Raw genomic sequence first — 144,179 nt, forward strand, 5'->3', positions numbered from 1 at the left:
CCCCAGGTCAACTTAATTTCAATGAAGATGGTTAGCTGGGTTGCACTGCCTCACTTTTACAAAACAGTAAAATCATTTTTAAATGATCATATGTGGTCTGTTATTGCGGAAGTGAAGCATCTCTGTTTTTTTAGTGATATACATTTTGGTGAATCATTCCGTTCAACATACAATTATTTTGTTGCATTTGGCTATATAGAATGAGTGCGTTAATAATTAAGTAGCAAAAATTCTCTGCTCAGCGGGATAGTGTTTCATCACCAGCACTGTTCTTTCATAACACACACATATAAGTGGAGAAAAAAACTGGTGTTTCCATTAAACGCTTAAACTGTGTATATAAATTCTTAAAACTTGAGCAATTATTTAGTTACAATTTTTTAAAACTTTCAGAAACCGCCAGACGTAATCGCCAAATTAAGTGAGAGCAGCTGACTCTTTGGAATTGTTTCCCTCAACCCATGAACAATTTTTTGCTTCAATATGCGTTGATGAATAAATTAATACATGTTAACTGTGTTGATATTTTTTGCATAGCTCAATAAGAAGTGCAACTAACCCTCACAACTAAATGTACCAATTATTAGCATGCAAAATTATGAGCATTAGATTACCCTATGCAACACTATTGAACCCGGAAAACAGTTCCAAGTTTCTAAGAATAAATAGCCAGTGCTACTCTGAAAGTCCATCATCATTATATAGTTCGAAATGGTGAGAAGACGTGTAAAATCCAGCGACCCCTCGTCTGCTGCACCTGAAAATGTTAAAGCTTCAGGGAGCAACGGAAAAAACGGCAGTAATTATTCGAAACTGGATAAGCCAGATGGGACAACTGAAAAAATATGGATTGCCTATATGAGTTCGCTGGTCAATCGTAAGTTATTTTTCTGAACTTATTGAGCGAAGAAAAGAACCTAAAACCTTTACACAATTCATGAAAAATGATAAAATCGCGGAAAATCAAATATAACCATTTACAGCGCAATTCAAAAATTAGCTAAGTGTAGCTTGGTTATTTTTACCGGCCTTCTTACGATCGTTCACGAGATCTGTATAATGCTTAATTACCTCATAGTGGCTTTTGAAACGGGTGAAGGCAAGTGAGCCGAAGTAAAAGTAAGCCGACATAAAAACAAGCCGAAACTTATGTAATAGTTATGTATTCTATCAAAAATAAAATAATGCTAACCGTTACAATCAACTCATAGTATTTTAAAGCGCATGGGATTTTAGCGTATAGTATTTTAAAGCATAATATATTCCAATGCACCAAAGAAGCAAAAATACGTAATTTTTAGACATCTAGTTTGTACGAGCCTCAGCGGACCGCTGTCCATGGCCAAACCTCTCATGCGCTGAGGGATGTAATCCGGAAACCACCGGCTGGTCATCGCGGCCCTCGCGGGGTAACTTAAATTACGGGTATCCCAAAATTTTTCGCCTTACTTGACCTCAGTTTCAAAATTCGGCATGGCTGACTATCGGTTTGCTTGACCGCCACGTTTGAAACGATTAACTTTGCATTTTAACTAACTTTGTTAAATCCAGTGATAAATAATTGACAGGCATAGCCGGCAGATTGCTAGAAAAAAGCCACAATAGACGCTTGTGGCCTCCCACGGAATTGAAAAAGTAAAGAAATAAGATAGATAGATTAACCACCAGTCTTTTAATAGACCACTAGACTTTTCGGATTAAATCCGGCCTGTCATTTTTATAAGGCACACACGCGCTATTAATTAAAAACCCTAATAGAGCTTGATCAAAATTATTATTCGAAATAGAAAACTGAAGAATCTAGAACACAAGAAGTAGGGCATATACGTTGGGCACTACTTAGATACACACTATTGATCTTTTACCAGTAAAAATTCATTAACATTAAAGTTCTTTAAGTGAGTTCAGAAGTAATTTTTAAGTCGGATAAGTCACGCAATTGACCAAAAAGCAGAAGAAAAAACGTTGAGCACTCAAATGTTAACGGCAAAGCAGTAGAAGTCACTGAAATTTAAAAAGTCAACGGTCGCAAGAATCATCGGTGGATACAACAAATTTAAGAAAGCATAGCGGTAGAAGTCTTTAAATACAATTCAATGAAATGAACAGACAAAAATTGACAATATACCTGACGAGCAGATCGATAGAACAATCCAAGCCATCTCAAAAGTTGAGAAACTGAAAAAATCAAACACACTTAATTTAAAAAATCATTTCTTAAACTGTCGAAAATTTAGTCTGAAGGCCCGACATGATACAACTCGAAATACTCATTAACTCACGCACAAGCCTCAAAAGAGATTTATTTGCCACCAAATGAAGGTAAACTCGAGAAATGTGACAATTGCTTCAAAAAATAAGGGACCAATGCTTCGAAAAACGCAAAAATTAAAAAAGGGTCTAAAACTCGCAAAAAAGGTTTAAAACCATTTTGTGTCTCTAGATTTTTGTCATGTAACCCATTTGCGAGACTTAAAAACTTTATGGGTCAGTAAAGATTGCTAAATTCAGAAAATGACAAAAAAATTTAAAAATTGAAAACAATTGCATACTTTAACAAATTGTTGCCAAGTATCGTGATAAAAAATTTTCAGAAACGTTTCACTGTCTCCCGAAACTATCTATTATCCCTCATTCAAGCTTCAAATGTTTTCACTGGCTCATAAACCTCGATAAAATTGGAACATGATCATGTTCAGTTTGAAAATATTCATCAAAAAACCCATAAAACTTGTTTTATTAAAATTCTGACCGATTTATTGCCTCTATCAACTACGAATTAGTTTTTTTTAATAAACCTTAGAGGAAGTTTTTGGGCCCATAGTGCCTGTAAAACTAAAAAAATTGGAAAACTTTAAAAAGAATTACTTGAAATATGCAAGTTTAAAAAAACTGCTAAAAGTCGCAATATTGAATAATTGAAATCTATTTCATTGCCACCAGAAACTATGCAGTAACCTACCTCAAGCCCTAAAAGAGATTATTTGGCCTTCACTCTGGAGAAACCTGAAATATTGACAAAGTTTTCAAAAAAAACTTGACTAAAACGGCAAGCTTTTTTTAAAAAAAAAATTGCAAAAAGTTGTGATATTGAAATGCTGAAAACCATTCCATAGCCACTAGGAAATTTTCAGTAATCTATTATCAAACCCTAGAAAAAAGTTTGCGGAAACCGGAGGCTGGAAAAAGTTAAATGATGACAATGAGTATTAAAAAATTTGAAAAAGAAAAATTTGCAAGTTTTATCAAGAAATTGCTAAAAATTGTGGTGTTAAAATATTGAAAAGCGTTCCAATATCAATATGAACTATACAGTAACCTATTATCAAACCCTAGAGGAGGTTTCGTGATACTTAGGCTGTGAAAACCCAAGAAAAGACACAATATTTAAAAAAAAATTGGAAAAATTTTAAAAACCTTTTGGGCTCGAAAACTCCTAACAATGACCTATTAACCTTAATTTACGGCCTTACCAGTAGCTTCGACAATCTCAGAACTTGAAAGACTACTGAACGCAGCTAAGGGCCGCTCATGAAACGTAATTGCCGCTGAGCTTTACCTGTTTATACCGTTTTGAAAGCTAAAAGTCATGAAAAAAGATGTGAAAACATCTTACAAAAAAAGACAGATCACCAATACAATCCAATTCTTGGGTTTTAAAAACAACCACGATGTCCCCAATAATAGCCGCTATCGCTTCACAGCTATTAAAAACAATTTAGGATGTAATTTATGTTCTGTACGTTTTGAGAATGCACCACTGGCCTTCCGAACCAAATTGACCTCTTTGCAACGATCAGTTTTGCTAGCATAATTGACAGGAATCACTGACACTGACAATTTTAAATAAAACTGTATTGATCTTTTTTGAATTTTGAATATGGACGAGTATGGACGACTAAAATCTCAGTCGTAATTTTGCAAGTAGTTTTGGTGAAGTTTGGCCTTTTCATGACACTTTATGTTGGAGTACAGTCTTTTCATAAGTCGAGTTCTAAACCTGAGAATAAGCATGAAATAAGTCGTGCTGGAGTCAAATGTCGTTCTATAGGTGTGCGAACTGTGTGTGCATTGGTGTTGGGCGCGGCATCGTCGTGTGTGTTCGGGTGGGTGCTGTACTCTGTGCACGAGAACCAGCTCTGGTTTTCCCACATCTCCCAAGTGGAGAAGGAGATCTCCTTCAGGACTGAAAGTGGCCTCTACTACTCCTACATGAAAGACATCATCACTGCTGCAGTTAGTTGATTGACCCTGCAGAAAAAAACATTGTATAAAACAAATTTTGGATCCATTCTGTTCACCCATTATCGTTCATGAATCCAGATGGTGCTATGTACATTACTAATTAATCACGCAGCATGTGATCATTACTGTTTTTCCGATTCAACCTTGATCGAGCGCATGCCAGCGCATCATGCATTCGAATTTCATAATCTGGAAAAACTTCAAAAATCTGGACAATGGTCTGGACATGGTCTGATCAGAGGTCACTTCGGCCTGGGACGGTCAAAATTAGAGATCAACGTACAATAGTCTAATCAGACGCAAAATTTGATCTCAAAAAATTCTGATCAGTGGTGTTTTCAACAGCAAGAACGTCTGATCACAAGTGGTTTGTTGAAGTGCACGAAGTTAGAATCAAAGTCAACACCCTGATTATGGAACGTATTTCTGTTTTTATTTTTAGACTTAAAATTGCCTACTAAACAACTTTCTCAGTTTCACTATTTTTCTTGCACTGTTTTCTCCAATAAATTTTTAAAATCATTTTAATTAGGCGGAAGTGAAAGAAACTCTAATCCGTAAATAATTGCATAATAGTCCATCAAAATAATAATAATAAAAAATATTTGGCATCTCAAAAATACCTCATGTATTTATTAACGTCTAGCAAAAGCAGTGACAAAATATTTTTTGCTAATCTTAAACGAAGGGCTATTCATTAAGAAAGTAAGCTGTTAAAATCAGACCGCTACAGTTGCTGAAAAGAATCTTAAAATGCGTAGAAATACATTGTAATAAATATTACAAAATTGAATTTGTAAAATCAGTTCAATTTGCAAATTTAATTGTGTAAAATAAAAATTACAAAATTAAATTTGTAAATCAGTTCATATTCTGAACTCTTGTTATAATATGAAAAACATAGCAGGGCAAATCCCGACACAATTCAGAGAATTTCTATCGACTAAACAAAAATTCTAGACCTGGAATGGACTATGTATGGATTGGGAAAACTATTTTTAAAAAATCATATCAAACTAACAGTAAAAATCAATGTCAAAAATCTGCATGTGAACCAATAGCGAGAAAGCAATTCCTTCAAACAGTTTTCCCCACTGTACTTTAAACATTTCACGGGGCAAAACTGCTTGCTTTTTCGCTTTAGTTGCTGTTTATAATTTCAGCACTCCAATCTGACATCAAAGATCATGAAAATGTGCAAGCAGATCTTAAGAAAAAAACATGACCGCAGGACTCCGGAATTGATTCGAAGTAAAACATAACATACACCCAAGCCAATCAGAAACTAGTAAAAACATTAGCTTCATTATACCATTCGGTTTGAAACACCAAACTGAGGAAACGAATTTTCAGGGGAAATGAAAAAAATGAAGAACTTTTATTATAAACTTTTCATTTTTGTGTTTCTCTGAAAACTTTGTTTATATTATATTGTCTGCTATGATTTAAGTGTGTTCAACAAAAAATTCAAGCGACGCAAACAGATAACCAAAGATACATATCGAAAATGAGAAAAAAAACGAGAAAACAGAAAGGAATTAAATTTAAAAAACCTGATGTTTTGAAATAATGTTCTCTAAAAACTGAGAAAGAAATCTTGATAGCTGTTCTCAACAAGCCTTAAAAAACTCCCTGCTAATTCATTTAGCTCACAAATGTCACCCAAACTCACTGTAAAAGACTTAACAAGATCAAGAAGTAAAAACTACATATATTACAGAAATGATAAACTTATTTTATGAAATATGTGCTATGAATCCTTTAAATGTTTTCACTTTGTAAAAATAGCACTGAAAAAATATATCACCATAATTCAGCCTCGAGTCGTAGAAAAAGACAGCGCTCTGATCCAAGTCAAATTTTATAAATTGTAAATAATTTTGAAGTGTAAAAAAACTTTTATTGAGCTCTGTCACCGCTTATATGTAACCGAAATTGACGTTATGCAGAAAAATTGCGCTCTGTCAATGTTGTTTTTACTTTATTTTTGCCTCAATAGAGAGAATTTTAATTGTGTAGTGTTCTAGAAGGGGTCGGTTCTGCGGTCAGAGGAAAATATAGACATGATCTGATTGGAGAATGGTTTGGCATTATGACGCTCCAATCAGATATGGCAGTGAATAGAGTTTTAATGTAAAAACCATTGCTAGCAGATCAAAGTATGATCAGATGTCGTTTCAGTATCATTAGATGCCTTTTGGGCTGAGCCACAATCTAAGAACTAAAGAGAATGTGTTATAACAATTGATTCAATGATGCAACAATGATTCAACAGTGATTAATTCCAGCTATAGGATTTCTTGAATTCCGCCTATTGAAAGGAGGAACACTGAACAGATATACTGTACTATTAGACTGTATGTGCTGTTGACAAATTTTATCATAAGAGCCTCCAAAAAAGCTCACCGTGTTAGATCCCAATAGAACTAAGATCGCAATTCAGTGACCATTACATCTTTAGATTAAAAACAGCGGATCTCTTCTAATTTGGCCCCCAATACGTTATTCACCCCCAGTTACTGAGCACGTGTCATTAGACAGTAAATAGTTATGTAAAAATATGGCACGTGTGTCTGGGGCTTGCAAATAATATGCACACACTATGCCGGGGTGAGCACAAACGGAAAAGGTCTAAAATTGCAAACAAGAATTGAATTAAAAAATTGATTATCTTGTTTTGTGTAATCATTGTAAAGCATTCTTGCTGCAGTCCAAATTGGTTCACAATTTTATGCAATATTTTGACTTGGATGTATCAATTAGAAGCTCGAACTCCCTTCGCTATCCACATTACCAATTGTTTTTTCTGAGTCAATTGTAGTTTCCAGCTATAGTTTTTTTTGTTAAGTTAATCAAAACTATTGAATTGTAGCTAAAAATTGGCACTGCTAAATTTCTTAATACATTTTTTGTTTTAGTTTGATTTAATTCACAATTTTCACGTTTGACTTCTGTATTGCATATTTCATTGCTGCAAATGATTGGAATTTGGAATTTTTCCAGCGAATTTGCCGAAATACGCCAAGGTCAAAAAGCGAAATCAAAAGAAATTGCCAAAAAAGATTTGCCAAAAAAGCTCAGGCAAAAAGATTTATTTTTTGAAGTTTAGTGCATTAAATTATCAATATTTTTTTGAGTATACTGCTTAACCGTATTAGTATTAAATTGATTGTCCTCTAATTGAGAATGGCGTGATAGCCGAGAATTAAGGTGTATGGTTCACACGCCAATGATTGAGAGTTCAAACCCCAGCATCCGTGAAGCTGTCTGTGTGAGGATGAGCTCTTACTTAACCATAGCTTAAGGTTCACCATAGCTTGACCAGTGTTGGGAGCAATAATGGTACAACGTGAAAGTTTCAGACGCAAAAAGTGGCTATAGTCGCCAAAAAGAGCAATGCTGCTCATAAAAATCTCAATCTGAAATGTGGGGAATAATAAGAAAAAAGGACAGCTGAGAACAGGCTACTGTAGGCCTAATGCACTTCCGCACTCAGGAACCACAATTATTTTTTTTTATTGTTGACCATATTGAATCATAAAAACTGAACCAATTTAGAAAATTTTTGAACACTTTGAGGCTGTCGGTCGCCAATGTTCAGTTTTATTTTCTCCTACTATTTTGTTCCTATCTTAAGTCAATGGAGGCAATCAGCGGCTATTTTCCTTAATATACCGGCTATATTGTTATTGATCGTATTCTTGTTATTTCAAATTGATGAAACTGAGTTAATTTGAGATAAAGTTTTGTTCAGCTTAAAAAAATGAAAAAAACTTCTATTTTGAATCTGTTATTATTCATTTACAGGTTTTTGCGTTTAAGTGGTCACTATTTTTGGATAAGGGGACTAAATTATAATTCATCCTGAAGTCAGCTAAACTAGTTACAAAGAATTTATGCTCTTGCAATGAGAGTATAGTAATATACACGATTTAAAGCAAGTATCGCATAAGGGCCATGTAAGGTGGACAAATTGAGTTCTATCTGATGTTTTTTTATTAACGCTCAAAAAATTGAGCTCATTTTTTTCTATTTTGCAATGTTTTTTTACGGTTCGCGTGCTCAGAGAGGATGAGGAAGTCTTCAAATCTTTGTTTAACTCTTTACGCAATTTTTCAAGCATTTTTCTCACACAGTTATTCATGTTTATGATTTGGATTAAAAACAGTTCATTTATAATTTTTGCGGTGAAGAGTGTCCAGTTCCAAACTTCTTTCTTTTACAAGAGATCAAAAATTATCATAAAAGAATTGAAAAATTGTGAAACGTCGCTGCTTTTCCTAAAAATATCGGTGTCACAATCATTCAATTCTAATGTTTTTGGGCAATTAATAACCAGTAGAGTGGAGCACGGTAAGGAGTTATAGAAAGCAAAAATTTTGAAGAGGTAGAAAGTTTCAAAAGAGAATGCACTTCCATTTCTCCTTTTTTAGGGCTTTGACCGTGGTTTGGAGGCAATTCAAACAGACAACCGAACTGAATTTGGGCGTACAATTAACATAATAGAGAGATTCAATATATTTCAAGAGATTGCAGTGGCTAGAGCCTACCTGACATTTGTGGGACACTCTGGTCTCAAGTCACTCCATCCAATGATGTTTTACGTCAGAGTTCTGTTCACAATCCAGTCCCTACTCTCTTTCAGTCTGATCAGTTCAGCTTATGTTGTCTCTCAGTCATTTATTGGTGAGTGAGAAATTGAGTTATTGCATTTTACTAGTTCAAATTTGGTTGATAAATCTGAGCTGGCCTCTAGCTCATACCGGCTGGCTACTTTGTTTGATCTTGCCAGATTAAGGGTAATCTTATAAAAATGCGAAAAATACAAGATGCATCTGTTGTCACGCATTGTCTGATGGTGTTATCTTGAACGATTTTTCAAGAGGCCTAGTCAAAAAGGTGGCCTAGAGGCCTAGACGAAATATTTTTTACAATACGATTAAGCTTTGGTCAGAAAAATTTCAGAAAACATTAGGTCTGACGCCCTTAAAAAAACATATTATTGAAAACAAAGGAGCAGCCGTGTTAATTTTAAACAGCTCTAAGTCGTTTCAACAAAATGAATTTGTTTTTCTTCAAACTATTACCAGTAAGGGATAAAATTGGGACACCGAAATAATTTTAGCACCTAAAAAGCTTTCCTTCGGGTCTTGCTTGCATCAGTTTTCTATATTCCAAGAAATATTGTTAAGTGATGAGCCATATTTCTTCTTTTATCTTTTAGCAGAAATGAATTGTAAATATTTCGCTTCAGGCTCACTAATCTGCGCGTCATTGGTCATAATCAACATCTCTGACGTCACTAGAGCTGACCAATCACCCGCATTGCGTGAAAACTGGGCAACCCCTTTTTATTTCCTTTTTATACTATGTTGCGTCGCAATTTACAAACCAGGAACATCCAAGCTGAAGAAACTCCTTTTGGTTTTATGTGCGTATACGGCCTGTTCTCTGTTTTGTCTTTTTGGCAGTTCAACCAATTCGTTTTGATGCTTACGTCACTGGCACTTTTCGGCGCAGCTCTTGTTGATATACTTCCAAAACGTGAAACAATTCTGCTGTTGTGGATAGAGTGGGTTTCGCTTATGACCTGTTCAATGGCACAGTTTGGAAATAAATTTATATGGGTCTCGATTCCAATTAGTTTCATTCCGATTGCAACGTTTGTATTGATCACGTTTGGCGATATGGCCCCGAGAATTCGTTACTTTTCTCTGAAGTGCATACTGGCTGTGTTTGCTATTGCTGTTACAATTTCATCAACACTGTTTTCCAGGTAAACTCCTATATATAATTGTTTTTGAACACACTCTATAACTTTGTTGTCCCTAACTTCAACAATATCAAATATTTTGTTAACAAAAGTTGTCATGATTTACCACAAATCGGCACAAAAAAGTAATCAATTGTCAACGATCTCAACAATCATAGAAAAAGTATTTCACAGATTATGAAACGGACTGATATAACGAAAAAAATAACTCATGCAAGGGTCTCTTTTTTATTTAGCTTACAATTGAAGATGTACCTGAATGTCGAGGAAGGCAACCACATTGTTAAATTCCTCTACTACAAATTGTTCACGTGGGACCCAAACGTCCTCAGAACTGACTTCGACTCAAACCTCTATCTATGTGAGCGCATCTTCACTCTGTTGCCAATTGAGATCATCCAACACCTGGTCACTACTGGACTTTTGGCTCCTTATGCCGCAGGATCACTTGTTATGATAGGTCTTCTTATCATATCTTTGAAAAGGCAAGTAATGTCTGCTTCTCCTGCCAAATTTGGAATCATTTTTTTCCACTGTAAAACGTTAACAGAACTAGTGCGACGGCGATCAAGAACCAATTTTGAAGAAGTAAAATGAACTGTTGATTTCATAGTCACACTGGGGCAGTTATCTGTAAATACTCTTATCTGCAAGACTGCAGTATGATTATGCATCATTTTGCAAGAGTTTTGTAAGATTTTTAGCATCTGACCACTCTGCAACAAAATTTGCAAATAAGGTGATAAATTTTTGGATTAATTTATGTGACTCCAATTAAACTATTTTTTTTTTGATGTTATAATCTACTGTAATTGGACAACGAGCTCTTTATGAGCCGAACACCTTTAGTTGGGGGGACTACATGCTCAACTGCTTTTTTTCAGTCAAATTTTGCCGATCGATGTATTTGACGTTTAAAGAAACGAGCAATATCATTTTAAAGAGCGTTTAAAAATTAGATTTGAAGATTTAAAAAAATTGTCTTTTCTGAGGAGTTATCGAGGTTTAAATTTTGTGTAAATTGAAAAGTGAAAACAAAAGTGAAAACAAAAAAGAGGACAAAAAATGGCTATCACAAGAGCTGCTCAGTCTCATTAATGACAAGCATCGTGTGTTCAATGAATGGATAAAAGATCCTAACCAAGAGCTCTTTAACAGCTACAAAGTACTGAGAAACAATGTTAGTAAAAAATTACGTCAAGCATCTGACGATTATACGAAACAATTTTTCGAGAATCACCCAAGTTCAGAAGAACAATGAAAAATTATTAAAAATAAATTTAACTCAAACAAACAGACAGAAGAAAACTGCACAGCTGAAAGAGGGCAATAACGTAATATCAGATAAAAAAGCATTGCTAACTGTTTGAATAATTGTTTTGCCCGTCTTGGACTTTACAAGGGCGAAGTAGTTGCTCCTAAGTTGCCTTCTTTTAATTTTAAAGGAAATGAATTCAGTTTCAGGCAGGTAAAAAGAAGAGAAATATACATAGTTTTTGACAAACTACCAACCCAAAAATCAGCAGTACCAAAAATTATATACCATCCTGGGCACTAAAAGATTGTAAGTTGTCCATTGGAACCCATTTACAGTTTGCTATTAACGAGTGTATAAACGCAAACACATTCCGTGATATTTTAAAAGAAGCCTATGTCACTCCCATCTATAAGAAAGGCGACAGGCATAACCCTGAAAATTATCGATCAATTTCGGTCCTTACCACATCAGCAAAATTTTTTGGAAAATTTCTCTTGGAGCAAACTTTGGGACATTTAGATATGAATAAAACAATTAACAAAAACCAATTTGCTTTCCAAAAACAAAAGTTGTGTCTTCATACAATAATTGCCCTGACAGAGAAAATAAATCAATACGTTGAAGACAAATATATAGTCTTAACAATCTGTTTGGATTTGGCAGAAGCTTTTAATTTAATTTACTTTGCAGTTTTCATAAAAAAATTGAAAAATATGGTTTTGGAGATAACGCAATAATCATATTGAATTCGTCTCTAATTAGCAGGAAACATTGTGTTAAAAAAGGAATAGTTGAATCCGACTGGACAATTATAAATTACGGTGTTCCCAAAAGGAATGTATTAGGACCACTAAAATTCATGCTTTATGTAAATGACTTCGGTGAGGAAATAGGGAAAAGTTCGAATGTTTTACAATTTGCAGATGACACAGCAATTTTATGTCAAGAAAAAATGAACAATTTTCAGAAGCAAAGGTTAAAAAAATATTGATGGAAACTGAACAATAAATGAAACAAAAACAAGTTAACTCTAAATGACGGGAAAACAGAAATAATGGTTTTCGAAAATGAAAAATTACCAATTGTCCGTTGCGTTGAATTTAAAAGTCATTCATTGAAATCAACAGATGAATGCAGATACTTAGTTGTTATTCTTGACAAAAAGTTGACATACCAAAAACAAACTAATAATGTGATCAGCAAAATGGCTTTAGCTATCAGATCAATTTATTTGGTACGCAATTAAATACCTTTATGGGCTCGAAAAAATCTCTTTATATCGCTTGTTTTATCTAGCATTTAGAATTTAGTGCGATCTTTTTTTTAAAGTTTGCCATCCTGCTCAATTGACAGAATAAACAAACAAATTTGATGGAGCATAAAAGTTTGCTTTTTACGAACAAAATATGACAGTGCTCAAAAATTTCTTCTTGAAAATAAAAAAAACTTCCCGCAGAATTTTAAATAGCCAAAACTTCAATAATTAGTCTTTTTGATATTGTCCAACAAGCCATTGTCAAACATACAAGACCAAAAGAAATTCAGATTAATCGGAGACATTGCAAATAACTTAAAACATCGTACACATGATTTTTCGCTCACAACAAAATGTAATGTAAATCAAAATGGACTCCAAATTCAATTATAAGAAACTTCGTTTGGAAATGGAATAAACTTCCAAGAGCTCTGAGAAATAAAGTCAGAGAAAAAATGTTAGGAAGACTTAAAGGAAGAGATGCAAAAAAGACACGAACGAGTTCCAATGGACGAAAAATTGAAGGCTTTAAAGTTTATTTTTATAAATTAATTCACGAAAACTAGACACTGAACCTTAGTTTTTTTAATGGTAATTCAAGAGAAAGATGTAGTATGTTTGATTTATAATGTTACAACATGTAACTTTAACCGTGGGTTTATTCCAATTTCGGCTCGTTTTCGTGTTTTAGATCTCTTTCATTAATTTTTGCCCAAATTCGGATGAAAACTGCTAAAATTAGTTATAATTGTTATCGATTGTGTATGATTAAGGTCAATTTTACTTCCAATTTTTGAGAGAAGGTTCTAGAAGTGAAATTTTGTCGGCATGTTGATTAAAAGAATGGTTGTTTTACCAAAAAGTGAAATTCTGTAAAAATAATTTTGGACGACAAAATATACAAAGTTAGAATTGCCGCAAATCATTACTTTTGGTATACTTTTGTGAATTTGGGCTGCTGGTCAGGCCAGAATTTTTCAGGTTTTAGTGTTGATTGAGTTTCAGGACTTGTTCTGCAATCTCTTTCCTAAGACCTCTAACACCTTTTCGAATTTTTGATGTCATTGAGAAATGAAACTGCAGTAGAGATTAGTGTTAGGCCGAAGTATTAATGAAAAAAAATGAAATAGTTAAAACTATTGACACTGCTTTTAAGTAAAACAAAAAAAATAGTGTTCGAGCAAATAATAAATTGGTATTAAGGGAGAATTTTGTTTTACGTTTGGCATGTTGGCTTCCAATTCCGCTTTTGCTTCTCTCCGGATTGGCAAGTGCTTGTGAGGTTCTAAGAGTTGATAGTTGCTATTGTTTGAATAAATTAATAGCTTACTAACAGACTTTCTTTTAAATCCTTTGTTTTTCATTCAACGTGAATTAGTGAATTTTGTGGTTTTGAGGGCATTTGCTTTATTTTGTTGTCTTGATACCAAGTTCACTATTGACAAGTTTTAATTTTAGTCTCCCATTGACGTTCTTTATAGAAACATTTCTAACTGATCTATGCAAGTTTTCAAAAACTATCTTAAGGTTTTTATCTTTTTTAACTTTACTGTTGCGCATTTTCAGCGATTCTTCAATTTGTCTATAAGTTTTCAAGTTTTTAACATTTCTGTTTCAAGAGGTTTTTGAGCTTTTACTATTTTGTTGTCCTTTGGCTTTTCTGTTTTTTGATTTGATTAACTTCTATTTTTGACCCTTAATATACTTTTAAGGAAAATGATGAAAAATTTACACATACTGAAGAACAATGTAAAAATTTTCATCCTCTTCAGGCACGAATCTCATGGAGCTCCTAAAGAGTTCAGAATTCTATTGTGATTTGTTGTAAGATATCAGCGAAAGTTAATGACAGAGACCAATTTTTTTTTAAACCCTTTCATTGATCTTCCTTTTTAATTTACTGTTTTTCAATTAGCGCAACATCGTTTCTGTTGCTTAGTGGAATCAGTAAACAAAATTTTGGAGCCCCTAACGAAACAAACTAATAAGTTAGGAAAAACGGGTTCATCTGCTGACTTGTTTTAAAAATTTTGTTGCCTCAACTATCACAAGATTTGATATTTGCATCATTCTGTCTGATTGGATGAGAGGAAAGATGTTGTTGAACGTTTGAAGACCTTTAGCATACATTCAGTCTACACGGTGTTAGCTGTGACAAGGTTATATGCAGATTTTAACGTCACCGATTATTCATTATCCTGTCTAATTCTTTTTGCTAACTGTCATGATAAAGTAAACGTGAATTTTTAGTATTAGTATTAATATTAAATTGATTGTCCTCTAATTGAGAATGGCGTGTTAGCCGAGAATTAAGGTGTATGGTTCACACGCCAATGATTGAGATTTCAAACCCCAGCATCCGTGAAGCTGTCTGTGTGAGGATGAGCTCTTACTTAACCATAGCTTAAGGTTCACCATAGCTTGACCAGTGTTGGGAGCAATAATGGTACCACGTGAAAGTTTCAGACGCAAAAAGTGGCTAGAGTCGCCAAAAAGAGCAATGCTGCTCATAAAAATCTCAATCTGAAATGTGGGGAATAATAAGAAAAAAGGACAGCTGAGAACAGGCCACTGTAGGCCTAATGCACTTCCGCACTCAGGAACCACAATTATTTTTTTTTATTGTTGACCATATTGAATCATAAAAAACTGAACCAATTTGGAAAATTTTTGAACACTTTGAGGCTGTCGGTTGCCAATGTTCAGTTTTATTTTCTCCTACTATTTTGTTCCTATCTTAGGTCAATGGAGGCCATCAGCGGCTATTTTCCTTAATATACCGGCTATATTGTGATTGATCGTTTTCTTGTTATTTAAAATTGATGAAACAGAGTTAAATTGAGATAAAGTTTGGTTCAGCCTAAAAAAATGAAAAAAAACTTCTATTTTGAATCTGTTATTATTCATTTACAGATTTTGCGGTTAAGTGGTCACTATTTTTTGATAAGGGGACTAAAGTATAATTCATCCGCAAGTCAACTAAACTGGTTACAAAGAATTTATGTTCTTACAATCAAAGTACACTAATATACATGATTTGAAGCTTGTATCGTATAAGGGTCATTTAAGGTGTACAAATAGAGTTCTATCTGATGTTTTTTATTAACGCTCAAAAAAATGAGCTTATTTTTCTTTCTACTTTTCAATGTTTTATACGGTTCGTGTGTTTAAGTATTGACTGATGAGTAGTATTTTCTGCTCAGAGAGGATGAGGAAGTCTTCAGATCTTTACTTAAATTTTTACGCGATTTTTCAAGCGTTTTTCTCACACTGTTATTCATTTTATGGTTTGGATTGAAAACATTTCATTTACAATTTTTGCGGTCAAGAGTGTTCAGTTCCAATCTTCTCCTTTCTTTTACAAGAGATCAAAAATTATCATAAAAGAATTGAAAAATTGTGAAACGTCGCTGCTTTTCCTAAAAATATCGGTGTCACAATTATTCAATTCTAATTTTTTTTGGGCAATTAATAACCAATAGAGTGGAGCACGGTAAGGAGTTATAGAAAGCAAAAATTTTGAAGAGGTAGAAAGTTTCAAAAGAGAATGCACTTCCATTTCTCATTTTTTTAGGACTTTGACCGTGGTTTGGAGGCAATTCAAACAGACAACCGAACTGAGTTTGGGCGTACAATTAACATAATAGAGAGATTCAACGTATTTCAAGAGATTGCAGTGGCTAGAGCCTACCTGACATTTGTGGGACACTCTGCTCTCAAGTCACTCCATCCAATCATGTTTTACGTCAGAGTTCTGTTCACAATACAGTCCCTACTCTCTCTTAGTTTGATCAGTTCAGCTTATGTTGTCTCTCAGTCATTTATTGGTGAGTTTGAAATTGAGTAATTGCATTTTTACTAGTTCAAATCTGGTTGATAAATCTGAGCTGGCCTCTAGCTCATACCGACTGGCTACTTTGTTCGATCTTGCCAGATTAAGGGTAATCTTATAAAAATGCCAAAAATACAAGATGCATCTGTTGTCCCGCATTGTCTGATGGTGTTATCTTGAACGATTTTTCAAGAGGCCTAGTCAAAAAGACTTAATCTGGCAAAAAGTTAATCAAATCTAATATTTTTTACAATACGATTAAGCTTTGGTCAGAAAAACTTCAGAAAGCATTAGGTCTGACGCCCTTAAAAAAACATATTGTTGAAAACAAAGGAGCAGCCGTGCCAATTTTAAACAGCTCTAAGTCGTTTCAACAAAATGAATTTGTTTTTCTTCAAACTATTACCAGTACGGGGATAAAATTGAGAAACCAAAATAATTTTAGCACCTAAAAAGCTTTCCTTCGGGTCTTGCTTGCATCAATTTTCTATATTCCAAGAAATATTGTTAAGTGATGATATTTCTTCTGTTTATCTTTTGCAGAAATCAATTGTAAATATTTCATTTCAGGCTCACTAATCTGCGCGTCATTGGTCATAATCAACATCTCTGACGTCACTAGAGCTGACCAATCACCCGCATTGCGTGAAAACTGGGCAACACCTTTTTATTTCCTTTTTATACTATGTTGCATCGCGATTTACAATCCAAGAAAATCAAAGATGAAAAAAGTTATTTTGTTATATGTTCCTATATTGCCTGTTCCCTGTTTTGTCTATTTTGGCAGTTCAACCAATTCGTTTTGATGCTTACGTCACTGGCACTTTTCGGCGCAGCTCTTATTGATATACTTCCAAAACGTGAAACAGTTCTGCTGTTATGGATAGAGTGGGTTTCGCTTATGACCTGTTCAATGGCACAGTTTGGAAATAAATTTATATGGGTCTCGATTCCAATTAGTTTCATTCCGATTGCAACGTTTGTATTGATCACGTTTGGCGATATGGCCCCGAGAATTCGTTACTTTTCTCTGAAGTGCATACTGGCTGTGTTCGCTATTGCTGTCACAATTTCATCAACAGTGTTTTCCAGGTAATTTTCTATATATAATTGTTTTTGAACACACTCTATAACTTTGTTGTCTCTAACTTCAACAATATCAAATATTTTGTTAACAGAAGTTTTCATCATTAACCACAACTCGGCACAAAAAATTAATCAATTGTCAACGATCTCAACAATCATAGAAAAAGTATTTCAAAGATTAAGTTTGTTTTTTTTGTGCTTTACAAAATTTATGATCTCAAGGAAACGGACTGATATAACGAAAAAAACTCATGCAATGGTCTCTTTTTTATTTAGCTTACAATTGAAGATGTACCTGAATGTCGAGGAAGGCAACCACATTGTTAAATTCCTCTACTACAAATTGTTCACGTGGGACCCAAACGTCCTCAGAACTGACTTCGACTCAAACCTCTATCTATGTGAGCGCATCTTCACTCTGTTGCCAATTGAGATCATCCAACACCTGGTCACTACTGGACTTTTGGCTCCTTATGCCGCAGGATCACTTGTTATGATAGGTCTTCTTATCATATCTTTGAAAAGGCAAGTAATGTCTGCTTCTCCTGCCAAATTTGGAATCATTTTTTTCCACTGTAAAACGTTAACAGAACTAGTGCGACGGCGATCAAGAACCAATTTTGAAGAAGTAAAATGAACTGTTGATTTCATAGTCACACTGGGGCAGTTATCTGTAAATACTCTTATCTGCAAGACTGCAGTATGATTATGCATCATTTTGCAAGAGTTTTGTAAGATTTTTAGCATCTGACCACTCTGCAACAAAATTTGCAAATAAGGTGATAAATTTTTGGATTAATTTATGTGACTCCAATTAAACTATTTTTTTTTTGATGTTATAATCTACTGTAATTGGACAACGAGCTCTTTATGAGCCGAACACCTTTAGTTGGGGGGACTACATGCTCAACTGCTTTTTTTCAGTCAAATTTTGCCGATCGATGTATTTGACGTTTAAAGAAACGAGCAATATCATTTTAAAGAGCGTTTAAAAATTAGATTTGAAGATTTAAAAAAATTGTCTTTTCTGAGGAGTTATCGAGGTTTAAATTTTGTGTAAATTGAAAAGTGAAAACAAAAGTGAAAACAAAAAAGAGGACAAAAAATGGCTATCACAAGAGCTGCTCAGTCTCATTAATGACAAGCATCGTGTGTTCAATGAATGGATAAAAGATCCTAACCAAGAGCTCTTTAACAGCTACAAAGTACTGAGAAACAATGTTAGTAAAAAATTACGTCAAGCATCTGACGATTATACGAAACAATTTTTCGAGAATCACCCAACTTCAGAAGAACAATGAAAAATTATTAAAAATAAATTTAACTCAAACAAACAGACAGAAGAAAACTGCACAGCTGAAAGAGGGCAATAACGTAATATCAGATAAAAAAGCATTGCTAACTGTTTGAATAATTGTTTTGCCCGTCTTGGACTTTACAAGGGTGAAGTAGTTGCTCCTAAGTTGCCTTCTTTTAATTTTAAAGGAAATGAATTCAGTTTCAGGCAGGTAAAAAGAAGAGAAATATACATAGTTTTTGACAAACTACCAACCCAAAAATCAGCAGTACCAAAAATTATATACCATCCTGGGCACTAAAAGATTGTAAGTTGTCCATTGGAACCCATTTACAGTTTGCTATTAACGAGTGTATAAACGCAAACACATTCCGTGATATTTTAAAAGAAGCCTATGTCACTCCCATCTATAAGAAAGGCGACAGGCATAACCCTGAAAATTATCGATCAATTTCGGTCCTTACCACATCAGCAAAATTTTTTGGAAAATTTCTCTTGGAGCAAACTTTGGGACATTTAGATATGAATAAAACAATTAACAAAAACCAATTTGCTTTCCAAAAACAAAAGTTGTGTCTTCATACAATAATTGCCCTGACAGAGAAAATAAATCAATACGTTGAAGACAAATATATAGTCTTAACAATCTGTTTGGATTTGGCAGAAGCTTTTAATTTAATTTACTTTGCAGTTTTCATAAAAAAATTGAAAAATATGGTTTTGGAGATAACGCAATAATCATATTGAATTCGTCTCTAATTAGCAGGAAACATTGTGTTAAAAAAGGAATAGTTGAATCCGACTGGACAATTATAAATCACGGTGTTCCCAAAAGGAATGTATTAGGACCACTAAAATTCATGCTTTATGTAAATGACTTCGGTGAGGAAATAGGGAAAAGTTCGAATGTTTTACAATTTGCAGATGACACAGCAATTTTATGTCAAGAAAAAATGAACAATTTTCAGAAGCAAAGGTTAAAAAAATATTGATGGAAACTGAACAATAAATGAAACAAAAACAAGTTAACTCTAAATGACGGGAAAACAGAAATAATGGTTTTCGAAAATGAAAAATTACCAATTGTCCGTTGCGTTGAATTTAAAAGTCATTCATTGAAATCAACAGATGAATGCAGATACTTAGTTGTTATTCTTGACAAAAAGTTGACATACCAAAAACAAACTAATAATGTGATCAGCAAAATGGCTTTAGCTATCAGATCAATTTATTTGGTACGCAATTAAATACCTTTAAGGGCTCGAAAAAATCTCTTTATATCGCTTGTTTTATCTAGCATTTAGAATTTAGTGCGATCTTTTTTTTAAAGTTTGCCATCCTGCTCAATTGACAGAATAAACAAACAAATTTGATGGAGCATAAAAGTTTGCTTTTTACGAACAAAATATGACAGTGCTCAAAAGTTTCTTCTTGAAAATAAAAAAAACTTCCCGCAGAATTTTAAATAGCCAAAACTTCAATAATTAGTCTTTTTGATATTGTCCAACAAGCCATTGTCAAACATACAAGACCAAAAGAAATTCAGATTAATCGGAGACATTGCAAATAACTTAAAACATCGTACACATGATTTTTCGCTCACAACAAAATGTAATGTAAATCAAAATGGACTCCAAATTCAATTATAAGAAACTTCGTTTGGAAATGGAATAAACTTCCAAGAGCTCTGAGAAATAAAGTCAGAGAAAAAATGTTAGGAAGACTTAAAGGAAGAGATGCATAAAAGACACGAACGAGTTCCAATGGACGAAAAATTGAAGGCTTTAAAGTTTATTTTTATAAATTAATTCACGAAAACTAGACACTGAACCTTAGTTTTTTTAATGGTAATTCAAGAGAAAGATGTAGTATGTTTGATTTATAATGTTACAACATGTAACTTTAACCGTGGGTTTATTCCAATTTCGGCTCGTTTTTGTGTTTTAGATCTCTCATTAATTTTTGCTCAAATTCGGATGAAAACTGCTAAAATTAGTTATAATTGTTATCGATTGTGTATGATTAAGGTCAATTTTACTTCCAATTTTTGAGAGAAGGTTCTAGAAGTGAAATTTTGTCGGCATGTTGATTAAAAGAATGGTTGTTTTACCAAAAAGTGAAATTCTGTAAAAATAATTTTGGACGACAAAATATACAAAGTTAGAATTGCCGCAAATCATTACTTTTGGTATACTTTTGTGAATTTGGGCTGCTGGTCAGGCCAGAATTTTTCAGGTTTTAGTGTTGATTGAGTTTCAGGACTTGTTCTGCAATCTCTTTCCTAAGACCTCTAACACCTTTTCGAATTTTTGATGTCATTGAGAAATGAAACTGCAGTAGAGATTAGTGTTAGGCCGAAGTATTAATGAAAAAAAATGAAATAGTTAAAACTATTGACACTGCTTTTAAGTAAAACAAAAAAAATAGTGTTCGAGCAAATAATAAATTGGTATTAAGGGAGAATTTTGTTTTACGTTTGGCATGTTGGCTTCCAATTCCGCTTTTGCTTCTCTCCGGATTGGCAAGTGCTTGTGAGGTTCTAAGAGTTGATAGTTGCTATTGTTTGAATAAATTAATAGCTTACTAACAGATTTTCTTTTAAATCCTTTGTTTTTCATTCAACGTGAATTAGTGAATTTTGTGGTTTTGAGGGCATTTGCTTTATTTTGTTGTCTTGATACCAAGTTCACTATTGACAAGTTTTAATTTTAGTCTCCCATTGACGTTCTTTATAGAAACATTTCTAACTGATCTATGCAAGTTTTCAAAAACTATCTTAAGGTTTTTATCTTTTTTAACTTTACTGTTGCGCATTTTCAGCGATTCTTCAATTTGTCTATAAGTTTTCAAGTTTTTAACATTTCTGTTTCAAGAGGTTTTTGAGCTTTTACTATTTTGTTGTCCTTTGGCTTTTCTGTTTTTTGATTTGATTAACTTCTATTTTTGACCCTTAATATACTTTTAAGGAAAATGATGAAAAATTTACACATACTGAAGAAAAATGTAAAAATTTTCATCCTCTTCAGGCACGAATCTCATGGAGCTCCTAAAGAGTTCAGAATTCTATTGTGATTTGGTGTAAGATATCAGCGAAAGTTAATGACAGAGACCAATTTTTTTTTAAACCCTTTCATTGATCTTCCTTTTTAATTTACTGTTTTTCAATTAGCGCAACATCGTTTCTGTTGCTTAGTGGAATCAGTAAACAAAATTTTGGAGCCCCTAACGAAAAAAACTAATAAGTTAGGAAAAACGGGTTCATCTGCTGACTTGTTTTAAAAATTTTGTTGCCTCAACTATCACAAGATTTGATATTTGCATCATTCTGTCTGATTGGATGAGAGCAAAGATGTTGTTGAACGTTTGAAGACCTTTAGCATACATTCAGTCTACACGGTGTTAGCTGTGACAAGGTTATATGCAGATTTTAACGTCACCGATTATTCATTATCCTGTCTAATTCTTTTTGCTAACTGTCATGATAAAGTAAACGTGAATTTTTAGTTTTGCACCTACTTGCTTTTTTGTTGAATTCAAACTCAATCTCATTTTTGACAGATCCCATTGGCCCTTTGAAAAACAAACAAAATTATCTAGGATTTCCTGCTGTGATTTTCAGTTTTACGTTTTTGTCATTACGTAATCTTATTATAAATATTAGTGAAAAAAGTGTCTAGTAAAATTTTTTGTCTTTTTGTTTTTTATGGCTTAGTTTGAATAATGAAAAGTTCAACAAGTTTTCTTTTAGCGGAAACTTAGAAAACTTTTTGTTGTCTACAGTTGATTAATTTACGATTTTATGACAATATCGATATGCAGTCTTATAAAATTTTAATGATTTGCATGAGGCTGTAGTTCTTTATGTTGTCCTGTCAAATAGTTTTAATCGAAAAAAGTGTAATTAGCTCTGTTGCGAAATTAACTTGATTGTATTTATTGAGAATCGATTGGTTTTTACAGCATTGGTCTTATTTGTTTACATTGAAAATTAGTGACTGTTTGAGTTTCACCAGTTTTTGAATTTTCTTTAATGTCATGTGTTACAGTCTCGTTAATGACATATCAACTAAGCCTTCTAATGAGGCTTTAAAGATGAGTTTTTTTTGTTTTATGCCATATTGAACAACTTTGAGGATGTTCTTTTGTCTCAAAAAAAGACATTTGTCTTTGACATTCCTCTATGTCCAGTGTTCCTGGTGTTTTCATGTTAGTCTCTGTAATGACAAGTCTCCCTGACTTTTAAAATCAATTTGTCTACAAAAGAATATATGAAAACCTGTAAAACTTTTATAGACGGAGTCATCACTGATTCTCTCAAATATGGGGATAATTTTGTTTGAATTTTTTTAAATGTTCAACTTTGCCTGTTTTGGTATACGTTTTTTTTAACCACAGAAAATTATTCTACTAAACATGATAGTGAGTCGTTTTGTTTATTTGATTCAATTTCAGGACCTGCCTTGTTGTGTTTTTGAATGTTCATTTTCTGCAATTACTGTTGCCAACATCTGATTTTGCGCCAACAAGTCAAAGAGTGACTTTTTGGTGACATATATCTGTTAAAAGCTGAAATTTTGCGCCGACAAAGTCAGACATTAGCTCGAATAAAATGTTTTTTAAATTAGAACATAAACCCTTGGTCTAATCGTAGAGTATGCATATGCTTTACCAATATCTCCTTAGTCCTGACGACTTTTTGACTCAAATGAAAAGATCATAAAATAGTTTTGAAAAGTTTTCTTGCAAAATTGAGAACAACAATTAACAAAAATTATTTTCAATCAAAGAAAAGTTATCTGGCGTTTCATGCTTGACTGTGATCATCTATGATCAGAAATTGCTTTGCTTTCAGTGATTCCTTGTACTCCTGTCAATAGGAAGAATTTTTTAAAAATGTACTTCTTCAACTAAGTTTTTGGAAAAAACGAAAATACTTGAAATGAAAAACTTCAAGATTTTTTGTTCAAAATCCATTTGACGATAAAAAAAATTAAGGATCACAGCTAAAGATAACTGTTTATTCTTTTGACAAAATAAAAATTTTAATTGGAACATGACCTTAGGAACAATGAAGACCGTAAAGACGACAAAAACAAAAAGAGATCAGGCCACTTAACTGTTTGCTTCATTTGTATAATTCACAGAGAAAGGCCAACATCTTTCAAGGTTGGTAAACACTGATTCTTGCTTGCGCCTTATCTCTAAACACTGCACGGGATCACATTCGAGGATTTTTATTGGTATCTAAAAAAATGTGTCAGGCATTTTTTTTATTTTTGAAAATAACTCATAAATCAATCATTTAATTTATTAAATTTATTATTGAAATCTATTTTGGCGTCACTCTAAATTCATAATTTGGCGTGACTCTAAATTCTTCTAATTCTCCTAAATTCTCTAAATTCTCCTAATTTCTCCTCGGAAAGCTAGTTTTCAACATTGTTTTTTATATAAATAGTTTGGTTGTCAGAAATAAATTTGACGATTTATAGTATGAGGGCCATAGTGCGACTCAAACCAAAAGGTCTACAAAATGATCTGTTCACCCCTAGGCCTGATCAGACGCCATTTCGGTCTGGTTTGGCCTGAACAGAGGCCAAAGTCTAGATATTGATCACAAGTAGCACGAAAGTCCGGAAAAGAGTCGAACAAAAGTCTGGACCATTAGCACAAATTTAAATTTTGGTACGAGATTGCGCTTTAAAATAGTTTCATGATCGGTTTGGTTCGGTGTTTCCGTTTTTAGCGGATTTCAGCTTGGTGTTAAATTTTGTAATGTATTTAGGAACTGGCGTGACCGTGAGCCGGACGAATGGCAGAGTTTCAATTTGAAGAACAGGCCCGAGCTGGTATGTCTCTTCTCAGTGAGTTGTGTGTTGGGAGTGCTGGCTCTGTCAGCTGCCAGATTCAAGTTCCTCTGGGTTGCTTCAATGTGTCCACTCGCTTCTGTTTACTTAACAGACAAACGACTGTTTGCATTCATCCATTCCAAAACAGGTATTGTCTTTTGTTTATAATATAGTCAAAGTTATAATACCGCTTTCTTCGCAGGGTTTTCTCCTCATTTTTCATAAGAAATTGTGCAAATTTTCCTGAAATTCATAAGCTTGATAACAAAACTGGTAGAACAGGATGTATTATACTTGCTTCAGTAATGCAATTCGATGTCTTCGCTGCTCGCAAGATCATAGTGTTAAAGAATGCACTGTTGCCAAAGAAAATGCCAAATGCTCAAACTGTGGCGGTACTCAGGCGACTGTTTATCGAGGCTGTCCAGCATATCAGCATAAGTTAGCAGAGGCCTCAAATAAGATAAATGAGGATAAATTCTCAGCCGTAGCTAATAAACTGCATTCTCAAGCAAAGACTGATCTAACTCCATCACCTGAAAAAATTGCTGTTCTAGTAGCTGAAGTTTTGAGTAAAAAACGAACAGTTCTTAACACTATGTCCTACAGTGACATAATAAATATTGTTTCTAACAGCGCCTCACGTATCTTCAATGAAAAAATTGACGGCCAAAGAATACATGACAGCGTAAAAAGCACAAATACAGCTACTGTTATTTCAATTCAAACAAACAATTTGCCAAACAGCCAAAACTTTTTGCAAAATGGATCAGCTCAAGGTTTTGCAATGGAACTGTCGCCGACTAAACAAAAAAAATAAATGATTTTGTTTTCAACAGAAGACTAAATAGATGTAATTTGTTTGAATGAAGTTATGATCTGGAAAAAAAAACAACCCCCCCCCCCTCAACAACTACATCGTTGCAACGGAAACTTGCATTAACGGTCATCATGGCTCTGCTATCTTAGTGAAGAACAGCACTGCTATCAAGCTAATAGAACCAGTAGAAAAAGAAACTGATAGCAATGGAAGAACACTATAAACACTTAAAATTTGCCATAAGTTGCCCTCTTTCAATGATTTTTGGATAATAACTGCTTACAATTCCCCTTGAAAGCCGCTGTTGACAGATAAAATATTTTCAGGAAAGTTAAAAAATGTGTGGCGACTTCAATGCTCCCCACCATGAACTAAACTGCTCATTTGATTCTGAAAATGGAGAAAATCTCCTAATTATTTATGACAAGGGCACTTTTAAACTGCGAAACAACGGTTATCAGACCTATTAGTCGCTTGACGGAAAACGTAAAAATATGTTAAAACTGCACTTTTGCGATAATTCAATTTTTGCGCATTTTAACGATTTTCAAGTATCAGAAGAATTAGCCAGCGATCACAAGTTTACAATTACGACAATGAACCTAAGAAAAGGTGAAATTTTTCAACTGAAATCAAAAATCAACAACAAACAGTTTAGAGAACATGCAAAAAAATTACACAGATCATCAAATATATGGCTAGTGAAGTATCCAGAAAAGAAGTATCCAGAATTAAGTCAGTTTAGCACCAGTTTAATTGATTTAATAAGCAAATCTTTGGAAGACTCCTGCATTAACAAAAAAGAGTTCCCCTACAGTGTTGAGACGCAAAAACGCAAAATCTGATAAAACTGAAGAGAAAAATGCAAAGAGAGCTCAAAATAGCAGTTGGCGATCACTATACCTCTTTAAGAACGGAGATAAATTATCTACAGAAAAAAATTAAACGATCAATGATGCGATCAGAAGAAACAAAAAGGGGCAAAGGTCTTCGAAAAAGCATGTGATAAGGGTAGAAAAGGCTTCTGGAAAGCAATAAAAAATAACTAATAAAAACGAGCCCAAATAAAAATCTGCAGAAAAGCCAAAACTATTCAACAAAGATTGCGTGGCGGTCAACGACAAAAAGAAAAGTGAAATGTACAAATAGCTGCTAAAGAACACAATGAAAAATCACCAAACGGAATCATCAATAATTTCTAAACTCTGTGACAATACTGAAAATGAAACAGAAGCAAGAATAATTACAAATGAACATACTGAACAACTTGGCATTGTAGTTAAAACGACAAAATTTGATGAAATCCTGAAAGAGACGAGAAAAACATGCCCTGGGTGGACAAAATTTACTACAAAATCCTTGAAGAATTACCTAAAAATGTTAAAGTCCTTGCCTGTCTTCTCATATCTAGCTCCATAACCAACTCGTATGTTCCAGTTAACTGGAAAGAATCCCAGATAATAATGATACCAAAACAATACAAAGACCGATCGAATGCTGAAATCTACCGACCAATTAGTCTTACAAATTGTATAGGCAAAATATGTGAAACTGTTGTGAAAAATATCGTTATGGAATATTGTTAAAGCCAAAATATATTCGGCGAGACTCAGAGTGCTTACAGGAAACAGCGCTGCACCACTGACATCCTCATTAAACTCACTCAGCACGTCAGTGAAGCCTTTCAGTGGTCCCAAATGGTTGGTTTCATATGCTTGGATGTCGAAAAAGCGTTCGATGCTGTATGGCGCCTAGGAATGGTGCACAAATTAAACTCGATAGGGCTAAAGAATTCAGTCATAAGATAGATAAATTCATTCTTATCGCAAAGCAACGTGTTCGTGAAGATAAACTCAACTGTCAGTGACAGTTTCAGACCGACAGCTGGATTACCTCAGGGGAGCGTAATTGCTTCCATTCTCTTCCTCATTAACTTCAGTGGTTTGCCGGAAGTAAAAGCCCAGGTCTCACAGTTCGCTGACGACTTTGCTCTCTAATATAGGTCAACATCCCCCAAATTAATCCAAAAACATCTCCAATTATTTCTCAATAGTCTAATTATTGGTGCGACTCATTGAAAAATTAAAATTAACCCAAATAAAACTCATTACCTGATCTTTAAAAACACCTCCAGGAAAGATTATTCTCTAGAGCTGAACATAAAAGAAGACAAGTTCGATACAATTCTTGGGTTTCATTCTTACTCCACACCTTAAGTGGAATGAACATTGCAAAGGTTTAATACGAAGAGCGAACAGCAAGCTATTTCAACTCTGGAAGCTTAGTAACCTAAACGTTAACGAAGAAAGCCTAATTTTGGTTTACAATTCTTGGACCAGACCACTAATTCTGTACTCAAATGCTTGCTGACTGGATCAATCGCATGCCTCTATAAATAAAATACAAAACGTTCAAAACTGAGCTCTACGATTTTGCCCTCGAAAACCAAGATGGTAACAGTCTAAGAACTCCACGAAGAGGCAAACATGAAGTCAGTCAGAGAAATTCAGATTAAACTGGCCAACGGTTATATTGAACGGGCAATCAAACACACCATACTGTCTGACCGTCTGTATCAGAGCTTATATATAAGAAACGACAGTGCCCGCTCATCTCTTGCAAAAACACTCTTGATCAACTAATTACTAAATCTTATAGCCGCATACAAAATAGACTAGTAGCTAGGATGACTGCTCGGAATAGTGATCAACCAAACAAAACGATAATCAATCCCAGTTTAATCCCGGAAACTCAATACCAAGGATCATCGTCTCTCAAACAACAGAAATGGTCGCAATGACAGAATAAAAAAGCAAAAACTGAGAGCGCAAAAAGGAAAACTCAGGAAACAGGAAAAAAAGTACAACAACAAACAGGAAAACAGAGTGACAGATAGTGCAAATGAAAAACTTGCAGTCGGAAAACCAAAAGTAGCTGTCAAATGACACAGTTGCAAAGAGCACAAAGATAGCTTAATAAAGTAAACACAACAACGGTTCGAGTCCAACTCCAGAAATTTTATATTTTTTTTTCTTGAGGCGTTTCCTCCATCCAATAAACTGCATCAAATTTCTAACGTTTTGAAGCAGAGGAAAGTGGCGCAGTTGTCATCAAAGCGTGAATTAATAACGAAAGAACGAACGTTTGTTTTCTCCGACCGGTGTTCGAGTCCAGCTGAGTTGTCTCCAACTTTCCTTATTATAAATACTTTTCTCCCGCTATAGTAACAAAATGAAGAACAACAGAAAAATCAGACGTGTTAAGAGTATTCCGCCAACCGCTCGCCTAGTCAATTCAGGGCCAAATACAACTCAGTCTTTGTCATTCTGTGTCCATCTTATTCAATTGTCTTCATCTGTTAGGCCAGCCGCTCGCCTAGTCATTTCGGGGCAGAACAGACCACAGCTGTCATCAATATCTCTATGCGTAGTTTTTGACCAACATTTATGCCTTCTTTTGATGCCTCTAATTTCTAAATTATTGATGACTATTTTAATATTTTTTTATATTCCTTAACACTCCACTGATTTAAAAAACAAACGTCTGTGAGATTAAACAAAAATATTCACTCTTGTGCTGCGCGTGGTTTGGTTTCAGCGTTTTTATGGTTTAGGTTAGCGTAGCACTTTTTTTAATCAATTTTTTAATTCTGTCACTTTTATATTAATACATTTTCAAGTCAGAAACAACGCTTAATTTAACACCGCTTTTAACAACGATTAATTTAACACCGCATATTTACAAACCATGTGATTTCGCCGCTTTTATCATTTCAGCCCCTAAGAAAGCAGACGGCATTATAAGCTAATTGATGGTTCTATTTGAAGTCCCACTGGCCGAGAGGCACCTGTTGATTGTACCACGCCATATATGTGCTTAATCCGAAATATATTCTCAGGTATACCTTGAACGTCTGAATGAATATTTAGGTGTCAATTGGAACCCTGTCAGAATCCTAACTGGTGCTCTGTTTTGCGGCTATGTGATAGGCTACAATTATCAGCCAATCGTATCGCGCGTGAATACGTTCACAGAATTTTATGACCCCGACACTGTTGAAATGATCAACTTCCTGAATAAAGAAACACCGAAAACTTCTGTTTTCACAGCTACAATGCAAGTTTGTGCCATGATCAAACTCGGAACCGGTCGAGCAATCACAAACCATCCTCATTACGAAAACGAATGGCTCCGAAAACGAACCAGAAACGCGTATCAGATCTACTCAAAGCTTCCAGCCAATCAGATTCATTCAATTCTGAAAAGCATGGGCACAACACATATCGTGCTAGAAAGCAGTGTTTGCTTCCAAAGAGGAAAAGATTCACAATGCAAGACAAAAGGGGTGATAGATTTGCATAACGGGCACATGCCAGACAATCTGCCCAAAGAAATAGAAGCAAGCAACCCAGGTCTAATCAAGATGAGAACAAAGAGAATGTGCGAAGAGCTCATTGGAGGCCCAAATACATATCACAAGAAACTATTTAGACTCGTGTTCCAAAACAAAACATTTTCCATTTTTCGTCTGTTGTAAACAATACTCAACTGGGAGAAATTAGTTCAGTCACAGCAAACGAGTACATTGATAATTGCTTTCCACTTGAAATAAACAAAATGTCTTTAAAAATCATAACCGTTGTTACTAAAAAATTCGCATACATGCAGTTCTGACTGAAGTTGCTCCTTTTATTAAGAAGATTTGATGGCCACTGAGCGAAGCGTTTCCTGCCCAGCTGAAAATATTGTTTTTTGAAGTGTTTTTAGATTTTGTCAACTTAATTGGACATCAGAATTTCTAATCTTGGTAATGTAGTTTGCTCTCCGATTCTTTTCCTTGATTTCTCGGATAAAAAGTGAAGCTCGAAATCTTTAAAGTTTTCTTTTTTTCCGCATTTGCACACTCAGGTTTCTATTTTGCTCAAATTTATTGACAGAGCGTTCATCATTTTTCAAATTTTCCCATTAGTTATATTGAGAATTTCAGTTGGCTTAGATGAACGCAAAAACAAAAAAAAAACGGAAAACATCAGAATCTAGACTTTTAATCATAATGAGAAATCATAAAAAAAAATTTACCTTATGTCAAAAAGGAATCTTTATGAAAAATATCCTTTCTATGCTTATGCTTAATTATGTTTTATTAGAACCAGATTTTAAAAAGAACACCATTCTCAGTCCTTTTTTGAAATTAAAAAAAAATAAGACGTTCATTATTTTCAACAAACTTGCAATATTGGAACATAACTTTTCCTTCTAACGTTGGTTTTGTTTCTCTTAGAAAAGATGTCACAAAAAACTGACGAGGTAATTATTTGACACACAGCCAACAAAAAAATGGTGGGCAAAACTATGCACATTTTACGAGAAAAATAAGTTAATATCCGTTACAGTAATCTAAACTCCCCGAATCGCCAGTATTATAAAGCAAAACCACATTGAAATGAAAAAATAGGTTACCAAATAGATCAATTAAATGTTTAGGATGCATACAAAATATTGTTAACAGGACCATACCTTCTACGTATTAGATTCACTATCGCTAGAGTTCGTCATTTTCTTCTCGACGCAATTATGATGTGTAATTTTTTTCTTATTTCTGAGCATATCACGTTTTATGTACACTAGCTCTTGAAATGCACATATGAAATAATTGGTCAACAAATCAAACAAGATATAAAAATTTTTATTGAAGGCAACTTAAAAACAACACAGAGTAGGAGTAAGACCAAAATTTTAATTGTTAAAAACAGAAATTTTTCAGTTTTTGGTTTGACCGTCTTCATTAAAAAAGTTAAAAAAAATTTTTACCAGGTAATCTAAGGCGGACATTAAACGTATTGATTTAATTGTCTACCAAATGAGGAAATTATAGAAAAAATTTCAAAAATTCACAAATCGTTCAACAAACAAAAAAGTGAAAAAAAAGCAGGATTAAATGAGACTACTGGATATGACAAAAATACTGGATTTAAAAAATATTGGATTTAATGAGACTACTGGATATGACAAATATATAAATCAAATAATAGCAAACATTAATTACACGGCCACAACTCGATGTTCTTAATTAAAAAACACATAATAACAAAATAAAAAAGGAATAAAAAACCAGAAAGAAAAAAAATTAGGCTGCACATCAATAGATCTTCATTCGATAAGATATTAGACCTGTAAAAAAGAGACTTGCTAACAGTCCGACAAAGAAGAAAAAGAAGGCACAGTTCAAAAATATTTTTTCATTTTTGAAACCAAGAACGAATTTCAAGTTGATTCAAATCAATACCTGTCAGCTCTACTCAATAAAAAGGCTAATTTATAGCTCAAAGGAAGCAGTTGGGACGTGTCATTATCAATGATATGACAGAAGACTAAAAAATGAAAGACCAAAACAATAAAAAAAACAATTTAAAAAGAAAGCGTTGCTAATCATGAGGCTATTCATAAAGAATATTAAATCAAAGACTATTCAAGACGAAATAAAATATTCCCAGATTTGCATTTTTTTCAAATCCAAATGGACCACCCTATTAATGTCACAATGCAGCACGGAATCAAAAAAACTGAAAAATAGTCAAGTATACAAAGTTCACAATTTTCTTAATGAAATGCGTGGTACCAAAACAAGGAAACCATTAGTTTGAAATAAAATAAAACAGTTATTAAGATTGGATCTTGATTTACTAGTTGGATCGTGCGACCTTATGTTACATAGACTACATAGACCAAGCTACAAAATTGTACAAAAATAAGATAAAAGTGACAAAGCTCGAATTAAGATAACCAGCAAAAGCATCAATTGGAGCAACGGAAGGTTGGTAAGCGCTGTCAATAATGTTGACGACAAAGAACAAAATTTGGGAAAAACAAAAAAAATTTTTAAAAATTCTAAAAATCAGTAAAACCGTTCGCTATCAACTGAACAAAATCAGTCGTTTTGAAGATCCAAAGGAACATTAGAGGCCTTTAATTCTCAAAAATATGCCGTACGACAACAAAAAGAAAGACAACAAAAATAAGATAAAAAATATAAAACTTCAAAACTTCATTGTTATTCCCTTAAAATAAATATATTCAAAGTCATTCACAGGCATTATATAGCAACCGAAAGCAATGGATAAGTTCATTAACACCTGTTATAAAACCGATTTGGACTTTTAGTTAAAAAAAGTTATGAGGCTGCAAAAAGATTGAAAAATGAATGCAAAACAAAAGAAAATTTTTTAAGGTTTACAAAAACTCATTGTCAAAGCCATAAAATCTATGATTTCTCTGAAAGCATAATATATCTTCATTTTGCGTCGTTTTGTTGGAAACAGGGTCTGTCATTAATTGGGGTTTCATTTCTAATTATTCTTGTTAGTATTCAACATAGACAGAACAAAAAGAGAAATTATATGGAAAAGAGAGCGCCCCAATACAACCCGAACACTTTTTGATCGTAAGAATCCAAACTGAGTCCAAACCTAGTCCTGTCGTGTTTATGCGTCCAGCAAAAACAATAATTAATTCATATATTTACAAAATAGATCAATAGCAAGGAAAATTTTTCAATAAACCAAAAATAAAGGATGTATTTTGTATAATTATTGAGTTAATTTCTCAAAACACAAAAATTTAATTCCAGAAAGCTCCTATAGCAGGCGAAAGTACAACAAGCCCCTTTTGAAGTTTTGAAAGATTGGTACAGCAGATTTTAGGTCTCTACTTCCGGCATGCTGAAATAACGATACAAAAGCGTATTCGGAGCCTTTTTCTTTTAAAAACTCTGAAACTCAAAAACATTTGCAAAAATTTTGACAAAAGAACTCCAATCAGCAAGCCTGTTCTGTAAAATTCGTTTAAGCCTTCTCTCCTTCACACAACTTTTTCTCCCCACATTCATTTCCGTCCTCCCAAAACCTTTCATTTCCTGATTTTGATTCCCTCAACCTATTTCGATTGATGCACCTTATATATGTTGATTTTTTTGAAGATGTCAGAAATGGCTGACATTCATCTCCAATATTATTTAGAGTATGGGATGTCCCGTTTTTGACCATACCTTGTGTGGCCATGGCGTGAATCGTAATGTATATGTAGATCTTGATTTGCTATCTTTAGTTCTCGACTCTCAGCAATACAAATATTATTGAAAAGTTTTCTTGGTATGCGAGACTAAGGCCGAAGAGCATAAAAATTTAGTGAGCCTATTTAAAACAAAATCTATAGCACTGTTGTTACAAAAACTAACGTTTTTTTAGCAATTTTAACAAAAATTTGGTTAAAAATACGGAAAATTGGAACAGAAAACAACGGAATTCCATGTAAAATTCACAAAACTTTAAACCTAATTAAATCCCTGTAAAATCCGAAAATCCAAAACAAATATTTTTATTCTCATTCTTTGCCGTTCGGGCTTTCTAATGATGCCAGTCTCAAACTCTCTGCGATATATTGATCGGCCAAAACTGACTGAACAAAAAACATTTGAATATATATTTCCTCACCCCACAAGTGGGCGGAACAAATATGATGAATTAACAGCATTTTTTAAATCAAATATCGTAGTGTTTAAAAATGGAGAACACTTTTAGGAAGATTTTTCTATCAAGTTGTATTGAGCTTCCAAGTACCGTATCAATCTCACTTATCATAACAATTAGCACCCGCCCTGTTGAAAATTGATAACGTTATGGACAATGACCTCTAGACAGCATTTCGTTAGTGAATTCTGTTATTAGGACTTTGATCTTTTGGCTCTGTCCATAATCCTTCTAATTGCTGAAATTTGTTTGCTCAACATCTCAGGTTTAGGTCCAGACCCAAATTGAGCTATGATCAGACTATCCAGACTTAAATGACCTCTGATCAGACTTTCCAGACCGAAGTTACCTCTGATCAGACCTTCCAGACCAAAATGATCTCTGATCAGACGTTCCAGACCAAAACGTCCTCTGATCAGACCGAACCTAGACCTTTGTCCAGACTATAGTGCGCTTATGATCAGACCCAAATTCAGACCATTGTCCAGACTATAAACAGACTATGATCAGACTTTCCAGACCAAAGTGACTGCGTTTCAGACCGAACCCAGAACTTTGTCCAGACTATACTGCGCTTATGGTTAGACACAAACTCAGACCATTGTCCAGACTATAAAAAGACTATGATCAGACCTTCCGGATAAAATTGACCGCTTAACAGACTCAATCTAGACCAAATCTGGAAAAATGCACATTTTCTCTGTTTCAAATTTAAAAGTAAGCTAAGTAACCATAATCGGAAATTTTTGTTTGTTGAATGAATATTTAGAGATTTTTTTATACCTCTCTCTAATTGCAATTATTTAAGTAACTACAATACAAATTATTTTATCTGACTTAATATAGAGGGCTAAAAAATCAGAAAGTAGATATTGTACTTTTCATGATTTTTTTTGTTTTTCCAATACTCTCTTGAAAATTTTAAGCGAAGTTTCTTGTGGTAATTGAACCATTTTTATAATTCAATGCAACAGAAAATTTATTTAAAAATTCTTGCAAAAGTCTTCTTTTTTCTAGGTGTAGTAGATGTGCGATACTTTCGTTTTTTGAGTAATTTTTATACTTGCCTGGAAAGTACCAACTGTACCATTAACAATTTATGTAAAAATTTTGTCAGAATGTGGAAATTGCAAAAAAGTTGTCTTTTTTGGAGAACTTCGTTATATGCGAAATTTCATTGGACGCAGACCATGGTCCAGACTATAAAGACTATGATCAGACCTTCCAGACCGAATTGACCTCTGATCAGACCGAACCCAGACCTTGGTCCAGACTATACGAACTATGATCAGACCGTCCAGACCGAACTGACTTCGGATCAGACCGAAATCAGACCATGGTTCAGACTATTGTGCGCTCGAACCGCTTTCCAGACCCTGTAATTTCGGTCTGCGAACACACGGGTGTGCGCTCGACTGGGTCTGATCATAGCTCAATTTGGGTCTGGACCTAAACTTGGGATTTTATCAACTGCAAGCGTTTCAAATAGGGGATAAAATCAGTCAGAAGTCAATCATGACATGTGTAAATCAACCAATATGAATGAAGGGCGAAGCAAACTATTAACAAATTGGTGAAAGACAACGTGATCGATGAAAATGTGAGAAAAACATTATCCTCGCCTTCTGATTGCTTTTTTCTTTTCTTTTCTTTTCTTTTCTTTTCTTTTGGACTTTTGTTGAGCCGAGTGACCTAAACACTAACAAGGCGGCTCGTTAATGTGCGTTCGCACATGATGTTCCGACCCGAGCTCATTTACATTTTTGACTTAATTGTCAACCAAATGAAGAAATAACAAAAATAGATGTTTGAGTTTAAAACAAAGGTTACACAACCTATCTACTAATTGAGTAAGATAATGCCATGCCTTATTACAGAGCCAATGAGATCTGAACTTAGAAAGACTACGAGACAAAAAAAAACTACCAAAAAATTAGCGAAAACTAAATTTTCACGGTAAAAACTGAATACCTAAATTTGAAAGCACATAGTAACAACGTCAAAATGCAGTCAGATAAATCCTTAACTACTCAAATTTACTTTCTTTTAACTATACAGTGGACGGAAAGTTTTCTTATGGAGACTATGTTAAAAGTCAACAAAGAGAACGATCAATGAGGCGAAATTCAAAAATTAATAAACATTTTTTAAAACAAGAAATTTCAAAAGTCCTAAAAATCATTAGCTTTTAAATGAATGACCCTTGATAAATTACTAAAAATTTATTACAAAACCAAAACGACTTGTCTTTGATTAGACTAAGCCATAGAAACGAAGTAAAAAAAAACTCAAAAATTTACAAATGATTTGCGAAAAAACAAACTTTTGCTACCATTAAAACCATTAGCTAATATCTGAATATTATGTATTTTTAATCCAATCGTTATTTCTACTTATTCATTTGAAGGATTAATACTGAGATATTAAATAAGTTTACCTGGGCCACATTTGAAAACCATTGGCACCTGTTATTACGCGATTGTTCTGAAGAGAAAAAGAAATACAAAAAATTGACCACTCAAAAAACGTTCAAAACACGAATATTGTCCAATAAACAAAGCATCGGCGACAAATATTATCAGTAGAAATGTTTTTTTTTGAATTACAATAAATTGGATGTGACCTCTCATTGACGAAATGAAGTTACAATTTGACGAAAAGAACAACAAAAACAGAAAAGTTTGAAAAATATTTGAAAATTTATATCATAAACCTTAGGACTAAAGGCTATAAACTGACTTACCGATTTCGGGGCAACACTATTAATTCAATGCTCAACGAAAAGCTTAAGAGACTTGTCAGCATTTTACGGCTACCGAAACAACAAAAACAGGCAAAAATAGCAATTTCAAGAAAATTGAGCGAGAAAAGTGTCGAAGGCATTAAAAATGAACTTTTCACAAAAAACTTTTCTATGCTCAATTAATTTTTTAACATCAATGGGATTTCTCTTTTTTATCAATTTAATTTCAGAAAAAATTAAATATGAAAAAATACATTAGAACCACGAAATTTTTGAGAAAACTCGTAGTATCAACGCCATTCATTTTATTAGCTTTCAACGGAATCCACTAAATACGCTAAAATATGCCTCCATGAAACAATAATTTTGTATTCCATTGATATTTTTTCAATAAGACCATACAACAGGTTATTGACGGTGATAACAACAACAAAGACAGGCAACAAACAAAAATTGAGTAAAAAAGCACCATCAGAAAAGGTCGAAGCAATTTAAATCATATGTCTTCTCTGAAAACTTTATATATGATCCATTGAACGTCTTACCTAAACCATTTCGAACTATCAGTATAAGGATAATATGATAAGATTTCAAAAGGATCCAAAAATGAGAAAAAATACCCGAAAATTTGAAAAAAAAATTGAAAACTAGTGGCATTGAAGTTTTAAAACTAATAAGTAGAATATAAAACCACTAATCAGATTTTTAATGGCTGCATTAGAAAAAAAATGATCCTGAATGTACTAAGACCGACTGACAGTTCACGAGAAAAAGTTTAGGATTGGTTAATATTCCAAAAAAATTTCAAAAAACTATTTTTAAAATCTTAACAGCCATTAATCTCAAAATCTTTTAACGGAGGTCAATAACCACTCTCAAAAATAACACGATGGCAGGGAAAATATGTTTGTCATACATAGACAATCAATAAGAGAAAAAAGACAAAAAACAGGCAAAAAACAAAAATTCAGTAAAAGACCGCCAGAGGAAAGTGTCGAAGCCATTTAAATCAAAATCTGTTCTCTGAAAACTTTATTTATGATCCGTTGAACGTTTTCCTTAAACCATTGGGAACTATCAGTAATAGGATAATGTGATAAGATTTTAAAAGGATCCAAAAAAAGGAAAAAGTACCCGAAAATTTCTTTAAAATGTATGAAAACTCGTGGCATTGAAGTTTTAAAACTATTAGATAAAAGATGAAAACGCCAACCAGGTTAAGTTTGGCTGCACATGAATTAAAAAAGTATCCTGTAAGTAGTAAAACTGACTAACAGTCCTTAAAAAGTTAAGGATCGGTTAATGTTCAAAAAAAAACTTTCGAAAAACTTTTTTTAAAGTCTTAACAGCCATTAAACTTAGAAGCTTTTAACGGAGGTCAATAACTACGCTCAGAAATAACACGAGGGCAGAAAAAATATGTTTGCCATGCATAGATAATCAATAAGTCTTAAGACTATAAAAACAACAAGAAAAACAGGCGAAAATCAAAATTCAGTAGAAAAGTGGGAGAAGAAAATTTGGAAGCCATTTAAACCACCAGTTTTTCTCTGAAAACTTTATCAGTGATCCACTGAATGTCTTATTCAAACCAATGGGATTAGAATAATATTTAGTTAGTGTGTATAATATTTGGATAGTGTGATAAGAGTTCAAAAGTAGCCAAAAATACGAAAATATCCAAAATTTTGAGTTCTTGTGTCATTGAAGTCATATAGTCAATAGTTACAAGATAAAACCACTAAATAGATTTATTTTAGTAGCACTAGAAAGCAACTGGGTTCAGTCAGTACTGAGACTGAATAACAGTTCACAAAAACTTTAAGATTGGTCAATGTTAAAAAAAAATTTGAAAAATTAATTTTAATTTCTTAACAGCCATTAATTTCAATAATTTTATCCGGCAGTCAATAAAAACGCTCAAATATGCTTCAATAGGAGTTGGGGACGTTTGTCATGCACAGTTGATCAATAAGACATCACAACAGGTCTTATGACTATGAAAACAATAAAATCAGGCAAAAACCAAAAATTCACTAGAGAAGTGCGAAAATAAATGGTCGAAGACATTTGAAACCATAAGCTTTTCTCAGAAAACTTTATCTGTGATCCACTGAAGGTCTTCTTTAAGCCAGTAGGAGCTGTCAATTTTAGGATAATGTATAAAAGATTTCAAAAGTAACCAACAATACGGAAATATCCAAAAAAAATTTCTTTGAAATCTTGTGTATTTAAGTCATATTACAAAAAGTTAGAAGATAAAAACGCCCGCTAGATCAAATTTGGTTACAGTAGGACGGAAGAGGGTGCTGTCATCACAGAGATTGACTTACAGTTCACGATAATAAGTTAATGATTGATTAATAATCGAAAAAATTTTCAAAAAATTATTTTTAAAGGCTTAACAGCCATTAGCTGTCCAATTAAAGCACCAGATATGTTCATTTAAATCTCATTATGGAACATATTGCACTGTTAGTTAATGAGTCCATGCCATAGAACTCCAAAAATTTAGTAAAACTCGAAAAGAAATTCGATATTTTATTTAAAATTACGAAAACTCAGAGTCGAATTAAAAGAAAAACATGAGGAGTTCCTTGAAAACGATTTTTGTTCATTGGGCTTCATTTGACTGGAAAGGAATTTTGTCATTAATCGAGCCTCGATATGAAAAGTGACTTGTCTCTAGGAGACTAAAGAAGCAAAAAAAGTAGAAAAGTTTTATAAAAAAAGAGCTCACAAATAGATTTCGATTTTTTTTATGATATTGAAGCTTCCTATGAGACCAGAACTAGTCTTTTTTATTGCCTTTAGTCCTTTAGGAACACAAAATTGGCTCATTTTTGTCAAAAAATTTAAGTTTCAAATACTATTTTTATAGAAAATATCTTAATTTGAAGAAAAATCACTCTAAAAGTGAACAAATATCCCGTGTTCACACAAAACTTCAATCCTCGATAACTCCTCGAAAAACAAGAAAATCAAAAAAATTTTTTAATTTTGAATTCTACGCTGGGCCAGCTTTTTAATGATACCACTCACATTTCTCTGCGATGAATATATCGATCGGCCAAAATTGACTGAACAAAAAAAACCCATTTGAGTATATAGTTCCTCCCCCCCCGCCCCCCCCTACAAGTGGGGTCGGAACAAAAACATTGGAGTCGTAGAAAGTGGAGCGCCTACATACTAGTCATTTGAGTAGCGGATTACGATTATGAAAGAGTTATTTGGTAGGTTGGAAATTACAGCCGATGCCGATACCTCTTGATACTATGTCAAAATACATCGGTCCTAGTTCTCGGTCATAGCCTTTCCTCAAAGACAAATATTTCAACTACAGCATATTAAACAGTTTCGATATCAGTGGTGTTCAAAAATCTCGCTAATCCACGCTTCAGAGCCACACGATAGACCGTTAGGAGTGAGGAGGCGAAGTTTTGCGTATACAGCACCTTTGATGAACCATACACTCAAAGGCTCGTTAAGCTCTTAAAGCAGGCTCTGAAGGCCGGTTAAGCTGGTTAAGGCAGACAATTAACGTCCGCGAGGTTCAACAGTTTATCCGCTCTGTAAGGGTGTGAAAATGAGCTTAAACTGCTCTAGCGAGAACAAAACTTTCTAGAAGAAACAGTCAAAACCATGAAGCGAAGTTCTAACACAAAACACATACGACAACAATAATTGCTTCCAACTTCATTTGGAAGCAATTGTTAATTTTTCGAAACTGCTGACAAAACGGCATTACTGTTGAATTCGCGACATCAACAACTAAAATGAAGGTTTGCTCCGAAGAATAATACACAATAAACAATTTCAACGGTCAGAAGTATAACCAACAGGAATACAATGTTACAATCGTTTAATGTCCATAAAGTAGATACAAGACGGCAAGACTGCTCTCAGATTGAAAAAATATTGATGGCTGAACTCGAGTAACAAAAACCCAGAGATCTCCAATGAAGCAATCAAAAATTGAATAAATCAATGAATGATAATGCAAAGAGCTCTTGAACCACTTGAGTAAAAATTCCTTATCAATGTCTTGACTAGACAAAATAAAAGCGTCCCAGTTAATTATCTCTGTTTAATAAGATTACCATTTTTTCCTAGTCAATCTTATTGAGCAACAATGTCTGCCGCGCAAGAAACTGAACTACACTGAAGCCATCAAAAACGAACAAAAACCATTTTTTGGCTGCTCAATGATTATTGAGCCAAGTTTCTCAATCACGTGAAAGGGTTTACATAAGATTGCCAAAACTCCACTCGGGTCCAAATCGAAAGCAAATAATAAAACGTGGAAACAAATCGTGGAAATACCACGCCAAATGCTGTTCAACACTGCTTTTTATTACATCAACTGTCCATTGTTCTATTACTGAGCTATTTTTTTGTTGGGCCGCTTTTTAAGATATCATCGAGTGTCAGCTTTGGTTGCAACAACCTAGGTTATTGTAACCAAAGCCTCTATCATAAATATATGCATGTTTCGCTTGTTCCAAAATGGCTTTGAAAAGGAATTTGGTTTGGTTCTTACAATAATAGTTTCTCCCAAAATCTGGTTTTTCCAATTGTACATTAAATTATGACTCATTCGAAAACGAAATTAGTCTGTCAGTAATCATATTACTCGAGTAGATAACAAACATAACCGACTAATGTCGGGCCAATCGCTCTCAAACCATTGACAAGCGGCTGACTTCGTCAGTAGCTAGCTGTGGCTTAGGGAGGGGATGCTAATTAGGATTGATTGAAAGGGAAAGTATGGATGGTTCGAGTAACGAGCGGGACTGGAGAGAGCGTGTGGCGTTACGGGTGAAATGAGGAGGACGCCGTAATGGGAGGGGGTGAGGGAGGAGTGGGGATGGGAATTAAAGGAGGATAAATGTGATGAGTTTCCACTCTAAGAATCACCCTTCACACCATGAGTTCATGCCTCTCACAGTTTTGGTGGATCGCATACTTTGAAATTAGTCACCCTTAAGTCTCTAAGATATCTGCTCAGCGACTTGAGGCGATCCATGTTTTAACAATTTATCGCATTTTAGAGGACTGAAAGTCAAATGGTGAGATGAAAATAACGATCAGACGAAAAGTAAGAAGCACTAAAATCTCCGCTTTTCGAGAGCAATAAAGAGAGCAAAGCGAATAAAACGGACAAAAACACTAATGGTTGTAAGAATGGACCAATAAAAAAGATTAAATTATGCCACTTTAGAGAATTCAGGAGAACAGTTATCGACTAGACTAATTGCCATGACTGGCAAAACATAAAAACGGGCAAAACTCGAAATATCAACATTTTTTAAGACAACAAAGCGTCAAAAAGTTTGCAGCAACATGAGGGGTCAACTGCAATTGTTCAATAGAACAGAACACGGAGAAATGAACTCTTAGTCAGACACCCAAATCTACAAATGATTGTTGAAAAACTGAAAATTTGTTAAGGCTTCTCATTTGACTTCAAAAGATGATGTATGTAGGGGGCAACGGTGGGAGATAATCTTTGTCTACACGGGGCCCTTATGGCCTGAACGATGTGTAGGGGTGGGAATTGGGGGTGAGGGAGCTGATGTGTTCCGAGGGGGGTGTTGTGCGTGTGTGTGTATGTGTGTGTGTGTGTGTGTGTGTGGGGGGGGGGTCAATTTGTAAGAGCAGACCTTTACACCATAAGTCTCCAAAACAGTTTCTGTGAATCTTATACTTGGAGTGTAGTCAGCTGAAAAGCGCTAAGAGAACCTAATGCCCGCTGGGCGCTACCTCTTTATCCCATTTGTGAGGACGAAACGTCAAATGGGTCAGACAAAAAATCAGACAAGCAAAAAATTGCATAAAACACTAATATAATTGCCACAAACTTCTTTTGAGAGCAACTGATTTTAATAAATAACTAGTTGTTATATCACCAGCTATCCTAACCACTAGCAAATATATTTTAAATATTGTATAACCGGTGAATACTATAAATATACCTAAACAAGATTTTTTTGTATGGCATTTTCAAATTCATTTTTAAGAATTGTATAACGATGCTACTATCCGTTTTTATGAGTATTCATTTGATTACTAAGAGCACTTAATTCCCCCTGGGCGCTACTTGTTTATCACGTTTTTGAGGACGAAAAGTCAAAATGGTCCAGACGAAAAATCGGTCAAGCGAGAAAGCGCCATGTTTCGTTTTTTGACAAACGCTGAGTTTTCACGATTTTTTTTTCGTTGCAAATACGTTTCAAAGAAAATTGGCCAAAAAGACAATCACGGAGTCGAAAAAGATCTTTTGCTTAATAGAGTTAAGAGCAATTAAAAGGTGTGTAAATTTGAGTGCCGAAAACCCGTCATAAGCAAAACGGCGACTGATTAGGGGCCGTTAACGGTATTGAAGTTTAAAAGATATTCATGCGTAAGAGTCAATTGTTTGATTAATGCAAATAGTAGTAGTCGTCACAAGTCAATAAATTTATATCATACTAATAATTCATATAATCGTCCCCGTAAGATTACGGTATTAATTTCAGTCATTTAAAAACGACAGTTGTTACATATTTACTACATTAAGTATCGTAAGTCAAGTTCAGTCTGTACAAAAAGTCAGTCTAGTTGCATCTCCGGAATCAACTTGAATTGCGATGTCAGTGAAACCAAAACCAACAGGGTAATTAAGTTTTCCATAAGTTTTCACTCGTCATTTGAGCGGAAATACCGTTCGAATATATAATAGTTCCAGTCATCAACAGTAACTTGGTTAAATAACAGTTTAATTAAATCAGCCTAACTGTTCTTTCTTTAATAGTTGAGCATATTGTCATTCGAGATGAATTGCTGTACAAATTTTATTTTGTTGGAGTAATTGTTCGGTTTCGCTGTACTCGGTTGAATCCGTTGTTGCGCTCTCTTCATCTATTTCTGGAAGAGACGGTTGCAGAACTCGACATAGTCGTAAGTACCAGGCATCTCGATGTTGTTCATGTCCACGTACGGTTTCATATTGGCCAGACAGAAGTCAGACGTTTCCTTGTCCAGGCTCTGCGTGATTTCTTGGTGCGTGATGTAGGGGTTACCATCAGGGGAGAGGGTACGGAACGCTTCCTCTATATCACCCTTGGACTGCACATTCTCAGTCTCCCGGCTGATCATGAACTGCATGTACTCTTGCAGAGTCACAAAACCATCCCTATAAATTAACCCAAAATCATAATCCCGAAATAATTCAAAACATTGCTGGCAGATTGCGAGAAAATAGCCGCAATAGATTCGTAGATCGGCCGTCTAAAAAACAGTAAAAAAGACAGAACAAAAAATTCTGTCTTTTCATTGAAGGCTGATCTGTTATATTTTGATTAAAAATCTGTATACGTTATTGCTGCCTCTATTAGCTGATCTCAAATAACCTTCATTTAGAGTGACACACACACACATTTGACCTTATCTCTTTGAATTAAAGTTCATAAAAGTCAATTTCAAAGTGAGGAAGTCATTTTTGAGAGTGAGGTAAGTCAAGTGTGACCAAAAATTTAATCACGCGCATGAACAAAAATCTCGCTCCACTAAGAGCGAAAAATGACGTCACACATGCAATTTAGTTGAAATTGCATGAACGAATGAACAAAAAATGGCCGTGACGTCATGTGGTCGTAACAAAAATCATGACGACGAAATAAAAAAACATAGCCGGAAGAATTCCGGAAGCGACTCGAGGCATGAAAACTTCACTAACAAAACCGTAATTGCAGCCGAAGCCACTACTTTTTGTATTAAACCATTAACTCACTACCTCTCCAGGTCTGCTCTAAAAATTGGTAAAACTTAAACCACTCGCCAAGAGAAAAAAATGCAGCAAAATTTTATATCACTGAAAACATTTGGTAACGTTAAAAAACCGAAATAATTAAAGTGGTCAAAAAAGTGATAGACTAAAAAAGCTGACAAGGTTATCAATTGCCCTCAAATAATTCATGATTTTAATCTGAAAAAGATCGCGAAATCAAACGGCAGATAATAATCTTAAAGTTAAATCTTTTCAAAACAGAAAGCTCAAATTTAAGAATCAGAAAACACCTAAAATTACACTTCTAATTACTGCAATTAGGACAAAAGACAACACACTTGTTCCTTGTTGTACATATGCTAGACAACATGATTTCATACTAATTCAAAAATTAATTTGATCATAGAAAAGACATAAGCAGCAGAATATTCAAAGGCAAAAGATCGTTTACATTAATACCAAGGCCGGAAGAAAGTTGCAGTAAATAGTCTTAAGTGGAAATTGCGGAAAAGGCCGGCTATCAAACTCTCAGTACTGCCTTATGTTGAATGAAATTAAATGCAAACCAAAGAAATGACGAAAACCTAAGAAAGAGCTGAAATCATTCCTTTTTAACAACTGAAAAAATCAATATACCGAGAGAAATGCAGGTGCCAGGACAAAGAAAGATACTAACTAGAATGTGAAGAATATGGGCACAATGTAAGGAACACAGTAACAAAAATACATTCTTGATTTTTTAAAGTAAAAATTCAATAAAAAATTCAAGAAAAACGAATACATTTCATTGTTCAGCTTTCAAGACATATAAAAGATAACTAATCATCCGATACAATGATCTATTCTCCTGATGAGAACAAAATATAGGAAAGCAGAATTCATAAATACGAAAAAGTGAAGCATTTTGCAAAAAAATGGTCAAAAAACTTTTTTAAGACAGCATTTATGAAAAAGTTTTAACTGTTTTTCAAAAACCTAACGCCAAAAAAGGTTCACGTTATTGAAACGAAATTAAAGTCCCTCGTGTTGCACAAAAAGACTATTTCTAGCAATTACAACCAAAACACACAAAACAACTGACGAAAATCGGAAAAAAGCTACCAAAATCGGATTAGCATATGTAAATTTTATAAAACAAAATTACATCGAGGTAGAAAGAGGCGTTGAGTATATGAATTATCAAAGAGAAGTTGCCATATTAACTAATTTTTGACAAAAAGACGGTTTAAAGATCCAAAAATGAAGAAATTAATATAAAAGTAGCCAAGAATTAATTAAGAAATCAAAAAATATGCGCCACTTTTCAAATTGAAACGCATTTTCAGGCTCTGAAAAACACTGTGTAATCAATTTCCGAGGTTGACATTTCAATATAGTATCGAATAAACTTTATTTCTATAAGAAACCAAACTAAAAGCAAAAAAATGGGCCATTTAGTCCAAAAAACGGCTATCTATATGCGCCATTCAGTCAAAAACTACTTTTCAAAGTTAAAAAGTCATTCACTAAACGAAGCGCAAGATCAAAAAACGTCTCTCGCTTAGCGAAAATCTGTTCACCGAGACAGCTTTTCTCCTTTTTTATTGCTTTTAGGTCAAAATGCCGCGTGAACAAATCTACTTCCTGTAAAAAAAGACCGAGAGAAAACCAATACTCCTCTTCGAGTCGTAAAAACCAAGAGAAGGCCAATAATAGCCCCAGCTATCGCTGTGCGGCTATTAAACATCACTCAGGGCAGATCAGTGAGCAAGTTAGGTTTCTTTTTTACGCATTGAACTCACAAGAACGAATCTCAGTTCGTGGAACGGTATAACATAACTGACTAACGTCGGGCGAATTGCTCTCAAACGACCGGCGAGCGGTTGCCTTCGTCAGTAGCTAGGCACGGTTTAGTGAGGCTAGCTTTAGCTTAATTGAAGGTGCGTAAGTAAGAGCAGCGGGGGGGGGGGTGCACCGGGGGCCGATGGGGTGGCAACAGTGGGAGGGGGGGGGGGGGTCAATCTCTAAGCACCGCCCTTCGCATCATAAGTATAAGTCTCCAAAACAGTTTCTGTGAATCGCATACTTGAAGACTAAAGAGCTGAAAGGCTCTAAGAGCACTTAATGCCCGCTGGGCGCTACCTGTTTATCCCGTTTTTGAGGACGAAAAGTCAAATGCGAAAAGTCAGACGAAACATTGGTCAAGCAAAAAATCGCATTAAAAAAAGACCGACCGGACTAATATAGTTGCTACAAACTTTGTTCGCGAGCAATTAAACATGACCATCTACGTTGTATTTTCACGCCCTCCGAATAGAAGTATACATTAATCTTAGTTTAGAGTTCTACCTCTTATCAGGCTATGGAAACCATTATACGTGCAACAGCACTCATGGGTTCTTACACACAAGTTAATAGCAACAAAAAATGTCCACCGCCCATTGTTGAAATATTAAACAATACCAACAATGGCCACTCCCTCCACCGTACCTATTTCTATCCACAATGTCGAGGATCGCCTCAAACTCATTGTCGATCTGTCCCTCCTCGAACATTGGCAGATCGTAGCCAAGCGACCTGAGACACTTTTTGAAGTCGGCGTGATTGAGTCGACCAGTTCTCTCTTTGTCGTGGTGTCTAAACATGAGTGAGAAGTCCCTCAACTGTGTCTCAGATACTCCCGAAGTCTCCTTCGCCTGGATCTGCTGCTCCAGATTCTGCTGCATACGCTGGCACAGCTGTTCCAGCTGATCCCACTGCTGGTGCAAACCGACCGTGCTGTGTTCCGTGTACCGGTTGTCAAGGATTATGTGCATGCCCATCTCATTGCCTATTGTCTCGATGGACTTGAGTTTGTTCCTCCAGCTCTTCACTTCTAAGGTGATCTTTTTCAGGGATTCCAGCTGCTGTTCCAGACTTCCAGTCTCCTCCATGACCTTCACTCGAGTGTCCGTCAGCCAATCATGGAACGCATTCGCCTCACGTGCAAACTTCTGCCTCAGCTCATCATTTTGCACCTATAAAAAATGCAGACAAAATTCAAATTTAAGCTACCCTATTAATGCAGCAATATCTGATTTTCAGTCTTCCCAAATGTTCAAAGAGAGCATCAATCGCTGCCTCCTAGGAAGAAAAAAGATGACCTGCCATAACGCTCAAAAAATTAAAAAGTAGCGAACTTGTGGTATTAAACTTTTTAAATAACATCAATTGTTTTCAATTCGAAAATTAATTGTTTTTTATCAATATTATCATCGTGGTTGGCATCTTGCATTAAAAAATCTCCCTGAATTCAGAAAGAAACCCATAACAAACCTGTTTGCGGTGTTCTTCTTTGAGCTCCAGCTCTCTCTTAGTCACAATCTTTTTGAGATTATCCCAAGTCTCGTCCAGGGCTTGCATGGTGAACCAGGTGTAAGGGTTGACAGTAGCCCCACCCTCTTTGATCTCAGCGTCCAATACGCGCAGCGACTCCAGGTCCTCCTCAGCTTGCTTCAGAGAGTCCACAAACACATTGTGTGCATGCTCCAATGCCTGAAAATATTTAGTATTTAGGCCACATATAACCACGGAACTGCTTATTGTATGAAACTCGTCTTAAACCCACCCGCGCAATTGAACTGCCCTTTTATAATTACTTTTTTCCACACTTGTTACGGCATATAATAGTTTTTATGCACCTCAATATCATATACCAATCACAATCATTCAGAAATACATAGATAGTATCTTGACTTTAACCGGAAGAGGCTCAAGTGTTGTAAATATTTAGAAGCTTCAAAACCACAGGCAGCAGCAAAACGGTTTGAAAGGTGATTACCTTAATTTCGTCGATGGAGTTGCACTTGACAGGGTCCGAGAGATCCTCCTCGGCATTCTCGAACCAGGAGTTGAAGGATGATGCCTTCTTGGCAAAGAGGAGGAATTTGTCCTCCACTCCCTGGAAGTGCTTCAGTTTCTTGTCCAGCTGTTCTCGCCTCTCCTCTGACTTCTTTTGCAACTCCTCCCACCTGCAAATGACGTACTTTCAGATTCGACACACTTTCAGACATTTATACATGAGTTCAATATCTCCATCTTAAAAGCAAGACTTCAACAAAACCGATTTTCATCTACCGTGAAAAGGGTCTGCTCCAACTAAACTTGTGCTTCTGCTATCCCTCTTACATTACAAACATAAGATAATCTCCATAAACCGATTTTCACCCAGATATTTGCAGGTTACTACATGCTAGCATGTTTCGGAATCTAGGGTATAAATTAGTGGTGTGTATAAAAAACAATGAAGATTTGATGAAACGAGGTGAAAAATTTATTCAATGAAATCTTTTATTAGGAAATTACCTATCGAGTAGCGACTTGTATCTCTGATCGATTTCGTTCTTAGACACATGGCCAGCGTTGACAAGGGTGTCTCGCAGTTTGCCAATGGGAACGATTCCCTCCGCCTGGAAAGCGGTTAGGCCTGCCTCGAATGTTTCTTGTCGGTGCAACATGTCTTGCACGGCTGACAAGTCTTTGGCCTCCTCCACGTCGCCTCCTGCAACAACCGTTTGTCAAAGAGCTCTCTAGTCATGATTGATTATTATAAAATCAATAGGAAATGCAATAGGTCTATTGACTGCAACAGCTATTTTTCTCTCTAATCAATTTTTTCTATGCCTTTGCCAAGTCAAAATACACCTAAGTCTGTTTCCACAAGCTAGCTTAAACCAGCTTAAGAAAACAAACACAATCGAGAAAAAATGATGACCGCGCGACGTCAGAAGAATTGTCTGGCTCTTAAAAATCTCGATAACAGCTTAGAGAGCAAAAATCGAGAAATGAAGTGTGAAAAGTAACTCAGAAGTAATATCAAAATAACCGCTGAATTGTTCGAGAGCAATTAAAGATCTTAAGTCTTGTGATGTGTTCTTGCTATTTAAAATTGTCCAATGCCATTTAAGTCTCTTGGCAAACCATCAACAAGAAATTTATCGGAAACGACAAAAAAACATTAGCTGAGGTCTTGATTGTATTACCAGCATTAGACTGCACAAGAGACTGTTTCTCGTTGACCCAAGACTCGACCACGTCAGCCTTCCAAGTGAACTGCAACAGGGCGGAGTTCTCCTTGAGGTTCTCCCTTCGGATACCAGCCAATCTCCTCAACTCTTCCAGCATGTCCTTCAGATGCTGCAGCTTCTCAGCTACCTAAACCGCATACAACCCTATTTCAAACATTTAACGGTGATCATTCTACCAGATTATCAATTCACAGAAAGACACATTTAGCTCAAACGCTCTGATCGAATTATATAGACAACTATTTACAAAACTATAATTGTATACACTCGTGCTCTTAATAGTACCATTTCTACAAGCTTGACCAAGAAATCGTTCCAATACGGTTTCAGCCTGCTTGACTATTAGTCGAGTATTCATTGACATAATTACCTTATCAGCCTGCAAATTCTCATCCTCAATCAACTGGTTGCCCCTGACCTCGAGCAGATTCGCCTTCTCAGTGTGAGAGACCACATCCTGGTCAAATGCTGTGTGTTTCTTGATGAGACCCTGGACAGATGCCAGAGTGTCTCCGAAGTCATTGCTGCTCATGAGCGACTGTTTCTCAGAGATCCAAGACTGCTCTTCCTCAACGTCTCTGATGAACTCGTAGAAGCGCTGCGACTCGTTCAACATCGACACTCTGAAACGACAAAATTGCAAGGTCAAAGGAGGATCAAAGATGACAATTCTGCTGATATCAAAGTCACTAGCATAACAGTAGGCTCGGCTAATAAACACAAGCAGCTAAGTTGATATCTGCTGGTTTTAAACCAGTTTTGCTACATTTGGGGATTTTACGCCTCCTTAGAACCCCTAACAATGTGAAACATACAATATACAGTTACCAAGCAATTGCCTAATTCCATGAATAGGCAGGTGTAGATCTAAGGTTTTCACCGACGTAGTTGCCCGAGTATCGAAAGCTGATTTCTTGATATTAAGGGTTCTGTGCTTTAAATGTGAGCGCAAGAAGTAATTCAGAACATTTAACCTTTTCAGCTTTGCTGTGTTAACAATTGTAAAACGAAAAAAGGAGCGTCAGACGACGAATGTAAAACGGAAAAGAGCATCAGAGGACGAAACAACAAACATAGCAGTACAATTTCTGAATTACAATCCGAAGGATCGAATTAACTAATGAACCGAAAATCGGCATTTTTCCAGAAACATCAAATTCGACAGTCAAAGCATCCAAACCTTAACACGCAAATACAAAAAAATCTAAAGAATTTTAGAAAATCATTTTCTTCCCAAAACTAGTGTTGTCAGAATAAAAAGAAACATCGCGAATTTAGAAAACTTTTATTACGTCTGCTTAGAATGCACCAAAACGAAAAACCAATGCAAACCAATGAAAAACCAAGTGACAAAAATGGCAAAAGGAAAAATTTTTCCAATATCAAACTCATCTGAAAAATAGGTGGATCACAGTAAGAAAACCGCATATAAGAATATACTGAAATCATTAGAGCACTTTATCCAAATTTAGAAAACATACCCGGCAGATTGCCGGAAAATAGCCGCCATTGATTCCAATAAGCATGACTGGGATTGAAATAACAGATATTGAAAAAAAAAGATTTTCGTACAAAAACATTTTTTTAAGTCCGATTTATTTTGATGGCATTTCGTAGTTGAACATACTTCTGTTTCTTAGAGAGAGGCTACAGGGGCTACTATCAATAACAATAAGCATTAGAGAGAGGTAACTAATACTTATAGGACCGACGTTCAAATAGCGGGCATCTAAAATTGGGCTTTATGGGTTTATCCCGTTTCTATTTCTGACTTCAATTTTTTATACTGACTGTTCATTTTGAATTGCTTTGCTGAGCAACTGATGTTCAAAATCACTTTTAGCAGAATGAGAGAAGAGAGAAACTAGCCTAGAGAAGTCAAAAAGATTTCACGCAAAATGTTGAAAAGGCGGCAAAATGAGGTAAAGCGAAACATTTTTTTATTCGACGAAGTAAAAAAAAAAATAGGAGCGCTATAATAGCCAGCTGAGAAGATGAGGGCGGCTATTAATCATATTACATGTTCCATTGATTCTATTAGGTAAAAAATGGACAATAACAAGTAAAAGTAAAATGAAAAACTTTAAAAGCTTGAAAAAGCTTTTAATTCAAACAAAAACATTACCTAAAAGAGAAAATTCCAGTAAATTGTGCCACAATAGACAGCCAATGAGACCTTTCATTGTGACCAAGCGACACGAACACAAAAAACCATAACGAGTAAATGTCATAAACAATTAACTATCAACTGGAAACATTATTTCGATTCCATTATTATGCCTCATTAGCAAACATTACAGATGTCATTAAAAAGAATAGGTGACAAGACAACAAAAACAAGCCCACTCAAGAACAAAATATTTTCAAGAAATTAAATAGAGTCAAAGTCGTAAAAAGCAATGGCTGCAAACTCAAAACATTAATTGGATTTATTTAAACTTCAATAGCAATCGACGAGAACTGTCATTGAAGACACTAAAAGTGAAAAAGCAACAAAAAATCTAAAATTATGTAAAATTTTATCAATGAAAGCTCAAAAAATCTTTCATATTCACATATGGAATCAAAGACACGAAAACCAGCAGCTATCAGTTCGAGACAATAAGTTTCGTGCTTATTTTATGATAATGTGCAAAGAGCTTATTTTATAAATATTAATGTAAGATAAATCACGTAGAGTCTCACAAACATTAGCTCTAAAGGTAACCTAACAAGTAAATACAAGAATACCTCGAAACAACCATGCGGAACGCCCCAATCAATTGACTGCGTTGATAAATAGTACCATCAATTAAAATTGATCTACTGCTGAGGTAGCTCCTTAGAAAGTTGAGAACATGCAGCTCAAATCCTAGACTAGTTTTAAGAATAATCAGAAGTATGTAATAGTCAACTGTATTAAATTAAACCGAGGCAAATTTTAAAAAAAGCTTTTTCAAATTCCAAGTTTAGTACAATATCATTGATTGCTTTCAGGAGTGCTGTGTCAGTTGAAAAGAACTTTCTCTATTCACTTTGGAATTTACGTATAATATCGCTATTTTATAGATAAGCTCTCAATTGGTTTAACACTTGCATAAAATTGAGATAAAGCTGAGATTCGATGTAGGACAAAAATTGACAATCTTGGCAACCGAAATTAAATGTTTTGATGCACGGTTTCACAACTGTTGCTTTTAAAGCCGGTGGAAAAACTCAATCCTCTAAAAGAAAAACTTAAAAACTTCAAGAACACGGAGGGGTAAGAATCATGAAATAATCCTACGGAAGACGTCGGGATTGTGTCAAGCTGACACGAACTAGAAGATTCTGAAATTAATTTCCGGGTCATTCACAATTAATTGACCAAAACACGCATCACGCTTCTTTCCTAAGCATTGGTTTGAGGCTCCAGGACCATGATGCTAAGCAAAATCTTATCAGAGCACCGTGGGGTAGCAAAAGTGAGGCCTTATGCTCATAGAAATCAGTTGATCAACAACTATTTTAAACGTAGCCGGCAAATTTCCGGAAAATAGCCGCTTGAAGAACATTGGAATTGTAAAGAACGTGACAATTTTTTCCTAAGTTTCGAAAAAGGCTCACACTTGGTGTGCATTTTCAGACAGATTCTAAAACTATATTTAATTCAGCTTCTAAACTGAAAGGTATTAAGCTTAAAACTAATGTCAGCTAGCAATCGCTCTAATGAACTCTGATAACCTAATTCACTATTACTTCAAGTTTATCCTATTTCATTTGATTTCGATATATTGACTTTGACTCTATTCACTCCATTGCGTGAAAGAATTAAAAATCCATTGAGTTGGAACAATGAGTGAGGTAAGTCTGAAGCTAAGCGTAATCATCGTGACTTATGCTAAACAAAAAGTGAAAAAAACATAGCAGGACACGTCCTGACCTACAATTCAAAAATTTTATTGACTAAACGAAACACTAGACCTAGAATGACAATGAATGGATTGGGAAAGCAACCTTGAAAAATGCAATGAAAAAAAGTAAAATTATCACATGTGAACAAAATCACAAAGCGGAACGCGAATTTTTGTTCTAACACCGCTTTCTCACTCTGCTTTAAAATTCGAGTGAAAAAATTTACGTCGCAAAATCAATCGCATTTTCGCGCCATTTCCTCTTTCGGCGTGACCAAAATCACCACTCCAATTTGACATCGAAAATCATGAAAATCTGAGCAGATCTTGAAAAACATAGCCGGACGAAATCCGGAAAGATGTCTTCGCCAAAAAGCAGCCTGTCGAATACATAATTTCTAACGTCAATGAATATCTCATTGTGGATGAAACAGTAGGTAAAAAGAAAAAACTATCTTAATTAAAATTAAAAACTAATTACGATTTCAAATTGTAACGGTACAAATACAAAAGTTGACGTAATTAAGGCAGCTTAATTACTCACCCAAGTTCGGACCAGCCAAAATAAGCACAAAAACATCTCTAATTTTGAAATAACGCAAGAAGTAAAAAAAACTAATAACAAAAGTAAGAAACTAATAACAATTTTAAAATTTTTGCCGTTTTTTCCAAATTAAAAAAAAAATGCTTGGTACCAAAGAACTTGTATTTAATTGGTAAGAGAAACTCCCCACGATCATCAACCTTTAATAGATTTACAAGTAAAATCAATTAACTACACAAATGGACCAAAAATCGCTTAAATAGGCTTGAAACCAGAGAATCAGTTGAAGAACCTTCAAATTAACGTAAAACACCCATAAGTTACTAGGATCCTTTGAAATTCTATCAAAACAAAATTCAAATCATAACATTATTTCAAAAAATCTTCATATTTTAAAAAACAAAACAGCTTGAAAAAGCCGGACGTGAACAAAAATACACGCATAGCGAAAAATAATTTTATATCTACATCTCGCTGTGTTTGAAAGGAAGGCATGAGCAAAAGCACCACTCTTTCGCTTCTGCGCTCTTCAATGAAACAACTTTTTCAATCTTTGATCACTCGGGTGTTCTTGCTCGCTCACTTATCAAAAACATAGCCGGAAGAATTCCGGATAAGACTCGAAAAGTTTCTCGCCAAAAAACAGCCTGTCGAATAACAAACTTCTGATTGCAGTGAGCTCCAAAGAAGAGAAATGACTATCTTAATTGGAATAACAGAAACTTTAGCTAAAAAGTAATTAAATTAAAATTCGAAATTTCAATTGCGTTTTCAATTTGTACCAGTACAAATACAAAGAGAAAACAATATTTCAAGCCATCGAGACAAACGCCTGGCTCAAACAAATTTGGACAAGCCAAAATGATATACAAAACATATGAGTTTGAATAAAAGCGAAAAACTGTAAGAAAATAAGAAAATTTGAACAATTCTTTGAAAAATCAACGATCAAAATTGCGTGGTACCAAAAAAACCTGTATTTAATTTGTAATGGAAACTGCCCACGAGCATAAAGCTTAACTTCAGTAACAGTTAAAAGCAATAAAACAAAATGGTCCAAAAATTGCTAAAATATTCTTAAAACCAGAGAATTTGTCAAAACCCTCTAAATTAGTGTAAAAACTCTTTAGTTACCATAAACCTTTGAAACGCTATCAAAACAACCTGAAAATTACAACTTTAGTCAAAAATAAACTTTTCGACCAATAAAACAAAATGGTCCAAAAACCGCTAAAATATTCAACCAGAGAATTTGTGAAAAACTTTTATATTAGTGTGACATAGCCGGCAGATTGCCGGAATAGCTGCGGAAGAATAGACCTGCGTGTCATATAATAGAAATAGAAACAGATACAGATCTAATTTGAAAAAAAATCGCCGCTCAAAACCTAGGCAAAAAACATTCAGCGATAAAATAAAGCTTGTTAAAATTCATTCCGCAGAAGCCTCTTTTAGGGACCTTTACTGCACATATGAGTTTCTTTGACTTAATACAAATTCAAATTAAACTTAAGTTTTAAAGAGCAAAAGTCATTTTATTGAGTGAGGTAAGTCACGTATGATCAATATCTAATCACGCAAATAACCTTAAAACTTTTGCTAAAGCGAGTGAGAAATGACGTCACGCGCGCAAATGCCGTTAGTGAGAGGAAGAAACCATTCAGAAAATTTGACCTTTTCAGCTTTGCTGGGTGAACAAATGTAAAACGAAAAAAGAGCGTCAGACGACGAAACAAAAAACATAGCAGGACAAGTCCTGACGTACAATTGAAAGAATTTTCATTGACTAAACAGAAAAACTAGACTTAGAATGGACTATGAGTGAATTGAGAAAACCATTTTAAAAAAGTCAGATAAACAAATAAGAAAATAAACAGAATATCAATGTCAAAATTCCAAATGTGAACAAAAAAACCACTAGCGAGAAATTAAAAATTAATTCAAACAAAAAATTTAGGCCTAGAATGAGCTGTGAATGGATTGGGAAAACCATTTAGAAAAAAGCCGATCCAAAAAATCGAAACATACCCGGCAGATTGCCGGAAAATAGCCGCCGTTGATTCCAATAAGCATGATTGGGATTGCAATAACAGAAGATATTGAAAAAAAAAGATTTTTGTACAAAAATATTTTTAAGTCCGATTTATTTTGATGGCATTTCGTAGTTGATTATACTTCTGTTTATTAGAGAGAGGCTACAGGGGCTACTATCAATAACAATAAGCAATAGAGAGAGGTAACTAATACTTATAGGAACGACGTTCAAATAGCGGGCATCTAAAATTGGGCTTTATGGGTTTATCCCGTTTCTATTTCTGACTTCATTTTTCTATTCTGACTCTGTTCATTTTGAATTGCTTTGCTGAGCAACTGATGTTCAAATTCACTTTTAGCAGAATGAGAGAAGAGAGAAACTAGCCTAGAGAAGTCAAAAAGATTTCACGCAAAATGTTGAAAAGGCGGCAAAATGAGGTGAAGCGAAACATTTTTTTATTCGACGAAGTAAAAAAACATAGCAGGACAAGTCCTGACGTACAATTCAAAGAATTTTCATTGACTAAACAGAAAAACCAGACCTAGAATGGACTAAGAGTGAATTGAGAAAACCATTTTTAAAAAATTCTGATAAAAAAATAAGAAAAAAAAACAGAAAATCAATGTGAAAATGCCGCATGTGAACAAAAAAACCACTAACGAGAAATGAAAATCTAATTCACACAAAAAACTAGGCCTAGAATGAGCTTTGAATGGATTGGGAAAACCATTTAGGAAAAAATCCGATCCAAAAAATCGAAAAAACAGAAAAAATCAGAGTGAAATTGCCGCATGTGAACAAAAAACCACTACCGAGAAACCGAATTTTTGTTCAAACACCATTTTCTCACTCTACTTTAAAATTAGAGCGAAAAAAATTCACGCCGCAAAACCACTCGCTTTTTCGCTCCATTTCCTGTTTCGGCGTGACCAAAATCACTACTCCAATTTGACTTCAAAAATCATGAAAATGTGTGAACAGATCTTAAAAAAAAAAACAGCGCCCCAATACAATTCAAATTCTTTGAATTGTAAAAAATAGGAGCGCTATAATAGCCGGCTGAAAAGATGAGGGCGGCTATTAAAAAACAGTTAAAATCAGAGTGAAATTGCCGCATGTGAACAAAAAACCACTACCGAGAAACCGAATTTTTGTTCAAACACCGTTTTCTCACTCTACTTTAAAATTAGAGCAAAAAAAATTCACGCCGCAAAACCACTCGCTTTTTGCGCTCCACTTCCTGTTTCGGGGTGACCAAAATCACTACTCCAATTTGACTTCAAAGATCATGAAAATGTGTGAAGATCTTAAAAAGAAAAAAAAAGACAGCGCCCCAATACAATTCAAATTCTTTGCATTGTAAAAAACCAAGAGCACCGCAATATAGCTGCGCTCAGCTTACAGCTTCGCAGCTATAAAAAACTCTTTTTAATTACCATAAACCTTTGAAACGCTATCAAAACAACCTGAAAATCACAACTTTAGTCTAAAATAAACTTTTCGACTACACAGAAATTTTAAATATCAGTAGAAAACAGTTTGAAAAAACAAAATTTTTTCACGCCTACATTTCTCGCTCTGTTTCAAAAGAAGGCATGAACCAAGAACAAAAGAACCACTCGCTCATTTCACCGCTCTTCGAATTTGTTCACTGAAACAACTTTTTCAAAATTTATTCACGCCCTGATCTTCCTCTTTTCTTGCTCGAGACTTCAAAAACAGGAAACCATAAAACTTCTTCGAGTATTAAAAAGACAGCTCCCCAAATATGCGCATTGTGGGTTATAAGCATTAAAAACTGTTTACATGATCTAGGTGAACGGGGTACAATTAAGCGAAAATTATTGGAAAATTTTTCAAGTTACCTTTGCTTGGAGCACTCAAGCAATTCATTCCATGCCTGGTCAAGTTGTTCAATTCTGTCTGGCACCGTTTCCCATCCTTTAGTCTGCTCCTTTACAATCTCCTCGGCAATTGGCTTCACTGCTTCGATCCGTTTCTCGTGGCTCTGAATCTCATTCTCAATTCTTCTGTGCTTCTTCATAAGGTTGTGAACACCAGTAAGATCACGACCGTAGTCCTAATAGTTAACAAAAATTCATTCAAATTGAAATTGACGTTTCAAGGTAATGATTGATACTTAGATGAATATAAAAGCAAGCATTTATACATTCGTTGAAACGCGAAAGATCATTATATAATTATAGACTCCATAGTCACTTTCCATCGCCTTCGGTATAACATGATCCTAATAAATTAACATAGCTCTTTCTAATCGCGTTTAAAATCGTTTATAGTAATTGTCAGCTGTCTTTTGATAGCATTAGCAATTTCGTGGCAAAATAACTGCTAGATTGTGTCACATTTTTTAATTTTAAAATTGACTGGTTTATGAATAGCAGTTTGTCAAGCAGGGCGACAGATTCGTTATTCGTCTACAAACTCACTAGTCAAAACCTTGAATAGCTCAATGTACAATTCCTTCTTTCTTTGTGTCGACTTGTAAAGCGTGCACGCGTCAGAGATGAATAAAAAGAGACGCACCTGTGATTGGACGAGGACCTTCTTTTCTCGGATCCAAGTCTCTTCCTCTGAGATGTCTCTGAGCAGCTGGTGATACTTGTAGGCATCGTCCAGTTGTTTCCTTCTCTCTTTTGTCAAGTCAGACACCACTTGGAACCGATCGTTGATGTTAGATCTCTTTTGCTCAATCTAAATTATATTTATTTACCAAATTCGCAAAACTAGCTTTAAGCCAAACTGAGCTTGCTTAATGTCACCTATATTAGCAATTACAATGACAACTTTGTTCCTGTGAAGAATTCAAAACATAAGCGACTAACGCCGAGCAAACTGCTCTCAAACGACTGGCGAGCGGTCGGCTTTATCAGTAGCTTGGGGGGGGGTGAAGTCGAGGGTGGGGGTCGAACTCTTAAGAACCGCCCTTCACACTACGAATTTATGCCTCCAAAACCGTTTCGGCAAATTGCATATTTACAACCTTGTGTATAATATTTTATCAGGTATGATTTTATTGTGATCAACAAATGATGTGAAAACATATCCAACGATACAACTGGAAAAAAGTGAAAAACCGAGACAAAAGAAGAATTAAATGACAAAATCTTCAAAACAAAACCTGTTAAATTTTCTGATATTCTCCAAAAATTGCAAAGTCTCCATAACAGATCTCCTCACACCTTAAAAAAACAGTTACCGAATTCACTGGAAAACACTGAAAACATGAGCAAGAAGCTAAAATAGCCAGCAAATTGCCGGAAAATAGCCACCGTTGACGCTTATCGTGATTGAAACAGGAGAAATAGGAATTGAATGATTTTCTTTCAGAATGCAAAAAAGTGTTCTAATTTGGCTGGCCATTTCTGTTAGAATCTAAAACTATACTTGATTAAGCCTCTATACTGAGAGCTATTAGGCTAAATACCAATGTCAGCTATCAATCACTGTAATGAATTTTGATAACCTAATGCACTATGACTTAATGACCGGGCTTTATCGGTTTATCCCTTTCCTTTGATTTTGCTTTTTTGACAATCAGTCTCGTATTCACTACATTGCGTATTTCAATGAGCAAAAGAATTTAAAATATAATCAATTGAAACAGTAATTTAAGTCAAACGTGAACACGAGACTTATGCAAAACATAACCGACAAACGTCTGGCGAATTGCTCTCAAACAACCGGTTGGCTTTGTCAATAGCTAGCGACGAGGGGGGGGGGGGGTTCACCGGTGGGCTGATGGGTGGGGGGCAACAGTGAGTGGGACAGCGGAGGAGGGGTGTATGTAAAACAGTGTGGAGGGGTTCTTCAACCTCTAAGAACCGCCCTTCACATCATAAGTACATGTCTCCAGAACAGTTTGAGCTGAAAGGCTCTAGGAGCACTTAATGCCCGCTGAGCGCTACCTTTTCATCCCGTTTTTGAGGACGAAAAGTCAAAAGCGTCAGACGAAAAATCGGTCAAGCGAAAAAGAGCATTAAAGACCGACAGGACTAATATAATTGCTCCAAATTTTGTTTGAGAGTAATTAAACCTGCTCAAAATGTAAAGCGAATTAAAAAAGGAAGAGCGCCTAAACAAAACGCGTTGAGAGGCTGACGGCGGCTCTTAAAAACTACAACAAAACTGCAGATCTGATTAGATCATTTTTATGAAATTCGCACAATCAAAACTGCAATTTCCACTTAGTAACAACAACCTCACAAAAAGCCCAGATTACAAGATCAACATTTATTCAAATTATTGAAAGGCAGAAAAAAATGCGCAAACACACAAAAAAACAAAGTAAATATTCTTTAAATTAAGCCGATATTCTATAGCTAGAGCAATTTGTAGTCGATAAAAACGAAATGAAAAAGAAACAAAAACCAATAACCAATCTCAACGAAAAATACCCCAGACACTAAAAACATAACATAGATCTTCACGCCATAAAAGTCTCCAAAACATTCTGAGGAGAAAGAGCTGAAAAGCTCAAAGAGCACTTAAAACCCGCTGGGCGCAAAGTCAAATGGGTCAGACGCAAAATCGGTCAAGCAAAAAATTGCATAAAAAAGACCGACAGGCCTAAAATAATTGCTACAAACTTCGATGAGGAGCAATTGAACGTTCTCAAAAATTCAAGCGAATTAAAAAAGGAGAGCGCCTAAACAATAGCCGTTGAGAGGCTGACGGCGGCTCATAAAAACTACAACAAAACTGCAGAGCTGATTAGTTCAATTTATTGAACTTTGAAATCAATTTATTGAAAATAGCCTCAATAGCTTCCTAGATCTGCAGTCTCAAATAAAAACATTTCAAAAAGACAGACCAAAAATTTAGTCTTTTCACTGAAGGCTGAGATATTATATTTTGATCAAAATCTGTATAAGATATTGCTGCCTTTAATAGTTGCTCCCAAATAACCTTCATTTAGAGTGACACACATTTACTTGACCTTATCTTTCAATTAGAGTAAATTAAAGTCAATTTCAAAGTGAGGAAAACACATTTCACTCTCTCTTTCACTCTCTTCTTTCTGCTCTTCAATTCGTTCAGCCGTTTGACATAAACACTTACTTTTCACGCGTAGCATTGAATTTTACATCCTGTTGTAAGTACACTTCGAAAAAAATCTCGCTCAAAAAAGGCTCCAACAATACACGTCTTCGAGTCGTATAAAAGACCACATCACTAAATTGTTTGCTACGAACTTCTTCTGCGAGTAATTACAAATCTATTCAAGATTTGACGTAGCCGGCAGATGGCCGGAAAATAACAGCCGTTGACGCGCTAGACGCACATAGGGATTGAAACAGAAAAAAATGAAATTGACATTTCAATAAAAATTTTCAAGAACAAGTTTCAAAAATTGTTCTAATTCATCGTGCAGTTTCAGTTAGACTCTAAACTTATACTTACTTTAGATTCTAAACTGACGGGTATTAAGCTTAATACTAATACCAGCTAGCTATCGCTCTAATGAACTTTGATAACCTAATGCACAATGACTTAATTACAGGGCTTTATCCGTTAATATTTTTCTTTTTGATTTTGCTCTTTTGACGTTTACCGCATACACTACATTGCGTAGTTCAATGCGTGGAAGAATTTAGAATCCACTCAGTTGAAAAAGTGACTGTGGTAACTCGGAAGTCAAACGTGAAAATCGTGACTTATGTTAAACGAAAAACGTGATCAAAAGGTAAAGCGAATTTTAAAAAAACATAACAAGACGAGTCCGAAATACAATTCAAAGCATTGTATTAATTTACGACCTGAAAAATGTTAAGTTCGCTTTAAAAGGCAAATGACAGCTGTTAGTAATGAGAAAAAGCAATAAAACAACACCAGAAAAACAAAAACAAGCAAGACTAAAAATTCAAATTTCATTTTTTGAAAAAACAGGATTAGCATCAAAAATCAACTGCTATGAACTAAAACTGTCAACTATATACCTCTTTGTTAGCAACCTGTTATTAAATGTCTATGAGTCTTCTCACTAATAATATTAAATAATACAAAAATGAACAAAAATCGCAATAAAACTCGCTGAAACTTTTTGAAAACACTTTGTAGAAGTCACAGAATGCAACAGCTACTGACGGATACAATTACACCAATGATTTGCGTCCTCAATGACCACCATTGAGACCTGTCATCAATGAGATTAAGTGATAAGACAGCAATAAGTACAACAAACATTAGCAAAGCTAAAAAATCAAAGATTTTAAAAAAACGAAGCGAATGAGTCAAAAAGCAATAGATATGAACTGAAATGACTTGTTTTAATTGATGCCTTTTTAGCAGCCAATGAGACCTGTCGATAACGAGACTGAGTTAAGACGACGAAGTTAAAAAGAAAAACTCGCACTCAAAAAAATTCGATAATTATTATTGAAAACAATTAGTGTCAGTCATAGAAAGCACTACTTTTGAACAAAAACGATTAAATCGATAAACTTAACCCCTATTAGCATTATCAGAGACCAATTTTTGAGCAAAGGTAGTGTCAAAGTAATGAAAACCATTAGCTAATAACTCGAGCTAATAATAAGGTCAGACCTGTTATTGGATCAGACCTGTTATTGCTGAAATAGCGGAAAACAACGTGAACAGATCTTCAAAAAACATAGCCGGCAGATTGCCGGAATAGCTGCAAAGGAATAGACCTGCGTGCCATATAAAAGAGATAGAAACATATACAGATTTAAATTGAAATCGACGCCGCTCAAAAAACTAGGCCAAAAAAACATTCAGCGACAAATTAATGAAGCTTGTTAAAATTCATTCCACAGAAGCCTCTTATTAGGTACCTTTACTGCACATATGAGTTCCTTTGAGCTCAAACAAATTCAAATTAAACGTAAGTTTTAAAGTGCAAAAGTCATTTTATTGAGTGAGGTAAGTCACGTATGATCAAAATCTAATCACGCAAATAACCTAAAAACTTTTGCTAAAGCCAGTGAGAAATGACGTCACGCGCGCAAATGCCGTTAGTGAGAGGAAGAAGTCATTCAGAAAATTTGACTTTTTCAGCTTTGCTGTGTGAACAAATGTAAAACGAAAAAAGAGCGTCAGACGACGAAACAAAAAAACATAGCAGGACAAGTCCTGAAATACAATTCAAAGAATTGAATGAAAAACTTAAAAGTACTCTACCTAACCAGCAGGTCAATTGAACATCGCCAGCCAAAACACAAAGAAAATCATCAAAAAATTGATAAACAAACAATCAAACAAAAAGATCATTGCTAAAACTCTGAAGCTTTTAACCTTAAGGCAAAATTTGATACCTTCAAAGATACCTATTTCAAAAATATGTTCAAAACCAAATTTTGTTTCTAAAACTGCTGCATTATTTTATCTGCATGGCCTGAAAAAATTTATTGACCCTTGAAGATCGGTTAACTCGAAAAAGACCAAGTTTTTTTTTAAAAAATGAAATCAATTGCAAATTTTAATGAAATGATGTTGAAAACCGTGATATTAATATCTTTTCCAAGCCTTAAAAAATTCATTGGTTCAAAGGTCGATAGGCAATAATTTTTATAAAAAATTACAAAAAAAAGAAATTCGTTCTATTAAAATGTTGAAAACCATTCAATTGCCTCCTAGCAACTATTTAATAACATACTGTCAAACTTTGTATGAGGTTATCTGGTTACTTAGGCAAGAAAAACCGAATAAAAGACAAATGTTTCGAAAATTAAAAAAAATTGCTAACTTTATCGGAAAATTTTTGAAATTTGAAAGGTTAAATTGTTGAAAACAAATCCGTTGAAACTAACAAGCATGCAGTAACTTTTTTCAGAACGTGAAATAGTTTTGCTGACACTTGAGAGTGGACAAATCAAAAATTGACAAAAACTTGAGGAAACCTTGAAAAAAACTGCAGATTTCATTAAAAAATGCTAAAACTCGAGACAATAAAATGTTGAAAAGCAATCCACTGTTATAAGAAACCATACAGTGCCCTATTATCAAACCATAAAGGAGATTCCCTGGCCTCTGCAGCTTGAAAAACTCAAAAAATGACAAAAACTTTCAAAAAACTTGAAAAAAATTGCAAAAACTGGTTTCATTTTGTGTGTTTGTGTTTGTAGTACCAAAACATATAGCTCATAAAATGGTCATAACAAGTATTTTTGTCTCGCAAAAGGCCTTTATCAGCTTTTATAAATTTCAACCTAAGACTAATCAAGCAAAAAACTTAAAAATCACAAAAAACATGAAAAATTGCACCATTTTGAGCCCAAAAGTCCTAAAAATGACCTTTTAACCATGAATTGAGGCCATCCCAGCAGTTGCAACACTCTAAGCACTTGAAGGACTGCTAGCTTCGACTTTGGGCCTCTAATGAAACTTGAATCCCGCTGGTCTTTACCTGTTCATCCCGTTTTGAAAGATCAAAGTCATTGAAAAATGTGTAAACACATCTTAAAAAAAAAACACAGCTCCCCAATACAATTCAAATTCTTTGAATTGTAAAAAAAAACAAAGAGCACCGCAATATAGCTACGCTCAGCTTACAGCTTCGCAGCTATAAAAACACAGCGCCCCAATACAATTCAAATTCTTTGAATTGTAAAAAAAAAACAAAGAGCACCGCAATATAGCTACGCTCAGCTTACAGCTTCGCAGCTATAAAAAGACAGCGCACCAATACGATTCAAATTCTTTGAATTGTAAAAAGGAGAGCGCCTAAATGTTAGCCTTTTGAGAGGCTGACGGCGGCTACTAAACACTAATAAAATTCATGAGATGAAAATGCATTAGAACAAATCGCCTGAGATGAAATAGTAATGCACCAGACAATGCATAAGAGAAAAAACGCAAATTCCGCACCTCAACTGGGTCAAATTGTGGCGAGGCCATGCACTCCTCTCCCAGTTCGTTCAGTTGGACAAGTCTGTCTGCGTGGGCAGCCACGTCATCCTCTAGCAGCTGGTGCTTCTTCCTCTGGTTCTGCACCGTGCTCAGGTCATTGCTCTTCTCTTCTATCTTAAGCTGGCTCTCCACCTACAAATTGAGACGGAAAATTCAATATACTTCACTTGCTTATCAAATGCTCCCAAACTTTGTTTTTCTTAATGCAGCCTGCATTGCAATTTCACAGTTCATTTTGGAGATGGTAGAGTCAAGGCAGTTGAGCGTTATCTTTTTAGACAACAAATATATTGAAACTAAAAATCTATGTAAACATAGCTGGCAGATTGCCAGAAAATAGCCGCAATAGAATCGTAGATCGGCAGTCTAAAAACAGTAAAAAAGACAGACCAAAAAAAATTCGTCTTTTCATTGAAGGCTGATCTGTTATATTTTGATTAAAAGTCTGTATAAGTTATTGCTGCCTCTATTAGCTGATCTCAAATAACCTTCATTTAGAGTGACACACTCCCATTTGACCTTATCTCTTTGAATTAAAGTAAATAAAAGTCAATTTCAAAGTGAGGAAGTCATTTTTGTGAGTGAGGTAAGTCAAGTGTGACCAAAAATTTAATCACGCGCATGAACAAAAAAACTCGCTCCACTAAGAGCGAAAAATGACGTCACACATGCAATTCAGTTTAAATTGCATGAACGAATGAACAAAAAGTGGCTGTGACGTCATATGGTCGTAACAAAAATCATGACGACGAAATAAAAAAAAAAACCAAGAGAAGGCCAATAATAGCCCCAGCTATCGCTGTGCGGCTATTAATAACAAAACTTATCAGAAAGCGGATAATTGCGCAACTACAATACTGTGCTAGGAACCTTGTTATTCTGGAGGTCTTGACAAGTCATTTTTCCAAATTTATTACTCGGACGAAAGCTAAAAAACACTTAAAGACAAATATCTGCGAAATTTGAAACAATTTTAGGACAAAAACCGTAGATTTGTTGGCATTTTCTCAAGAATATCTCTACGAACTTAAAACTTTTGTTCTAGTGGTGGTGGGGTTTTGTTTGAAAATGTGGGTTAACATTCCAAAACTTAAATCTGTACCATAAAAAGTTTCTGCTTTTTTAAAAGTTTAATTGAGCATAACATACAGCTGTTGCCAGTGCAGAGAAACAAAAAACCTGTCTCCTGTTTCTTGAGTACCTGGAACTTAACTTGAACTTTTTCAGCACAACTACAAAATAGTTTTTCGTATCCCAATATTGGTGGCTTACGCACATTGGGGTGAACCTAGTGTAGGCTTGTAGGCCTCGTCTTTCGCTCTCTCCAGGTGTAGTATACAACACAACTTTTTTAAAACTTTTTTTGTATTTAATGACATAAATAGTTTAATGACATAGAAATTATTTTTTTCTTTCTTTCTACCCAGAGCGGCTTTTGATGGAGACTCTGATAAAATCCCGAGGCGTGATTATCTCCCTTTGATGCGCCCACTAATTATCTCATTTTGATTTGTTACGACAATCGAATAATATATGTTGGCTTCTTTTACAACTTTTCGCGGTGTTTCAGCAAGAAAAAATATTTGCTCTTCTGAAGTCACTAGCTCTTTTCAGAATAAACCAGACATAAAACAAAGTTTTAGCGGTTCAATTTGTAAAACTTTTTCCATATTTTCAAATTTGCGTCCCACATGTGGTCTCTAACTGTTGCCAATATTATTCCCATCTTGATAACAACCCGTGCTTCTTAGATAAAGGTTATAAACACAGAAAATTCAGAGTTTGCCGCGTTAAAATAAACATCTTTTTGACGGCAAGTAACAAAAACAGAAGCAAAAATTCTCAAATACCTGGATCATCAATTATGTGTGCCAGAGTCTCAACTTAAAAAAAAACTTCTAAGAAAGTTCCGTACGCGAACAAAAGTTTCCCTTGCTGTAAACTTTTCAACTTATGGACTCATGGACAAAATTTATTGATAAATTTATGGACAAAATTGTTCATTGAAGCAGTTTTTCACTTTTCCCTCCCTGAAATTCCAGTTTGAATGTTTGCGCCAAATGGTTAACAAGCACGCAAGCATAACTCGTCCAGTCACAAAAACAAGTAGATCTCAGCTTCGTATCCTTAAGGCCGAGACTACCAAAAAATATCTACCATGAGCTTACAGCTTCTCATCTATAATACACAAAACCGAACTACAATCTATAATATTCAAACTACAGAAAATGTCTTTCACACTGAATTTAGGTCATCTCAGCAGCTTCCGTTACTAAGACTCGTAAAGCTCTAGAAGAGCTGCTAAGTTATCACATTTTTGAGCACAAAAAGTCAGAAATGGTATTATAAAACAGCATTAAAAAGGTTGACATGACCCAAATAATTGCGACTAACTTTCTTTTGAGAGCATTAAACGAAATTCGATTAGAAGGCAGACTGAAAAACCGCAACCTCTGAGGCAAGTGAGGCTCGATAAAACCCAATTCAATTTCCTGCTAAGAAATATATGTTTGCTCGAAATCTTCGTTGCAGCTCTGCGTTCAAACCAGTTTTACCTTTCTACTTTTGATGTTTGATAATAAAATTAGTGGGTTGTTCCTACCTCATTGAGCCAGAAGTCGAAGTCCTTGTAGGCTGTGTAGTAGAGTCGCTGTCTGTTGGCCTCTTTCAGTCTGGCTGTCTTCTCAGTCGTCTTCTGAACCAGGAACTCGTACTGCTCCGTGATCTTGGCCAGTTTCGCTGCAATCGCATCTTCCTCGTCTCCCTGCACCTTCTTCGAGTCCAGAAGGGCTATAAACCGTAGCTGTTTAGTGGCCGAGAAACACTCGAAAACGTTATTATTAACTGCTTGTTTTGCGCTACTGATATCATGATCCAGAACTGGAATACCCGCATATCTGTGAGCCTATGCATGCTAACCATCAACTGCTCTTAGACTATTGGATTTGGCTTTACCTTTTATTAACCATTCTCGCCTTTCTTTCCTCGTGGTTTTTTCCTTAGCATTAAGTTATGAAGCTCCTAAAGTTGAACTGAACAAATCGAGCTATTGATTACAATACTAAGCATAATTCGACAATTTACTCATACGTGCACGCAATTTTCTACGATTATCGCAAATGAAAGACCAACCAACTATCAACACAATTCGTCAAAAACTAGTTTGGATGAAGATATTCAGGCATACCTTTTCCTACAGCCAATGTCGCTTGAATTCTGTCAGCGTTAGCAGCCAATTCAGCTTCGAAGGCCAATTGTTTCTGATGCTTGCTTGGAATATTTCGTCCATCATTTGAGTCATCCTGAGTAGCCACAACGAGTTTCTCTTGGATGTAGGAGTCAATGTCATCAGCGTCTCTAACCAGCTCTTGAATGGTCTGCGATTCTCCAAGTTGAGACCGTTTCTGGACCAGAGCTTCTTTAAGGTGCTCCCATCGTTTAATCATCTGCTCTCTCTTTGCTTCTATATCAGGCGCAGCATAATGATCTGGACCAAGCTCGTCAGCAAATTTGGTCAAAAGCGCAATCTTCTCCTCCTGGTTGTTGATCAATTTATCGAAGTCTTCGTGCTTCTTCATCACTGAATCGACATCGTCATCATCTTGCTCCAGTGTCTTTTCTCGGTTGTCCATCCAAGCTGAGTTCTGGTTGAAGTCACGCAGGAACTGCTGGTGTTGTCGGTTCGCCTCCAGTTTGTTCTGACGATCTTCGTACACCTCCTCTAAATCAGCCAGGGCTTGTTTAACTTCATCTTTCATCTTTGTGATCTCCTCCGATTCCGGATGAGTGCCTTCAACAAGATCATCAGCTTGGTTGTAGAAGGCGTCAAACTGAGGAACCTTAGCTTCCAACTCATTCTTGAGATCATCGTGTCGTTCAATAAGAGCTTCACAGCTGTTGACATCTTTTCCCAATTCGTCTGAGCCAGCCAGCTGTTTCATGCCATTTATCCATGCCATTGTGTCTCTGTACTGAGCCAAGTACTTCTGGTATTCGTAAGCTTCAAGCAGTCCAGCAGCATGAGCATCGCTCTTGTTCTTCAAATTGTTCCAGGCCTCGTTCACTTCCTTTTGTTTGTCCTATAACTCAGCTTGTTATACACTTTTAAGCAGCCAGACGGCCGGAAAAACTTTTAAAGATTTTTCAAGTTTTGCCGATATTCTATCCCATTTGGGGTATTTTTTTCAAATCTTTGTGATAGATTGTGTTTGTTCAGACCAAAATTTTGACAGATTCAGCCTGTTGGAGATTGTGGCTTCTCCATCAAAAGCTGGAACCTTGATAGAGATGAAATTGGAAACATTTTGGTAGAGTAAGGATTTCTGCGCGCAAACATGTTTATGGTTCAAATACTTTTGCAACATTGTTTAAGATGGACAGTTTTCCTTACTGATCAGACTGAGCTAAAACTTTTTATTTCTACCAAGTTACGTTTTAGGAAAAACTGCTTTCTTCGCGTGTTTAGCTGCCATCAGATCATTTTTCGAAAAAAAAACACTTCAATAGAAAATTTGGACAGATTTAAGATTGGTCAGAAAATTAAGTTAATTCTGCCATTACAAAAGACAAACTATAGTTGGTTACAGATTTAGAGAACAGTTCCCCCTTATGACTAACAAAATTTCGTTTTCATGCTTTTACAGCTGTAAAAGCACATCATATCGCCTTCTCTGCCATGAACAGACTCAATCGATCCTAGCTGTTCCTTAGTACCTCATCGCGGAATCCTAATGCTACGAGTGTATAGTATGTTTTTGACGACCAACCTGTACTTCCTCAACTTGATCGGGATGAGTCTCAATGAGTTTGTTGTGCCTGTCGTCCAGGTTGTTCACAGACTCCTCAATTGGAACTAAGTCTTTCTGGAACGCTTCGTGCTTCCTGCTTAGAGCCTGGACAGATGGTAAGTCATTACCATAGTAGCCTTCTTTGATCGACTTGTCTTTCTCTCCAATTCTCTCCAGCAACAGATCGCACTCTCTAAAATTATAGCACATTTTTCTTTGAGCATCGATTGCTTTTACTTGACCTTCGTTAACCAAATTTCAGTCATTAGCATCGAAGCTATTCAATAACGGAATAGCTAAATTGTTCTTTCCTTAATTTTTTTAACAATGGTAACTTGAGTAACTAGCCAAAATGTTTTTAGAAGAACCGCAATATTGCTACGGTCAGCAATAAACATATCTATTATTTAAGATTTTATAGCAATGGGGGAAGGAAACTGATGTGAGATCGGATATGACAGAAAAAGAGATATGAAACCTGAGATAGTTTTTGACTTCGTGGGCAGATCCGAGCTGGCTTGACTTGTCGAACATCTTGTTCTGAAGGTAGGAAACAGCCTCAACTGCATTTTCGATATCCTCTGTCAGAAGATCCTCTGGGATTTCCTCATCCTCGTCCAGCTGCGCCTTCAACTCTTCGTACTGCTTCTTGTTATCATCCAACTTCTTCTTGCTATTCTCTACATCGTTCTGCAGGTTGTTGAACTTGGATGAGAGCTCGTCAATCTTCTCAAGATCTTCTTCCGCTTCTGCGCTCAAGGCAGTATCCTAAAAATCATCATAGTTGTATCAATTTAAAACTTCCATCTAACTATAAGCATAAAGTGCAATGTATTCAGCAACAATGCATTACTTTTTCATTACACACCCTACATCAAAATTTTGCTTTTCCATTACACACCCTATTTAGAGCCTCGAGACAAACAATTATCTTAAATATATCATATTGCGGGGTTCAGTATCTATGGGGGGGGGGGGGCTCAATAAGGTTTAAGGTTCGAATCGCTTGCGTCTGAACATACCACTTGATCGAGGAGCTTGTCATGATGCTTCTTGGTAGTCCATGCCAACAGAGTTTTGGATTCTCCTTGAGTTTTGTACAGCTCAACTCGGAGGTTGAGGCCTTTCTCCTTTTTAACAGCAGCGTCTTTCAGCTCATGGTACTGCTTCTCAATCTGCTTCTGTCTGTCAGATACTGTTCTCGCCTCCTCGGCCAGACGCTCTTGACTGCTCTTTACAACCGGATCGGCTCGTTTCAAATGGTTGGCAGGTACGAATCCCTGCTTGCCCTCCTGATTCTCCACTTTGTACCAATCCTTAATGAAAAGAATTGATGAAAAACCACATTCATACAAATCTTCAAGTAAAGCATTTATACTAGCACCTCTGTAATAATAGATACGTTATCTTTTATTATCTTTAGTAATAAGAATTACTCCTACAAACAAAAAATATAGCCATAAGATTGTCGGACAACAGCCGCAAAATAGGCTGCCGAGGCCTACTAGTTAAAAAATTATCAAGACAAAACTGCTATTCAGAATAGGAGATTCTTATTTCAAACTACCCTTACTTTCAATTCAAACAATGATGTCTTTCAACCAATATGGCGCTAGTTCAAAATCATTTAGAATTAACTTTCTCAATTTATACATTAAAAGTGCCGAAAAGATTTCATTGAGTAAGGTAAGTCATGTATGCTCAAAAAGCTTATCACACTATTGGCCTTAAAATCTACACAGAATGCAGAAAGTAAGATGTCACTCTCAACTCGCACAAATTCAGCTGCAGAGTGGTAGAATATACAGGAAGAAAGTCAAACTTTTACTTCTTGGAGCGTGATGGAATGGTCGTAACAAAAAAGGGAAGACGACGAAAACATAACCGACTTACGTCGGGCGAATTGTCCTCAAACGACCGGCGAGCGGTTGGCTTCGTTAGTAGCTAGCTACGGTCGGTTAAGTGAGGCCAACTTTGGCTTAATTGAAGGGGTGTGAGGTGAGTGCGTGCAGCGGGAGGGGGGGGGGTGCACTGTGGGGGGGGGGGGGGTGCACCGTGAGGAGTGGAGTGGGGGGTTGTGGGGGTCAACGTCTAAGAACCACCCTTCACACGATAAGTATAAGTCTCCAAAATAGTTTCAGTGAATCTTATACTTGGAGTTAAGTGAGCTGAAAGGCTCTAAGAGAACCTATTGTCCGCTGGTTGCTACATGTTTATCCCGTTTTTGAGGAAGTCAAATGGGTCAGACAAAAAATCAGTCAACGGAAAAATTGCATAAAAAAGACCACACGACTAATAAAAAACTAGCAGGCCCACAAAACCATAACAAGAAAATAGTTTACAAGAATAGAAGGTTTAAAAGAAGTAAAGGTTTATGTTTCGCACCAACTCGGGCTCGAACCGACGCCCCTCGTTAACAACCATAGGTCTCACCAATTAAGCTATCCATGAGTATTGCACTTTTCTTTTGCTCCTTCTACAGCAGATTTCTGGACAACGGCGTTTGCGTTGCTTGCTATTGCTATACAGCATGCTTAATAAGCGCAAAACGAATGTACATATTAGGAGCCTAAAATGATGGTAAATCGCGTCTCAAAACGCATCTATTACGCTAGGTTGCATGATTAAGGACCCCTAAAACAAGTTACGATAGGAGCGCTGTTGACCACTGTGCTCAATTCCGACTGATATTTAATATAAAAGAGGAAGATTAAACAATACGAATAAAACTGCTCAAAACTTAGCAATTTATGGATAATGTTAATAGAAAAATACTTCAAACTTCAGATTAGAATTCCTCCATTTTACGAAATGCGGTATTACCAGCACAAACCACCGTTTCTCACAATTCTTATCAAAGAACATATTTCAGATTGAGAGCATTTGAGACCACGCAATAATCAAAAAGTAAAACGTAAAAAACTTAGTTGAAAGCTGAGAGTGTTCTAGAATTGCGCAGAATATGTACAGCAAAAACTTTGCAGAAATTTTGCGGTAAGAACTTAAAACTCAGTTTGAGCGCAATTAAAAACACGTAGTACCGAGGTCAGTAATTCATTCCTCTGGGCGAGCGTACTTTCAAGCCCTCAGCCTCGTGGTAACCGCAACTGACTAACAATCCATTGTCTCAGGTTTCGTTCTCAACAATCTACTTCGAGTCTTTTAGGTCACTGACCTCTCTCGATATGCTTGCGTAACTATGCTGCTCAATGCGGCTCTTAAACATGCGCTTCAAGATGCTCCTTAAACATGCAAAAACTTTGTCCAATTTTAGAGCCCACGCGATTAATATATAGGATTACCATTTTTCATCACCCAAACACACACAGGAACATATACCGAATCGCGTCGCAAGAATTGCTCTCGATCAACAGACAGCATGTTGTTCATTACAAATTTTCATGGCTACATAAAAGAAGACATCCGCGACCCTCCGAATAGCAGTGTCCATCTTACCAACTGCGCTATAACCATCAAATACAACTGTTTCTCACAATCGCTTTTAGCGTATCAATAAACAATAACTCAGATCGAGAGCATTTGAGATCACGCAAAAATCGAAAAGTAAAGCGTGAAAAACTTAGAAGAAAACAAAGAGTGTTCTAGATTAGCGCAGAATCTCTACAGCTAAAACTTTACAGAAAAACTCCTTTACTATAAGAACCTCAAACTTAGTTCGGAAGCAATTAAAAAACACGTAACACCCAGGACAGTCAATCTTCCCTCTGGGCGAGCATACTTTCAAGCCCTCTCAATCTCGTGGTACCTGCACCTGACTAACAGTCTTTTGTCTCAGGTTCGGTTCTCACCCATCTACTTTGCACCTTTTATGTCATTAACCTCTCTCGATATGTTCACTTAATAATGCTGCTCCTCAACATGCGCTTCGAGAGGCCCCTCAAACATGCAATTATTTTGTCCCATTGCAGAGCTCACGTTTTTAATATATAGGATGCTGCAAACTTCGCTTAGGAGCAATTAAAAACATAGTAGAACAAGTCCTGCAATCCTACAATTCAAAAAATATATATTACCCTGACTATCTGACAGAACTTTTCTGAACAGTACATCATGATTTTAAACAGAGGATATGGCACCACAAATACACAATAGGCCAGGCAATTAAGTTCAGTAGAGGGTGAAACCTAGATAACTTTAGGGGTGCGAAAAACAAACAGCGGAGGGGCTCGATCTCGTGATCTCCCAGATAGTCTGCCACCGTCACCACTCAGCTATACCATCATTGTTACCACAAAAATAGTCACCTTTATATTAGCAAATGATTTAATTTCCGAATTTCAGAGCACTTCAGATCAGGAATGAAATCAAGAAGTCAAGCGTAAAATATATTAGAGAGCGAAATAGTCTTCAACAACGTAAGCGCAAAACCGGTCGAGCAAACATTTTGCATTAAAAAGGACACACACTTACAATAATTGCTTCAAACTTCGTTCGAGAGCAAGGAAATACAACTACCGGCAAAACACATTTGATCAATGTTTTTCGAAAACAAAGAACTCCTAAGTTCAATAAACATTAACCGCATATTGAGGGATTCAAAAAGTGCAACTAAGAACCATTAGGATACTTTTGTCAAATTTAATAGCAATTAATAAACATAGCTGGCATATTGCCAGAAAATAGCCGCAATAGATTCGTAGATCGGCAGTCTAAAAAAACAGTAAAAAAGACAGACAAAAAAATTCGTCTTTGCATTGAAGGCTGATATGTTATATTTTGATTAAAAATCTGTATTAAGTTATTGCTGCCTCCATTAGCTGATCTCAAATAACCTTAATTTAGAGTGACACACACCCATTTGACCTTATCTCTTTGAATTAAAGTAAATAAAAGTCAATTTCAAAGTGAGGAAGTCATTTTTGAGAGTGAGGTAAGTCAAGTGTGACCAAAAATTTAATCACACGCCTGAAAAAAACTCGCTCCACTAAGAGCGAAAAATGACGTCACACATGCAATTCAGTTAAAATTGCATGAACGAATGAACAAAAAGTGGCTGTGACGTCATATGGTCGTAACAAAAATCATGACGAAATAAAAAAAACCAAGAGAAGGCCAATAATAGCCCCAGCTATTGCTGTGCGGCTATTAAACAGAAAAACAAACCGACTAGCGTCGGACAAATTGTTCTCGAAAAACAAGCTGGGCAGTTGGGATTCGACCCTGCGACCCCCAGAGCACTTGGCAGAAGCATTCACCCATTGTCTATCAGGCCCCTGTGCTTTCCTACGCTACAATCGCTTTTACTTTAGTAACAAACTTTACTTCAGAGTGAGAGCAATTGATATCACTCAAAAATGAAGGAGCACAATGAAAAAGTCACTTGTGAAGACCGGCACGTTTACAATATTTGCTTGAAACTCCGTTAAAAAGCAATTATCAGTGAAAACAAGTCAAATTACCGCATGTAAAAACTCTTGCTCAAAAACTTAAAATTTGTGCCAGCCCCAATTTCGCACTACTTTAGAAGCCGATTAAAAAATTCGGGCTCTAAAACTGCTCTCTTTCGTTCGCTTTATTACTGCAGCGTGACTAAAATCTCAACTCAAACTTTGATGAAAAAGTGCAGAAAATTAAATAAGCAGATCTTTATGTTTGGTATATTTTGATTAAAAATCTGTATAAGTTATTGCTGCCTCTATTAGCAGATCTCAAATAACCATCATTTAAAATGACACACACCCATTTGACCTTATCTCTTTGAATTAAAGTAAATAAAAGTCAATTTCAAAGTGAGGAAGTCATTTTTGAGAGTGAGGTAAGTCAAGTGTGACTAAAAATTTAATCGCGCGCATAAACAAAAAAACTTGCTCCACTAAGGGCGAAAAATGATGTCACAAATGCAATTCAGTTGAAATTGCATGAACGAATGAACAAAAAGTGGCCGTGACGTCATATGTTCGTAACAAAAATCATGACGACGAAATAAAAAACATAGCAGGAAAAATCCTGAAATACAATCCAAAGAATTGAAGGAAAAACAGACCTAATGAACCTTACCAGCAGATCAATTGAACAATCCCAACCAAGAAGACAAAAAGTTGAGAACCCAAAAGAATCAAACAAACTAAACAAAAAAAATCATTGCTAAAACCCTTGGAGCTTTTAACCTGAAGGCCATAGATGACACAATTCAAAATTATCTTTAGTCACGCACAAGCTTTGCAAGTGATTATTTTTCGACTAATGGTAGATAAACTCGAGAGAGATGACAAATGCTTCAAAAAAACTGAGAAAAGCAAAATTTAAGGAAAGTTTATAAATATCGCTGGAGAAAAAAGTTAAAAACCAATTATTTTTATCTCTGCAATTCTGTCAGGTAACACATCTGCAAGACTTAGAAAAGATTCGTGGGACAGTAAAGGTCGTTAAACTCAGAAAATGACAAAGAATTCTAAACATTTAAAATGAAATTTTAACAAAATCTTGCTAAAAACGTGATATTATAATCTTCAGAACTCTTTCATTGTCTCAGGAAATTATCCATTATCCCTATTGCAAGCGTTGAATAGCTTCACTGGCTCAAAAAGGTCCACAAAATTGTAGCATGATAATAATTTTCAGCAAATTTAAAAAAAAAATTGTAATTTTATCAAGATATTGCTGATATTCGTGTTATTAATCTGTTGATAACCATTCCATTACCTAAATCAACTATGCAGTAACTTATTATCAAACTCTGGAGGAGGTTCCTGGGCCGTGGTGCAGGAAAAAATCCAAAATTTTCAATACATTTAAAAAAAAACTTGAAAAATTGCAAGTTTTTTTTAATACCCTGCTAAAATTTGTGATATTAAAAAATTGACAACCATTTTATTGTCACTAGAAACTATGCAGCAACATACTTGCAAACCTCATAGAAGGTTCCCTGGCCAGTGAGAAAAAATACTAAATTTAAAGAAATTTAAAAAAAATGCAATTTTTCTTTTAAAAATCGTTAAATTCGAAATACTAAAATCTTGAAACAAATTCCCCATTACAAATAAAACTAGGCAGTAAAACCACTATGCAATAAAACGACTCCACTACCACTAGAAATTATGCAATAACCTATTATTAAAACCAAGAGGAGGCTTCTTGAAACCATGGGCTGAAAATCCCCCCAAAAATGGGGGAAGGGAACTGATGTGAGATCGGATATGACAGAACATAGCTGGCAGATTGCCAGAAAATAGCCGCAATAGATTCGTAGATCAGCTGTCTATAAGAAACGGTAAAAAAGACAGACCAAAAATTCGTCTTTTCATTGAAGTCTGATCTGTTATATTTTGATTAAAAATCTGTATAAGTTACTGCTGCCTGTATTAGCTAATCTCAAAAAACCTTCAATTAGAGTGACACACCCATTTGACCTTATCTCTATGAATTAAAGTAAATAAAAGTCAATTTCAAATCGAAGAAGTCATTTTTGAGAGTGAGGTAATTCAGGTGTGACCAAAAATTTAATCACGCGCATGAACAAAAAAACTCGCTCCACTAAGAGCGAAAAATGACGTCACACATGCAATTCAGTTGAAATTGCATGAACGAATGAACAAAAAGTGGCTGTGACGTCATATGTTCGTAACAAAAATCATGACGACGAAATAAAAAAAACATAGCAGGACAAGTCCTGAATTACAATCCAAAGAATTGAAGGAAAAACAGACCTAATGAACCTTATCAGCAGATCAATTGAACAATCCCAACCAAGAAGACAAAAGTTGAGAACCCAAAAGAATCAAACAAACTAAACATAAAAAAAATCATTGCTAAAACTCTTGGAGCTTTTAACCTGAAGGCCATAGATGACACAATTCAAAATTATCATTAGTTCACGCACAAGCTTTGCAAGAGATTATTTTTCGACTAATGTTAGATGAGAGATGACAAATGCTTCAAAAAAACTGAGAAAAGCAAAATTTAAGGAAAGTTTCTAAATATCACTGGAAAAAAAGTTAAGAACCAATTATTTTTATCTCTGGAAATCTGTCAGGTAACACATCTGCAAGACTTAGAAAAGCTTCGTGGGACAGTAAAGGTCGTTAAACTCAGAAAATGACAAAGAATTCTGAACATTTAAAAAAAATGAGATTTTAACAAACTCTTGCTAAAAACGTGATATTATAATCTTCAGAACTCTTTCATTGTCTCAGAAAACTATCCATTATCCCTATTGCAAGCGTTGAATAGCTTCACTGGCTCAAAAAGGTCCCCAAAATTGTAACATGATAATAATTTTCAGAAAATTAAAAAAAAATTATAATTTTATCAAGATATTGCTTAAATTCGTGTTATTAATCTATTGATAACCATTCCATTACCTATATCAACTATGCAGTAACTTATTATCAAACTCTGGAGGAGGTTCCTGGGCCGTGGTGCAGGAAAAACTCCAAAATTTTCAATACATTTAAAAAAAACTTGAAAAATTGCAAGTTTTTTTAAAACCCTGCTGAAATTTGTGATATTAAAAAATTGACAACCATTTTATTGTCACTAGAAACTATGCAGCAACATACTTGCAAAACTTATAGAAGGTTCCCTGGCCAGTGAGAAAAAATACTAAATTTACAGAAATTTAAAAAAAATGCAATTTTTCTTTTAAAAATCGTTAAATTCGAAATACTAAAATCTTGAAACAAATTCCCCATTACAAATAAAACTATGCAGTAAAACCACTCCACTACCACTAGAAATTATGCAATAACCTATTATTAAAACCAAGAGGAGGCTTCTTGAAACCATGGGCTGAAAATCCCCCAAAAAATGGGGGAAGGGAACTGATGTGAGATCGGATATGACAGAACATAGCTGGCAGATTGCCAGAAAATAGCCGCAATAGATTCGTAGATCAGCTGTCTATAAGAAACGGTAAAAAAGACAGACCAAAAATTCGTCTTTTCATTGAAGGCTGATCTGTTATATTTTGATTAAAAATCTGTATAAGTTACTGCTGCCTCTATTAGCTGATCTCAAAAAACCTTCATTTAGGGTGACACACATCCATTTGACCTTATCTCTTTGAATTAAAGTAAATAAAACTCAATTTTAAATCGAAGAAGTCATTTTTGAGAGTGAGGTAAGTCAAGTGTGACCAAAAATTTAATCACGCGCATGAACAAAAAAAACTCGCTCCACTAAGAGCAAAAAATGACGTCACACATGCAATTCATTTGAAATTGCATGAACGAATGAACAAAAAGTGGCTGTGACGTCATATGGTCATTACAAAAATCATGACGACGAAATAAAAAAACCAAGAGAAGGCCAATAATAGGCCCAGCTATCACTGTGCGGCTATTAAAAAAGACCGACAGGACTAATATAATTGCTATAAGAGCAATTAATAAAGCTTTCCAAATTCATTTCGCAGAAGTCTTTTAACTTGGGACCTTCATAACACAAATGAGTTACTTTGACCTTAAACTAATTCAAAATAAACTAAAGTTTTAAAGTTCAAAAGTCATTATATTGAGTGAGGTAAGTCACTTATGATCAAAATTTAATCACGCAAAAAATTTTTTGCTAGAGAGAGAGAGAGAGAGAGAGAGAGAGAGAGAGAGTGAGTGAGAAAAGACGGCGCGCGCATAAAAGCCGTCAGTGAGAGGAAGAAGTCATTCAGAAAGTATGACTCTCAGCTTTGCTGTGTGAACAAATGTAAAACGAAAAAGAGCGTGAGAGGATGGAACAAAAATAAACCAAGAGCACCCCAATATAGCTCCGCTCAGCTTACAACTTCGCAGCTATAAAAAACGAACATTAGACCAATAATAACCTTGAGCCTCGCTATCGCTTTGCGGCTATTGAAAAAATGTTTGATCTTGTCAGAAAGAACTTGTACAAACAGCTATTTCTTTGACATAATCTTACAAGGTGCACCCACTTCTCAAATTAAATTCCTCATCGCAATTGGACTGAAAAGCTTTTTAGCTGAAAAAAGCATTTACAAATTCGGCACCTGATCTACCCACTAATACATAAAACAGAAATTGGAGCTTATTGCAGATAATCGCTCACAATTTTTATTTCTTGAAAATTGTTTAAAAGTTGGTTATGCAACACATTAACCGCGCTCATTTTCTTAAATCTTTTGCTATATTGTTTTAAGCCCCACACTTAATACGAACATTTTGAATTTACAATTTTAGAAGGAAACTAACCCTGGTGGGAGTGGACAGGATGGTAACAGTCTCTCCCTTCTTCACCGAGAGCTCACGTGGGTTCTTCTCAAGGTAGTCATACACAACAGTGGCACACTCCAAGTCTACAACATCTGTGACCTCCTTGTCAGGTGCTTTACATTCCTGTGCCTTCTGGGCCAGTCCGTCTATCACCTTCTGGTACGTGTCAATGTCTTTCATCAGGTTCTGGTGCTTCTTCACTGCCGACTAAACATTGTATCTAGGTTCAAGTCTTAATCCACTTTCTCCTAAATTTTATGTACAGGACAAGTCTTAGCTTTACTTCAAAAAATAATTAGCTTTCTAAATTTGTCCACTACTGTTGCTAAGTGGCTATTTTAAGCTACTGTTCTGTTCGTAAAACAATTGTTTGATCTTTTCCGTTTGTGCACCCCAGTACGTTATACACCCCCCAATTACAGAGCACGTGCCATTACACAGTAAATCATTATGTAAAAATATGGCATGTGCGTCTGGGGGATGCAAATAATATGCACCCACTAAGCTGGGCAAAGATCCGCACAATGTGTCATGAGATCGTCAAACATCAAAAAACAATGCGATAAACAATAACAAGCTAGCCGATTAGCATCAACCGACTAAAGAGGGAAAAATTGCTCTCAAACGATAGGCGGATGCTCTCTTCAATTGTAGCCTGCGTCAAGGGGGTTGCGATCACTCCAAAAATTGGTTCTTTCCCACTATAGCCCCCTCTCGCATTACAGCCCCCAGGGGGGCTGTAATGGGAAAGACCCATAAAATTACCGGGTCTTTCCCATTATAGCCCCCCCAGCTTAGTGGTCAGATAACCTATAGCCCCCCCCCAATCATGGTAAATATACCATAATGGGGGGGGGGGCTATAATTTCATGGGGGGGGGGGGGGCTATAATGGGAAAGACCCAAATTACCTAACCACTAAAAGTTACTGGAAAAATGAAATCGATCATACGAGGTGAAGAATATTCTCTAAAAGAGCAGCTGCTTTTATTTCAGCAGCAGACTTACTTTCTGTATTAGAGCAATTTCAGTAACTCAAGTAAAGCGTGAAAAGTCACTGAAGTGAAACCGGAAAAATATTCTCGAACAAAACGGTCAAGCGGAAACTTTGCATAAAAAAGACATGCCGGTTTAAAACGATTGCATCAAACTTCGTTCGAGAGCAGCTAACAGATCTAAACCTAATGAAATCAGCAGCAGTCGAAAAGATGACCGACAAACTAATCACGCGAAAGAGGACATAGAATTTCTTTCATGAGTAAAAACACGCAATCTGAATTAGAGCAATTTCAATAACTCAAAAATTTAAGAAGTAAAGCGTGAAAAAGTCAGTGAAGTGAAACCGGAGAAAAAATTCTCGAACAAAACGGTCAAGCGGAAACTTTGCAAAAAAAAGACATACAGGTTTACAATGATTGCATCAAACTTCCTTCGAGAGCGACTAACAGATCTAAACCTACTACAATCAGCAGCAGTCGAAAAGATGACCGACAAACTAATCACGCGAAAGAGGACATAGAATTTCTTTCATGAGTAAAAACACGCAATCTGAATTAGAGCAATTTCAATAACTCAAAAATTTCAGAAGTAAAGCGTGAAAAAGTCAGTGAAGTGAAACCGGAAAAAAATTCTCGAACAAAACGGTCAGGCGGAAACTTTGCATAAAAAAGACATGCCGGTTTAAAACGATTGCATCAAACTTCGTTCGAGAGCAGCTAACAGATCTAAACCTAATGAAATCAGCAGCAGCCGAAAAGATGACCAAAAAACTAATCAAGCGAAAGAGTACAAAGACTTTCTTTCATGAGTAAAAACACGCAATCTGAATTAGAGCAATTTCAATAACTCAAAAATTTAAGAAGTAAAGCGTGAAAAAGTCAGTGAAGTGAAACCGGAGAAAAAATTCTCGAACAAAACGGTCAAGCGGAAACTTTGCAAAAAAAAGACATACAGGTTTACAATGATTGCATCAAACTTCCTTCGAGAGCGACTAACAGATCTAAACCTACTACAATCAGCAGCAGTCGAAAAGATGACCGACAAACTAATCACGCGAAAGAGGACATAGAATTTCTTTCATGAGTAAAAACACGCAATCTGAATTAGAGCAATTTCAATAACTTAAAAATTTCAGAAGTAAAGCGTGAAAAAGTCAGTGAAGTGAAACCGGAAAAATATTCTCGAACAAAACGGTCAAGCGGAAACTTTGCATAAAAAAGACATGCCGGTTTAAAACGATTGCATCAAACTTCGTTCGAGAGCAGCTAACAGATCTAAACCTAATGAAATCAGCAGCAGTCGAAAAGATGACCGACAAACTAATCACGCGAAAGAGGACACAGAATTTCTTTCATGAGTAAAAACACGCAATCTGAATTAGAGCAATTTCAATAACTCAAAAATTTAAGAAGTAAAGCGTGAAAAAGTCAGTGAAGTGAAACCGGAGAAAAAATTCTCGAACAAAACGGTCAAGCGGAAACTTTGCAAAAAAAAGACATACAGGTTTACAATGATTGCATCAAACTTCCTTCGAGAGCGACTAACAGATCTAAACCTACTACAATCAGCAGCAGTCGAAAAGATGACCGACAAACTAATCACGCGAAAGAGGACATAGAATTTCTTTCATGAGTAAAAACACGCAATCTGAATTAGAGCAATTTCAATAACTCAAAAATTTCAGAAGTAAAGCGTGAAAAAGTCAGTGAAGTGAAACCGGAAAAAAATTCTCGAACAAAACGGTCAGGCGGAAACTTTGCATAAAAAAGACATGCCGGTTTAAAACGATTGCATCAAACTTCGTTCGAGAGCAGCTAACAGATCTAAACCTAATGAAATCAGCAGCAGCCGAAAAGATGACCAAAAAACTAATCAAGCGAAAGAGTACAAAGACTTTCTTTCATGAGTAAAAACACGCAATCTGAATTAGAGCAATTTCAATAACTCAAAAATTTAAGAAGTAAAGCGTGAAAAAGTCAGTGAAGTGAAACCGGAGAAAAAATTCTCGAACAAAACGGTCAAGCGGAAACTTTGCAAAAAAAAGACATACAGGTTTACAATGATTGCATCAAACTTCCTTCGAGAGCGACTAACAGATCTAAACCTACTACAATCAGCAGCAGTCGAAAAGATGACCGACAAACTAATCACGCGAAAGAGGACATAGAATTTCTTTCATGAGTAAAAACACGCAATCTGAATTAGAGCAATTTCAATAACTTAAAAATTTCAGAAGTAAAGCGTGAAAAAGTCAGTGAAGTGAAACCGGAAAAAAATTCTCGAACAAAACGGTCAGGCGGAAACTTTGCATAAAAAAGACATGCCGGTTTAAAACGATTGCATCAAACTTCGTTCGAGAGCAGCTAACAGATCTAAACCTAATGAAATCAGCAGCAGCCGAAAAGATGACCAAAAAACTAATCAAGCGAAAGAGTACAAAGACTTTCTTTCATGAGTAAAAACACGCAATCTGAATTAGAGCAATTTCAAAAACTCAAAAATTTAAGAAGTAAAGCGTGAAAAAGTCAGTGAAGTGAAACCGGAGAAAAAATTCTCGAACAAAACGGTCAAGCGGAAACTTTGCAAAAAAAAGACATACAGGTTTACAATGATTGCATCAAACTTCCTTCGAGAGCGACTAACAGATCTAAACCTACTACAATCAGCAGCAGTCGAAAAGATGACCGACAAACTAATCACGCGAAAGAGGACATAGAATTTCTTTCATGAGTAAAAACACGCAATCTGAATTAGAGCAATTTCAATAACTCAAAAATTTCAGAAGTAAAGCGTGAAAAAGTCAGTGAAGTGAAACCGGAAAAAAATTCTCGAACAAAACGGTCAGGCGGAAACTTTGCATAAAAAAGACATGCCGGTTTAAAACGATTGCATCAAACTTCGTTCGAGAGCAGCTAACAGATCTAAACCTAATGAAATCAGCAGCAGCCGAAAAGATGACCAAAAAACTAATCAAGCGAAAGAGTACAAAGACTTTCTTTCATGAGTAAAAACACGCAATCTGATGTAGAGCAATTTCAATAACTCAAAAATTTAAGAAGTAAAGCGTGAAAAAGTCAGTGAAGTGAAACCGGAGAAAAAATTCTCGAACAAAACGGTCAAGCGGAAACTTTGCAAAAAAAGACATACAGGTTTACAATGATTGCATCAAACTTCCTTCGAGAGCGACTAACAGATCTAAACCTACTACAATCAGCAGCAGTCGAAAAGATGACCGACAAACTAATCACGCGAAAGAGGACATAGAATTTCTTTCATGAGTAAAAACACGCAATCTGAATTAGAGCAATTTCAATAACTTAAAAATTTCAGAAGTAAAGCGTGAAAAAGTCAGTGAAGTGAAACCGGAAAAAAATTCTCGAACAAAACGGTCAGGCGGAAACTTTGCATAAAAAAGACATGCCGGTTTAAAACGATTGCATCAAACTTCGTTCGAGAGCAGCTAACAGATCTAAACCTAATGAAATCAGCAGCAGCCGAAAAGATGACCAAAAAACTAATCAAGCGAAAGAGTACAAAGACTTTCTTTCATGAGTAAAAACACGCAATCTGAATTAGAGCAATTTCAAAAACTCAAAAATTTAAGAAGTAAAGCGTGAAAAAGTCAGTGAAGTGAAACCGGAGAAAAAATTCTCGAACAAAACGGTCAAGCGGAAACTTTGCAAAAAAAAGACATACAGGTTTACAATGATTGCATCAAACTTCCTTCGAGAGCGACTAACAGATCTAAACCTACTACAATCAGCAGCAGTCGAAAAGATGACCGACAAACTAATCACGCGAAAGAGGACATAGAATTTCTTTCATGAGTAAAAACACGCAATCTGAATTAGAGCAATTTCAATAACTCAAAAATTTCAGAAGTAAAGCGTGAAAAAGTCAGTGAAGTGAAACCGGAAAAAAATTCTCGAACAAATAGGTCAGGCGGAAACTTTGCAAAAAAAATACATACAGGTTTACAAGGATTGCATCAAACTTCCTTCGAGAGCGACTAACAGATCTAAACCTACTACAATCAGCAGCAGTCGAAAAGATGACCGACAAACTAATCACGCGAAAGAGGACATAGAATTTCTTTCATGAGTAAAAACACGCAATCTGAATTAGAGCAATTTCAATAACTCAAAAATTTAAGAAGTAAAGCGTGAAAAATCCAGTGAAGTGAAACCGGAGAAAAAATTCTCGAACAAAACGGTCAAGCGGAAACTTTGCAAAAAAAAAGACATACAGGTTTACAATGATTGCATCAAACTTCCTTCGAGAGCGACTAACAGATCTAAACCTACTACAATCAGCAGCAGTCGAAAAGATGACCGACAAACTAATCACGCGAAAGAGGACATAGAATTTCTTTCATGAGTAAAAACACGCAATCTGAATTAGAGCAATTTCAATAACTCAAAAATTTCAGAAGTAAAGCGTGAAAAAGTCAGTGACGTGAAACCGGAAAAAAATTCTCGAACAAAACGGTCAGGCGGAAACTTTGCATAAAAAAGACATGCCGGTTTAAAACGATTGCATCAAACTTCGTTCGAGAGCAGCTAACAGATCTAAACCTAATGAAATCAGCAGCAGCCGAGAAGATGACCAAAAAAACTAATCACGCGAAAGAGGACATAGATATTCTTTCATGAGTAAAAACACGCAATCTGAATTAGAGCAATTTCAATAACTCAAAAATTTCAGAAGTAAAGTGTGAAAAAGTCAGTGAAGTGAAACCGGAGAAATTCTCGAACAAAACGGTCAAGCGGAAACTTTGCAAAAAAAGACATACAGGTTTACAATGATTGCATCAAACTTCCTTCGAGAGCGACTAACAGATCTAAACCTACTACAATCAGCAGCAGTCGAAAAGATGACCGACAAACTAATCACGCGAAAGAGGACATAGAATTTCTTTCATGAGTAAAAACACGCAATCTGAATTAGAGCAATTTCAAAAACTCAAAAAATTAAGAAGTAAAGCGTGAAAAAGTCAGTGAAGTGAAACCGGAAAAAAATTCTCGAACAAAACGGTCAAGCGGAAACTTTGCATAAAAAAAGACATGCCGGTTTACAACGATTGCATCAAACTTCGTTCGGGAGAAACTAACAGATCTAAACCTAATGAAATCAGCAGCAGCCGAAAAGATAACCAAAAAACTAATCACGCGAAAGAGCACAAAGACTTTCTTTCATGAGGAAAAAAACGCAAATTGAATGAGAGCAATTTTAATAACTCAAATAAAGCGTGAAAAAGCCACTGAGGTGAAATTTAAAAAAATGTTTTCCAACAAAACGGTCAAGCGGAAATTTTGCATAAAAAGAGACATACAGGTTTACAATGATTGCATCAAACTTCGTTCGAGAGCAACTAGCAGGTCTAAACAATACAATCAGCATCAGCCGAAAAGATGACCAAAAAATTAATCACGCAAAAGAGCAACAAATGTTTTCTTCCATGAGTGAAAAAAACGAAATCACCGTAAAAAGCCTACTAACAACGACAGAAGAGTTTTCTTCAAATACTTTTTATGAGTATTGAGACTAAAACCAAGAAAGGTAAACAACAACAACAAAAACGCTTTCAAAAGCAGTCTTGCTGAGCATAAACTTAAAGCACTTTACTCGCAGAAAATATTTAAAACTTTCCCCCCAAAATAAATTAGCAATGATATTGCCAGAAAAAGCAGCAATAGCTTTCTATAACTACTCTCACAACGATCATCAAAAAGCAAAGACAGAAAATTCAATAAAAAAATTGTTGCTATATGTCATCTTTCGGACATATAAATCGTTTTTATTATTCGCCCTCAAATCATCTCCATAGATTATAGAAACCAAAAAACAATTCAAGATTGTAAACGTCTTTTTTGACAGTGATGAAAAACTTAATCACGCGAATGAACTAAAAACTCGCTTTAATAGGAGTGAAAAATTAAGCCACACAAACAACTCAGTCCAAAAACAGCAAGTATGAATAAGAAACTCGCATGGAGTGAGCATGACCTCAAATTTTTGTAAGAAATTCATAACGACGCTGAAACATAGCTTGAAGAACTCCGGAAGCAACTCCAAGCTTCTGACCTTCTCGAAAAAAACATTAAATGCACCCTAAAGCATTATCTTTTTCTGTATCCAATTCTTCTTTGCCTCGCCAAAGTTCATTAAAATATTTATAAAAAGCTGTTGAAACAAATACGACCTCAATCACAACAAATAAAAAAGCTGAAAAAATCCAAATCATGACAAATGTTTACAGCAAAAACTCAATGTGGTAGATTGAAACGGCAAAACTTTCACTTAAAAACATAACTGGTAACGTTGAAAAACAGCCATAAATTTTAAGATGGACAAATAATGTAAGATTTAAAAACACTTAACGGGCCATTAATTGTCGCGAAAGAACCGGTCATAAAATTAAGATCTCTCCAATTAACTCCACGAACCATAAGACTAGCGCAGCCAAAAATTGATAGGGAAAACCTATGGTGAGTAACAATCTCCGGAATTTCACTGAAATACAGAAATCAAAACGTCTGGACGATATGTGGATATAAGCTGCAAATACGAACTTTCATTATAACTTTCATTATAACTTTTTATTACTACAAATACATACATTTTACTATTTATCACTCGATGCTGAGTAATATGACTTGAAACAATTATTGTGAAATATTGTTAAAAATTCATTTAAACAAATTTTTTATGCAGATTCAAAGTTAACGCCAAAAACTAATTCCTATATCAATAACACGATTGAAATCCCTGCTGGCGAATGCAAAGAGGCCTTATTTGATTTACTCAAACAAAAAAACACAAAAAATTGATAGAAAAATTAAAATGGGACAAAACCACAATCGGATTAGTAAGAGTACAATATGAAAAAACAATTTCGAGACAAAAACAGTCATTCAACGGATGGATTATCGGAGGTACGTCACGATATACAAAGGCAACTGAATCGAATGGAAAAAGGCATCTGACAAAGAATAATTGAACCGAATGGACAAAAAACGGCTATTATTACCGACTAACGTCGAGCGAATTGCTATCAAACGACCGGCTGGCTTCGGTAGTAGCCAGTTGAGACTTAGGGATGCCAGTATTGGGGGGGGGGGGGGGGGGGTGATCGAAGAGGGGGGTCCAGCGCCAGGTTGGGGTCAAGCAATGGGGGACGGGATCAAGAGACGGGTGGGTGGGGGTTACTGTTGTGTGAAAGCTGAACGAGAGGGGGGGGGGCGTCCGAATCGCCAGGTTGGAGAGGTTTATCCCGGGTTTGAGAACTAAAAAAAAATGTCCAGACAAAAAATTGGTCGAGCGAAAAGTTGCAAAAACGCAGGGATTCAAAGGACCGGTAACTAAATCAGCTAACGTCGGACGAATGACTCTCAAACGACTGTCGGGGCGATATATTTCAGAGGGGGTCATAGTCTATACAAACTCCTGGGTGCAAAGATTTCCGGCAAGACTGGGGTTTGAAGCCCCGATTAAGAATTGGTTACTTAACCACTAAGCTACACGGGCTATTTTAAATACCCGCTCACAACCACTTATAGTTTAGCAACAGACTTACTTTCTCAGTGAGAACAATTGTAACAACCCAACTATGGTAATAGCTAACTCCATATACTGCTAAAACATTAGAGTTTAGAGGACTCGAACCTACTTTCTCCAGAACCGCAGTCAGGCATGCTCCCGTTCCACCAAGCTCTGCAGAAGTAGCAATTTTTTAAGCTTGATATACCGCAAGCTGGGTTATTACACAATTTCAATCACTTGAAAATTCAAAAGATCAAGCTTGAAAAAGTCCCTCAAGAAGTGAAATCAAAAGAACTAACAGGTCTGTACAGGCTATCTGAATGCATCATAGCTTGAAACTTAAACAATTGATATTCTCATTGACGAATTATTTGTGGTAACAGGTGTACATCCAATCGTTTCAATTTTTTTTGCAAATCTACTTTGGACACCCAAAAAAAATGAAGACAGCCAAACATGTCAAAGAAAGGTTTTATGCGAGTTAAGAGTGATAGACATTCTCACAGAGCATTCAAAAATCAAACCAGATAGAATGAGGTATAAAGAGGGAGAGAAAGAGATTGATAGCGAAAGGTAAATTGAGACGGAGAGCAAATAGACTTAAAAATACGAACAAAAACCCAAAAGACAACAAAGAAGGTTGAAGCAGAGAAGGAAAACAAAAACAACCAACGGGAGCGAAAAGCGAAAACAGGGAATTAACGAGAAAGAATGAAAAATCGCAATTGATGAGAGAGGAAAGAACAGAAAGAATAAAATTCAACAAAAACCATATGAACACATCATGAACCCGCCGCAAAAAAAACACTAGGAAACAGAAAATTGAATCAAACTAGACAAATAAAAAGAAAAGAAGAAGTTAGTAAACAACAGAAAAGAAAAATAGAAAGGAGGAAAAAGGAAGGTGAGCGAGCGAAAGAACGCAAGAAAAAACGAAACCAATAGAATGAAGGAAAAGGGGACAGCAAATAGAAGGAAGCCGAAATCATGAGAGAGAAAGTAAAAACGCGATGGCGCGAGCAAGCTCAAAAAGCAAAAGCAAGAACTTGAGTGCAAAAGGAAAATATCACAGAGAAAACAATTGAAAAGCAGAAAAATAGAAGATTGCACAACAGAAAAAAAAAGAAAGATAGAAACAACCTGAAGAGAGGGGGATACAACAGTTCAAAAGAGAAGAATAAACGGATCCTGTGTGAGACAATGAATTCTGGTTCTCATAAAAATGATGATTGGGCTAATGTGAACACGATGGATGTGCCGAAGAGGAGGAATGTGCCCATAAAAAAGGAATTGTTGGCAAGCCTTTGGGAATGCTTTTAAGAAGTCAACAAACACAGAACTGAGTTAAAGGACTAATGCTACCAACAAAATTTTCCTTGAAAAAATTAAAGAAAATTATATACCATTCATGTTTTGTTTGCAATAATTTATTAGAAACAACCCTTAATATTAAAAAGTCCTCAATTGAGCGCTAAAAATTTGTATTTATATCAAGACCTGGTTTTTGTCATATCCAATTTTTTGGCACCTAACTTCGGTTTTTGCATCAGCGCCTTTTGGGTCTTCTACACTTCACAAATTTTGTTCGCTGAGTTCTGTATTAAAAAATTTTGATGACAAATTAAATTTCCGTCATCCACATTTAATCAATGACAAATTTTCAAGACAACCATTTTAAACAACGACTTTTGACAATGAATAACGAAAAACAATGTTTTTTTCATCATAAACCCTCTTTGTCCTGGCACAGTTTTGATCATTTACCTTTTCAGTATCAAAACCTTTTCGGTCACAGACCGTTTTCTGAAGAGGTTTTTGGTCACAGACCCTTTTCTGCACAACTGAACAAGACAATGATTTTTTCGGCACTATTGTTTTTGTTTAATGAAAGCTGATTATTGTTTTTTTTCTTTAACAAAGAAATTTCAGCAACAGGCTTTTTCGCAAAGCATTTTTTCGGCGAATGACGCAACCTCTTCGGTACTACTGTTAAAACATGCTGCTCGGTGATGCCTTTAAAGCATGCCGCCTTATGTGTTCACGCGAATAATTTATAGAGTGATGTTATCGAAAAAGAACGTCAAGCGAAATATGCCGAAAAAGAACGTTTACAAAAATTGCTTCAAATTTTCAAACTGTTTCTTGTTAGCATTAAACGTGATATGAAGACTAGGAAACAATTGGTTCGCAAAAAACACACTTACGTTGACGGCATCTTGATTCTTTCCGTATTTTCCAGTCGGCTCTACGAGGGGCAGTTTTTCAGTCATCCAAGCACTGGCTTCATTTGCATCCAACAGGTACTCCTGAGCCTCAAGTGCATCCTGCAGATCATCCAGTCGCGCATTACTCCTTTCTTTCAATTTGTCCCACATGGCGGTAACTTCATCAATTTTGCTCTGAATCTCTTCAGCTGCAAAATGCTCTTCGCCCATCATGTCTTTCGCTGTTTGCACAACTTTGTTCAAACTCTCTTCGTGAGCATCGATTTCTCCAATCAGAGCATGATGCTTTTTCAGCAGCTTCTGAGCACCAATGAGATCCTTTCCTCTCGCTTGTGACTGAGCAACTGGTTCCTTTTCTCTGATCCACGATTCTTCATCTTCGATGTCTCGGAACAGCTGATGAAGTCTCATTGCATCTTCAAGCTTAGCCTTTCGCTTCTTCATCGGATCCTAAAACCAAGGTAAATGTTTGAAAGAACAAAATGCCTTTATATATATACTAGAAAGCGTGTCTCCAAATTCAAATTAACTCGTCATAATTGGTTATATTAATTTCTATTTTGTAAGAACCCTAGCCATTATCATTAAACAGTAAGAGGCCAGAAAATTAATGTTTGTCCTTGTTGAGCACAAAGAACAGGCTACTTGAAAGAAATGACTCACCCTCAGGTCGACGTATCTCCTTTGGACCTCCTCTTGTTTCTGCTTAATGTTGGGAGTGTCGAAGTGCTTGTCCTCTGTGAATTTCTTGCACTGCCTGTATACACCCTCCACTCGGTCACGATGCTGTTGTACGTCAACCTAAATACAATTCTGTAGAGTGAGGATAGTTGTATAGTTGAGACAAATTGTAATTCAATCACAGGTACGAGAAAGGTCGAATAATTGTAATGTCTCTAGCATCCACATACAAGGTGTCCTCACAGTGGTTTGTTCTTTCACAAAATTGTCACTTGTGACTTGTCTTTCACACCAATTATAACTCATCACTTATCCTTTGGTATTATGATAGTGAATTGTCAAGAGCTGATTATCCGTGGAAATCAGAGCCTTGAATGTTCTCACTCTTAAATTTGTCAGCTTAGCATACCTCCAACAGCTGGTGCTTCTTGATGAGGTTATGACATGATGCCAAGTCTTTGCCATAGTCGTCACTGGCCAAATGCGCCTCAATTTCACTCATCCACAGCTCAAGGTCTTCAACTCCCCTGTAGTAAGCCTGTCCATCAATGGCCGCCACAATCAACACCTCTTTCTCTCTTGTCTCACTCTCCAGCTGCCCAAACTCAGACTTCAACTCCTGGATGCGGTCGTGAATCCTGTAAAACCACTCATCAATAACACATTAAATATTGTTAAAACACGCACGTGCAACTTTAAAAACACCGAAAGTCTGCAGTGCCTATGTACATTGTCACATATATTGCCACAAATTGACTTCCACGAATATTCGGAATTTTCAAACTTGCAAGTTACGTGTTCTAAGCTAAGTTACTTGATTCTGTAAAGTCACTTCGAAGTTCTGGCGTAACGTCACAAAATACTACGAGGTTCTATATAAACGCTAGTGGTTCTCAGTGACTGCAAGCAGAGTCACGTAACCTATACATAGCATACAAAGAATGCGGCAGCTTTGGCTTCACACACTCAAACAATTTTACAAGGTTAATTATAATGATTAATTTAGGGAATAGGAATAATAGTTTAGAACAAACAAGCTAGCTGAAATGAGCTTCATGGCAAAACCCAACAGCAGTAAGTACTGATAAATCAATGGCTCTATTACAGAGAACAGCATATTTCTAGGGAGCGGCATTTTACAAAATAGGAGAGAGCAGCATTTTAGAAGAAACTTTATTGCCCAAACAAACAGTTTAACAAATGATGTTTAGATCAAATCATCGCTCACTTTGACGAAATTGTGCTTGAACAAAATTCAAATATTCCCGATTAATGTATATTACACATTTTTGAATGCCTATTATTTGTGATAAATTAGGACTTAAAAATACGGAAATGGACTATAAAGGAAAGCATAATTAAGCTAATTATTAAAGATAAATACAATTTATGTGTTGTTATATAGCACGTTGAAAAAATAGCGCGTTACCATGTAAAAAATAGCACCATGTAAAAAAATAGCAAAAATATCTTGACGGGGGGGGGGGCGTAAAAGTTATATGTACACTAAGCTAGGGAGGGGGAAGGGCAGAATAGATCCCGCCAATCTCTTAATCCTATGTATATTACGGTTTTCTGTTTTTTCACCCCTATTCTTTTAATCCCCTATATTTTAACCCCGATTTTTTAACCCCCCAATTATTTCACCCCTATATTATTTCACCCCCATTTTAAGCTTCCTATAGTTGAGGATAATTAGGCCTCAATCAATTCTATTTATTCTAATTAATGGAGATTAAAATCGGGGTGAAATGACTGAGGTGTGAACATACTTTTCACATCTCAATCACTTCACCCCGATTATAATCTGTAAATTCATGGATCATAGAAATCGGGAACACAGAGCAAACGACTCAACAGTTAAAATAAAACTAAACAATTAGCGAATTAGTTCAATCAAAGAGACGCAGCCATTGAGAGAATTGCCAGAACAACTAATGCTGTTGAGGGCTGGCATTATGGGATACAAGCCTTGTTCAGCGGATATCACCCCGGAATTTGGAAACTTTTGGTTAGCTTACAGAAAGACGCTGCGGTCCTGATTTTGAATGCCTCATCCAGGCAAAAATTCCCAAAGAAGAAGTATGAGAATCTGAAAGGGAAAGTGCAAAACTTGATGCAGATTTACAGGGATGAAACTGATTCATTTTTTCAGGGCTATTGCCAGTTTGACTTAGTTGTGTATTTATTGTGTTTATTGTGTTTGTTTTTGTGTTAATTTAAATTTGAAACCATCTTGATATTTTTGAGTTGGCGCCCTCCATGCGTCCTCGCGAAGTTACGTCGAAGCCTCATATCGTTACTCATTAGAGAATTTGATCCCGGGCGTTAACCCTATGATGGGACACATAATTGGGAACACAGTTTTGCAACATTTAAGTACGAAGCTTGCACAGCGTAGCTGCTAGCAAAATATCAATCTGGATTTCACTGAAAATTCTGTCTAACGCACGGTTGAATTTCGTTTGAATTGCTATTTTATGCTTGCTCAGAACGTAAGTTTTAAAATTTAGCTTGCAGCATTTCATTTGAAAAGTACCGGTTTTTCCGTCTTTTAGACTAGGACAGTTTTTGAACTTTTTTTGATTCAAATCAAAGTGCATTTTAAAAGAGGTCAGACTTGTCAAGTGTTCTTTTTCGATCAAAGGCATTGTTCTAAAAATCAGTCTCGTCATTATTCTTTGATTTCATACAAACGCACGCTGTTCAATGCCGCATTCTTGAAGGTCAGTAGTTTTGTGTTATTTAAGTCCTTTGAACTTTAGCTTTGCTAATTGTTCTTTTGGACGCCGAAATAGATAAAAGATTTCGGTGTTAAACCGATTTCGGGGTGAATAAATTGCGGGGTTAAATGACTGAGGGGTGATTATATACGGGGTTAAATAATAGGGGGTTAAATAAATCGGGGTGAAAAGAAGTGGAACCGTATATTACTAGTGGCCGTATATTGAGCGTGGCTGTCAGATTCATTTAAATTGCATGCAATTTAATCGCACTTTAGCGGATTAACTTTGTTTCAAAAATATTAGCATAGCCTTCTTCAGCCGCCTTATAGTTTATGCATTGAGATGCCAAACATTTAGAGACTCATGCGAGACTCATTGTTATGGAACAAATGAATGATTAAGCGTCAATCGATCTTACTCGTCACTCTGGAAGTGGTCCTCATTGATCATCTGCTGTCCGGTTGCCAACGTAGTCTCGATTCTGGCCTTGTTCGACTCAATCTCGCTTGTGAAGGCTTGATGCTTCTGCAGTTTGCCCTGCAAGTTAGTCGGGTCTCGGTAGCTCTCATCTCTGACTGTCTTGAATCTCTCGTTGATCCAGGTTTTGATCTCGTAGGCATCTCTCTCGAACTGCTGGTATCGGAAGGACAGTTCCAACAATGAGCGACGAGTCTGCATGTTCTCATGCAGAGTGTTTCTTCGGTTCACCAGCTAAAAGTAAACAAATTGTTTGTCCGACTAATAATGAATTACATTATCTTTCAGTAAGGGCTGGCGATGACAGTTTCAATTCTTTTAAATCGCTCAGCTAAATTGCAAGCTTCGCCAGAGTTTAGCACCGTTTTCTTCCAAAAAGTGAGTTTAAAGAGCCCAATCCAGTGTCGCAAAATGACATCACTTACCTCGGGCCTAGAGAAGGACGCTCTGCAAATCTAAATATCCTTTCAAATCAGTTCACCACACAAGCAAATTAACATAGACTCAGATTTTCGCAAAGTTATCATAGTTTGCACCAAAATTAAAATACTTTTTAGCATAAAGTCTCATGATTGAGGGCAAAAATGATGAGCATAATTTATTTGGAGCGCTGCCTAAAAGATCAGAGTTTATGAATTACAGGAATTTGGATATGGTAGAAGGTGGCATGCATGTCTCCTTACCGCATCTCTCCTCTTTCGGATGTCATCTGCAGCATAGTGAGGAGGTTCTGCCTCTAGCAGCTGGTTGGCAAAGTCACTGAGAGTGTTGACCTTCTCCTCCTGTGCAGAGAGACTTTTCTCAAAGTCCTCGTGCTTCTTCAGCAGTGCCTCCACTCCATCCACAGAGTCACCAAGGTCGTCATTGTCCAGAAACGCCTGCAAAAAACAAACTGCTATCAACAACTATTCTTAAGTGTACAATTTACTAAACAGGCTTGACTATCGGAAGTGCACTGCAAGCTAAGATAGTTGGTCATTGCAAGGTTAAGTTTGTACCCATAATAGTACGCGCTATTGTAAGGGATAACCTCAAATTTTGGATGACCAAAGTTTTGGTCTCAAAAAATCTCGGGTAAAAAATTGCATATCAAATCTGTCTACCTCTTGCTTTGCCAGCCACGCTTCAGTCTGCTCAACGTCTCGGCAGAAGATCTGGTATTCGATGCACTGAGAGTAGAGCAGCTTCCTCTCATCCCAAAGTGCAAACAAAGCCGCCTTCTCCTGTGCCAACTCTGCCAACTTGTCCTTGATAGAGTCCGAGTTCGGGTGCTCAGCCTCTATCAACTTATTACCCAAGTCCTCGCATCTCACAAACGAATCTTCCTCCGCCAGCAGTTCGGCTTTGTGCTCGTTATGCCTGTTGATCAGTTGCTCTGCACCCGGAACATCAGTTGCTAGTTCGTCGCTTTTGAGGAGGGTAGTCTTTTCCTTGATCCACTGAATCAGATCGGTGTGCTCTCCCAAGAACAGAAACATGTCATGCGCAGCGTTGAGCTTGTTTCTTCTGTCTGTCGACTGTTGCTGCAGGGTAGCCCAGTTGTCTGTGATGGCCAATTTTTTCTCCAGAATCTCTTCCGAGTAGTCGCCATACTTACCAGCCAAGGTGTCCGCTCGTTCGCAGATGTTCTTTATCTAAAGACAACAACAAATGAAAACCCGAACCGAACTACAAGTGACAATAACCAGCCTCTCCTGGTTCAAAATGGAGGAGTAATCAGTGCACTAGAACAGTTCATTAGAAGCTTTGCAAAGATTTGCGTAGCAGCTTTGCAATTGTTGAGCGAGCTCTATTTCATTTAGAACATTAGCTATAACCCCATTTGCATCACTTTTCAGCCATCTGATGCGAAATACAGATTAGCAGGCGCAGGCTCAGAAATAAGGACAGCACACATATATCAGATGCATACAAAAGGCTCATTTATTTGTAAATGCAGATTAGAGCAAATTATTAATTAAAGACTTCATTAACTCAGTAGTTAGTCTAATAAAATTAAACGGACTACGGTAGTAATATCTCAACCTGTGTGAATCAGTCTACTGTCCAGTATAGCCCAGTTTTCAATATTCTAGACATTAAGCTGACTTCAACATTTCACGCGTGAGCTTTGGTTCTTAGTTCTAATTTCAGAATAAATTATCTTTATACAGTTTTTGACAGTTGCTAGGAAATATTTGACTGAATTTTAATCATGTTCTGATTAATGGGGAACTTTTAAACCATGTTAGTTTATCAAAAAGTTTTAAAATGATACAACGACAAACACAATTACTACTGAGAATTTTTTCTGGTTTTTAGCAATCGATGCATAGACAGCCAGATCAATTTTGCTCTTAATTTTAGGGGCAAGAGATGTGACGTCTAACCAGTTGCGGCATCTCCAAAAGTGGACTAGTAATTGATTAGAATCAGCGGACGATGTCAACTTTTTTCGAACTTCGATTTTTCAAGTTTCGTGGCCAAACAAGCTCATTTATTGAAGCCTACTTAAGTGTAAGTTAAAATAGCACAGATTCGATAGCTATGACAAGCTTCTTTTTAGCAAGATGGACTTTTGGCTGTACTTGAAACATACTTACAGTCTAATTAGGTATCTCTTGAATGATGTTCTTAAGTGCATAAGTGAATAAAATGTATGTATCAAGATTATTCATAAATATTTATTCAATATTGTAACCCTAATTAGAATATTTAATTTTCTAACTCGGCCATACAGGACAATAGACAGTAATAGTTAAATTAAAGAAATAGTGATGAGAAAGAGAAACTAAACGGAAATAGGTTACGACGCATACCAAAGACACATAACATAGTGAGGACTAGCTACTGATTTATATTCATTATTATTTGAAAAATTTGTAAAGTTTACCTTATACGTGTAGCTCTAACAAAACGAAACATATAACATTGACAACTTCACATGAAACCGTGAGAAGTGTTATTAATGTCAAATTAAATTAGTGACTTTTGTTAATTTTGAGTGTCTGGGTCGTGAAAGTGAACAGGACCAACATATTTCGCATCGAATGTTTCTTCATAGAAAGTTGACTCAGAAAACAGCCGGATTATTTTGGTAGTGAAAATTCCGGATATCGTTTCAGTATTTCAGAAAAAATAATCAGTTACACACTCAGTATATACAAATAGCTATGACCTGAAAACTAATTGAGTCGGTTCTAAAAGGTTTAAAAACAGCCAAAATAGTTCCATCATCAGAAATTTGTCGTGTATTCTTAGAGAACTTCTTGAATACATTTAGCTCTACCAAAACACAGTACATTTTGTACAGTTACGAATCAAAAATACTTTAGTCATTTTTTCTACCTCACATACCAGTTCGCATTGAGTCACTCAATGATCAGTTCTTGTGCCGCCAAATTAAAAATCATGCAAAACGAAGTGCATGAAAATTTGATACCAATCGTTTTAAGCTCAACCGATGCTACTTCATAAGCATAGATGTTTATTCTATCAACTATCTATATCCCTCTCTATATGGTGCGCATGTTTGCATGAAATAGCCAACCAGTCTACTCTAGTTTGGAACCTAAAAATAGTTACTAAATTTAACCACCACCACCACCACCAATAACACAACCGTGAAGGTTGCATATACTTACATGTAGTAGACCATGGCTGCTTATTCATACAGTTCGCTCGGCGCACTCGTTGGTTACATTATCAAATTCACAGACTCTTTCATATACCTAACGTACTATCTCTACACAACGCAAAAGTTCGGGTTTACCTACATTCCATTTGCTACATAATACCAACTCTGCACAATACACCACACATTTCGGGTTATTTTGCCATTTTATACCAACACTAACAGTAATACACAGCTTCATATACCATAGGTAGATAGAATGCAGCCTACTATTTTTTCCTGTCTTCAGCATACACAGATAGCTACTATCTCTCACTACCATGAAGGAAATGTGTTCACATTTCAGGGATACAGTCATATACGCACAAGAACGTAACTATTTCACTCCGTGGAATTTTCCCACAGCTGAGCAAATTTACTGTGCTGTGCTGGTTGTGCTACATGCTATATATTCAGTGTTTATAAGATAGGATATGACTCAGACTCATAACTCGTAGCCGCAGTTCTTTCCATTCAAATGGCACAATTTAAGCATACAAATAGGACCTTCTATTGGAAAACACTACAATTAGCTTTCTATTTACCATGGTAGGAACTGAATGTTTGCACAAACTAGAGCAACCGAGCCGATATGCTTCGTTACTATTGTACAAAGACAGGGGTAACATACAAAGCTTCTAGCTACAGATCTAAATAGTATGGTATTCATAAAGTAAAATAAAAGCGACCTTGACTTCATTTTGTTCTCTTTTCTCAATTTAGATTTTTTTTCAACCCAATTCAATGTCCATCTGAGCTCAAAGACAGCGATGCAATGAGTTTTTCAAAATATCTAAAACCGAAGAGGTCCAAAATTCGTTCTTCGAACATCGACCACAGATATTATAACAAATGGCCTTTCAACAACTTGGCAATAACGAAAACAAAACTGGAAATTTCCAGAAAAAGTGATTTTGTATCTGCAGTACAAAGTCACTTCTAAGATCCAAAACTTCAATTGCTTAAAAACAACTTCTGGCTGAATTCTAAGATTTCTCAAATTGCTAATATAGCCTCCAATAAAAGTCGACAAAAATTATTTGGGAAGTAAAAATTCATTTGCCACTTATTTATTTGAAGAACATCGAAAAGAACATTGATAATCATCAAAAAGAAATTTCGTTGCATGTAACTATAAAAACAAAAAAATTCGAGAGAAATAAAAACAACTGCTGAAATCGAGAAGTTTATACAAAATATCATACCAATCACCGAAATATTAAGCTATTACACTGTAACCAATCAATTTTATATAGAACTCAAAAACGTTGGGGCCTACTGCCAACTAACGAGGGCAAAAACAAGACAAAGTTTCAACGATGAGCAAAGCGGATGCAGAAAAAAGCTGAAGCGCTGAGGCTGCCCTACCAGAAATTTTAACTCACACTGTCAACATAGAAAATATACCATCCACAACAATCTCATCAGTCTGAGAGCCAAACTCTAGAAAAAAAGATGAGTACACAAAACTAATTAAATAAACTACATTTCAAAACTGAGTTGAAATCATTTTTTTCGCTTTTTCAGGCATCAAGAATTGTAAAAGCTGCTAATTAAGAAATTTTCTTGCCAAAAACCACCAAACTGTTAAAACTACCTACAATCTCGTCAAAGAACGATGAAAAACAGCTATTTAACGACATATAAAAAAATACAACGAATTCCTTTTGTTACAACTTATAATTATACGAAACGTGAATCACTTACGTACCAACATACATGCGAACAAAAAAACAGGGAAATGAAAACATGTTCTTCGCTATTTCTAATTGACTTTGAATTCCTGTAAGAACCTTACTTTCATTATAAAGTCAAATCAATGTAAATAAGTTCAAAATAATGCGAATGGACTTTATTTAGAAACGAGGCAATGAACCTATAAAAGACGCCTGTGAACCTAAGAAATTGCAAAATAAATACATTCGAGATTCGATTTATGAAAGACTGGCGCTCCATCCATACATCTATTGATTGAAATTCAGACTGAAAACCTAAAATATCTAACGTCGGAAGAATTGCTATCGAACGACAGGCGGGGGAAATTTAATTTAGAGGTGGTGTACCCTGACATCCAGGTTGGCAGTCTGAAATCTTAACCTTCCAGATACAATGCCTTTCCTTTCGCCAACTAACTTAGATACAATGGCTTTCGCCAACTAACTCAGTTTCAGAACGAGAATACCTTAGATCACTAAAAATTAAGAACTGAAGTAAGAAGAAGTCAATCAAGAAGTCTCAGAATGTTCTAGAACAAAAGCGCAAAAACAGTTACGCGAAAATTTTGCATAAAAGACCAACACGTTTACTGTTTACACTAATTGCTCAAAATTCGTTCGAGAGAAATTACCAAGTACTACCAAAACCACAACGGAAAAATTGTCGTCAGCAGTGATCAAAACATGAAATAAGAACGCTATGAAAATTTTAAAAAACCAAAAAAAAAATGTGTGGCAGGTAAACTTCATTTAGATATATTGAAACCGCCAGATTTCCTAGAAACAACGCTAATATATTTCTGGGCAAATTTTATATACCTGTCGCTTCGATGGTATTTAAAAGACTACTGACACTTTAGCTCTTGATTCTATTTATCCTAGATGAAGCCAACTCCGAATTATTAAATGGACGCTATGCTATCTATGATCTTCGGTTTTCAGACAAAAGAGAATCGATGCAATCGCCATTTTTTTCCCAAGACAGATTTAAAAAATGTCGCAATTATCAAAAGTGTGGGTTCAATACCTTAAAGACCTTTCAGGGGACCAGCTCATAAAACCACTTACATTTTCATTCAAAGCTGTCAAATCTCGCTCTAAATTTTCATGACGTCGTTGCAGCGCCTGTACGCTGGGCAAATCCCGTCCGTAGTCATCAATGGAGACCTGAGTCCTCTTTTCATTGATGAACTCATTCATATCTGCAGCATCCTTGAAGAACTTCTGGATCTCTTTGGCTCCAAAAATCCTCTCCTCCGCTTCGTCACAAATCACTTTCAGCTCCTCCCAGTGTGCATATACCTCCTCGTGTCTCTCTTTCACTCTCTCATACTCAGGGTGCGCTTTCAGAGCATCCGCCTTATCGGTGACTTCTTGCATTGTGGGCTCAAACGCATGTTTGTCCTTCTGAGTGAAGTCCTCATACTTCCTCTCGCAGATCTGAACATGGTCGAGATTCGCGGAGACGTCGTCAATCAAATTTCGGATCAGCTGTTTTTTGTCAACGATCCACATCTGAGCTTCGTCGCACAGACGGAAATATTCTAAAAGGCAAAATAACTTTCAGTGAGCTGACCTCTTAATCAATCTACAGCGAAAAAATAGCAGCCAAAGAGGGCTTTTTCGGGATCAACACTATGAAATTTTCTGTTGATTGGCGCTAAATTGGACAAGAAATTGCAGCAAGATTGTATTAATTATGGTATCTTCAAACAATAATGGACATTTTCTTGTCTTATATTAGCCTAAATAGCCGTAAAAACTGCTCAGATTCGACAAAATTTTACAAAAGGCAACTAACCTGTCAGAGATTTTGCATTGCCAATCTTTTCCTTTCGATCACCTAGCTTGATGTTCAGCTGGTTGAACAAGTCACGTAGTTCATCCAAAATGTCCTACAAACAAAAAATGATTATTTAAAGAACAGCAACTAACTTGTGTTCATTGGGAAAAGGGAATGTCACCTGAATTTGATCCTTGGCATAATGATCCCTGTTGCACATATCATTCCCTTTATCTGCCAACTCATCCAATGTTTTACCCGCTGCGGCCTTCTCTGCTTCCAATGCTTCAACTTTCTGCGATTTTCCCTAAAATCATTTGTGTTAAGTATTTGCTAGCAAATTTCAACACAAACAGCATTCAGGAAAAATTTTTATTTTCTTAATGATGAACTGAAATTCAAGGTTTAATTAATTAGCACAACTGAACAACATTTGTTGCGAAAGTCGTCCTGTGGCAATATTATTAAAGTCCGAAAATTCAAGAGCACAAAAATTCAGCCAATAAATTAAAGAGGTCAAAGAAGTCGCCTTCGAACAATGGAGACCATCATTAAGACATAACATTGCATTATTTATTTTTTTTCGGACCAAACAGTTACATAGAGGAAAAAACAGATGGTTAAATATTTACATGTTCTCCAATTAATTGACTGTATTTTTAAAATAAATCTAAATTCAATAGCACAATTGACAATTTCGTTACCTCGACGTTTGATGAAACACCTATTTCGTCTTTCAAGGAGTCAATTTTCTCCTGAAGCCATGCTTTCAATTCGTCGGCGTCCCTTTTGAAGATCTGGAATTCTTTCGCGTCTTCCAGCAACTGTCTCCTGGCTTTAGCAGCATCTTTAAAGTCCTCAAATTTCCCAAGAAGCTGAAAAATATTTAGATTGAGCTTCAAACACTTTGATGAAACAAAATTTGGATCTTTTCAGTTTGTGATCTCCCAGTACATCAATGCGTCTGGGGGTGCAAATAATATGCACCTACTAAACATGGGGGGATCACAAACTGTACATTATATCAATGCATCTGGGGGTGCATATAATATGTATCCATTAAACAGGGAGAGGGCACAAACTGAAAAGATCTCAGAATTGAATAAAAATTAAGTTCACCGAAATTTAAGGCTTATCCATCAAATATTTTTGAAAAGCGTAGAACACCTTTGTCCCATGCTAGGAAGGACACCTATCGTTTTTTAAATTATTCACATGGAACAATCATTTTAAAATGACTTACCTGAGTACGCTTCTCCTTAATAGCATCGGGGGTATCTATCAACCCCACTTCCTTGACGTCCACGTCCGCCATTAGTCGAACAACTTGAATTGACTAATGGAAACTTTCTTTTTCAAAATATTGTACTGAGCTAGTGAAACTGAAATTTGGTGATTCAAAATTGCATTAACTTCTGAAATACAAATATTGACTGAAATTGAGATAAAACAGCCAGCACAACTCAAAATTATTTGCCCAATGAACGCTTCTCAATCTCGCCATACTTTGACAACATTACCATTTTATGATAGCCCTTGTTGGCACCTTTTATATAGAATGCCCCCAAAGAAACATGCGCTATACAGTACTCATATACCAGTACAAGCCTCACTCAAGGTAAAAGACTTGAATTATAAATGTCGTAATGGCTAACAAATTTCAAAATAACATGAAAGAAACAGAAAGAGCAAACTGAATGGCAATAAATGCGAGACGGTTGAGGCGAAGAGCGAAAGCAAATGAACAGGGTTTTAATGTGCGCTCAGCAGCACCAGCCATGAAAAAAAAAATTAGTTATCTATGATATGGTTTTGGAACATACAGCTTGGCTTCAGCCTCACTCAAGACAACGGGAAACAAAATTTTTAGTGACAGCACAAACACGGTAAAACTGATCCAAAACGTTCCTTTCATATTCCCTACTAATTGGGAAAATCCAGCCGAGCATTCCTAGTTATCGCTAAAGAGATCCGCTCCTAACGAACCGACAATATCCGACTGATCAAATAATTGGGATCTTTTCCGTTTGTGCCCCCCCCCCGCTTAGTGGGCGCATAATATTTGCACCCCCCCCCCCACGCACGTGCCATATTTTTACAATGATTTACTATGTATTGGCACATGCTCTGTAACTGGGGGCGCATAGCGTAAAGGGGGCACAAACAGAAAAGATCCAATAATTGCTATTATGTGACCTACTGCAGAAAAGCTCTCGAAAGGATTTGGCAGTGCAAATAGTATTAGTGCAAAGTAGTACATAAATTTATTTCGGAAAAGCAAAATTCAGTGAGCAAGCTGAGGAGATTTCAGTGTAGGTTCTTGAAGCAAGAAATAGCAAAAAGCCAAAACAGAAACAACAGGGAAAAATATTGGAGTTTTCAGGGAACCAAAAAAACCCGAGTACTAACTTTTAATTACGAAATACTTTGTTGGACTTCAATTATGATAAATACTGTCAAAAGAGTTTTCCTTAAACAAAAATTATGTATTTTAAGTTTTGTAAATAAACAAAGCCTTGAAGTTCGAATATTTTTGCATCACACAATTTTGATTGAGGTTCGTCAGTTTTTATCTATAACTCCGATAAAGCTGATGACTTCCGTTAAACTGATGACTTCCTATTAAAAGTTAACGGTTTTTCATGCCCTCTACTTTTCTCAGCAAACATTGCTAAATGTGGCTCGAGAAGTTACAATAAAAATATTGTAAAATATTGTAAAATGTTTTCCTGTTTTTATCTAGATCATCGAAAACGAGCACGAAAATTATAAGCAAACAGCACTTCCACGTCACTTGTATTTAAAGCAACCTAATCATTTCCAACAACTTCTAGACATGCCTTATCACTTTTTTTCAGTATTGCAAAATACTGGAAACTTTAACAACCTTTTAAAAAAAAATAAATATCACGTTTATTTAGATTTTGTGAATTATATTATCAGAACAAATTTTTTCTCAAAATCGTTCTTCCAACGTCTTTGAACGTGGTAAATGGTAGCAATAAATTGGCAAGTGGAAGTCAAAATAATTCTAGGCAAATTAACAAACAAGCGGCAAAATCAGGTTAAATGACTGAATCTGTCAAGAAATTCATTAACATAGCAGGACAATTCCTGGAATAAAATTCAAGCAAAGAAAAACAACGAAGAGAAACCTTTTCCAATCAACAAACTGATTTCATGAATGCTGGCATGTTCTGCTAAAGCTAAACAGAAAGGTTAACGCCATGGAGAAATAAAAGCTTTAAAAAACTGGAAAACATGAGCACAAAAATGTATATGAGACTAAATTAACACAAGGTAGCGGTAGAAACTACCGAATTAAATATAAAAGACCAGTGTCCTTCTTCACATCTTGAGAGAAAATTTCCTGGATGACAACACAAGGAATTAGCATAAACTGTTGTAGTTTATATACCTGTAAAGCTAATTGAAAAGATCGCAGAGACAGTTTAAGAGGCAGTTATGGATTTATAATGGCGTGTTGTAAATTTGGCATGTTATAGATTTATAACACTCCGAGATGTAATAAAGTATGATTATATGTGCATAAAATCTAAACAAAACAAATTCTAAAAGAAATAAAAAAAATTGGGTAGGACGGTACACCACTTACATAGAGGGCCAAAAAACCCGGTTTTTTTTACTTAAAAAATTTTAAGCGCTCTATATATTTGAGGTTGTGGATAGACAGACGAAATATTCTTCAAAAAAGAATTGAAAACTTATTTAAGATACAGGTGAAGTTAATTCACTGAAAAAAAAAAACATTTCTTAAGGTATTAAAAACAAAGAGGGATTGAATATTTGAGGTTCGAATTGTTCTATTTTATTTTATTGAAAATGAAACAAAATTGTCAAAAACAGGCAGGAAAAAGCAAAATAGAGGAAAAACTTGTCGGAACCAAATTCAAAATGAAAACCTTCTGCGAAAAAAAAAACATTTTGTATCCAAGCAGGTTATCTTTTAAAGCAAAAATGAAAACGAATTTACTGCGAATTGTAGAAAAGTGGCATTATTGATAATCAGGCATGCCATCAAAAATGAATATAAACTGAAAGACTAGATTCCAAGTGTTGACAGTTTTCTCAAAACTATTTGTTTCCAACACAAAAAATCAAAATCCTTTTAAAAGTGGTTCACACAGTTGAAGCTAAGCTCTAATAGAATTATTTTGTTAAGTTTCAAAAACAGTCGTTGAATAAGTCTAAATCCAAAAAGGAACAATTTTTAAGGAGCAGTTAAAACATTATATGTCTTTAAAAAATTGCAAATATCTGATTTCGTTCTTAGCTCAAAAATAGATGCTTGCGCACTAAATTTAATTTTTTTCGATATGTGTGCTGCCTCAGTGTTACAATTGACCTCAAAAATATCAAAATCTATGAAAAACTTTTTCAAAAGACAATCTAAACAATTTGACCTAAAAGCTAACCGTGCATGTTGCGCTGCTTCCATCAGCTCATACTCTTGTTGTTTCTTTGAGAGATAAAAATGAGAAAAAATATTTTAAACGTGATAAAAAGTGATCAAGTTTTAAAAACGTCAAAAAAGTATCCAATTTTCTTGGACCAAATCCGTGTTGTACAAATTGGAAAAATAGTGGCTGCTGATTTCTGTTCAGTCATTTGATCATGCAAGCCAATTGCATGCTTTTACAAAGATTTTAATAAGTTTTTCAGGTTAGATATTAAAAATTCAATTTTAAAATCTTGAATTTTCAAAAATAAATCTATTTAAACTTTATTAGAGAGACCCCAGATGATTTTTTCCCTGTTTGTCAACTATTAAACAAACTTGAAATTGACTGAACGATGGTGGAAAAGTAAGGTGCTAAGGAACACGAGTGTGGGACGAATTAGGAGTTCTTGAAAAATATCTAAAAACTATCAAAAACTTGTTGCGAACTTTTTCTCAACGAAGGCAATTTTTCGTACTTCCGTACTATTTGGAGACCTTGACATAACGATGAAATTTGAGTTTCAAAGAAAATCTCAAAAAAACCCAATTGCATTAGTTTAAAATAATTTTGCCCTTGGAAATGTTTAAACTCAAAAAAAGACAAAAATTTTTTAATATAATTAAGTTTTTGTTATATTTCTGTTAAATTCTTTATAATAGTGTCTTCAGATCTACTTTATTGTGTTTAAACACTATTATTTAACCCATTTTCCAGCCCATGAAAAATATAGCTGGCCCATAAAGATTAAAGATCGACAAACTCTGAATATTACGATAATTTTGAAAGAGTTCCAAATAAGTTTCAAATGTTATTAAACAATTGCTAAATTGTACAACAATTAAAAATCGAGAATCATTACAATACGAAAAACCTATTATCATACCCTAGATGAGGTTTTCCTGCCCCTGCTAGAAATCTTACAAATGTGACAAACATTTCTAAAATGGAATTGATGAAAATTTCAATTTTTCTTTTAAAAAATGGTAAAACTCGTGATATTAAAATGTTGAAATCCTTTCTATTCCACCAGAAAATATGCTCCAACCTATAATCAAATCATACAGGGACTTGCTTTGGCCTGGGGCGGCTTCAAAAATTAAAAAAAAAACATTTCTAAAAAAACGTGAAAAAAATTGAAATTCGTATCAAAAATTGTAAAAATTGGTGATATGAAAATATGGAAAACTATTTCAATGCCACCATCGAATACGCATTGGCCTAATAATAAACTCTGAAAAACATGGCTTAATAACTCAAAAAGACAAAAAATGTCAAAAAACAGTCGAACTAAAAAACGTACAAAATAAGTGGGATTTTGCGTCTTTATGTTTGCAGTACCAAAACAAATAGATCACAAAATTCTTATATAAAGTAATTGAGTCCTGCAAAAGACTTGTATCAATTATTACAACCACCAATTAAAAACTGGCGAAACAAAAACTCAAAAAATGACAAAAAGATTAGGAATTGCACATCTTTGCTCCCAAAGCTCCTAAAATGTAAAATGTTTTAACTGTAAATTTCAACCCTCCCAGCAGCTTCATCACTCTGATAAGTTAAAAGACTCATAAAACCAGCTAATGGCGTCCTATGAAACTTGGTGCCCGCTGCACTTTAATTTTTTTCCCCTTTTAGAAGCTCAATTTCATGAAGAAGCTGTGAAAACTGCAAATGAAAAATCATAGCAGGAAAAGTCCAGAAGTAGAATTCAGACATTAAATGAAAAACTGAGAACTACTATACCTGACCCGGAAAAAATTCCTTAATCAGATCCCAAAATTAATCTCAAATATAGAGAAGCTGCAATAATTAAGCTCATTAAAAAATATACTCATTACAGAAGCTCTTGCAAAAGCTCTTAACCTGATGGCTATAGCTTTGAAAGAAATCAATTTGCCATTAAAAATAGAGTATTTTGGTTCTGGAGCTCTGCATGTAACTCATCTGCATGACATCTCATATAACTCATTTTAAAATTTAAAAGAAAACAAAAAACTTATGCGAAGTTTAAAAAAATCTTGCTAAAGCTGGTAATATCAACACCATCAAAACCTCTTTGTCTCCATAGACTATCTAGTATCCCTATTTCAAGCGTTAGTTAGTTTCACTGGCTCATGAACATCGATAAACTTAGAAAAAGGTGATGATTTTCAGTAATTTTCAAAAATGTTCATTTTTTTCAAGAAACTCTTGAAAAGCAATTGAAAATTTTCGTTATATTCAAAATTCAGACGCAGTGAGTTCTAAAATGATACCACATATACTAGCCCGGGATGTCTTCAAAATAAATAAAAAATTATCCGAACAGAACAAACACACAGCAGGACCAGTCATTCAACACAACTCCAGAAAACTGAATGAAAAAACACTGCACCTGAAATGCAGGTCATTCGAAAAGTAACAACCAAATAAGCAAACAATCTCAATATCTCAACTAAACAATCAAATAAAATGGACAAAAAAGCAAGGGCTATAAAACTGAAAAAAAACAATCAAACAATTTAAACATTATTATAATCATTGCTTCTACCCATAAGGTCAAATCTCATGCACCTAAATACAACTCATTTTCAAAATTCAAGGCTTGAAAGGAACTAGTCGGACACCAAAGAGAAAATTTGGAGAAATATGAAACTACTTCAAGAAAAAATTGAAAATGTCAAAATCGGTTCATTTTCCAAATTTTGCTGTTTTACTGTATTCAAAATCAACTTTTTTCTAACTCTCAAATTTTCCCAGTAACCCAATTGCAATAGTTTAAAATAATTTTGCCCTTGGAAATGTTTAAACTCAAAAAAAGACAAAAACTTTTTAATATAATTAAGTTTTTGTTATATTTCTGTTAAATTCTTTATAATAGTGTCTTCGGATCTACTCTATTGTGTTTAAACACTATTATTTAACCCATTTTCCAGCCCATGAAAAACTTAGCTGGCCCATAAAGATTAAAGATCGACAAACTCTGAATATTACGATAATTTTGAAAGAGTTCCAAATAAGTTTCAAATGTTATTAAACAATTGCTAAATTGTGCAACAATTAAAAATCGAGAATCATTACAATACGAAAAATTGCAGTAACCTATTATCATACCCTAGATGAGGTTTTCCTGCCCCTGCTAGAAATCTTACATATGTGACAAACATTTCTAAAATGGAATTGATGAGAATTTCAATTTTTCTTTTAAAAAATGGTAAAACTCGTGATATTAAAATGTTGAAATCCTTTCCATTCCATCAGAAAACATGCTCCAACCTATAATCAAAGCATACAGGGACTTGCTTTGGCCTGGGGCGGCTTCAAAAATTAAAAAAAAAAACATTTCTAAAAAAACGTGAAAAAAATTGAAATTCGTATCAAAAATTGTAAAAATTGGTGATATGAAAATATGGAAAACTATTTCAATGCCACCATCGAATACGCATTGGCCTAATAATAAACTCTGAAAAACATGGCTTAATAACTCAAAAAGACAAAAAATGTCAAAAAACAGTCGAACTAAAAAACGTACAAAATAAGTGGGATTTTGCGTCTTTATGTTTGCAGTACCAAAACAAATAGATCACAAAATTCTTATATAAAGTAATTGAGTCCTGCAAAAAACTTTTATCAATTTTTACAACCACCAATTAAAAACTGGCAAAACAAAAACTCAAAAAATGACAAAAAGATTAGGAATTGCACATCTTTGCTCCCAAAGTTCCTAAAATGTAAAATGTTTTAACTGTAAATTTCAACCCTCCCAGCAGCTTCATCACTCTGATAAGTTAAAAGACTCATAAAACCAGCTAACGGCGTCCTATGAAACTTGGTGCCCGCTGCAATTTAAATTTTTTCCCCTTTTAGAAGCTCAATTTCATGAAGAAGCTGTGAAAACTGCAAATGAAAAATCATAGCAGGAAAAGTCCAGAAGTAGAATTCAGACATTAAATGAAAAACTGAGAACTACTATACCTGACCCGGAAAAAAGTCCATAATCCGATCCCAAAATTAATCTCAAATATAGAGAAGCTGCAATAATTAAGCTCATTAAAAATATACTCATTACAGAAGCTCTTGCAAAAGCTCTTAACCTGATGGCTATAGCTTTGAAAGAAATCAATTTGCCATTAAAAATAGAGTTTTTTGGTTCTGGAGCTCTGCATGTAACTCAGCTGCATGACATCTCATATAACTCATTTTAAAATTTAAAAGAAAACAAAAAACTTATGCGAAGTTTAAAAAAATCTTGCTAAAGCTGGTAATATCAACACCATCAAAACCTCTTTGTCTCCATAGACTATCTAGTATCCCTATTTCAAGCGTTAGTTAGTTTCACTGGCTCATAAACATCGATAAACTTAGAAAAAGGTGATGATTTTCAGTAATTTTGAAAAAAAAAATTTAAAGCACTTTTTATGTAAATACTGATAACAAATAGAATTTGATAAACATCTATACGAAAATATTTTGCAAGTTCTATCGATGAAAGAGGTACAAAGTTCGTGATAATAAATTGCCGAAAACCTTTGCTTTCCCTGTAGAATTGATGCAGTGAATTATTATCATAGAATAGAGGAGGCTGCTTTACTCCGGTGGCAGGAAAATTGAACAAATGACAAACTCATTCGGAGAAAAATTGATGAAAATTGCAAAATTTCTCAAAAGAATGTAAATATTGGTTAAATGAAAATGCCGAAAATCTTGCCGTTGCTACTAGAGTAGAGGACTATCAATAGCCTAATTTGTAACTCTGTAAAAGATGAGTAAATAACTCAAAAAAGACAAAATTATTAAATAACATAACACTTAAAAAAAAATTGCAAAAGTTTGTATAATTCTGGGTATTTATGTTTGCAGTACCAAAAACAAATACATCAAAAAATAATCGAAAAATTAATTATTTCCGGCAATGTATTTTTGTCGAATATTAGAAATGTCAATTTCAGACCTCTGAAACAAAAAACTCAAAAAAAAAGAAAAAACATTAAATATTGCATCATTCTGCCGCAAAAAATCCTGAAAATTGCCTTTTAACCACGAATTAAGATATTCCAACCGCTGCATCACTCTGAGCTCTTAAAATACTTTTAAAGCCGGCTAAACTGCCTCTCATGAAACTTGCTTCCACCTGAGTTTCAACTGTTTATTCCGTTTTTGAAGTACCTAAAGGTAGATAAACCCGATAAAAGTAAAAATGCCTTCAAAAAATGAAAAACTCGATTTTATAAAAAAAATTTCTAAAATTCGCTTAACAAACGTTCAAAATTTTCCAAACATTTCATGTGTCTCGGGAATTCTGTCTTGTAGTTGATCCGCAAAACAAAAAAAACTTAAACAAAAAACAAAAAAACAATAGCAAAGTTTCGCAAGATTTTGCTAAATCTTTTGATATCAACATCATCAAAACCATTTCTTTATCTCCAGAGAATATCTAGTATATCTATTTTAAGTTATAAATATCTTTATTGGCTCATAAACATCAATAAACTTGGAAAACCTTGATAACACATGATGATTTTCATAAATTTTGAAAAATTTTTAAACTTTATCAAAAATTTGCCAAAACTGGTGTTAATGGAAATTTTATAACCATTTTTTTACCTCAGGAACTGTGCAGTAATATATTATCAAACTTTTGAAGAGGTTCCTGCCCACTCGTAGGGGTAAAGTCTTTCAGAAAAATTTGATTTTTAGCAGTTTTTTACCACTTTTTGAAATAAAAAACTGCAAAAATTTGTGTTACTATGATCAAGAAAAACATTTCGTTATCATTAAAAAAAAGTTTGCAGTATTTGTTATCAAAGCCTAGAGGGGGTTGCTTTGCCTCGGGGGCCAGAGAGCTAAAAAATGAAAATTCATATATAAAACTTGATGAGAATTAGAAGTTTTATCAAAAAATTTTAAAAATTGGTGATATGAAAATGTCAGAATCTTTTTTTGTTGCCACAAGAAAAATTGTATTATCCTGTAATCTAAGAATAAATGAGGTGCGTAAATAACTCATGAAAGACAAAAATTTTCAAAATACTAGAAAAACTGGCGAAAAATTCTTAATTTTTGCGTGTTTATGTTTGCACTACCAAAAACACATAGATCAAAAAATAATCAAAAAGAGAAACTATGTCCGGCAATAGTTTTGTGTCAACTATTGGAAACGTCAATTTCAGACCTGTGGAAAAAAATCAAACAAGACAAAAAACATAAAATATTGCATCATTTTGCAGTAAAAAATCTTGAAAATTGCCTTTTAATCACGAATTAGGATTTGCAATCGGCTGCATCACTCTGAGCACTTGAAAGACTTTTAAAGCCAGCTAAAGTGCCTCTCATGAAACTTGCTTCTGGCTGAGTTTTAACTGTTTATTTTTTTTTGGAAGCTCAAAGTCATTTAAAAATTTGTAAAAACATCTTACAACAAACATATGAGCCGGAGATGTTCTGAAATACAACCGAAACAAGTGTGAATGAAAAAATGAGAACTAATATACCCGACCGGAAAATAAAGGGTTGAACGAAAATTGAACGATACCAGCTAAAAAATTAATATCATTTCTTGGTAAGCTAAATAAAAAAGCTAAAAAAATATAGTTACTGCAGAAACTCGAAATCCAAAAACGATATAAATCAATGCATTTTTAACTCATGCCAAGGCCTTGATAGACAATATAGTTAATCAATACTAAAGGTAGATAGACTCGAGAAAAGCAAAAATTGCCTCAAAAAAATGAAAAACTCGAAATTAGAAAAAATTTCTAACATTCGCTTACTAAACGTTCAAAACTTTCCAAACATTTCTTTTGGCTCTGGAGTTCTGTCTTGTAGCTCGTCCGCAAAACTTAAAGAAATTAAGGAAAAAACAGAAAAACAATGGCAAAGTTTCACAAGATTTTGCTAAATCTTTGATATCAACATCATCAAAACCATTTCTTTGTCTCCAAAGAATATCTAGTATCTCTATTTTAAGTTATAAAATCTTTATTGGCTCATAAACATCAATAAATTTGGAAAACCTTGATGACACATAATGATTTTCAAAAAATTTGAAAACTTTTAAAATTTGATCAAAAAATTTGCCAAAATTGGTGTTAACCGAACTTTGATAAACATTTTTTTACCTCAGGAACTCTGCAGTAATTTACTATCAAACTTTAGAAGAGGTTCTTGTCACCTCGTAAAGGAAAAAATGTTTAGAAAATTTTGTTTATTAGCAGTTTTTTTAGCATTTTTTTGAAAAAAACTGCAAAAATTCGTGATACCACAATCATGAAAAACATTCCGCTATCATTAGAAATTACGCAGTCACCTGTTATCAAAGCACAGAGGGCTATCAAACACAGGTCTGCTTTGCCCCGAGAAAGATGCAGTACTCTGATATTTAACTTTAAAAGAGGTGGCTAAAAACCTCAAAGAGACAAAAATTTTCAAAAAATATAATAAAATTAGAAAAAATTAGGAGGCACTTAAAGGACTACTTAAACCAGCTAGACGCCTCTAATGAAACTTGACAACTGCTGAGGTTTACCTTTTTTATCGAGGTTTGGATGTTGTAAGTCGTAAAGAAAGGCGTAAAAAAATCTTAAAATGAAGTGATTGCAGGAAAGTTCTAAAAAAATTCAAACAATCAAATGAAAAACTGAGAATTAATGTAAATGATCAACAAATTAATTCAACCATGCCAGCCAAAAAACAATCTCAAATCTTGAGTAGCAATAATAATCAAGCAGAAATGCTTCAAAATCTAAGAAGTGTGAAATTTAAAGAAAATTTCTAGACTTCGCTGAAAAGAAATGTAAAAAACATTTTTCGTCTCTGGAATTTTCGCAAGATAGAAAAAAGGTTTAAAAAATAATGTAATGCAAAATTTAACAGAAACGTGCCAAAATTCGTGATAATAACATATTCACAACACTTGTTTGTCTCCAGAAATTATAAAGTATCACTATTTCAAGACTTAAACAATATTACTTGCTCATGAACGACAATAAACTTGGAACATGACAACAATTTTCGGAAACCTTTGAAGAAAACTTTTAAATTTATCAAAAAATAGCTGAAACTTTTGTTAATAAAATTTTGAGAGCCATTCCTTGCCTCAGAATTAATGCTGTAACTTATTATCAACCATTGAGGTTCCGGGCCTCTGGTGAATAAAAAATTGCATGTTTATGGAATATTGATAACCATTTCTTTAACTCAGCAACTATGCAGTAAATCATTATCAAACTTTAGAAGAGGTTCCTGTCACCTCGTAAAAGAAAAAAAAAGTTTAGAAAATTTTGTTTTTTAGCAGTTTTTTTAAGCATTTTTTGAAAAAAACAGCAAAAAATTGTGATACTACAATCATGAAACACATTCCGTTATCAATAGAAATTATGCAGTGACTTGTTATCAAAGCAGAGAGGGTTATCAAACACGGGGTTGCCTTGCCCCGGGGGCTATAAAGCTAATAAGAAAAATCAAATCATATACAAAATTTGATGAAAATAGGAAATTTTTTCAAGAAAATGTAAAAATTGGCGACATGAAATTGTCGAAATCCTTTTTGTTTCCACTAGACAAAATTGTTTCCAATAGACGTATCCTATTACCTAACATTAAATGAGGTGGCTAACGAACTCAAAAAAGACAAAAATTTCCAAAATAATTGAAAAACTTGCAAAATATTAATAATTTTTAGGCGTTTATGTTTGCAGTTCCAAAACATATTGATTACAAAGTGTTCTTTTTTGAGTAATTATGTCCTGCGAAAGACTTGTATTAAGTTTTAGAAACGTCAGTTTAAGATCAGTCAAGCAAAAACTCAAAAAACAAAAAAACTTTCAATTCACCCAAAAGTTTGCACTCAAAATGTTCCTGAATTGGCTGATTACCCACAAATCAAAACATTCTCAGCAGCTTTGTTAATCTAGCAACTAATTGACAGCTTGAGCCAGCTCAAGGCCTCTAATGAAACTAGATATCCACTCGTCTTCAGTGGTTTATCTAGTTTTGGAAGTTAAAAGTGATGAAAGATGGTTTGAAGTCATCTATAAAAAAACATAGCAGGACAATTCCTGACAAACAATCCAAAAAAGTAAAAGAAGAAATAAAAACTAATGTACTTGACCAGCAAATTAGCTGGACAATCCCAGCCATAAAGGCCAAATCTCAAAATTATAGAAAATAAGATAATCAACAAACTAAACCAAAAAAATATTGCCAACATGCTTGCAGCTTTTACACAGAGGGAAAAAATTGTTACAATCAAAGTAATTGCTAACGCAAGCGCAAGCCTCGAAAAAAATTTGCTTGCCACTAAAGTACGTAAACTCAAGGCACAAGACAGATGCTTCAAAGAAAAAGAGAAGTCCAAAATTGATAGAAAGTTTCCAAATTTCGCTGAAAAAAAATTGAAAATCAATTTCTTGTCTCTGGAGTTCTGTCAAGTAACCCAATTGAAACACATAAAGAAATCTTGACGGCCAGTAAAGATCGCTAATTTCTGAAAATGAAAAAAAAAATTGAAACAATGTTGTAAAAAAAACTGATTTATATATATATATATATATATATATATATATAACTTAGTAGCTTTAGTGACATTAACATCTCGAGAACATTTTTTCTCAAGAGGCTGTCTAGTAGCCCTTTTCAAGCCACATTATCTTCACTGGCTCATGAACGTCAGTAAACTGGGAACATTGTGATAAATTTCAGAAACTTTGAAGAAAAAACTTAAATTCTACCAAAAAAAAAACAATTGAGAACCATTTCAATAGCTCAGCAACAATGCAGTAACTTATTATCAACCATTGAGAATTTGGACCTCTGGTAAATAATAAATTTAAAAAACTGCATGTTTTATAAAAAAACATCTAAAAATTGTCATATGAAAAACCTGAAAAACATTGCATTACCTGAAAAACATTGCGGTAATGCAATGTTTTTCATGTTTTTCATATGACAATTTTTAGTTGTTTTTTTTTATAAAACATGCAGGTTTTTAAATTTATTATTTACCAGAGGTCCGAAACCTCAATGGTTGATAATAAGTTACTGCATTTTTACTGAGCTATTGAAATGGTTCTCAATTGTTTTTTTTAGAAGAATTTAAGTTCTTTCTTCAAAAATTCTGAAATTTATCACAATGTTCCCAGTTTCTTAAATTCTACCAAAAAATAAACATTTGAGAACCATTTTAATAGCTCGGCAACAATGCAGTAACTTATTATCAACCATTGAGGTTTCTGACCTCTGGTAAATAATAAATTCAAAAAACTGCATGTTTTATTAAAACAGATCATCTAAAAATTGTCATATGAAAAACCTGAAAAACATTGCATTACCGCTAAAGATTAATCATTAACATTTTATCAAGACATAGAGGAGGTTGCGTTTTATCAAAAAATTGTAATAAGTGTTGATATGAAACTTTCGAAAACCATTTCATTGCATTTAGAAAGATGCAGTACTCTGATATTTAACTTTAAAAGAGATGCCTAAAAAACTCAAAAAACACAAAAACTTTCAAAAAATTTAAAAAATTAGAAAAAATTAGTAGGCACTTAAAGGACTACTAAAACCAACTAGGCGCCTCTAATGAAACTTGACAACTGCTGAGGTTTACCTTTTTTATCGAGGTTTGGATGTTGTAAGTCGTAAAGAAAGGCGTAAAAAAATCTTACAATAAAGTGATAGCAGGAAAATTCTAAAATAAAATTCAAACAATCAAATGAAAAATTGATATTTAATGTAAATGATCAATAAATTAATTGAACCATCCCAGCCAAAAAACAATCGCAAATCTTGAGTAGCTATAATAATCAAGCTGAACAAAAAACATACTCGTTGCAGAAACTCTTGAAGTTTTTGAACTGAAGGCCAAATATATCAAAATTTAAAGTTATTATTAACGAACGCTAAATTTCTAAAAGATAATAGTATGCAACTGAAGATAGATAAACTCAATTGAATGTTTTATAAAAAATCTTCTAAAAATTGTGATAAGGCAATCCCGAAAAACATTACCATAATAATCAACAAACTAAACCAAAAAAATATTGCCAACATGCTTGCAGCGTTTACACCGAGGGCAAAAATTGTTACAATCAAAGTAATTGCTAACGCATGCGCAAGCCTCGAAAAAAATTTGCTTGCCACTAAGGTACGTAAACTCAAGGAACAAGACAAATGCTTCAAAGGAAAGGAAAAGTCCGAAATTGATAGAAAGTTTCCAAATTTCGCTGAAAAAAAATTGAAAATCAACTTTTTGTCTCTGGAGTTTTGTCAAGTAACCCAAATGAAACACATAAAGAAATCTTGACGGCCAGTAAAGATCGCTAATTTCTGAAATTGACAAAAAAATCGAAACAATGTTGTAAAAAAATTGATATATTTATATATATATATATATCTTGCTAACTTTAGTGATATTAACATCTTGAGAACATTTTTTTCTCAAGAGGCTGTCTAGTAGCCCTTTTCAAGCCACATTATCTTCACTGGCTCATGAATGTCAATAAACTGGGAACATTGTGATACATTTCAGAAACTTTGAAGAAAAAACTTAAATTCTACCAAAAAATAAACAATTGAGAACCATTTCAATAGCTCAGCAACAATGCAGTAACTTATTATCAACCATTGAGGTTTCGGACATCTGGTAATCAATAAATTTAAAAAACTGCATGTTTTATAAAAAAACAACTAAAAATTGTCATATGAAAAACCTAAAAAACATTGCATTACCGCTAAAGATTAATCATTTACATTTTATCAAGACATAGAGGAGGTTGCGTTTTATCAAAAAACTGTAATAAGTGTTGATATGAAACTTTCGAAAACCATTTCAATGCCTTTAGAAAGATGCAGTACTCTGATATTTACCTTCAAAAGAGGTTGCTAAAAAACTCAAAAAACACAAAAATTTTCAAAAAATTTAAAAAATTAGAAAAAATTAGTAGGCACTTAAAGGACTACTAAAACCAGCGAGGCGCCTCTAATGAAACTTGACAACTGCTGGGGTTTACCTTTTTTATCGAGGTTTGGATGTTGTAAGTCGTGAAGAAAGGCGTAAAAAAATCTTACAATAAAGTGATAGCAGGAAAATTCTAAAATAAAATTCAAACAATCAAATGAAAAACTGATATTTTATGTAAATGATCAACAAATTAATTGAACCATCTCAGCCAAAAAACAATCTCAATTTTTGAGTAGCTATAATAATCAAGCTGAACAAAAAACATACTCGTTGCAGAAACTCTTGAAGTTTTTGAACTGAAGGCCAAATATATCAAAATTTAAAGTTATTATTAACGAACGCTAAATTTCTAAAAGATAATAGTTTGTCACTAAAGTTAGATAAACTCAATTGCATGTTTTATAAAAAAATTTCTAAAAATTGTGATAAGGCAATCCCGAAAAACATTACCATAATAATCAACAAACTAACCAAAAAAAAAATTGCCAACATGCTTGCAGCGTTTACACCGAGGGCAAAAATTGTTACAATCAAAGTAATTGCTAACGCATGCGCAAGCCTCGAAAAAAATTTGCTTGCCACTAGGGTACGTAAACTCAAGGAACAAGACAAATGCTTCAAAGAAAAGGAAAAGTCCGAAATTGATAGAAAGTTTCCAAATTTCGCTGAAAAAAAATTGAAAATCAAATTTTGGTCTCTAGAGTTCTGTCAAGTAACCCAAATGAAACACATAAAGAAATCTTGACGGCCAGTAAAGATCGCTAATTTCTAAAAACGACAAAAAAATTGAAACAATGTTGTAAAAAAATTGATATATATATATATATATATATATATATATATATATATATATATATATATATATATCTTGCTAACTTTGGTGATAATAACATCTTGAGAACATTTTTTTCTCAAGAGGCTGTCTAGTAGCCCTTTTCAAGCCACATTATCTTCACTGGCTCATGAACGTCAGTAAACTGGGAACATTGTGATAAATTTCAGAAACTTTGAAGAAAAAACTTAAATTCTACCAAAAAAAAAACAATTGAGAACCGTTTCAATAGCTCAGCAACCATGCAGTAACTTATTATCAACCATTGAGGTTTTGGACCTCTAGTAAATAATAAATTTTAAAAACTGCCTTTCTAAAGGCAATGAAATGGTTTTCGAAAGTTTCATATCAACACTTATTACAGTTTTTTGATGAAACGCAACCTCCTCTATATCTTGATAAAATGTAAATGATTAATCTTTAGCGGTAATGCAATGTTTTTCAGGTTTTTCATATGACAATTTTTAGATGTTTTTTTAAAAAAACATGAAGTTTTTTAAATTTATTATTTACCAGAGGTCCGAAACCTCAATGGTTGATAATAAGTTACTGCATTGTTGCTGAGCTATTGAAATGGTCAGCTACTAATTAAGGACTACTTAAACCAGCAAGGCGCCTCTAATGGAACTTGACAACTGCTGAGGTTTACCTTTTTATCGAGGTTTGGATGTTGTAAGTTGTAAAGAAAGGCGTAAAAAAATCTTTTTTACAGCAAAAAGTTGTCAAATTGCAAAAAATTGCCAAATTGCAATCCTGAAAACCATTGCGCTGCTGATGGAAATTATTCGTTAAAATATTAGCAAGGCATAGAGGAGGTTGCGTAGCCCCGGGGGCAGGTAAAGCTCAAAAAAATATGCCTTTAGAAAATTGATGAAAACTGAAAGTTTTATCAATGAATTGTAAATTTTGTTAATATGAAAATGTCGAAAACCATTTTGTTGCCTTTAGAAAAAAGCAGTTCTCTACTATTTAACTTTAAAAATGGTGGCTAAAATACTCAATTTTTTTTTTTGAAAAAGTAGCAAAAATTAGTATAATTTTGTGTGTTTATGTTTGCAGTACCAAAACACAGACATCACAAATTGGTCATAAAGGCAATTATGTACTGCAAGAGATTTGTGTCAGTTTAGAAACATCAATTTAAAACCGGTCAAACAAAAAACTCTAAAATGAAAAAAAGACAAAAAATATGAATATTTTGCGCTCAAAACACCTAAAAATTGCTTTTAACCACAAATTACCACCTTCAAAGCAGCTGCATCACTCTAATCACCTAAAGGACTAGTAATGCCAGCTAAGGGCCTCTAATGAAACTTGACGCCTCTAAGTCATAAAGATGCCAGCTCAGATGTTCTATATCATAAACATCTGTGCTGAAACTTTTGTTAATAATATTTTGAGAGCCATTTCCTTGCCTTAGCATTAATGCAGTAACTTATTATCAACCATTGAGATTCCGGGCCTCTGGTGAAAAGAAAACTGCATGTTTTGTTTAAAAAACCGCAAAAAATTGATGAATTGCAATCCTGAAATACATTTTTTTGCTGATGGAAATTATTCCTTAACATATTAGCAAGGCATAGAGGAGGTTGCGTTGTCCCGGAGGCACGTAAAAGTCAAAAAAGAAAAAATTCCTATGAAAAATTGATGAAAATTGAAAGCTTAATCAATGAGTTGTAAAATTTGTTAAAATGAAAATGTCGAAAACCATTTGGTTGCCTTTGGAAAAAAGCAGTTCTCTACTAATTAACTTTTAAAAAGGTGTCTAAAATACTAAAAAAAACAAAAACTTTCAAAAATTTTTGAAAAATTAGCAAAGATTACTATAGTTTTGTGTGTTTATGTTTGCAGTACCAAAACACAGACATCACAAATGGATCATAAAAGCAATTGTGTCCTGCATGAGATTTGTGTCAATTTTAGAAACATCAATTTAAAACCGGTCAAACAAAAAAACTCTAAAATGACAAAAAGACGAAAAATATAAATATTTTACGCTCGAAACTCCTCAAAATTGCATTGACCACAAAATACCACCTTCACAGCAGCTGCATCACTCTAGTTGACTAAAGGACTAGTAATGCCAGCTAAGGGCCTCTAATGAAAATTGACGCCTCTAAGTCATAAAGATGCCAGCTCAGACGTTCTATATCATATACACCTGAGCTGAAACTTTTGTTAATAAAATTTTGAGAGCCATTTCTCCTCCTCAACAATAATGCAGTAACTTATTATCAACCATTGAGGTTCCGGGCCTCTGGTGAATAAAAAATGCTTGTTTTGTTATAAAAACAGCAAAAAATTGGTGAATTGCAATCCTGAAAAACATTGTATTGCAGATGGAAATTATTCATTAACATATTAGCAAGGCATAGAGGAGGTTGCGTTGCCCCGGGGGAGTAAAAGTCACAAAAGAAAAATGTTCCTGTAAAAAATTGATGATAATTGAAAGCTTTATCAATGAATTGTAAAATTTGTTAAAATGAAAATGTTGAGAACCATTTGGTTGCCTTTGGCAAAAAGCAGTTCTCTTTTATATAACTTTAAAAATGATGTCAAAAATACTAAAAAAAAACAAAAATATTCAAAAAATTTTTGAAAGAGTAGCAAAAATTAGTATAGTTTTGCGTGTTTATGTTTGCAGTACCAAAACACAGACATCACAAATGGATCATTAAAGCAATTGTGTCCTGCATGAGATTTGTGTCAATTTTAGAAACATCAATTTAAAACCGGTCAAACAAAAAAACTCTAAAATGACAAAAAGACGAAAAATATAAATATTTTACGCTCGAAACTCCTCAAAATTGCATTGACCACAAATTATCACCTTCACAGCAGCTGCATCACTCTAGTTGACTAAACGACTTGTAATGCCAGCTAAGGGCCTCTAATGAAACTTGACGCCTCTAAGTCATAAAGATGCCAGCTCAGATGTTCTATATCATAAACATCTGAGCTGAAACTTTTGTTAATAATATTTTGAGAGCCATTTCCTTGCCTCGGCATTAAGGCAGTAACTTATTATCAACCATTGAGATTCCGGGCCTCTGGTGAAAAGAAAACTGCATGTTTTGTTTAAAAAACCGCAAAAAATTGATGAATTGCAATCCTGAAAAACATTTTTTTGCTCATGGAAATTATTCCTTAACATATTAGCAAGGCATAGAGGAGGCTGCGTTGTCCCGGAGGCACGTAAAAGTCAAAAAAGAAAAAATTCCTATGAAAAATTGATGAAAATTGAAAGTTTAATCAATGAGTTGTAAAATTTGTTAAAATGAAAATTTCGAAAACCATTTGGTTGCCTTTGGAAAAAAGCAGTTCTCTACTATTTAATTTTAAAAAAGGTGTCTGAAATACTAAAAAAAACAAAAATTTTCAAAAATTTTTTAAAAATTAGCAAAGATTACTATAGTTTTGTGTGTTTATGTTTGCAGTACCAAAACACAGACATCACAAATGGATCATAAAAGCAATTGTGTCCTGCATGAGATTTGTGTCAATTTTAGAAACATCAATTTAAAACCGGTCAAACAAAAAACTCTAAAATGACAAAGAGACGAAAAATATAAATATTTTACGCTCGAAACTCCTCAAAATTGCATTGACCACAAATTATCACCTTCACAGCAGCTGCATCACTCTAGTTGACTAAACGACTTGTAATGCCAGCTAAGGGCCTCTAATGAAACTTGACGCCTCTAAGTCATAAAGATGCCAGCTCAGATGTTCTATATCATAAACATCTGAGCTGAAACTTTTGTTAATAATATTTTGAGAGCCATTTCCTTGCCTCGGCATTAAGGCAGTAACTTATTATCAACCATTGAGATTCCGGGCCTCTGGTGAAAAGAAAACTGCATGTTTTGTTTAAAAAACCGCAAAAAATTGATGAATTGCAATCCTGAAAAACATTTTTTTGCTCATGGAAATTATTACTTAACATATTAGCAAGGCATAGAGGAGGCTGCGTTGTCCCGGAGGCACGTAAAAGTCAAAAAAGAAAAAATTCCTATGAAAAATTGATGAAAATTGAAAGTTTAATCAATGAGTTGTAAAATTTGTTAAAATGAAAATTTCGAAAACCATTTGGTTGCCTTTGGAAAAAAGCAGTTCTCTACTATTTAATTTTAAAAAAGGTGTCTGAAATACTAAAAAAAACAAAAATTTTCAAAAATTTTTTAAAAATTAGCAAAGATTACTATAGTTTTGTGTGTTTATGTTTGCAGTACTAAAACACAGACATCACAAATGGATCATAAAAGCAATTGTGTCCTGCATGAGATTTGTGTCAATTTTAGAAACATCAATTTAAAACCGGTCAAACAAAAAAAATCTAGAATGACAAAAAGACAAAAAATATAAATATTTTACGCTCGAAAATCCTCAAAATTGCATTGACCACAAAATACAACCTTCACAGCAGCTGCATCACTCTAGTTGACTAAACGACTTGTAATGCCAGCTAAGGGCCTCTAATGAAACTTGACGCCTCTAAGTCATAAAGATGCCAGCTCAGATGTTCTATATCATAAACATCTGAGCTGAAACTTTTGTTAATAATATTTTGAGAGCCATTTCCTTGCCTCGGCATTAAGGCAGTAACTTATTATCAACCATTGAGATTCCGGGCCTCTGGTGAAAAGAAAACTGCATGTTTTGTTTAAAAAACCGCAAAAAATTGATGAATTGCAATCCTGAAAAACATTTTTTTGCTCATGGAAATTATTCCTTAACATATTAGCAAGGCATAGAGGAGGCTGCGTTGTCCCGGAGGCACGTAAAAGTCAAAAAAGAAAAAATTCCTATGAAAAATTGATGAAAATTGAAAGTTTAATCAATGAGTTGTAAAATTTGTTAAAATGAAAATTTCGAAAACCATTTGGTTGCCTTTGGAAAAAAGCAGTTCTCTACTATTTAATTTTAAAAAAGGTGTCTGAAATACTAAAAAAAACAAAAACTTTCAAAAATTTTTTAAAAATTAGCAAAGATTACTATAGTTTTGTGTGTTTATGTTTGCAGTACTAAAACACAGACATCACAAATGGATCATAAAAGCAATTGTGTCCTGCATGAGATTTGTGTCAATTTTAGAAACATCAATTTAAAACCGGTCAAACAAAAAAACTCTAGAATGACAAAAAGACAAAAAATATAAATATTTTACGCTCGAAACTCCTCAAAATTGCATTGACCACAAAATACCACCTTCACAGCAGCTGCATCACTCTAGTTGACTAAAGGAATAGTAATGCCAGCTAAGGGCCTCTAATGAAACTTGACGCCTCTAAGTCATAAAGATGCCAGCTCAGACGTTCTATATCATATACACCTGAGCTGAAACTTTTGTTAGTAAAATTTTGAGAGCCATTTCTCCTCCTCAACAATAATGCAGTAACTTATTATCAACCATTGAGGTTCCGGGCCTCTGGTGAATAAAAAATGCATGTTTTGTTATAAAAACAGCAAAAAATTGGTGAATTGCAATCCTGAAAAACATTGTATTGCAGATGGAAATTATTCATTAACATATTAGCAAGGCATAGAGGAGGTTGCGTTTCCCCGGGGGAGTAAAAGTCACAAAAGAAAAATGTTCCTGTAAAAAATCGATGATAATTGAAAGCTTTATCAATGAATTGTAAAATTTGTTAAAATGAAAATGTCGAGAACCATTTGGTTGCCTTTGACAAAAAGCAGTTCTCTTTTATATAACTTTAAAAAAGGTGTCAAAAATACTAAAAAAACAAAAATTTTCAAAAAATTTTTGAAAGAGTAGCAAGAATTAGTATAGTTTTGCGTGTTTATGTTTGCAGTACCAAAACACAGACATCACAAATGGATCATAAAAGCAATTGTGTCCTGCATGAGATTTGTGTCAATTTTAGAAACATCAATTTAAAACCGGTCAAACAAAAAAACTATAGAATGACAAAAAGACAAAAAATATAAATATTTTACGCTCGAAACTCCTCAAAATTGCATTGACCACAAAATACCACCTTCACAGCAGCTGCATCACTCTAGTTGACTAAAGGAATAGTAATGCCAGCTAAGGGCCTCTAATGAAAATTGACGCCTCTAAGTCATAAAGATGCCAGCTCAGACGTTCTATATCATATACACCTGAGCTGAAACTTTTGTTAATAAAATTTTGAGAGCAATTTCTCCTCCTCAACAATAATGCAGTAACTTATTATCAACCATTGAGGTTCCGGGCCTCTGGTGAATAAAAAATGCATGTTTTGTTATAAAAACAGCAAAAAATTGGTGAATTGCAATCATGAAAAACATTGTATTGCAGATGGAAATTATTCATTAACATATTAGCAAGGCATAGAGGAGGTTGCGTTGCCCCGGGGGAGTAAAAGTCACAAAAGAAAAATGTTCCTGTAAAAAATCGATGATAATTGAAAGCTTTATCAATGAATTGTAAAATTTGTTAAAATGAAAATGTCGAGAACCATTTGGTTGCCTTTGGCAAAAAGCAGTTCTCTTTTATATAACTTTAAAAAAGGTGTCAAAAATACTAAAAAAACAAAAATTTTCAAAAAATTTTTGAAAGAGTAGCAAAAATTAGTATAGTTTTGCGTGTTTATGTTTGCAGTACCAAAACACAGACATCACAAATGGATCATAAAAGCAATTGTGTCCTGCATGAGATTTGGGTCAATTTTAGAAACATCAATTTAAAACCGGTCAAACAAAAAAAACTCTAAAATGACAAAAAGACGAAAAATAAAAATATTTTACGCCCGAAACTCCTCAAAATTGCATTGACCACAAATTACCACCTTCACAGCAGCTGCATCACTCTAGTTGACTAAACGACTAGTAATGCCAGCTAAGAGCCTCTAATGAAACTTGACGCCTCTAAGTCATAAAGATGCCAGCTCAGATGTTCTATATCATAAACATCTGAGCTGAAGCTTTTGTTAATAATAATATTCTGAGAGCCATTTCCTTGCCTCAGCATTAATGCAGTAACTTATTATCAACCATTGAGATTCCGGGCCTCTGGTGAAAAGAAAACTGCATGTTTTGTTTAAAAAACCGCAAAAAATTGATGAGTTGCAATCCTGAAAAACATTTTTTTGCTGATGGAAACTATTTCTTAACATATTAGCAAGGCAAAGAGGAGGTTGCGTTGTCCCGGAGGCACGTAAAAGTCAAAAAAGAAAAAATTCCTATGAAAAATTGATGAGAATTGAAAGTTTAATCAATGAGTTTTAAAATTTGTTAAAATGAAAATTTCGAAAACCATTTGGTTGCCTTTGGAAAAAAGCAGTTCTCTACTAATTAACTTTAAAAAAGGTGTCTAAAATACTAAAAAAAACGAAAACTTTCAAAAATTTTTGAAAACTTAGCAAAGATTACTATAGTTTTGTGTGTTTATGTTTGCAGTACCAAAACACAGACATCACAAATGGATCATAAAAGCAATTGTGTCCTGCATGAGATTTGTGTCAATTTTAGAAACATCAATTTAAAACCAGTCAAACAAAAAAACTCTAAAATGACAAAAAGACGAAAAATATAAATATTTTACGCTCGAAACTCCTCAAAATTGCATTGACCACAAAATACCACCTTCACAGCAGCTGCATCACTCTAGTTGACTAAAGGACTAGTAATGCCAGCTAAGGGCCTCTAATGAAAATTGACGCCTCTAAGTCATAAAGATGCCAGCTCAGACGTTCTATATCATATACACCTGAGCTGAAACTTTTGTTAATAAAATTTTGAGAGCAATTTCTCCTCCTCAACAATAATGCAGTAACTTATTATCAACCATTGAGGTTCCGGGCCTCTGGTGAATAAAAAATGCATGTTTTGTTATAAAAACAGCAAAAAATTGGTGAATTGCAATCCTGAAAAACATTGTATTGCAGATGGAAATTATTCATTAACATATTAGCAAGGCATAGAGGATGTTGCGTTGCCCCGGGGGAGTAAAAGTCACAAAAGAAAAATGTTCCTGTAAAAAATTGATGATAATTGAAAGCTTTATCAATGAATTGCAAAATTTGTTAAAATGAAAATGTCGAGAACCATTTGGTTGCCTTTGGCAAAAAGCAGTTCTCTTTTATATAACTTTAAAAATGATGTCAAAAATACTAAAAAAAAAAACAAAAATTTTCAAAAAATTTTTGAAAGAGTAACAAAAATTAGTATAGTTTTGCGTGTTTATGTTTGCAGTACCAAAACACACACATCACAAATAGATCATAAAAGCAATTGTGTCCTGCATGAGATTTGTGTCAATTTTAGAAACATCAATTTAAAACCGGTCAAACAAAAAACTCTAAAATGGAAAAAAGACAAAAAATATGAATATTTTGCGCTCAAAACGCCTAAAAATTGCTTTTAACCACAAATTACCACCTTCAAAGCAGCTGCATCACTCTAATCACCTAAAGGACTAGTAATGCCAGCTAAGGACCTCTAATGAAACTTGACGCCTCTAAGTCATAAAGATGCCAGCTCAGATGTTCTATATCATAAACATCTGAGCTGAAACTTTTGTTAATAATATTTTGAGAGCCCTTTCCTTGCCTCAGAATTAATGCAGTAACTTATTATCAACCATTGAGATTCCGGGCCTCTGGTGAAAAGAAAACTGCATGTTTTGTTTAAAAAACCGCAAAAAATTGATGAATTGCAATCCTGAAAAACATTTTTTTGCTGATGGAAATTATTCCTTAACATATTAGCAAGGCATAGAGGAGGTTGCGTTGTCCCGGAGGCGCGTAAAAGTCAAAAAAAAATTCCTATGAAAAATTGATGAAAATTGAAAGTTTAATCAATGAGTTGTAAAATTTGTTAAAATGAAAATGTCGAAAACCATTTGGTTGCCTTTGGAAAAAAAGCAGTTCTCTACTATTTAGCTTTAAAAAAGGTGTCTAAAATACTAAAAAAAAACGAAAACTTTCAAAAATTTTTGAAAAATTAGCAAAGATTACTATAGTTTTGTGTGTTTATGTTTGCAGTACCAAAACACAGATATCACAAATGGATCATAAAAGCAATTGTGTCCTGCATGAGATTTGTGTCAATTTTAGAAACATCAATTTAAAACCGGTCAAACAAAAAAAACTCTAAAATAACAAAAAGACGAAAAATATAAATATTTTACGCTTGAAACTCCTCAAAATTGCATTGACCACAAAATACCACCTTCACAGCAGCTGCATCACTCTAGTTGACTAAAGGACTAGTAATGCCAGCTAAGGGCCTCTAATGAAAATTGACGCCTCTAAGTCATAAAGATGCCAGCTCAGACGTTCTAAATCATATACACCTGAGCTGAAACTTTTGTTAATAAAATTTTGAGAGCCATTTCTCCTCCTCAACAATAATGCAGTAACTTATTATCAACCATTGAGGTTCCGGGCCTCTGGTGAATAAAAAATGCACGTTTTGTTATAAAAACAGCAAAAAATTGGTGAATTGCAATCCTGAAAAACATTGTATTGCAGATGGAATTTATTCATTAACATATTAGCAAGGCATAGAGGAAGTTGCGTTGCCCCGGGGAGTAAAAGTCACAAAAGAAAAATGTTCCTGTAAAAAATTGATGATAATTGAAAGCTTTATCAATGAATTGTAAAATTTGTTAAAATGAAAATGTCGAGAACCATTTGGTTGCCTTCGGCAAAAAGCAGTTCTCTTTTATATAACTTTAAAAATGATGTCAAAAATACTAAAAAAAACAAAAATTTTCAAAAATTTTTTGAAAGAGTAGCAAAAATTAGTATAGTTTTGCGTGTTTATGTTTGCAGTACCAAAACACAGACATCACAAATGGATCATAAAAGCAATTGTGTCCTGCATGAGATTTAAGTCAATTTTAGAAACATCAATTTAAAACCGGTCAAACAAAAAAAACTCTAAAATGACAAAAAGACGAAAAATATAAATATTTTACGCTCGAAACTCCTCAAAATTGCATTGACCACAAATTACCACCTTCACAGCAGCTGCATCACTCTAGTTGACTAAACGACTAGTAATGCCAGCTAAGGGCCTCTAATGAAACTTGACGCCTCTAAGTCATAAAGATGCCAGCTCAGATGTTCTATATCATAAACATCTGAGCTGAAACTTTTGTTAATAATATTTTGAGAGCCATTTCCTTGCCTCAGCATTAATGCAGTAACTTATTATCAACCATTGAGATTCCGGGCCTCTGGTGAATAGAAAACTGCATGTTTTGTTTAAAAAACCGCAAAAAATTGATGAATTACAATCCTGAAAAACATTTTTTTGCTGATGGAAATTATTCCTTAACATATTAGCAAGGCTGAGAGGAGGTTGCGTTGTCCCGGAGGCACGTAAAAGTCAAAAAAGAAAACATTCCGATGAAAAATTGATGAAAATTGAAAGTTTAATCAATGAGTTGTAAAATTTGTTAAAATGAAAATGTCGAAAACCATTTGGTTGCCTTTGGAAAAAAGCAGTTCTCTACCATTTAATTTTAAAAAAGGTGTCTGAAATACTAAAAAAAAACGAAAACTTTCAAAAATTTTTTAAAAATTAGCAAAGATTACTATAGTTTTGTGTGTTTATGTTTGCAGTACTAAAACACAGACATCACAAATGGATCATAAAAGCAGTTGTGTCCTGCATGAGATTTGTGTCAATTTTAGAAACATCAATTTAAAACCGGTCAAACAAAAAAACTCTAAAATGACAAAAAGACAAGAAATATAAATATTTTACGCTCGAAACTCCTCAAAACTGCATTGACCACAAATTACCACCTTCACAGCAGCTGCATCACTCTAGTTGACTAAAGGACTAGTAATGCCAGCTAAGGGCCTCTAATGAAAATTGACGCCTCTAAGTCATAAAGATGCCAGCTCAGACGTTCTATATCATATACACCTGAGCTGAAATTTTTGTTAATAAAATTTTGAGAGCCATTTCTCCTCCTCAACAATAATGCAGTAACTTATTATCAACCATTGAGGTTCCGGGCCTCTGGTGAATAAAAAATGCATGTTTTGTTATAAAAACAGCAAAAAATTGGTGAATTGCAATCCTGAAAAACATTGTATTGCAGATGGAAATTATTCATTAACATATTAGCAAGGCATAGAGGAGGTTGCGTTGTCCCGGAGGCACGTAAAAGTCAAAAAAGAAAAAATTCCGATGAAAAATTGATGAAAATTGAAAGTTTAATCAATGAGTTGTAAAATTTGTTAAAATGAAAATGTCGAAAACCATTTGGTTGCCTTTGGAAAAAAGCAGTTCTCTACTATTTAATTTTAAAAAAGGTGTCTAAAATACTAAAAAAACGAAAACTTTCAAAATTTTTTTAAAAATTAGCAAAGATTACTATAGTTTTGTGTGTTTATGTTTGCAGTACTAAAACACAGACATCACAAATGGATCATAAAAGCAATTGTGTCCTGCATGAGATTTGTGTCAATTGTAGAAACATCAATTTAAAACCGGTCAAACAAAAAAACTCTAAAATGACAAAAAGACAAAAAATATAAATATTTTACGCTCGAAACTCCTCAAAACTGCATTGACCACAAATTACCACCTTCACAGCAGCTGCATCACTCTAGTTGACTAAAGGACTAGTAATGCCAGCTAAGGGCCTCTAATGAAAATTGACGCCTCTAAGTCATAAAGATGCCAGCTCAGACGTTCTATATCATATACACCTGAGCTGAAATTTTTGTTAATAAAATTTTGAGAGCCATTTCTCCTCCTCAACAATAATGCAGTAACCTATTATCAACCATTGAGGTTCCGGGCCTCTGGTGAATAAAAAATGCATGTTTTGTTATAAAAACAGCAAAAAATTGGTGAATTGCAATCCTGAAAAACATGGTATTGCAGATGGAAATTATTCATTAACATATTAGCAAGGCATAGAGGAGGTTGCGTTGTCCCGGAGGCACGTAAAAGTCAAAAAAGAAAAAATTCCGATGAAAAATTGATGAAAATTGAAAGTTTAATCAATGAGTTGTAAAATTTGTTAAAATGAAAATGTCGAAAACCATTTGGTTGCCTTTGGAAAAAAGCAGTTCTCTACTATTTAATTTTAAAAAAGGTGTCTAAAATACTAAAAAAAACGAAAACTTTCAAAAATTTTTTAAAAATTAGCAAAGATTACTATAGTTTTGTGTGTTTATGTTTGCAGTACTAAAACACAGACATCACAAATGGATCATAAAAGCAATTGTGTCCTGCATGAGATTTGTGTCAATTTTAGAAACATCAATTTAAAACCGGTCAAACAAAAAAACTCTAAAATGACAAAAAGACAAAAAATATAAATATTTTACGCTCGAAACTCCTCAAAACTGCATTGACCACAAATTACCACCTTCACAGCAGCTGCATCACTCTAGTTGACTAAAGGACTAGTAATGCCAGCTAAGGGCCTCTAATGAAAATTGACGCCTCTAAGTCATAAAGATGCCAGCTCAGACGTTCTATATCATATACACCTGAGCTGAAATTTTTGTTAATAAAATTTTGAGAGCCATTTCTCCTCCTCAACAATAATGCAGTAAATTATTATCAACCATTGAGGTTCCGGGCCTGCGGTGAATAAAAAATGCATGTTTTGTTATAAAAACAGCAAAAAATTGGTAAATTGCAATCCTGAAAAACATTGTATTGCAGATGGAAATTATTCATTAACATATTAGCAAGGCATAGAGGAGGTTGCGTTGCCCCGGGGGAGTAAAAGTCACAAAAGAAAAATGTTCCTGTAAAAAATTGATGATAATTGAAAGCTTTATCAATGAATTGTAAAATTTGTTAAAATGAAAATGTCGAGAACCATTTGGTTGCCTTTGGCAAAAAGCAGTTCTCTTTTATATAACTTTAAAAATGATGTCAAAAATACTAAAAAAAACAAAAATTTTCAAAAAGTTTTTGAAAGAGTAGCAAAAATTAGTATAGTTTTGCGTGTTTATGTTTGCAGTACCAAAACACAGACATCACAAATTGATCATAAAAGCAATTATGTCCTGCAAGAGATTTGTGTCTCTTTAGAAACATCAATTTAAAACCCGTCAAACAAAAAAACTCTAAAAAGACAAAAAAAATCAAAAAATAAAAATATTTTGCGCTCAGAACGCCTAAAAATTGCTTTTAACCACAAATTAGCACCTTCACAGCAGCTGCATCAATCTAGTCACCTAAAGGACTAGTAATGCCAGCTAAGGGCCTCTAATGATACTTGACGCCTCTAAGTCATAAAGATGCCAGCTCAGATGTTCTATATCATAAACATCTGAGCTGAAAATTTTTTTAAATAAATTTTTGAGAGGCATTTCTCTGCCTCAGCAATAATGCAGTAACTTATTATCAACCATTGAGGTTTCGGGCCTCTGGTGAATAGAAAAATGCAGGTTTTGTTGTGCAAAAAAGAAAAAAATCCTGTAAAAAATTGATTAAAACTGAAACTTTTATCAATGAATTTTAAAATTTGTTTAAATGAAAATGTTGAAAACCATTTGGTTGCCTATGGAAAAAAGCAGTTCTCTATATTTCACTTCAAAATAAGTGGCTAAAAACTCGAAAAAGACAAGAATTTTCAAATAATTTTGAAAAAGTAGCAAAAATTAGTATAATTTTGCGTTATTATATTTGCAATACCAAAACACAGACATCACAAAATAAATATTCATAAACGCAATTATGTACTGCACGAGATTTGCGTCAATTTTAGAAACATCAATTTGAAATCGGTCAAACAGAAAAGCTCTAAAATTACAAAAAGGACGAAAAATATAAATATTTGCGCTCAAAAATCCTAAAAATTGCTTTTGACCACAAATTACCACCTTCACAGCAGCTGCATCACTCTAGTCACCAAAAGGTCTGGTAATGCCAGCTAAGGGCCTCTAATGAAACTTGACACCTCTAAGTCATAAAGATGCCAGTTCAGATGTTCTATGTCATAAACATCTGAGCTGAAACTTTTGTTAATAAAATTTTGAGAGGCATTTTTCTGCCTCAGCAATAATGCAGTAACTTATTATCAACCATTGAGGTTCCAGACCTCTGGTGAAGAGAAAAATGAATGTTTTGTTTGAAAAACCGCAAAAAATTGGTGAATTGCAATCCTGAAAAACATTGCATTGCGGATGGAAATTATTCATTAACATATTAGCAAGGCATAGAGGAGGTTGCGTTGCCCCGGGGGAGTAAAAGTCACAAAAGAAAAATGTTCCTGTAAAAAATTGATGATAATTGAAAGCTTTATCAATGAATTGTAAAATTTGTTAAAATGAAAATGTCGAGAACCATTTGGTTGCCTTTGGCAAAAACCAGTTCTCTTTTATATAACTTTAAAAATGATGTCAAAAATACTAAAAAAACAAAAATTTTCAAAAAGTTTTTGAAAGAGTAGCAAAAATTAGTATAGTTTTGCGTGTTTATGTTTGCAGTACCAAAACACAGACATCACAAATTGATCATAAGAGCAATTATGTCCTGCAAGAGATTTGTGTCTCTTTAGAAACATCAATTTAAAACCCGTCAAACAAAAAAACTCTAAGAAGACAAAAAAAAACAAAAAATAAAAATATTTTGCGCTCAGAACGCCTAAAAATTGCTTTTAACCACAAATTAGCACCTTCACAGCAGCTGCATCAATCTAGTCACCTAAAGGACTAGTAATGCCAGCTAAGGGCCTCTAATGATACTTGACGCCTCTAAGTCATAAAGATGCCAGCTCAGATGTTCTATATCATAAACATCTGAGCTGAAAATTTTTTTAAAAAAATTTTTGAGAGGCATTTCTCTGCCTCAGCAATAATGCAGTAACTTATTATCAACCATTGAGGTTTCGAGCCTCTGGTGAATAGAAAAATGCAGGTTTTGTTGTGCAAAAAAGAAAAAAATCCTGTAAAAAATTGATTAAAACTGAAAGTTTTATCAATGAATTTTAAAATTTGTTTAAATGAAAATGTTGAAAACCATTTGGTTGCCTATGGAAAAAAGCAGTTCTCTATATTTCACTTCAAAATAAGTGGCTAAAAACTCGAAAAAGACAAGAATTTTCAAATAATTTTGAAAAAGTAGCAAAAATTAGTATAATTTTGCGTTATTATATTTGCAATACCAAAACACAGACATCACAAAATAAATATTCATAAACGCAATTATGTACTGCACGAGATTTGCGTCAATTTTAGAAACATCAATTTGAAATCGGTCAAACGGAAAAGCTCTAAAATTACAAAAAGGACGAAAAATATAAATATTTGCGCTCAAAAATCCTAAAAATTGCTTTTGACCACAAATTACCACCTTCACAGCAGCTGCATCACTCTAGTCACCAAAAGGTCTGGTAATGCCAGCTAAGGGCCTCTAATGAAACTTGACACCTCTAAGTCATAAAGATGCCAGTTCAGATGTTCTATGTCATAAACATCTGAGCTGAAACTTTTGTTAATAAAATTTTGAGAGGCATTTTTCTGCCTCAGCAATAATGCAGTAACTTATTATCAACCATTGAGGTTCCAGACCTCTGGTGAAGAGAAAAATGAATGTTTTGTTTGAAAAACCGCAAAAAATTGGTGAATTGCAATCCTGAAAAACATTGCATTGCGGATGGAAATTATTCATTAACATATTAGCAAGGCATAGAGGAGGTTGCGTTGCCCCGGGGGAGTAAAAGTCACAAAAGAAAAATGTTCCTGTAAAAAATTGATGATAATTGAAAGCTTTATCAATGAATTGTAAAATTTGTTAAAATGAAAATGTCGAGAACCATTTGGTTGCCTTTGGCAAAAACCAGTTCTCTTTTATATAACTTTAAAAATGATGTCAAAAATACTAAAAAAACAAAAATTTTCAAAAAGTTTTTGAAAGAGTAGCAAAAATTAGTATAGTTTTGCGTGTTTATGTTTGCAGTACCAAAACACAGACATCACAAATTGATCATAAGAGCAATTATGTCCTGCAAGAGATTTGTGTCTCTTTAGAAACATCAATTTAAAACCCGTCAAACAAAAAAACTCTAAGAAGACAAAAAAAAACAAAAAATAAAAATATTTTGCGCTCAGAACGCCTAAAAATTGCTTTTAACCACAAATTAGCACCTTCACAGCAGCTGCATCAATCTAGTCACCTAAAGGACTAGTAATGCCAGCTAAGGGCCTCTAATGATACTTGACGCCTCTAAGTCATAAAGATGCCAGCTCAGATGTTCTATATCATAAACATCTGAGCTGAAAATTTTTTTAAAAAAATTTTTGAGAGGCATTTCTCTGCCTCAGCAATAATGCAGTAACTTATTATCAACCATTGAGGTTTCGAGCCTCTGGTGAATAGAAAAATGCAGGTTTTGTTGTGCAAAAAAGAAAAAAATCCTGTAAAAAATTGATTAAAACTGAAAGTTTTATCAATGAATTTTAAAATTTGTTTAAATGAAAATGTTGAAAACCATTTGGTTGCCTATGGAAAAAAGCAGTTCTCTATATTTCACTTCAAAATAAGTGGCTAAAAACTCGAAAAAGACAAGAATTTTCAAATAATTTTGAAAAAGTAGCAAAAATTAGTATAATTTTGCGTTATTATATTTGCAATACCAAAACACAGACATCACAAAATAAATATTCATAAACGCAATTATGTACTGCACGAGATTTGCGTCAATTTTAGAAACATCAATTTGAAATCGGTCAAACGGAAAAGCTCTAAAATTACAAAAAGGACGAAAAATATAAATATTTGCGCTCAAAAATCCTAAAAATTGCTTTTGACCACAAATTACCACCTTCACAGCAGCTGCATCACTCTAGTCACCAAAAGGACTGGTAATGCCAGCTAAGGGCCTCTAATGAAACTTGACACCTCTAAGTCATAAAGATGCCAGTTCAGATGTTCTATGTCATAAACATCTGAGCTGAAACTTTTGTTAATAAAATTTTGAGAGGCATTTTTCTGCCTCAGCAATAATGCAGTAACTTATTATCAACCATTGAGGTTCCAGACCTCTGGTGAAGAGAAAAATGCATGTTTTGTTTGAAAAACCGCAAAAAATTGATGAATTGCAATCCTGAAGAACATTTCATTGCTAATGGAATTTATTCATTAATATATTTGCAAGGCATAGAGGAGGTTGCGTTGCCCCGGGGGCACGTAAAAGTCAAAAAAAAATTCTTTTAAAAAATTGATGAAAATGGAAAGTTTAATCAATGAATTGTAAAATTTTTTAAAAACAAAAAGTCGAAAACCATTTGGTTGACTTTGGGAAAAAGCAGTTCTGTACTATTTAACTTTAAAAAAGGTGGCTAAAACACTAAAAGAAACAAAAATTTTCAAAAATTTTTGAAAAAGTAGCAAAAATTAGTATAATTTTGTGTGTGTATGTTTGCAGTACGAAAACACAGACATCACATATTGATCATAAAAGCAATTTTGTCCTGCAAGAGATTTGTGTTATTTTAGAAACATCAATTTGAAACCGGTCAAACCAAAAAATCAGAAATGACAAAAAGAAAAATATAAATATTTTGCGCTCAAAAATCCTAAAAATTGCTTTTGACCACGAATTACCACCTTCACAGCAGCTGCATCACTCTAGTCACCTAACGGACTAGTAATGCCAGCTAAGGGCCTCTAATGAAACTTGACACCTCTAAGTCATAAAGATGCCAGCTCAGATATTCTATGTCAGAAACATCTGAGCTGAAACTTTTGTTAATAAAATTTTGAAAAAATTGAGAGCCATTTCTTTGCCTCAGCAATAATGCGGTAACTTACTATCAATCATTGAGGTTCTGGGCCTCTGGCGAAAAAAAATGAATGTTTTGTTTGAAAAACCGCTAAAAACTCGTGAATTGCAATCCTGAAAAACATTGCATTGCGGATGAAAATTATTCATTAACATATTAGCAAGGCATAGAGGAGCTTGCGTTGCCCCGGGGGGAGTAAGAATCACAAAAGAAAAATGTTCCTATACAAAATTGATGAAAATTGAAAGTTTTATCAATGAACTGTAAAAATTGTTAAAATGAAACAGTCGAAAACCATTTGGTTGCTTTTGGAAAAAAGCAGTTCTCTACTATTTAACTTTAAAAAAGGTGGCTAAACACTCAAAAAAAGACAAAAATTTTCCAAACTTTTTGAAAAAGTAGCAAAAATTAGTATTATTTTGTGTGTTTATGATTGCAGTGCGAACACTCAGTCATCACAAACTGATCACAAAGGCAGTTATGCCCTGAAAGAGATTTGTGTCATTTTAGAAACATCAATTTAAGACCGGTCAATCAAAAAAATCTAAAATGACAAAAAAGACGAAAAATATAAATATTTTGCGCTCAGAACTCCTAAAAAGTGCTTTTAACCACAAATCACCACCTTCACAGCAGCTGCATCACTCTAGTCACCTAGAGGACTAGTAATGCCAGCTAAGGGCCTCTAATGAAACTTGACGCCTCTAAATCATAAAGATGCCTGCTCAGATGTTCTATATAATAAACATCTGATCTGAAACTTTTGTTAATAAAATTTTGCGAGACATTTCTTTGCCTCAGCATTAATGCAGTAACTTTTTATCAACCATTGAGGATCCCGGCCTCTGGTGAATAGAACAATGCATGTTTTGTTATAAAAACAGCAAAAAATTGGTGAATTGCAATCATGAAAAACATTGTATTGCTGATGGAAATTTACGTTAACATATTAGCAAGGCATAGAGGAGGTTGCGTTGCCCCGGGGGCACGTAAAAGTCAAAAAAGAAAAAAAGTTCTATAAAGAAATGATGAAAATTGAAAGTTTAATCAATGAATTGTAAAATTTGTTAAAATGAAAATGTCGAAAACCATTTGGTTGCCTTTGGAAAAAAGCAGTTCTCTACTATTTAATTTTAAAAAAGGTGTCTGAAATACTAAAAAAAACGAAAACTTTCAAAAATTTTTTAAAAATTAGCAAAGATTACTACAGTTTTGTGTGTTTATGTTTGCAGTACGAAAACACAGACATCACAAATTGATCATAAAAGCAATTATGTCCTGCAAGAGATTTGCGTCGTTTTAGAAACATCAATTTGAAACCGGTCAAACCAAAAAATCTAAAATGACAAAAAAAACAAAAAATATAAATATTTTGCGCCCAAAAAACCTAAAAATTGCTTTTGACCACAAATTACCACCTTCACAGCAGCTGCATCACTCTAGTCACCTAACGGACTAGTAATGCCAGCTAAGGGCCTCTAATGAAACTTGACACCTCTAATTCATAAAGGGGCCAGCTCAGATATTCTATGTCCGAAACATCTAAGCTGAAACTTTTGTTAATGGAAATTTGAAAAAATTGAGAACCATTTCTTTGCCTCAGCAATAATGCGGTAACTTACTATCAACAATTGAGGTTCCGGGCCTCTGGTGAAAAAAAATGAATGTTTTGTTTGAAAAACCGCAAAAAATTGGTGAATTGCAATCCTGAAAAACATTGCATTGCGGATGGAAATTATTCATTAACATATTAGCAAGGCATAGAAGAGGTTGCGTTGCCCCGGGGGGAGTAAAAGTCACAAAAGAAAAATGTTCCTGTACAAAATTGATGAAAATTGAAAGTTTTATCAATGAACTGTAAAAATTGTTAAAATGAAACAGTCGAAAACCATTTGGTTGCCTTTGGAAAAAAGCAGTTTTCTACTATTTAACTTTAAAAAAGGTGGCTAAACACTCAAAAAGAGACAAAAATTTTCTAAAATTTTTGAAAAAGTAGCAAAAATTAGTATAATTTTGTGTGTTTATGTTAGCAGTTACAAAACACAGACACCACAAATTGATCATAAAAGCAATTATGTCCTGCAAGAGATTTGCGTCATTTTAGAAACATCAATTTGAAACCGGTCAAACCAAAAAATCTAAAATGACAAAAAAAAACAAAAAATATAAATATTTTGCGCTCAAAAATCCTAAAAATTGCTTTTGACCACGAATTACCACCTTCACAGCAGCTGCATCACTCTAGTCACCTAACGGACTAGTAATGCCAGCTAAGGGCCTCTAATGAAACTTGACACCTCTAAGTCATAAAGATGCCAGCTCAGATATTCTATGTCCGAAACATCTGAGCTGAAACTTTTGTTAATAAAAATTTGAAAAAATTGAGAACCATTTCTTTGCCTCAGCAATAATGCGGTAACTTACTATCAACCATTGAGGTTCCGGGCCTCTGGTGAAAAAAATGAATGTTTTGTTTGAAAAACCGCAAAAAACTGGTGAATTGCAATCCTGAAAAACATTGCATTGCGGATGGAAATTATTCATTAACATATTAGCAAGGCATAGAAGAGGTTGCTTGGCCCCGGGGGGAGTAAAAGTCACAAAAGAAAAATGTTCCTGTAAAAAATTGATGATAATTGAAAGCTTTATCAATGAACTGTAAAAATTGTTAAAATGAAACAGTCGAAAACCAATTGGTTGCCTTTGGAAAAAAGCAGTTTTCTACTATTTAACTTTAAAAAAGGTGGCTAAACACTCAAAAAAAGACAAAAATTTTCTAAAATTTTTGAAAAAGTAGCAAAAATTAGTATAATTTTGTGTGTTTATGTTAGCAGTTACAAAACACAGACATCACAAAATGTTCATAAAAGCAATTATGTCTGCAAGATATTTGTCTCAATTTTAGAAATATCAATTTAAAACCTGTCACACAAAAAACTCTAAAATGACAAAAAACACAAAAAGTATAAATCATTTGCGCTCAAAACTACGAAAAATTGCTTATAACCACAAATTACCACCTTCACAGCAGCTGCATCACGCTAGTCACCTAAAGGACTAGTAATGCCAGCTAAGGGCCTCTAATGAAACTTGACGCCTCTAAGTCATAAAGATGCCAGCTCAGATGTTCTATGTCAAAAGGAAAGGTGTAAAAACGTCTCACAATGAAATGATAGCAGGAAAATTTTGAATTGAAATCCAAACAATTAAATAAAAAACTGAGAACTAATGTAAAGGATCAGAAATTTAATTAAACCATCCCAGCCAAAAGACAAATCTCAAATCTTGAGTAGCTTTAATAGTTAAGAACAAAAAACATACTCGTGCAGAAACTCTTGACATTTTTAACCTGATTGCCAAATATGTTAAATTCCAATGTACCTTTTAACGCACGCTACAGCTCTGAAATATAATAATTTGCCACTAAACGTAGATAAACTCCCAAAATACGAGAAATGCTTACAAAACTAAAACATGTAAAAATTAAATAAACCTTTCTAAACTTTGCTGAGAAGTATCAAAACCTTTTCCTTTGTCTCCGGAGTTTTGTCATGTAACCCATATGCAAGATAGAAAAAAGTTTTGAAAGGAAAACAAAAACAATTGCAAGTTTTAACACAATCTTGTTAAATGCGTGATATTTACATCTTCAGAACACTTTCTTGTATGCAGAAGTTTTCTAGTGTCTCTATTTTAAGTCTTAAAAAGTTTCACAGACACATAAATATCATAATCATGGAACAAAACACTTTTCAGAACTTTTTAAATAATTTTAATTTAATCTGAAATTTCAAGTTTCGTGTCATTAAGTTATTGGCAACCATTTTCCCTGCCTCTAGCATCGAGGCACTCAATACTCTCAGATTTTAGAGAGAATCTTGGCCCCCGGTGCAAGAAAAACTTATTTTAAATTAACAGCAAATTTTTCAAAAAAAACTGCTGAAATTTGATGATTTATATTTTTGAAAAACCTTGCATAAAACTATAAATTATGCAGAAACTTATTATCAAATCCTAGAGGACGTTGCCTTGTCCCAACAAAGCACATTGAACAAATGATCATTTAAAGTATTTTTGTTCTGCAAAGACTTGGAATAATTTTTAGAAACGCAAAAAAATCAAAAAAAAGACACAACCAAAAAAATTTGCAAAAGTTTGCGTACAAGAAGCTCTTAAACGGATATTTTAACCACGAATTACGACCCTACCAGCAGCTGCATTACACTAATTACTTAAAAGACTACTAAATCCAACTAAGGGCCTCTAACGGAACTCGAGGTCCACTGACCGTTACCGGTTTATCCAGATGTGGATGCTCTGAGTCGTAAAAAATGTTTGAAAACATCTTTAAAATAACATAGCAGGGCAAGTCCTGGAATACAATCCAAACAATTAAATGAAAAACTGAGAACATTTGAACTTGATCAGCAAATTAATCGAACGATCCCAGCCAAACAAACGTAATCTCAGAATTCGGGGTTACAATTCAAAGTACTTAATAACGCTAGCACTAGCCTTAGAGAAATTTAATTGCCAGTAAATTAGATAAACTCGAGAAATAAGATAAATGCTTCATATTGGAACTCAAAAATTGGAAATTAAAAAAAATTGTAAATATCAAAGAATATAATGTTAGCAACAATTTTTTTTCTATAGAACTCTGTCATTAAACCCATCTGCATAACATAAAAATTTTTCGTTTTGATGATCAGTAAGCCTAATACACAACTCTGTTAACGTTAGAAGTACTTAGGATCCTTATTTTTTTAGGGTTCCACACAAAAATTTAAAGTTTTCATGAAAGTCTTAGGGGAGATAAAATATAGTTAGGAGCACAAACTTTTTGAAAACACAAGTTTTTGAAAACATAATTATTCTGTTGTGGAAACAAATTCATTTATTCTTTTACACATTATCTTCCATATAGACCAAAGTATCGTTTTTATTAGCAAATTGTCTTTAATCTTTTTGTGTTGTTATGTATGATTGGAAATCAATTTTAATGATACCTTTTCACTGAAGCTTGTTCAACAGTTGTGCTATTGTCTTAAAAAAGTGCTGTTTGAAGATCTGTTTTACTGCAAGCCAACTAGTTGTTCTTGTCTTTACAACCTGACATTTACTTCTACGATATTGTATTGAAATTAAATCCTTTAAAATAGGAAAAAATATTGAATTTCAAAAAAGTTTTGAAGTTCTGTATTATTTCAAATTTTTAGGGATGAAATAAGCGATTAGTAGGATTTAGTGGTAAAGTTTCTTTAATTTCAACGCTTAGGAGATTGGAAAAATATTTTAGTTTTTTAAAACTGCACTGTAGAAAAGTTTTACTGGTGCTCAAGCCGAGGTTTTTGGTTAAAAATTAATGCAAGATTAGCGTTCATTAGCGGTAAAAAAACAGATTTTTCCAAAAAAAGGCCGGCATCTTTTCGCGTGTAATGCGGTGAGTTTTTGTGAGTTTTTCGGTTTTAAGCGATGGAAATTGTTTAAAAAACGCCGTTCAAAGATCTGCCCTACTGCATGTCAGCTACTTTTTTTCTTTTTACAACCTGCTTTTTACTTTTACGACATTTTATTAAATTTAAATCAGAATCACTCCACTTTTTGTAAATATATTTTGAAGTTCTGTATTATTACCTATTTTTTAGGTATGAAATAATTGTAAGAATAGCAATTTTGAGCAGCAAATTTTTTATTTTCAACAATTAAGAGATGAAAAAATTAATTCATTGTCAACAATAGGAAGTGGTAAAAAAAGATTGTTGCACGTCTTTTAACAATTCACCGCAGAAAAGTTTTGTATTGATTTTTACCGCTGCCTGAGTCGAGGTTTGGTAAAAAAAAATAGCGGTCAATAGCGGTGATTTAAAAAAATATTCACCGCAAAGCGCCTGCATTTTTAGCGTTGAATATGGTGAGTTGTTGTAAGATATCCGGTTTTAAGCGATGAAATTTTCTTTTCAACGCATTCATCGGATTTCTTACAAAAAAAACTGTTTTACATGGGTTTGAACCTGTCAACTCCTGCAGGTCAAAAACTTGTTATTCCACTTTGCCATCTGTCACTTACTAAGATCAAATTTTCTGTTAATGTAATATTAGCGTTGAATTTTATTGATTTTTTTCACTGATGCTTGTACGACAGTTGTGTTATTGTCTCAAGAAAAGTGCCGTTCAAAGATCTGCGCAACTGATTGTCATCTACTTTTTTCCTTTTACATTTTGACTTTTACTTCTACGATATTTTATTAAATTTAAATCAGAAGCACTCCACTTTTTGTAAAACATATTTTGAAGTTCTGTTTTCCTTTTTTAGGCATGAAATAGTTGTAAGACTAGCATATTTTAGCAATAATTTTTTTATTTTCAACAATTAAGAGATAAAACAATAATTCACTGCTAAAAATAGGAAGCGGTAAAAAGAATATTTTTGTGCTCTTCTTTTAACAATTCACCGCAGAAAAATTTTACATCGAAATTTTACGGTTGACTGAGTCGAGATTTGGTTACAAATTAATGCAAGATTAGCGGTCAAAAGCGACGAAATAAAACAAGAATTATTCGCCGCAAAGCGCCTGCATCATTTAGCGTTGAATGCGGTAACTTTTGTCAGATTTCCGGTTTTAAGCGATGAAAAAAATTTTTCACCGCATTCTTAGAATTTCTTATAAAAACTGCTTCTTAAAAAACTGCCGTACACGGGTTCGAACCTCTCACCTCCTGCATGTCAACAGCTTCTTATTCCACTTCCTCATCTATCACTTATGGGTTGATGCTTGACCCGTGATAAGATTATTATAGCTCGATTGCTTAAGGCAGTTATCCTGTTGATCCATAACTGGTTGATTAATTGCTTCATGTATAATTTTAGATTTAAGCTAAGAAATTTTGGGGGCTTTACCCTTTAAATTCTATAATGTTTTTTACATAATTTTATAAAAGTTTGTTTATCTGTGATTTCGCCCTTTTGGCGACTTTAACTCTCTAAAAGACCTTCTGCCCCAACTAACTAGCAAGGAAACACGGGCAAAGTACTATCACACTTAGCAACTGTCACTTTACTCAGTTTAACTTCTAATTTTGCTGACTAGGAAAAATGCATTAAAACTTGCGAAAACTTAGGTAGGTAATCATTGTTCTAAAAAAAACAAAGATCGAGTGGTATATACATACTCAGCAAATAAATAAAAGAAAAAAATCAGTTTTTTTAGCAGTTTTCAGAAGTGTTTTGAAACATTTGCTAAAATTCGTGATGTTACCATCATGGAAAACATTCCATTATCATTAGAAATTATAAAGTAACTTATCATCACAGCATAGAGGAGTTTGCTCTGCCCCGAGGGCTAAAATGCTCAAAAAACTATTAAATTTTTTTGTAAACCTTGATGAAAATTGTAAATTTTATCACAAATTTGTAATAACTGTAGACAAAAAATGTCGAAAAACCTTTTTTTTTCGTTGCCGTTCAACAAATTGCAGCATCCTATTACCTAACTCTAAAAGAAGGGGCTAAATAACTCAAAGAAGACGAAAGTTTTCAAAAAACTTGAAAAACTTGCAAAAATTCTTAATTTTTGCGTGTTTCAGGTTTGCAGTACCAAAACACATTGATCACAAAGTGAT

At 34.5% G+C, this 144,179-nt stretch overlaps 3 protein-coding genes across 6 annotated transcripts in view; 1 reads left to right on the top strand and 2 right to left on the bottom strand.

The window, feature by feature from the left end:
* Nucleotides 1-26,184, bottom strand: part of LOC142334647 (small ubiquitin-related modifier 2-like) — a 442,392-nt gene extending 416,208 nt beyond the window's left edge. Inside the window, exon 1 of the mRNA XM_075382850.1 lies at nucleotides 26,175-26,184. The gene's annotated coding sequence lies outside the window, so the exon portion shown is untranslated. The remainder of the gene's footprint in view (nucleotides 1-26,174) is intronic.
* LOC142334978 (protein C-mannosyl-transferase DPY19L3-like) lies at nucleotides 712-29,961 on the top strand. Its single transcript, XM_075383305.1, is given in 9 exon segments — nucleotides 712-877; nucleotides 4,052-4,236; nucleotides 8,679-8,931; nucleotides 9,500-9,706; nucleotides 9,709-10,021; nucleotides 10,255-10,503; nucleotides 17,726-17,974; nucleotides 24,532-24,743; nucleotides 29,345-29,961. Coding segments are annotated over 9 exon segments (2,442 nt in total). The 3' UTR covers nucleotides 29,953-29,961.
* A 13,118-nt stretch (nucleotides 29,962-43,079) lies between these two features.
* LOC142334648 (spectrin alpha chain-like) lies at nucleotides 43,080-103,048 on the bottom strand. 4 transcript variants are annotated; one of them, XM_075382851.1, is made up of 30 exons: nucleotides 102,847-103,048; nucleotides 102,308-102,478; nucleotides 101,785-101,910; nucleotides 101,622-101,715; nucleotides 100,889-101,364; nucleotides 97,326-97,340; nucleotides 95,557-96,087; nucleotides 95,137-95,331; nucleotides 94,879-94,908; nucleotides 94,395-94,687; nucleotides 92,479-92,493; nucleotides 91,660-91,888; nucleotides 91,233-91,370; nucleotides 90,549-91,019; nucleotides 79,784-80,011; nucleotides 70,646-70,939; nucleotides 70,102-70,391; nucleotides 69,603-69,816; nucleotides 68,024-68,915; nucleotides 67,439-67,626; nucleotides 64,795-64,968; nucleotides 58,492-58,659; nucleotides 57,813-58,027; nucleotides 49,867-50,119; nucleotides 49,452-49,623; nucleotides 48,775-48,970; nucleotides 48,251-48,440; nucleotides 47,746-47,964; nucleotides 46,921-47,447; nucleotides 43,080-43,857 (listed from the first exon to the last, which is right to left on the bottom strand). In XM_075382851.1, exons 1-30 carry the CDS (start codon nucleotides 102,916-102,918, stop codon nucleotides 43,584-43,586), a joined length of 7,350 nt encoding a protein of 2,449 aa, XP_075238966.1. In that variant the 5' UTR covers nucleotides 102,919-103,048; the 3' UTR covers nucleotides 43,080-43,583. The 4 variants fall into 4 exon arrangements, with proteins under 4 accessions (XP_075238966.1, XP_075238968.1, XP_075238969.1 ...); XM_075382853.1 differs by lacking the exon at nucleotides 97,326-97,340; XM_075382854.1 differs by lacking the exon at nucleotides 94,879-94,908.
* Between the last annotated feature and the right edge of the window lie 41,131 nt (nucleotides 103,049-144,179).

The sequence above is a fragment of the Convolutriloba macropyga genome, chromosome 2, assembly GCF_964194025.1.
Source record: "Convolutriloba macropyga chromosome 2, txConMacr16.3, whole genome shotgun sequence".
Taxonomy (NCBI): Eukaryota; Metazoa; Xenacoelomorpha; order Acoela; family Convolutidae; genus Convolutriloba; species Convolutriloba macropyga.

Coding starts and splice junctions, on each gene's coding strand:
- LOC142334648 (XM_075382851.1), bottom strand. CDS start 102,918: ATGGCGGACGTGGACGTCAAGGAAGTGGGGTTGATAGATACCCCCGAT. Junction 91,371..91,659: donor AGAAGCACCAGCTGTTGGAG/GTATGCTAAGCT, acceptor AATTGTATTTAG/GTTGACGTACAACAGCATCG. Junction 68,916..69,602: donor ATCAAGTTGAGGAAGTACAG/GTTGGTCGTCAA, acceptor GCTGAGTTATAG/GACAAACAAAAGGAAGTGAA.